At 43.4% G+C, this 121896-nt stretch overlaps 1 long non-coding RNA gene across 1 annotated transcript; it reads right to left on the minus strand.

Moving 5' to 3' along the window:
• Positions 1–2486: 2486 nt before the first annotated feature.
• LOC143982470 (uncharacterized) lies at positions 2487–121465 on the minus strand. The gene is made up of 4 exons (XR_013274463.1): positions 121338–121465; positions 121103–121182; positions 7437–7580; positions 2487–5830 (listed from the first exon to the last, which is right to left on the minus strand). It is a non-coding gene; the product is annotated as an uncharacterized LOC143982470 (long non-coding RNA).
• Between the last annotated feature and the right edge of the window lie 431 nt (positions 121466–121896).

The following is a 121896-nucleotide window of genomic DNA, read 5'->3' on the forward strand; positions in this document are numbered from 1 at the left end:
GGTTTATAGTTTTTGATGGCCAAGTGCTTTCTGGTCCATCATACATATTGTTGGTCCTTTTGTTTTGATGTATTTATTTTTGAAATCCAAAGCAGAATGTGTGGATTGTGAAATGATGTGCCCCTTTTCCTTGTAAGTGCAGTGGGTATAAGTAGAAGAATATTTTGGATTTATGGACATCTCTGCATGACTGCAGGGTATTGTTATCGTTTATTATAATATTGCCAGGAAAAAGTTGTCTTTTTGAAACATGAAACTGGTGTTCTTACACAAACAGCGTGATAGAAAACAAGCCATTGTTTATGCAAGCTGGACCCAGTAATGAAGGGTTCACTCCGATATATCAGAGCTGTAACTTTATGGAAAGTTGCTATTGGACAAAGTTACAGACATTATTTTGGTCAAATATTTAATTTTTAATGGTCCGATATTCTGTACAGCAAATATATAGCTAACTAAGTGTTTGTCTAATGAAAGGTTCAAGATATGAATTTGTTTTGTGTGTTTATGTACAAATCTAACAATGAAAAATGTGTACATTTGAATCCAGCCACCTTATTGCCTCTATTGGAGGAGGCTGGAGACAAAGAAAAAACACATGTGTTAAATTGATGACGTGGGAATCAGCTGCCGTGAGCCCAGTGCAGGACACACTCCCAGAAGACCCGAGTATTTACTTTTTTGTAGTGTTATTCCTGGTTTTATACCGAGGGTGAAGTTTATCACCCAGAAGGATTCCCTGTATACAGAGTCATTGGATCCTTTTTCCCCATCTCAAGAAGCAGAGCTCCATGTTTTAGAAAAGCCTGTGAGCTATAAAAAGAGTATATATTTATATAATAATAAAGATGGAGAAACCGCGCTATTCAGCACCAGGAGTGGATAAACCCAAGCCTGAACCGGCTAGATATAAATTCTTTATGTATCTGATATACCTGTATGTAAATGTTTATAGGTTGCTGCCCCCCAAAGAAAAAGAATCCCCTAACAGGGGTTTCTTTCAAGAATGAAAATAATATAGCAACCGGGGAAAACTGGCGCTACCTAAAAACAGGTACTAATTCCACCTAAACTCATAAATAATAATTGTAAATAGTAACTAGGGTTTTCACCCGAAGAACCCAAAGGCTACCCTGTTCTTATTACTCTTGAACCCAGGAAGGAATACAAAAAAACATCGGGAGATTGATTTTGTAGGCGAACAACCCCTGCAGGGGTATCTACTTTTGGTGAGTGGGGTTCCTGGTGGGGGAGCACAGAAGTCACGGTGAAGATTGCACAGGAAGCACCAAAGTCACTTTATGAACATTTTTCTGGATCTGCACTATTGAACATTTATTTGGGACTTATTTAATATATTTTTTAATATATTTTTTATTTTTATTTTTATATTTATTTTTATTTTTATTCTTATTTGTTCTCCTTTTTTTTATTTTTTTATTTGTGACCTTTTTATTTTTTAATATTTATGAGTGTTATTAATGTTATGATATAGAGTATTTTTTATACTTTCACCAGTAGGGGTCGTGCTATATTATCAGGTTGCACTATTTATATAACTTTTTGCGTGTATACATATACACATTTTTTCACTTGGTATTGTTCATGTTTTTTCAGTTATTTTAGTATTTGTACATTAATTTTTTCACATTTACTGATACTGGGTCATATATTTTTTGTCACTAAATATACTGGCACAATTTTAGTGTACCTATGTGGTTTTAGGTAAATAGGTATAATTATTTACTGACACTATTATATATTTTTTGGATATATGCGATTTCCAGTTATAATCGCAGTGGGTCACATATCAAGCTTGTTACACTTGGTATCTTTATGATATATTTTTTTGGGTTATTTTCTGGAGCTTTTTTCGGGATTGAGTTGTCACATTATATTCTAGTGGGGAGTTTGGTGGCTTACTTCAGCACTGATGTGTTTTTGTAATTAAGCACAGTTAGCATTATTATTTCGTAATGACGTAATTATTTCCTGATATTTAGCATACTTTACAGAATTTCCGTTGGTCTGGAGGCATACTATACATATTGTTTTGATTTAATTTCTTCTGGGCGGAGCCGTTTTTTTGTATTCCTTCCTGGGTTCAAGAGTAATAAGAACAGGGTAGCCTTCGGGTTCTTCGGGTGAAAACCCTAGTTACTATTTACAATTATTATTTATGAGTTTAGGTGGAATTAGTACCTGTTTTTAGGTAGCGCCAGTTTTCCCCAGTTGCTATATTATTTTCATATATTTATATAGATAGTCAAGATATAGAGAGCTTTTGGTTCCATTTGAAGGGCCAGAAGTTTGTTTTTACTTTGGCAGGTAAACCAATCAAGCATGCCAAGTTAATTTGATCGGCTGTTTTCAGCCTTCCAGGTTCTTGCTGAGGTAGCCATACTAACAGTAAAACTCACATATGGAAGCAGACCAGGTGACTCTAAGGATGCTGCATTTACAGCCCCGGACACTTGCTGGGTCTGTGCAACTCGCAGATTCCACCCTAGTTCTGGCCCAGTGTAGCTGGGATTAATAATTCAACTTTAAGGACCCCAGAACGAGAAGCACAAGTGGTCCACAGAGGGCAACTTCTTACGAAACAGGACTTTGGAAAAGGTGATCATTTATGTTTGCCAGACACTCTTTTCCCTTCAGCTTGACATGTGGACCGTGTCATCAGTCACAAGTAGTTATGGCTGCCTTAGTAAATGAGCGTGGGATAGAGCCAGGGTTCTCCACAGTTGTTTTTATAACATACCACTTCTTGTTTTACCTGTTACCAAAGGTGTTACCAAAAGCTGAACATCCCTTCCAGAGATAGCAAAAAGATACATCCAGATGCCCAAGTCAGGATCTTACGAGTATGTATTTTGTTTGTATGGACATGTTTTCTGGATGTCCAGTGGCAAATGCTACTGCAAAGGCCACAGTTAGTAAAAAGGTGTTCTCAGAAGTAGTTCATAAGTACAGAATGCAGAATCTACAGAGAGTAACAGAGGAAATCATTTTTATAGGAGAGTCCTTAATGGAAGTTTTGAGGTTTTATTTTTACACCCCCTACTGTCTACAATGTAGCGGACAAAGTAGAGTAAGAAACTAGAAAACTTTTGCCTGAATGTTTTATTATAATTTATCAAGCCCGTAGGGGGATGTTGGACTCTCTCCCTATGGGATTTGGTTTGGGAGTGTGTTACTCACCTGCTTATATTTTGTCTCAGCAGCTGAAGTCCTCCATTCGGATCTCACAGAGAAATTTGCTGATCTTTTAAGGTTTTTGACAAACTTATTTATGTGTTTTCTCCCCAATTCCAGATCCTAAAAGTTTGGAAGGATCTAAAACTAAAGCCAGGTGACTTGTGGATTGTTAAGAGACATTTATATATAAGGAAATGTTTGGAGCCTCAATACAGCATCTATTTTATGTACAGTTTTGCAAAACTTGAAGGAAAAGTCACCTGGATCCACACCAGACACTGTAATATGACTAAATGAAAGAAATCTCTGTGTTTGATTTGTTTCCCTCTTGCGATAACAGTCTAGGGTATTTTTTGATTCAATTACTTTAATTGTAAGGGATACATATATTTGAAAAGTAGTTTAGCCATGTTGAAGTCATATTTGTCTTTTGTACCTCTTTCATTTTATGTAGAATTGTCTGTGTTTACATATGCTGATAAGTCAGCATACCAGCAATTAAGCTAGAAGGCCATTCTGGCCACAGGAGTGTACAGCCAGTACTCTGTAAATATGTCTTATCAATCATTAGTTTTTCACAGTGAAAAGTCGTTTTGTAATGAAAAAAGCTGCTCAGCCCGGACTACCTCCACCTAAGCGTGTGGAGGTTCCAGGTTAAAGGTGATAGCAGGTATGGTTAGTGATCAAAATATTGATCAAAAGAGAGGAGACTGTAATGGAAATTTGTAGGTTCTGTATATAATTGTATTCTATTTTATATGTATTGCACAATGCCCTCACTGTGCACACGGCACTAATAATGTTTTCAGTACATGTTTTGCATTCTTTCGAGTTCTGATTAGAATAAGCCTGCCTATGTAACGCCCCTTGTTACCATAAACGTACAATTGTAATATTAATGTGATACCTACGTAATCATGTGTATAAAAGCCTTCAAATGCGTCATAATAAAGGAGAAAGGTTATTTGGAAAGATGCTGAGCGTATCTTTTGTGTCTGTTCCCTACTGCAGTAGTTATTAATTTGGAAGCACTAATCAATATGAGGATAGGAGTTGCCTATCATCAAAATATCCATTTCAATAGTCTTAAATAATAATAAATAAATAATGAAATAATGACAGAATAGTCTTAAATAATAAAACCAAAGTATATGTATAAGTAACACTGTTCTGAATGAAACTATAATGGGCCTAAAGTGACATATGAATGCAATAGAAAAACATATGCAATAGAAAAACATATACAAACCAAATTATACCAATAGTATGAATAAAAAAGTCACAAAGTGATTAAAAAGGCAGGTTAAAGTGCAATATAGAAACTGAATGTAAAAAACACAGCCATGAAAACAATTCTATTGAATTAAATAAGGATGTCTGAGATTTGAAATATAATAATATAAGATAGTGGTAAAAAAAATATGTATAGGAATTGCAAATTGATAGACCATAGGACAAAAATAGAACAGAAATAAAACTTTAAAAACAGGTCACTAGAGGGAGACAAAACCTTCCAAACACAATGCGAAACAGATAATGAAATATGGGAAGTTTATTCAAAATGTACAATTCACATATACAACCTACATAATGTTGATAATAAAAAAGTCACTGGACTCCTCCCCCCTTCCCCAAGTGCCTAACGAAGGGAAGGGGGGAGGAGTCCGGTGATGTTGAAGTTCTGATTGAACGTAACACGTACGGGAAGAAGCTACGCATGATGTCACCAGCTGCTGCCCTATGGAACTAACACGATTGTCGGCTTTACATGCTGTGTTCTTATCATCCTTATGTGAGTAGTTCATGTTTGAACACAAAAATGAAATCTTATATTTAAGCAGTGAGCACTTTTCTTTCTACTTTTCTTTCTACCCATGACCTAGCATCCTTGCTGAGATCTAAGGAGACGTGAGGGAAGTTTATGGTCAGTGTTAACCCTTTTGATACCCGCTTGCAAGACAACCTGTTTGCACAGGGGTCCATGCCATAAGGTGAGAAAACTGTGGGAAAAAAAATTACTTACGTCAGTGCTACAGTTTGAATTTAAAACGTATTTGTGTGAACTGTGGAGTTAAGTCATGGATTGTGGAAACTAACTAGTGTCGGGTGATTGTATATAGTGTATACCACATTTACCACTGACTAATGCAGAGTTGCAATGCAAGGAGATCGGCTAAAAGTAGTTGGATCTGTATGTGCGTTATAATTCATCGAAATTTGTTGATTAATCGATTAAAAAAAAAAAATCGATTAATCGGACATGAAAATTTTAATCAGTAACAGCCCTAAAATAAAGACTTCAATAAACAAGTGTCCATGTGAATCAAAAATTATTCCATTAGTATAACGCCAATTGGATGTGCTATCCACCGTTCCCAGTGATAATAAAGTATAACAATCCAAATGAAAATTAAATTGGCCTCTTACCAACTTCCGATGATCTCTAAATTATAAGAGATCATCTAACGCATTAGGTAAGAAAATGCCACATGCCTGGCCACATCTTCTGTGTGTCTCCCGGTTTCCAAGATGGATGGATCCAACAGCTCCAGGCTCAGCCTCCACACACCGTTCACTCTGGACTCTGACTCCACACTGAAAGTGTAATCCACAGTGTCCTAGCACAGCTTGCCTGGTTGGTGGAATAATAATGGAATCATTTTTGATACACATGGACACTTGTTTATTGAACTCTTTATCACTAGTTGATATACTTTGCTAATTTTTTTAAAGAGTTTTTTCTTTGTTTAGGAAACAGCGTAACTTTTTACATTTTCACATTTTTTCACTATCTCCTTGTATCCAAGGAGTGATAAAATTGCAGCAGTCTGCACTTATAATTAGCCCAAGATTTTCACACATTTCTATATAAAACAGTGGTACCACATCTCCCAAAAACACTTCATACTATTAAAACTCAAACATCCACCTCTCTCACAATCTGCCTAAATATAGGCCAGTGACCATATTTGCTAGCAAAATTGAAATGCAATACTCATAAATTTAAAGTAGCAAAGTGATCCTAAAGGATCTAATGGATACAGAATGTTCCAGCTCATAGATTGGATAGTCAGATATCTGGATGACCATACATCATGAGTCTGCCATTATGAAGAAAAGCATAGATTAGTTCAAAATTCAAACTGTGATGTTAGTAAGTGGAACTGACTTCATAGTAGATGTAGATATAGGTGTAAAACAGTTGCGGTGGCCGTGACAAAGCTTGATGTAATGTGAAGCAACTGGCTACGTTAATATAGCACAGTTCATGCTAGTATGGTTCTGGCAAGAATTGTTCATAAATGCCTTGACCACCCCCCTCACACTGTGGATAAGAGTGACACAATCCTTCCAATATTTTCAGAATTTCACATTTATTTCAGTTTAGCTCAGTGGGTGGAATACAATTTCCCTTAGTTGCCTGAGGGTTAGTTGAGCACAAATCTGGTTTTTACCTCTATCCCACCTCTATTCATCATGGGAAATACTAGTCCAGTCTTTCCCTTTTTGTTTATTTAAATTGACCTTATTTTGATGTTGTTTATTAATGTTAAAAATGTCAATAAATATATTTTTATTGAGGGTGCAACATTCTCAGTTCGTTGTCCAAAGTTTATGAAGGGCTAAGCCCATTTGGGTGACCCTCATACAATCCCTTAGGACTATTATTTTGTACATATTTTTGATGCATTTGAATACTTTTGGAAATGTACAGTATGTGTATAGAATAAATATAATATTTTTTTTTTCTCTCTCTCAATATGGACCCCCAATTTTTGGAGGACATGTTCAGAAAGTTAAAGGTACAGAGTGAAGTGGTTTCAAAAGATGGTACACATGAAAGGTAATAGAATTGGCTATTCTTTAAGTTGAAAGATTTGTATGAAAAGAAATAACAAATATGGTGGAACATCTACTTTTTTGGTAAATATATCTAAGAAAGTATTTATCCCAAAGGAATCCAGATTTTTCCAAAAGTTAAAGAAGTGAGCAGTGATTTTAAAAACAAATGGGAGAATAATCTACAGCAGTGCACAAGGAACATGATTGTATTATTAGTGGACTATTATGAACAACAGTTACTTCAATTGATTAAAGATTTTCAGGAAACATTGGAGCTTTTCACTCCCTATAGACAGAGACCAACTTGTATACAAAAAGAAAAGGACATTTGTCTCTCAATTGAGAAAACAAATAAGGAAATCGTAAACACTAAGAATATAAAATTACATTGTTACCTCTCAGTTGTGATGAGGTGAGGATTGCTCACCATCTATAGGGATATTTTCTTCTTTCTACATCCAACTAATGACCTGTTTATGATAACTGTATGGAGTAATCCGATGATGAGATATTTCTATTTTCATTAGTATGTAGACCTCCTAGGAGAAAGAATTATATAATTTAATTTCATTTTGCTAAATAATATACTGGTTGTCAAATTGTGAAAACTTGTCAGATGGTAATATAAATATGAAAAGTAAAATAAGCTTTGGCGCTAAAACCTAAATGGTGTATTAAAAATGCTAATACTCTGCAAATTACATAAAATGAAGCCCAATGTGGGAATTTCACCAATACACTGTATACGTGATATTAAAGCTATATGTAAATGGAAATGTGTATCCGTTATCCTACATAGTAACTATGCACAAGTGTGGTAAAAAATAATGACTATGCACAAGTGTGGTAAATGATATGATAAAAATTACAACTAATCTATCACAACTAAAAATGTAGGTGCTTTGACAAAAAGTGCTTTAGCTCACGTAAATGAGCCAATACTTATATTCTAAAAAGTGACAATCAAAAGGACATTGTGAAAATACCAAGTGAAAACATCAAAAAATCAAAAAAATCATATAATGTCCAATCCAAAATGTGTTATAATGTCCAAAAAAATAACAATATTTGTTCAAAGTCGCATCATCTAGTTGCTGAAAAAACGCATAAGACTTTTATCAGATAGGAAGGTGAAGCAAGGTGACTGGTGAAAACAAGGGTTAAATTCCTCTCCGGTGCGCCACTCTGTGTTAGAGAAAAAATGTATATATGCGCTCACCAGACATTAAACCCTCAATGGGTTAACCAAGCAGTCACAGTATGAGCCACTGTGCAGCTCTCTCGAGGCTCTGCCACCGCTGTGCTGTGGGGATATTTTACACTCTTCCTTCCGTGAATGGTCCGTTTAGCGTTTGTACATGAAGGGAAACAGAAGTACAACCATGGTGCAATATTGTTGTAAAAACGTACTATGTTTATTAAAAACAGTTTTACTCACAAATTCCAAAAAAGATAGATCGCTGTGAAATATACTCCGCCTGGCGTTACTGCTTGAATAGCAGTGTAAGGTGCACGTCCTAGGCCACGCCCTACGCGTTTCGTCAGAGCGACGTCATCTCCAGATGACGTCGCTCTGACGAAACGCGTAGGGCGTGGCCTAGGACGTGCACCTTACACTGCTATTCAAGCAGTAACGCCAGGCGGAGTATATTTCACAGCGATCTATCTTTTTTGGAATTTGTGAGTAAAACTGTTTTTAATAAACATAGTACGTTTTTACAACAATATTGCACCATGGTTGTACTTCTGTTTCCCTTCATGTACAAACGCTAAACGGACCATTCACGGAAGGAAGAGTGTAAAATATCCCCACAGCACAGCGGTGGCAGAGCCTCGAGAGAGCTGCACAGTGGCTCATACTGTGACTGCTTGGTTAACCCATTGAGGGTTTAATGTCTGGTGAGCGCATATATACATTTTTTCTCTAACACAGAGTGGCGCACCGGAGAGGAATTTAACCCTTGTTTTCACCAGTCACCTTGCTTCACCTTCCTATCTGATAAAAGTCTTATGCGTTTTTTCAGCAACTAGATGATGCGACTTTGAACAAATATTGTTATTTTTTTGGACATTATAACACATTTTGGATTGGACATTATATGATTTTTTTGATTTTTTTGATGTTTTCACTTGGTATTTTCACAATGTCCTTTTGATTGTCACTTTTTAGAATATAAGTATTGGCTCATTTACGTGAGCTAAAGCACTTTTTGTCAAAGCACCTACATTTTTAGTTGTGATAGATTAGTTGTAATTTTTATCATATCATTTACCACACTTGTGCATAGTCATTATTTTTTACCACACTTGTGCATAGTTACTATGTAGGATAACGGATACACATTTCCATTTACATATAGCTTTAATATCACGTATACAGTGTATTGGTGAAATTCCCACATTGGGCTTCATTTTATGTAATTTGCAGAGTATTAGCATTTTTAATACACCATTTAGGTTTTAGCGCCAAAGCTTATTTTACTTTTCACATTTCTAATCTATTCCCATCTAGAGGGATAGGTTTCAAGCACAGGCAGCTTTAACCCTTCACAGTTCACTTTATTATAATCATTTTAACATTCACTTATTTAAACTTGTCTAGCAAACGGGTAAATTTGTCCATAGCGCAATCTTATCTTTTCTTTTTGCGGTAATATAAATATACTTATGATAGTTGACATTAAGTGTATCTGCTAGAGCATAATAAACTACTCCAGGACACCTCAAAAGTGATTAGCTCTGGAATATCCTCTTCAGGGTGAAAAAGGTGAGTACATTAGCAGCTCTGAACTCTTGTTTTACCATCCAAACTAGGCATGAATGCTCTGCCCTATTAGATTGAAATTACTTTGCAAGCAAATCAAACTGAATTAAAGAACAGATGAACTTTACTTAACCGTTTACGCCCCGGACCATTTGGCTGGCCAAAGACCAGGCCACTTTTTGCGATTCGGCACTGCGTTGCTTTAACTAACATTTGCGCGGTCGTGCGACGTGGCTCCCAAACAAAATTGACGTCCTTTTTTCCCATAAAAAAGTATTTGATCACCTCTGCGGTTTTTATTTTTTGCGATATAAAAAAAAAGAGCGACAGTTCTGAAAAAAAACACTGTTTTTAACTTTTTGCTTTTTATAATAAATATCCCCAGAAAATATGAAAAAAAACATTTTTTCTCAGTTTAGGCCGATACGTATTCTTCTACATATTTTTGGTAAAAAAAAATTGCAATAAGAATATATTGATTGGTTTGCGCAAAAGGTATAGCGTCTACAAAGTAGGGGATAGCTTTATGGCATTTTTATTAATATTTTTTTTTCACTAGTAATGGCAGCGATCAGCGATTTTTATCATGACTATGATGTTGGATTGAATTTATATAATACTTCTGGTATTTGCTCATGATTGAGATAGTCACTTAGCCTCAGTTGAATGAAGCACATGAAAGCTTTGTTATCAGAAGAACAATAGCTTGGCTCAGACTCACCTGCTGTGATAGGTGTGATTGCAGGCTTCAAAGAGAATAAGATCTAGCTAGATGGCTCATCGTAATAGAGACACTGATCACAGTGGACAATACAGCATGCTTCCTGAAGAATGGGCATACATGTGAAGGAATACCTCTTGGCGAAATCTATTGGATGGAAGGCAAATGGGGGTGGCTACGAGTGGGTGTGTATGTTTGAATGAAAAGGCTCTCACACAGACAAGGTTCTCTCTGTTTGCTGCAAGAGCCTGCCATGTGGTGATTCGGCCTACTCTGGGTGATGGCTCCGGCCTAAACCTCATGGTAAAGGCCCTCTCCTGGTCTGAGCCTAGCCGATGCAGCAAAGCCTCATGGAGGACTGTATGATAAGTATCTTTCATATTCTTGTATTATATGTTCTGATTGTAAGCTTTGTGATATGGTAATGTCTTTTTAATACTTTATGTTATCTTTCCTAATTTAACTATGGGAAGAGACAAGTTAATAATAGTTTGTAGAGTACATAATGCCCTTCATATGACATTATTGCTTTTTGCAGATTTACACTACAGAACATGTTCCATAGGAAGCCATGTTAAATGGACTGTAGTGCAAATCTGCAAAATGCAAAAAGCACTTTCACTTAGGGGTGTACTCACTTTTGTTGCCAGCGGTTTAGACTAGATTAATGGCTGTGTGTTGAGTTATTTTGTGGGGACAGCAAATTTACACTATTATACAAGCTTTACACTCACTACTTTACAATGTAAAAAAGGTGTAATCTCTTCAGTGTTGTCGCATGAAAAGATATAATAAAATATTTACAAAAATGTGAGAGGTATACTCACTTTTGTGAGATACTGTATATATATAGATATGGCTCCACAATTCACAAATAAAAATACAGTATAAAGTCAATAATACATTTGGTAAATAAAAAAATTGAAATCAATATGGGAAGAGAACCTGCTATAAACATCACCCGATTGACACCTTCCTTGCCAAGGGTACTGCATATGAGTAAATAAAGATCCGGATAGCCGCACTCCAAGAATAGTTGTTTCCTTTATTGAAGATACAGTCCGTAAAAAACAGATTCAAATTTCAAACTGCTAACGCGTTTCACACCGCTCTCACTGGTGCTTAATCATAGCTAATGCAAACATATAATGACATGGTATATATACACATACACAAAGCATGAAGATCCAATCAGGGGGCAAGCTGATGCCCTTGTTCACGTGCAAAGATCCATCTTCAATTAGGTTGATGAAGCAGCTGGTGCTACAACTCTGGGGTAGTATAATAACCCTTTATGCATGGACGAAGCAGACCTTCACGTTAAATTTCAGGATTGAAAAAATATTTCTATATCGATGAAAGACACATTCGCCGAGGAGGGAGGAAACAGAAGCCGCCGATGCCTTGATGACCCGTGGAGAGCAGGAGAATGGGAGGAAGCTGCTGCCAAGCAGGGGAAGCTGCGGGTGATGGGGTAAGTTCTACCGACTGGGGGTGGCATAATGTTTGTCGCCCCCCCAAAAAATAATTCCACCGCTCCCCAACGTGCTTTTAGACATGTTACAAGCACGTGGGAACCCACTTATATATGAGTCTACCTAGATGTGAACTCTATTCCCCATGATGTTCGCCTTAGATCGGTACAATACTTCCTGGCAGAAGACCCCTTTATTAACCCCAGACAGGGCAGTTTCATCTTGGAGGCCGCTCTTTTTTAAAACACAATTATTTGGAGTTTAACAGAACTTATAATTTACAGGTCAACCGTATAGCCACAGGAGCCAACTTTGCCCCCAGTTACAAAAATTTGGCTATGGGGTACTGGGAGACCCAATACATTTGGAATAACAACCCAAACACAGCTAATATCATTTACTATGGGCGATACATTGATGACATAATCATCATTTGGGATGGCTCGGAAACACTTGTAGCTATTTTTGTCCAAAACTGTAATGTCAATAATCAGTGTCTCTTTTACCTCAGTTCGGGATACCAATGTACTAGCATTTCTCAATCTAGAATTGTGTCACAAGGGCAACACGATAGATGCTACAAATAATGTTAGGCCCACGCCAGTCCCCCTGTGATGAAGTTGGAAGTGATGGAACGGCAACTAGACTTGGATGCTGAGACGTAATCCTGTGTGTGTGAGGGATGAGGTGAGATCGCGTCACTGTGACACCCTGCATGATTGAGATTTATTTACTCAAAGGCGATTTAGATTTTTTTATGATGCAAGTACATGACTTTTAAATAAAAGGATACCTTAAAGAGGAGTGGCACCTTTAAAAAAAATATTAAAAGTCAGCAGCTACAAATACTGCAGCTGCTGACTTTTAATAAATGGACACTTACCTGTTCCAGGATCCAGCGATGTCAGCAGCAGATGACGAGCGATCGCTCATCTCTCGGCTGCCCCCGCCGCCATCCTCTGTCAGGGAATCAGGAAGTGAAGCATTGTGGCTTCACTGCCCGGTTCCCTAATGCGTGATGCGCGTATCCACTGGTCCCCATTGTGTCCTGGGAACTGTGTGTTTCCCAGAACACAACGGGGGGGCAGGGCATCTGCGGCTAGCTTGTCCCGGAAGTGGGTGCAGATACCTGGATTATACAGGTATCTGCACCCCCCTCCCCCCTGAAAGGTGTCAATCGTGGCACCGGATGGGGGGAGGGTTCCAATGAGCGGACCTTCCAATTTAGGGTGGAGGTCCGCTTTAAGGTGTTTTACACTATTGGAGGCTCTGTCTCGGCTTTTATCTTCACATGAGGAGATTGATGTTATCATTTGGATGGCGTTTGGTGATCTATAGAGGTGCATCAATATAACACAAAGAGCTGTTTTGGCAGACACGGAGTAAATGGCAACTACATCTGGTGAGCTTTATTCTTAAGGGAGTGGAATTGGCACTTAGCACTTTGGTGGAGGATATTTGGTGTTTCAGCGGATGTTTTTTTACACCTACTTCCTCACATTTAATTGTACTTTTTTTGCGAGTTGCAATATTGTCATATTGTTTATGGACATTTGTGTGCTTATATATTCTTTCATGGACATTATTTTTTGTTTTCACATTTTTAATAGTGCACTACTGTGAAGCTTATATTTGTAATTGTATGTTATATGTTTCACCTATAGTATTTATTATTTTTTAAGTAGCGGAACAATTAAATTTCCATTCAAGAGTGCAGTGCGCACACATTTAAAATAAACGTTATTGCTTGCATATGGACTTTGGTATTTTCCCTTATTTGCATCAAACCTTTACCATAGGACTGTCTTTATATACTGTTGCTAGGTAAATGCAGTTCAGTTCTGTTAACATGTTGCCATCCGGCCTAGGGTGTAATGATGTCGGGGCCGGCCTCTCGTCCCTGCGGTGGACGTCATATCGCATGGCCCGATCTGTCACTGGCTGTGTCCACAGGACACAGAAGATGACTGGTCCGGCCATCCATTGTGTACAATTGAGTTGCTAGCTGGTCACAGTGAGCACATGGTACAGACTAGGCCAATCGCAACACATCTTGCCATGTAATCAACTGTGGCCAATCACAGCTAATCACAACAAAACATAATGTGTAAAAAAAAATAAAAAATAAAACATACTGATCCCTTCCCTAGATTAGTTCATTGTTACTTTGGTAACATTATATTGCTCCAGTCCAGTTTTTTTTTCGTACTGTCACCTGTCAGTACCCCTAATCACCACCACACCAGTTATATGATAACGTTGTACTGCACTGGTGACAGTATGTAAAAAATAAATAAGTAAAAATGTAAAACAAAAATTACAACCTCAAAAAACTTGCCATGCCTCTTACTTACTTACTTTGGACCATCTTCATTCCAAAAAGGGGTCATTTTGGGGATATCTGTACTGTCCTGACATTTTTAGGTCGCAAGAAATTAGATAGGCTGTCAGTACATCAGGATTGATAAATTTTCAGATATATACCATAGCTTGTGGACTCTATAACTTTCCTACAGACTAAATGATATACACTGATTTGGGTTAATTTCACCAAAGAAAAGTAACAGAATACCCTTTTGCCTAAATTTATTTGCAAATTTTTTATAACAGAAACAAAAAGAAAAACTATTTTTTTTCAAAATTCTTGGTCTTTTTTGGTTTATTTAGGAAAAAATAAAAAACCCAGTGGTGAATAAATGGCACTAAAAGAGAGCTCTATTGTTCTATATACTCTATATACTGTTAGTCAGAATACTGTAGGTGTTTAACCATATCTTACAAAGTAATGTCTTATTGATAATTGTCTTAGTACACTTGCTAATTCTCTTTTGTTTTAGGCTATTTTTAGACTAATAAATACTTTGAAACACCTCAAGGTGTGTTGGAATTTGACGGGTGAGTGAGCTGTGCTGTCTTCCGGTATTCAGAGAAACCACAAAACAATTCAGCGGCTCCTCTGGAGATATCTATATATCTATCTATCTATATATATATACACTGTATATATATATATATATATATTAGTAATACCTCGGATTGCATGTAACGTGGTTAACGAGCGTTCTGAAATACGTGCTATTATTTTCTTTTAATCGTGCCTCAGTTTGCGAGCGTTGTCCTGCAAAACTAGCAGAATTCAAGCCTCTGCGGTGTGCAGTACCACATTTGGCCAGAGGTACGGGGGCACCGGTGACATTCGGAGCCACCAGGAGCCACTCACAAACACTCAGTTCCTGCATCCAAGTGATTTCCGAGTGTTTCTGAGTGTCTCCAGCACCCCCACCTCTGGCCACATACGGTACTGCATATCATAGAAGTCATTGTGAAACTAATTATCTGAGTTTCCATTGACTTCTATGGGGAAACTCGCTTTGTTTGCAGTTTGTGAGAAGCCATGTGGGGGACACAGCAAACATGTGGAAAAAGGTTCTACGGTCAAATGAGATCAAAATTTTACTTTTTGGCCTAAAAGCAAAATGCTATGTGTGACGGAAAACTAACACTGCACATCACCCTAAACACACCATCCCCACTGTGAAACATGGTGGTGACAGCATCATATTGTGGGGATGTTTTTCTTCAGCAGGGAAAGGGAAGCTGGTCAGAGTTGCTGGGAAGATGGATGGAGCCAAATACAGGGAAATCTTGGAAGAAAACCTGTTAGAGTCTGCAAAAGACTTTGGTGGAGGTTCACCTTCCAGCAAGACAACGCCCCTAAACTTACAGCCAGAGCTACAATGGAATGGTTTATATCAAAGCATATTCATGTGTTAGAATGGCCCAGTCAAAGTCCAGACCTAAATCCAATTTAGAATCTGATGCAAGACTTAAAAATTGCTGTTCAGATGCTCTCTATCCAATCTGACAGAGCTTGAGCTAATTTGCAAAGAAGACTAGGCAAATATGTCACTCTCTCGAAAAGCTGGTAGAGACATCACCAAAAAGACTTGCAGCTAAATTGCAGCGAAAGATGGTTCTACAAAGTATTGACGCAGGGGGGCTGAATACAAATGCACGCCACACTTTTCCATTTATCATTTTCCTTACACCTCACAATCAAGTGTCACTTTGTGTTGGTCTATCACATAAAATCAAAATAAAATACATTTACATTTTTGGTTGTAACATGACAAAATGTGGAACATGTCAAGTGGTATGAATACTTTTTCAAGGCACTGTGTGTGTGTGTGTGTGTGTGTGTGTGTGTGTGTGTGTGTGTGTGTGTGTGTGTGTGTGTGTGTGTGTGTATATATATATATATACACAGTGGTGTGAAAAAGTCTTTGCCCCCTTCCTCATTTCCTGTTCCTTTGCATGTTTGTCACACTTAAGTGTTTCGGAACATCAAACCAATTTAAACAATAGTCAAGGACAACACAAGTAAACACAAAATGCAATATGTAAATGAAGGTGTTTATTATTAAAGGTGAAAAAAAATCCAAACCATCATGGCCCTGTGTGAAAAAGTGATTGCCCCCTAAACCTAATAACTGGTTGGGCCACCCTTAGCAGCAACAACTGCAACCAAGCGTTTGCGATAACGTGCAATGAGGCTTTTACAGCGTCCTGGAGGAATTTTGGCCCACTCATCTTTGCAGAATTGTCCTAATTCAGTTACATTAGAGGGTTTACGAGCATGAACGGCCTTTTTAAGGTCATACCACAACATCTCAATAGGATTCAGGTCAGGACTTTGGCTAGGCCACTCCAAAGTCTTCATTTTGTTTTTCTTCAGCCATTCGGTGGTGGACTTGCTGGTGTGTTTAGGATCATTGTCCTGCTGCAGAACCCAAGTTCGTTTCAGCTTGAGTACACGAACAGATGGTCGGACATTCTCCTTCAGGATCTCTTGGTAGACAGCAGAATTCATAGTTCCTTTTATCACGGCAAGTCTTCCAGGTCCTGAAGCAGCAAAACAGCCCCAGACCATCACACTACCACCACCATATTTTACTGTTGGTATAATGTTCTTTTTATGAAATGCAGTGTTCCTTCTACGCCAGATATACTTGGACACACACCTTCCAAAGAGTTCCACTTTTGTCTCATCGGTCCACAGAATGTTGTCCCAAAAGTCTTGGGGATCATCAAGATGTGTTGTGGAGAAATTGAGATGAGCTTTGATGTTCTTTTTGCTCAGCAGTGGTTTTCTCCTTGGAACTCTGCCATGCAGGCCATTTTTGCCCAGTCTTTTCCTGATGGTGGAGGCATGAACGCTGACCTTAACTGAGGCAAGTGAGGCCTGCAGTTCCTTGGACGTTGTTGTGGGGTCTTTTGTGACCTCTTGGATGAGTCGTCGCTGCGCTCTTGGGGTAATTTTGGGCGGCCGGCCACTCCTGGGAAGGTTCACCACTGTTCCATGTCTTCGCCATTTGTGGATAATGGCTCTCACTGTGGTTCGCTGGATTCCCAAAGCTTTGGAAATGGCTTTATAACCCTTTCCAGACTGATAGATCTCAATTACTTTCTTCCTCAATTGTTCCTGAATTTCTTTGGGTCTCGGCATGATGTGTAGCTTTTAAGGATCTTCTGGTGGACCTTACTGTGTCAAGCAGCTCCTATTTAAGTGATGCCTTGATTGTGAACAGGTGTGGCAATAATCAGGCCTGGGTGTGGCTAGAGAAATTTAACTCAGGTGTGGACAACCACAGTTATAGTATGTTTTAACAAGGGGGGCAATCACTTTTTCACACAGGGCCATGATGGTTTGGATTTTTTTTCACCTTTAATAATAAACACCTTCATTTACAAATTGCATTTTGTGTTTACTTGTGTTGTCCTTGACTATTGTTTAAATTGGTTCGATGTTCCGAAACACTTAAGTGTGACAAACATGCAAAGGAACAGGAAATGAGGAAGGGGGCAAACACTTTTTCACACCACTGTATATATATATATATATATATATATATATATATATATATATATATATATATATATATAGTAGCAGAGCATCCCAGAGAGAGCCAGGAAAAGTCCTGTTCGGGGTTTATACGTCTCCCAGGCTCCTCTCATATACATTGCCTTGTGAAAGTATTCAGCCCCCTTGAACTTTTCTACCTTTTGCCACATTTCAGGCTTCAAACATAAAGATATAACATTTTTATTTTTTGTGAAGAATCACCAACAAGTGGGACACAATTGTGAAGTGGAACAAAATCTATTGGATTTTTGAAACTTTAACTAATAAAAAAATGAAAAGTGGGGTGTGCAAAATTATTCGGCCCCCTTGCGGTAATACTTTGTAGAGCCACCTTTTGCTGCGATTACAGCTGCAAGTCGCTTGGGGTATGTCTCTATCAGTTTTGCACATCGAGAGACTGAAATTCTTGCCCATTCTTCCTTGCAAAACAGCTCGAGCTCAGTGAGGTTGGATGGAGAGCGTTTGTGAACAGCAGTTTTCAGCTCTTTCCACAGATTCTCGATTGGATTCAGGTCTGGACTTTGAATTGGCCATTCTAACACCTGGATACATTTATTTGTGAACCATTCCTTTGTAGATTTTGCTGTATGTTTGGGATCATTGTCTTGTTGGAAGATAAATCTCCGTCCCAGTTTCAGGTCTTTTGCAGACTCCAACAGGTTTTCATCCAGAATGGTCCTGTATTTGGCTGCATCCATCTTCCCCTCAATTTTAACCATCTTCCCTGTCCCTGCTGAAGAAAAGCAGGCCCAAACCATGATGTTGCCACCACCATGTTTGACAGTGGGGATGGTGTGTTGAGGGTGATGAGCTGTGTTGCTTTTACGCCAAACATATCGTTTTGCATTGTGGGCAAAAAGTTAGATTTTGGTTTCATCTGACCAGAGCACCTTCTTCCACATGTTTGGTGTGTCTCCCAGGTGGCTTGTGGCAAACTTTAGACAAGACTTTTTATGGATATCTTAAAGAAATGGCTTTCTTCTTGCCACTCTTCCATAAAGGCCAGATTTGTGCAGTGTACGACTGATTGTTGTCCTATGGACAGACTCTCCCACCTCAGCTGTAGTTCTCTGCAGTTCATCCAGAGTGATCATGGGCCTCTTGGCTGCATCTCTGATCAGTCTTCTCCTTGTCTGAGCTGAAAGTTTAGAGGGACGGCCAGGTCTTGGTAGATTTGCAGTGGTCTGATACTCCTTCCATTTCAAAATGATCGCTTGCACAGTGCTCCTTGGGATGTTTAAAGCTTGGGAAATCTTTTTGTATCCAAATCCGGCTTTAAACTTCTCCACAACAGTATTACGGACCTGCCTGGTGTGTTCCTTGGTCTTCATGATACTTTCTGCGCTTTCAACAGAACCCTGAGACTATCACAGAGAAGGTGCATTTATACAGAGACTTGATTACACACAGGTGGATTCTATTTATCACCATCAGTCATTTAGGACAACATTGGATCATTCAGAGATCCTCGCTGAACTTCTGGAGTGAGTTTGCTGCACTGAAAGTAAAGGGGCCGAATAATTTTGCACGCACCACTTTTCAGTTTTTTATTTGCTAAAAAAGTTTAAACTATCCAATAGATTTCGTTCCACTTCACAATTGTGTCCCACTTGTTGGTGATTCTTCACAAAAAATTAAAATTTTATATCTTTATGTTTGAAGCCTGAAATGTGGCAAAAGGTTGAAAAGTTCAAGGGGGCCGAATACTTTCGCAAGGCACTGTACTTTCAGGGATCTCTGATCCACAATCCAGTTCTGATTTTGGTCCTCTCCCCCAGACCAATTTAAACTCACCTGTGACAGACAGCCTTTGCTCTCTGCCTGGGAAACAGACAACACTGGTCTGTGAGAGCAAAAAAGTTGGTAAAAAGCTGTATCTGTGGAAGGAAACAAGCTGTAGGCTTGCTCAGACTGGTAGTTAGGGCCTGTATATATTGTGTAGTGCATGCCGAGACATGGATAGGTTTTTGGCTATTTTTGTTCTGTTTGTTTTTCTGAAACACTGTACACCACCTGTATATAGACTTGTATATATAACCAATAAACACCACACTGTCACTATCTCACTGGATTTGGTATCTGTGCCTGAAAGTCTGCCTATCCCAGGGAGCTTTGTACCGCCTATCTATCCCCCAGGTTACTACACACACACACATACACACACACACACACACACACTGCCAGTAGCTTGAAAAAATATTAAAACAGTGTAGAGTGGTGGTAAATCCTGGATATCATTTTGAAAATGTGGTCACCTTAAAGCGGTAGTAAACCCGCAAATTTTTTATTTTTATTTTTTAAACCTGCAAAGCAAAAGGCATAATGAGCTAGTATGCACCGCATACTAGCTCATTATGAAATACTTACCTTAGAACGAGGCCCCGACATCTGGCCCGATCCACGCCGAGGGAGCCGACATGCTCCCTCGGCGTCTCTTCCGGGTATCGCAGCTCCGGCGCTGTGAGTGGCCGGAGCCGCGATATCGTCACTCCCGCGCATGCACGCGGGAGATTTCAGTCCGGCCGGACGAGCGCTGCCGGATTTTCACGGCGAGAACCCCCTTGTGCGCATGCGCCGCTGCAGTCAGCGGCGCATACCGAGGGGAATATCTCCTAAACCGTACAGGTTTAGGAGATATTTTTTTTACCTACAGGTAAGCCTTATTATAGGCTTTCCTGTAGGTAAAAGTTAAAAAATTGACCATACAACCACTTTAATGCACCTGCATATATTCTAAATAAACCAAACTCTTATAAAATTTCCACCATCTTTTTTATTAACATCAGTTATCTGAAACTTGATCTTTGTATTCCCAAACATGTACATTTGACCGATTTAATCATGCATGTTACTAAAAATAACCTTTGAGTGCTAGTTCACAATAGATGCAGTTCTGTGCGCTTTTATCTGCAGTAAAAATGCATGCAGTGTTTTCCATGTATTCCAATGGCTCTAGTTCACACCAGTGCAGTCAGTTTCTGGTGCAGAAAAAAAGTAGAGCGTGCTGTATTTTTTCTGCACAGAACTGTACTGGAACCTAGCAAATTGTATCAAAAACACACTGGAAATGCGTGTGGGTGTGAACTGTAAGCAAAAACTGATCCAGAACGTATCGAGTGCATTTTTGTGGTGTGGACTGGCCCTAAGGCTTGATTCACACTAACGCGTTTTTTGATGCATTTTGCAGAAATGCCGGGAATTTTTTTTAACATGGGTTCCTATGGAACATGTTCACATCAATGCATTTTTGTGCCTCTGCATTTTTGGAAATGGTCGGGGACCTTTTTTCATGCAAAATGCAGCGTTTTGCATGTAATAGAAGTCAATGGACATGCATCAAAAATGCAAGTACCGCCTTTTTACCACCTTTTTACCAGGATTTTGCCACGATTTGCGTTATGCGCCTTTTTTTCACTGTATATATGCAGTTGCTAAACAACCACAATGTGGAAAAAAAAACGATAAACGTGGCAAAATTGCGGTAAAAATGGATTGGCTGCATTCACACCTATGCAGTTTCAGTGCTTTTTGCATATTTGCACTACAGTCCATTTACCATGGTTTCCTATGAAACACGTTCTATAGTGCAAATCTGCAACATGCAAAAAGCACTAAAAATGCATAGGTGTGAATCCAGCCTAAAAATGCACACACAATGTTTTCCATGTGTTCCAATGGCTCTAGTTCACATCATTGTAGTCAGTTTCTGGTGCAGAAAGTGACTGGAATGAATTGCATTGGTGTGAACTAGAGCTGGAATAGATGGAAAACACTGTGCGTACATTTTTAGTGCAGAAAAAAAGTGCATGGAACTGCTTCTGGTGTGAACTGGCCCTGACTGTTGGGTTGCGCCTATATGTCCAACTGCCATTTAATTTTGGTAGCTTTAGTAGTTAGCTAATTCTCAGGGCTGTCTTTTAGCAGGGTTGCTGAGCACATTATTAGATATAAAAAATCTTCAAATATGAAATAGTAATGGTAAGCATATACAAATGTGAGAGACATAAAAAAAAAATACAAAAAATATTTTTCTTAAAAGAAAAGTACAGCTGGGAAACATAAGCTGCTACTTGTACACAATGACACCTGGCAGACTGCTCCTCTGACGGGAGTAAGTGTGAAGATTCTGTGTGTATGGGTAAAGAAGCTTAATCTTCTTACAGATTACAGATCTTAATATAAACCTTCATTCAGATTGAAAACTGGGTCACAGCAATAAAAGAGCAGGCAAGCATTGTGCCAGGCATCCATCCCCTTAGGTTTTGTTTGAGGAATGTTATGACACCCACACACGCATAGCAGATACACAGTTTACAAAAACCTTTAAGAATGCTTTTTTTTTTTTATTTAAAAAAGGAAAAAAGATAACCTCTTTCCCATCCTATGAATGAGACAAAGAGCTGGGTTGGATAATTGTATAGCTCCCTGTATATCAAGAATATAGTATATCATATGTTAGTTCTACAGTTTTGGCCTATTTTTCTCAATAATAATTTTAGTATCTCTCCAACCTCCCTTGTCACACATGCTCTTAGCAACAACAGTTTCAGATCACATTCATTGGCATACACTCATGCTAGTTCAGAGTACTTAACTAGCAGCAACGGTAATATCAAGGTAGAACTCCAGGAAAAATATACTTCCTGTAAATAGCAAAATGTATTTATTGATTATTATCCTATGTCCGCAGTACTAATGGTTACTTGACATATGACAGTTTCATTCATACTAGATATACAGTATCTTACAGTACATTTTCTATGGCACTGTGACCTAGAGTTCCGACCCTTGTTCTAGCTGGCGTTCTGCTTTCTAAGAAAAAATAAATGCTGAAAGTAATATTAAAAATAAAAAACAATATAAAAAATTCTAAGAGTGACAAGCAGTGTCCTGAAAATGTACATTTCATCTGGAATTCCTAATTAAAATTGCCAGAAAGTGTGCTGTCTATCATAGGTAGGAGCCAATCCAGGAGGCAGGACTTGTGTGGCGGCGGGCGCCGGTGATTCAAATTAAGACTGTCATAGCGGGCAATGCCAGCCTGTGTGATGATCCAGGTTCTCTCTGATCCCCTGCATGGGTGAGGCTGCATTGATGAGCACAGGTGAGGCTGCATAGATGGCCACTGGTGAGGCACCGGTGATGGTGTATAAATGGGCACATCTGAGCCCTGCATTCTTTATGTAGCGCGCCCCTGAGCCCTGCATTCTTTATGTAGCGCGCCCCTGAGCCCTGCATTCTTTATGTAGAGCGCCCCTGAGCCCTGCATTCTTTATGTAGCGCGCTCTTGAGCCCCCCGCATTCTTTATGTAGCATGCTCCTGAGTCCTTCATTCTTTATGTAGCGTGCATATCTTCAGAGCATTTGGTAGTCCTAGCTCAAAAAATTCTAAGAAATATATATTTTTTATTTCTGAACGAAATGTGAGAAATAACATATATATAATTTCATGAACACATACCACATAGGATGCATATATAATTTGAATAAAATATGCTTATAAAATAGTTTACCATTTACCAATAAAAAAGAAATGTCCCCGGATCTCATTTTAAAAATCTGGTCACCTTATTCAGTAAGGCACTGCTGCTCCTGAATGCTAGTCAAAGCAGATTTATTGTGAGATTTGGTGATGTCACTACAGTTCTGCTCTCTTTGTTGGGGAAATGAGCAAGCAAAGCCCTGTCTCTACCAAGATGGCCATCCACATACTGAGAGGCTGTGTAAAACAAAGCACTGTATGTCAGTAATGGGGGAGAAATCTTGCAGGAATATCACAAGCAATACTGTTGACTAGTTATTTGTCATCTGCCTGTCTATTTTTCAGACACAGCTTGCGTTGCAGAGTTCAGTGTCCCCTTTAAAAATTTTACAAGGTGGTATTTGCCAGGGCAAACAGTGGGTGTGGTCTCACTGTGGTCATAATGGGATGGCTTTTTTTAAAATTTTTCAACTTGCATGATTCAAAATATACATCTCATATTACAAAATACATAAATCTAATTGCTCTACACCCCACCCCCCGCATATTATTGATTGCTAATCAAGGCACAACTTTTCTTCTTCAATTCCCTTAGACTCCTAAAGCTACTTCTTAATCCTGGCTTCTTTTCTGATCATTTAATAAATTCATTCATATACCGCCAAGTATTTTAAAATTTATCCCAGTCTTCCCAGTTATGTTTCCGTTCACAATCCGCTTCTCCTAATAGATCGTCCTCACCGTTCTCTTCCCTCTCTTATTTTTGTATCCTATTTACACCTATTATCCAGTCTCAGATTTTTGAGCTTTCTATATCCTGCCATTTTTTGGGGATTAGGCACTATGCTACATTGAGCAAGGTTGGAGTCAGCAAAGCTTTATATTGTCTTATTGGTACATCAGTCCCATGGAACAAACATGTCCACGGGTCCTCCGAGATTTTCCCATGAGAGAGTAATTCTATAAGCTCAATTATCTCCCCCCAATATTTTATAATGGTAGGGCACTCCCACCAGATATGATACATAGTGCCTTTATCTCCACATCCTCTCCAACACTCTGAAGCTCTTTCTTGCTGGAAATGCCTAATTCTATTGGGAGTATAATACCATCTTGCCAGACATTTATAATTTGTTTCTGCCATCCTGGCATCTATTGATGAACTATGAGTCAATTTCAACATTTTCCCTAGTCTCGGTGTAGTGCACTTAATACCTATTTCCCTTTCCTAACTCTTGATATATGGAGGGACATCCGCTCCCTCCCCCTCGGAGAGGATTCTATATACACTTGTTATTTTATTTTTAGTATTCCCCTTAATGATCCACCTCTCCATCGAGGTCAGTTGTTCTCCCGATCTAATTGGGTTTGGTAACTTCTCGACAAAACTTTTCAGTTGGATGTACCTCCATATATCAATTTTCATCCCCTCTATATCCTCGTGAAGTTCTTGCAAAGTGCATATATTACCTTTTTTAACTGTATCTCTAAGTTGCAAGTTACTATTTTTGGTCCAGTTCCCTCCCACTTCCCACCCACCTGGCACCAAAAATGTGTTATCCTTTAACCACTTCAATACAGGGCACTTAAACACCTTCTTGCCCAGACCAATTTTGAGCTTTCAGCGCTGTCGCACTTTGAATGACAATTGCGCGGTCATGCTACACTGTACCCAAATGAAATTTTTATCATTTTTTTCCCCCAAATAGAGCTTTCTTTTGGTGGTATTTGATCACCTCTGTGGTTTTTATTTTTTGCTAAACAAATAAAAAAATACCGAAAATTTTGAAAAAAAAAAATGTTTTTTTTTGTTTCAGTTTTAAAACTTTGTAAATAAGTACGTTTTCTCCTTCACTGATGGGCACTGATGGGGCTACACTGATGGGCACTGATAAGGCGGCACTGATGGGCACCAATGATGTGGCACCAATGAAGTGGCACTGATGAGGTGGCATTGATGGACACTGATATGTGGCACTGATAGGCGGCACTGATAGGCGGCACTGATGGGCGACACGGATGGACACTGATAGGTGGCACAAATTGGCACTGATAGCTGGCACGGATTGGCATGGATGGGCGGCACGGATAGGCGGCACAGATGGGCATGGATAGGCGGCACAGATGGGCATGGGTGGGCACTGATAGGCGGCACAGGTGGGCACTGATAGGTGGCACAGGTGGGCACTGATAGGCGGCACAGGTGGGCACTCATAGGCGGCATTGGTGTTATACTGTACTAATGGATGCCAATCAGTGCCAAACAATAATGCATGCCAATCAGTGATGCCCATTGTGGGCACTGATTGGCATCCATTATAAGCACTGATTGGCATCCATTGTGCTGACTGGCATCCCTGGTGGTCTAGGGAGGATTACCTTTTCCCTGGTGGTCTGGTGGCGTCCCTGGTGGTCCAGTGTGGGCATCCTGGGGGGGCTGTGCTGATAATCGATCAGCACAGACCCCCCTGTCAGAGGAGCAGCCGATTGGCTTTCCTCTACTCGCGTCTGACAGACGCGAGTGAGGAAAAGCCGATCACCGGCTCTTCCCATTTACACTGATCAGCCGTGATTGGACACGGCTGATAACGTGGTAAAGAGTCTCCGTCGGAGACTCTTTACCGAGATCGTAGTTGCCGGGTGTCAGACTGACACCGCGCAACAACGATCGCCACGATGCGTGCCCCCGGGGGCGCGCAGCGGCTCATAATCCTGATCACGTCATATGACGTCCGATCAGGATTATGCAACCACTTTGCCACTGTCAATTCCCTATAGGGCGGGCGGCAAGTGGTTAAATAAATCAGTGGTGAATTGTATTTCCATTTCTTTTGTATGTGTGTTCAATCCCAAACCTTAAGAGTTGTGATTGTGATATAGTGTGTATTTTGATCTAGTGTTCTAAACTGGGGTGGGTTCCATATTATATGTCCTAAAAGTGATTTACTCAAAGTGTATCCTAATTTAACCCATCTTTTATCGCTACTCTCTTTTGCCCATTCGTTTAACCATGAAAGTATCACTGCATTATAATATTTTTTAAAGTCCGGCAACGCTAGGCCTCCCTGATGTTTTCCTAAATATAAAATAGAAGCCGCAAGGCAAGGTTTATTATTTCGCCAAATAAAACTCGATATTATACCTTTCAATACTCTAAAAAAAGATTGCGGAATTGTTATAGGTAACATTTGGAAGTTATAGAGGATCTTAGGGGTTATCACCATTTTTAGGGCATTTATCCGCCCAAACCATGACGAAGGGCGGTAAAACTTTTTTTAGTTTCTCTCCTTATTTCATTTAATACCGGGATGTAATTTATCAGTCAGTCTAACCCCTAGATATTTAATCTCCTCCTTCCATGGGAAGATTTTCCTTTTCTGTTTTCTTTAAATTAATATCTCAGATTTATTCAGGTTTATTTTAAAATTTGAAATTATTCCAATTTTTTTTAAGGTTTTCAATAAGCTAGGGATCATTATCCTCGGCTTTGTAATGTAGAAGAGCACATCGCCAGCAAAAGCTGCCAGCTTGTGCTCCTCATCTCCCACTCTAATCCCCCCGATGTCCACACTACCCCTGATATAGGCCAACAGTGGCTCCAGGGACAGTATGAACAGCAGGGGCAAGAGTGGGCATCCTTGTCTAGTACCGTTCCTTATCACAAACGGCAGAGAGGGGATACCATTCACCTTTACTGTCGTTTGAGGTTCCTTATATAGCGCTCTGATCCAGCTAATCATCCTAGGGCCCCTAATCTCCAACGATTTCAACATATAACCCCAGTCTACCCTGTCGAATGCCTTTTTGGCATCCATCGAGAGGAGTAGACTGGGGTCCCCACCTATCTTGGCGGCCTGTATGAGCAACAATGCCCGGATGCCATTGTCTTTTCCTTCTCTACCGGCTACAAAGCCGTTCAGGTCTGGATGGATCAGCCCAGCCATCTTATCCCCCAATCTATTGGCCAATATGCTAGCAAATAATTTTGTATCATTATTCAATAGGGCAATAGGTCTATAGCTCGAGCAGAGCTTGCCTTCTTTTAATATAACAGTAATTGAAGCCATCAATGCATCTTTCCCCATTTCACAATCCGCACCTATTTCGTTCCATTAGTGACAGAGTCTACGGACCAATATGTCTTTATACTTTTTATAGTAAGACATAGTAAAGCCATCTGGGCCTGGGCTTTTACCTGAGGGTGACTTTTTTAAGGCTTCATAGATCTCCTCCTCCGTTACTGGACCCTCCATACTAGCCGTGTCACTTTCTGTTAATGAGGTTAAAATCCTATTATCTATGAATTCTCTCGTTATTTCTTCTTCATCTTGTGTCGTTTGGTCTCCCTCCTTCACTGCATATAGTGTTTCATAATACCTCCTAAACTCTTGCACAATCTCCTTGTTGCATACACTGTCTCCCCTCTTTTTTGTTTTAGATTTTTTCAATAAAATGTACTTCTCTTTTTTTCTTCAATAATCTGGCCAGATGTTTATTTGATTTATCCCCCCCAATAATATTTCTCACACTTAATACTATTTATCTCTTTTCTGGATTCATACTCCATATAATCATTAAGTTCTACTCTTTTACTTATTAATGCATGGTAGACCTCCTGCGTTTGGCCCCCCAGACTTTTATGGGCTTGCTCAAGTCTAGCAATTTCTACTAAAGCCGCGTACACACGTAGCCGTCTGTCCGACGTACTTAGTCTGGCGGACGTCCGCCAGACTGTCCGTCGGAATTTCCGAACGGGCTACTTGCCCACACACGGCACTTTTTCAGCGGACTAATACGGCGTACTAAGTCCGCCGTACTAAGTCCGCCGTACTTTCGAAATGAACGGACTCGCCCACACACGCGGAGGAAAGTCCGCTCATTTTGAGCGCGTCTCCAGGTAGGCGGGGCCCGCGAAGGAGACGTCGCTGGCCCCGCTGCCTGGTATGGACTTAAAGGGGAAACCCCAACGCCGAAAAAAATCGGCGTGGGGGTCTCCCCCAAGTCCACAACAGACCCTTGTCCGAGCATGCTACCCGGCCGGCCAGGAAAGGGGGCGAGCGAGCGCCCCCCCTCCTGAGCCGTACCAGGCCGCGTGCCCTCAACATGGGGGGTGCCTTGGGGAAGGGGGGGGCCGCGCGGCCCCCCCACCCCAATGCACCTTGTCCCCATGTTGATGAGGACAAGGGCTTCTTCCCGACAACCCTGGCCGTTGGTTGTCGGGGTCTGCGGGCGGGGGGCTTATCGGAATCCCGGGAGCCCCATTTAATAAGGGGGCCCCCGGATACTGGCCCCCCACCCTATGTGAATGAGTATGGGGTACAATGTACCCCTACCCATTCACCTGTAAAATAAAAGTACAAAAAAAAACACAACACACGAGATAAAATACTTTATTGCACAGCTCCGGGGGTCTTCCGTCTTCGGGGGTCTTCTCGCCGGACTCCTCCGCTATCTTCTTGTAGCTCTTTTGCTAGCGGAGGAGTCCGGCTTTCTTCCTCGCCGCCGGCCTCTTCTCCCGACTTCGGGGGTCTTGTCCCGCTCTTCGGTTCTTCTGCCGGGCCACCGCGTCTTCTTATAGCTCTTTTACAGGCGGTGGCCCGGTCTTCTGTCGCCGCCGCATTCCGTTCTTCTTCTTCTTCTTCTCCTTCTCCTGGAGATGTTGACTCGACGCTCTCTCAGGCCACAATGCCAGGGACGCGCTGCGCGGCCACTTATATAGGGACAAGGGGTGGTGTCACATGGCTTTATGTCACATGGGTTGGTCACATGGGTTGATGTCACATGGGGACTGTGGCATCGTAAGGGGGCGGGGTCACCGTGTGACACCAACCCATGTGACATAAAGCCATGTGACACCGCCCCTTGTCCCTATATAAGTGGCCACGCAGCGCGTCCCTGGCATTGTGGCCGGAGAGAGCGTCGAGTCAACATCTCCAGGAGAAGAAGGAGAAGGAGAAGGAGAAGAAGAAGAAGAACGGAAGGCGGCGGCAACAGAAGACCGGGCCACCGCCTGTAAAAGAGCTATAAGAAGGCGCAGTGGCCCGGCAGAAGAACCGAAGAGGGGGACAAGACCCCCGAAGTCGGGAGAAGAGGCCAGTGGCGAGGAAGAAAGCCGGACTCCTCCGCTAGCAAAAGAGCTACAAGAAGATAGCGGAGGAGTCCGGCGAGAAGACTCCCGAAGACGGAAGACCCCCGGAGCTGTGCAATAAAGTATTTTATCTCGTGTGTTGTGTTTTTTTTGTACTTTATTTTACAGGTGAATGGGTAGGGGTACATTGTACCCCATACTAATTCACATAGGGTGGGGGGGCCGGTATCCGGGGGCCCCCTTATTAAAGGGGGCTCCCGGATTCCGATAAGCCCCCCGCCCGCAGACCCCGACAACCAACGGCCAGGGTTGTCGGGAAGAGGCCCTTGTCCTCATCAACATGGGGACAAGGTGCTTTGGGGTCGGGGGGGCGCGCGGCCCCCCTTCCCCAAGGCACCCCCCCATGTTGAGGGCACGCGGCCTGGTACAGCTCAGGAGGGGGGGGGCGCTCGCTCGCCCCCCTTTCCTGGCCGGCCGGGTAGCGTGCTCGGACAAGGGTCTGTTGTGGACTTGGGGGGACCCCACGCCGATTTTTTTCGGCGTTGGGGTTCCCCTTTAAGTCCATACCAGGCGGTGGGGCCAGCGACGTCTCCTTCGCGGGCCCCGCCTACCTGGAGACCCGCTCGAAATGAGCGGACTTTTCTCCGGGCGGGAAAAGTCCGCTCATTTCAAAAGTACGGCGGACTTGCATACACACTGCCGGATTGTCCGCCGAAATGCGAGTACGGCGGGCAGATTGGTGTGCAACATGGCATTCTAAGTCCGCCGTACTTTCGGGTCAAAAAAGTATGCCGGAGGCTACACACGGGGGGATTGTTTGGCGGACTTGAGTTTGCCGGACTTTTCCACCGGATTGTTTGATCGTGTGTACGCGGCATAAGAGATCCTTAACATTTTTTTACTTCTCTCTTTTCTTCCGTGTCCCGATGGAGATGAGGACACCTCTAATGTATATCTAATGCACCTCCCAAAAGGGCAGCAGCCGAGACTTCCCCATTATCGTTTGTCAATAAATAGTGTTCTATCCCTTTCTGGACTTCTTCCCCCAGCTCCTTCTCATATAGCACACTTTTGTTCAATCTCCAAGTAAATGGCACTCTTTGAATATCCGGGGTCCTCAACCTCATTGAGACCAGAGCGTGATCAGAAATGGACATTACTTCTATACTTTCATCTCTTAATTGTTCTATCAGTCGATGGTCTACAAATATGTAGTCCAGTCTTGAGTAAGTCCGATGTGCAGGGGAGAAGAAGGTATAATCTTTGATTTTGACATGTTTCACTCACCATATATCTACAATTTTTGAACTTGATGAAGTTGGTCTTTTATTGCTTTTTAATTGTATCCTACTTGTCCCCCGCATCCGGGACGTACTATCTATCGAGGGGACCAGACCGAAGTTTAAATCCCCCGCCAAAATAAGTTCCCCCGCCTTAAACTTTTCTAGTCTATGTAGTATTTGGCTCAGAAAATGGATTGGGTTTTTATTCAGGCAATAGAGTTTTGCCAGGGTATATATTCTCTTCCTGATGCTTCCTTTTAAAAATAAGAATCGCCCTTCTGGATCTATCTCTCTTTCAATGACCATGAATTAAATTTTCTTTGAAAACCCCACAGCTACCCCCTTTGCCCCCCTCATAGGAGAGTCGCTGTAGTATCACATAGGGAAATCTATTGAATGGATTTTAATATTAGTTTCCTGGGTAAGGTGTGTCTCTTGTAAAAACACTATATCTGCCTGACGTTGTTTAATATCATTGAGGAGCTTATGTCTTTTAAGCCGGGAATTCAATCCCCTAACATTATATGTCAGAAAATTGAATTCCATTTTACAGACGTGTTTTTATCAAGAGAAACCTCTGAGTAATGAGTCATTGCCTTGAGATCTTATGGGATCTTTTCACTCTAATTGGTGCAGCCCACCCTTCTAACCTTCCCTCCCTTCCCCTCCACCCCACCCCCCCTCCGCCCCCCCTCCTCTCCGCCATAGCTTGGCTCTGTGCCCAAAGTAGGGATTCTATACTTATCCCTACCTGGCCACCTAATTCCGAGAGTGGATCTCGCCAGATGCAGGCCCTCTCCCTAAAAAAAGGGAGGGGGGAGGGACAGAGTGCAGACCCTCCCACCCCCATCACTTCCCCGTCCCCTCCCCCAAAGAGACCTCCCATCCAATTCTTATCTCCCTCCACTAGCGAGGGGCCTCCAGTAACCTTCAAGGAGAGAGGAAAAAAAAACTCTTCCCATTTTTTCCGGTAGGTCTTCCCCCTGTTGTTCCGTTAGGAATCAGATCCGAAGATTTTGCATTCTGCTTTGTTTCTCCTGTTCTTCCAGTTTAAATAATATATCTCTATTACAGCTTTGTAAGATCTTCACTTGGGTTTTAAGACCCTCTATTTCTTGTGCTTGTTTCCCCGACATTTCTTCCACCTCCTCCATTCTCCTGAGCATATGGGCCATATCTGTCCTTACGTTATTAATCTCCAATTTAATTGAGATCTCCAATTTACTAAACATTTCTGCCATTTCCATTTTCGTGGGCATGTGGGCCATAACTTCTAATTCAGAGACAAAGTTTGCAGCCTGTGCCCCCTCCATCCCTACTTTATCCCGTATTTTCTCTTCCTGTTCTATTCTTTGTCTCTCCAACTCCCTTTTTTTTATCTTTAGTCGCACTCTGCTTCTTCTCTGTCTCCCTACTTTTAACCGACCCATCCTTTAGATATTTTTGAATCGAGCTAGTGTTTAAGCTATCTCGTGGGGTCTTCAGCTCCGTCCCTCTCTGGTTACGTCCTCTCATGTTTACGTACCCTTATCAGCACAAAACTCTTATATTTATTTTGCTCCCCTCTTCTTCTCCCTTTTCCTCTCTTCTTCCGCCCCTTTTAAAATATATCAGGGAAGGAAATGTTCTTGCCCCTTTACCTCTAAGTCCTCTTCTGATAGAGCTGGTGTGCAAATTTATCTCAGTGGGGGGGAGAGTAAGGGGAGAAAAAGGGTGTTCAATGTTTATCAGGCATTATGGCCTCCAGAGATAACTCAGACAGTCACTAACTATTACGGTTCTCCTATTCACCATAGATACATCTCACAATCCATCCACCCATCTGCATATGTCACTTATTAATGTCTGTCATTAGGTCCAAAGAGGTTTCAATCCTTATATGCATAGAGAAGCAAAACAAAGCAAAAAAAAAAAAAAAAGAGCAGTGCACTTCCCAACACTCCGTTTTCCACTTACAGAGAAGAGAAAAAGAAAAAAGGGTTTAATGGGTATCCTAGCACAGTGCTTGTTTTTTTGCAAACTTTTTCCAACCGCCAAGTATTAGTTCACTGTCTCAAGCATCTTTAACAGCATAGGGCAGAGGGAAGGAGGGACAAAAAGAGTATACTACCATTTAAATGTAGTAATGATTATCCTCTTGCGTATCTGGTAGGCTCAATACCTCAAATCTCAGCTCGGGGTTCTCGGGCTTCGCTCATTGCCTCTGGGGGTATAATTATAAATGAAAACAGCTTACCCCGTCCTCTACCAATCCCAGCCATTCGTCTTTACTGTCGCCGGGTTTCATAGGAGGCTTGCCTGGGATTGCAAGGGCATCATAGGGGGTTTGCACCGGACTTCATAGACTGCTTGCCTGGGGTTGCGGGGGCATGCCTACGGGATCTCAAGAGGCTCGCGGGGGAACGAGGGGCAGTGAGCCAGATAAGCCAGGCATGTGCGGGCTCTCACACCGCTCAACCCCTCCTCCCCAGGCCTTTCCCACGTCCTCGCTCCTCCACGCTACAGACGCCCGCTGCGCTCATTTGTGGCCAGCATCTTCCGGCTCCTCCCCTCGCCTCTGGCATCTCACGTCAGCCGCATCGGTCTTCTTCGGTCTCACTGTGGTCATAATGTCATTGTATGCATAGCGACATATTTCACAGACCTACAAGTGAAATTCCGTAAAACACATATAAACCCCAGTACAATCATTTTTAAAAACTGAAACTATTTCAATACATATGCTTTACTGCATTTAGAATATAGACATTGATCTAACACTGTCTGAGCCTTCCTTAAAGATAAACTTCATTAAAATAGTCAGGACTTCTTAGCAACCAGCAACTTTTTAAGCACTTTGGTCAGGAGTATATAATTACAATATACCATAGAGAGTGCAGGGGTCAGTATTATATAATGTACAGAGTGCAGTGGCCAGGAGTATGTCAAGTATTGTACAGAGTGAAGCAGCCATAAGTATGTTACATAGTAGGTGAGGTTGAAAAAAGACCATGAAGTCCAACCTATAGCCCCATACACACTATGAGATTTTCTGCTGATTTTTGTCTTCAGATTTACCAAAACCATGTAGTGCAAGGGCCTGCCTGATTGCATAAAAAGTGAAACTCTTAAGGTTTGACCTCATATTATATGGTTTTGATAAATCTGAAGGAAAAAAATCTGCAGAAAATCTGATAGCGTGTATGGGGCTTTAGCGTGTGGTTATATGTCAGCATTACATTATATATCCCTGTATGTTGCGGTTGTTCAGGTGCTTATTTAATAGTTTTTTGAAACTATCGATGCTCCCCGCTGAGACCACCGCCTGTGGAAGGGAATTCCACATCCTTGCGGCTCTTACAGTAAATAACCCTCTACGTAGTTTAAGGCTAAACCTCTTTTCTTCTAATTTTAATGAGACGAAAAGAGTGGCCACATGTCTTGTTTAACTCCCTTCCTCAAAAAAGTTGTATCCCTATTGTAGGGTCACCAGTATGGTATTTGTAAATTGAAATCATATCCCCTCTCAATCGTCTCTTCTCCAGAGAGAATACGTTCAGTGCTCGCAACCTTTCCTCACAACTAATATCCTCCAGACCCTTTATTAGCTTTGTTGCCCTTCTTTGTACTCGCTCCATTTTCAGTACATCCTTCCTGAGCACTGGTGCCCAGAACTGGATAGCATACTCTAGGTCCGGTTGGACCAGAGTCTTGTAGAGCAGGAGAATTATTGTTTTATCTCTGGAGTTCATCCCCTTAATCCCCCCATAATGCATGCCAATATTCTGTTTGCTTTGTTAGCAGCAGCTTGGCCTATCATCTACTAGGACCCCTAGATTCCACCAGAGGTGCATTATTTTACATTTTTCTACATTAAACCTCATTTGCCACGTAGTTGGCACCCCATTAATTTGTTCAGATCTTTTTGCAAGGTTTCCACATCCTGCGGAGAAGTTATTGCCCTGCTTAGCTTAGTATTGTCCACAAATATAGAGATTAAACTGTTTACCCCATCCTCCAGATAGTTTATGAACAAAATAAATAGGATTGGTCCCAGCACAGAACCCTGGGGGACCCCACTATCCACTAGAGGTGCGCATCTTCACTGGTCGCACGATTCGATTACGATTATCTGGTCAACGATTCGATTCCACGATGCATCATGATTACCGACGAGCTCCCACTTCTACTTGGGGCGCCTAGGCACCGCGGCGGCCCCTCCCTCCCTGCAATCTTCTGGGACACATCGCAGGTCCCAAAAGATTGCCCGGCCATTCAGGACAGCGCAGTGAGAAATGTGTGCTGACAGTTCCCTGGTTTCCCCATTTGCACATTCCACTGTGTTAACTCCTAGTGTGTTGGGAGGTACAAACGGGGAAGCCAGGGAACTGTCAGCACAGAGACAGTACAGGGAACTTCACAGGGCTGTTTGTCAGCTGTGGATTATAATCCCCCCTGACCTCCCAGCAGCCGTGTGTGTGAATGTCTGTATCCTGTAGTGCACCAGATTAGTGCATTTTTTAAGGGAGTGAGATTCTTTTTCATTCAAAAAGAAGTTCTAGTCTATTTTTTGTTTATTAAAAGTCAGCAGCTACAAAAAAAGTGTATCTTCTAACTTTTAATAAAAAGACACTCACCTGTCCCACAATCCAGCGACGTGGCCACCCAAACCCTCCCTACTCTCCCCCGCCTGTCCACTGTGCTGGCAATACTACTGTGGGCATCTGGCTGTGACAGCTTGCAGCTTCACAGCTGGGTGCAGAGTACAAACACATTTGTCTCTTCATTCAAGGCCGTGTATCCATGGATGGTAATTAACTGTTGTGCAGTGACATATTCACAATAAAGCCTCTGTTGGAATTGGCAGTGCGGCTATTTAAATTTATTTCAGTGGGTGTCGGTGTTCTGTCGAGAAGTGCCCCCCCCCCCCATCGAATAGTGCCCGGGATGTACTGTGCATGTGCAGGACGGAGCCGCACTTCAGCTGATTTGCCGACCAGCTGGAGTGACGTGACCAGCGCACAAGCACACATCATAGGAAGCATCTCTCGATGGGAGATACCATTTCACAGCCACAATTGGAACTTATACAAACAGCAGGGGAGACTGTAGTCTTGACATTGTGCCTCACTGTTGCGGGCAGCTTTACAGTGTGCTGATGGTCTGGATTTCTCTGTGTTGCAGGGCAGGTTTGCTGTGTTGAATGGTCAATTTTGTTTGTGTTGTGGGGTGGGTTTGGTGTGTTAAACTGCCAGTTTTGCCTGTGTGAAATGTTGGCTTGCAACACAGACAAAAGCAGCTCTTCAACACAGCCACTAGGCACCCTCCAGCAGCAGCGATGCACAATCTGAGAACTACGGTCTCCCCCACTGTTTGTATAGGTTTAAATTGTGCGTGTGAAATGGTATCTCACATTGAGAGATACCTCCTACGATATGTGAATGCGACCTGGTTACATGAGCCCAGCTGATTGGCAAATCAGCTGTTGTGCTGCTCCGTCCTAAGCATGCATGTTCAGTACATCCCGGGCCCTATTTGATGAGGGGCACTTCTCTACTGAACACCGGAACATGTATTTACCAAAGGTTCTGATTTTATTAGTCGTGGGAAGAAAATCCTGTGCTTCTCCTATATCTTCTCCCAGCATGGTAATCACTTCAGAAAAGGAATTTTTAGCCCTCAACGACCTACACAGAACTGCTGATTCTGTCAAATGAGAGAGGTAAGCCAATCATTGGTGTGCCAGTTTATAGGTTGTGAGCATGCTGTCAGCAGACAGGCCCTGCTCTGGATTTCTTTGTACAAATATAATGGTGGGATGCAATGGGAATGCAGTTTTTTTTCTCTTGTACAAAATAGCCAGCCTCATACCTCATTGGGTGACTGTACATTACACTCCGCTCATGTGACTGCCCAGCCCAGCCCGCCTCTCTGCTGATGTCAGCAGGGAATTCTCAGCCCACATCAGGAGAGAGTGGGCGGGGCTGAGAATTCTCTGCTGACATCAGGAGAGAGGAGAGACTTGAGACGTGAGAGCAAAGAGGCGGGCCGGGCTGGGCAGTCACATGAGCTGAGTGTATTGTACAATGCGCTTTCCCGGGAGGGGTGGGGCAAGTAGGGCGATCGATTATTATGGTCGCATGCTTTAATGTCACATCAGGTACACCCGAATCACAATGCAGCGATTCATTTCAGCACCCCTACTATCCACACCTGACCATTCTGAGTACTCCCCATTTATCACTACCCCTGAACTCGCCTTTGTAGCCAGTTTTCAATCCAGGTACTCACCCTATGGTCCATGCAAACAGACCTTATTTTGTACAGTAAAAGTTTATGGGGAACTGTGCCAAATGTTTTTGAAAAATCCAGATATACCATGTCTATGGGTCTACCTTTATCTAGATGGCAACTCCCCTCCTCATGGAAGGTTAATAGATGGGTTTGGCAAGAACGATTCTTCATGAATCCATGCTGATTACTGCTAATGATACCGTTCTCATTACTAAAATCTTGTATATAGTCCCTTATCCCCTCCAAGAGATTGCATACTATTGATGTTAGGCTAACTGGCCTGTAGTTCCCAGGGATGTATTTTGGGCCCTTTTTAAATATTGGTGCTACATTGGTTTTTCTCCAATCAACTCGTACCATTCCAGTCAGTAGACTGTCAGTAAAAATTAGGAACAATGGTCTGGCAATTACTTGACTGAGTTCCCTAAGTACCCTTGAATGCAAGCCATCTGGTCCCAGTGATTTATACCATGTTCCAAATTATTATGCCAATGATATTTTTCTCATCTACCTAAATAATTAATGTAAACAAAGTCAGCATAATTCTCATGTTATCAACTATTAAGAGTACAGTTCAAATATTATTGAACAAACCTCCAGTTTTTTTTTTTTTAAATAAAAAACTTACAATGCACTGTTCCAAATTATTATGCACAGTAAGTTTCACAACACTTTATAGGTTATAAAGAACTGAAAATTGTCATTTGTTGTGTTTGCAGCATACTTACTGAAATCAAAAGCTATTTCAATCAAACTTTGAACAACATTTTAACTTTTTAAACATTTTAACAGGTTACGTTACATTTTAACACAGGGCCCCTTATTTGATAGCAGCTTCACAAGTCTTCACAAGTCTTGTATCCATTGAACTTTTTCTATTGAGTTTTTGAACAATTTCTACTTGAATTTGTTTGCAGAGCTGCTGTTTGAATGTAAACTGCCTCCCACCCTTATAGATCTTGTGCTTGAGGATGCTCCAAAGGTTCTCAATAGGATTGAGGTCAAGGGAGGATGGAGGCCACACCATGACTTTATCTCCTTTTATCCCCATAGCAACTATTGATGCAGAGGTATTCTTTGCAGCATGGGATGTCGTCCAGCAACCATCCACTACTAAATCCATCTGGACCATCCAGAGTTGCACGGCACTCATCAGTGAACAGGACTGTTTGAAAATTAGTCTTCATGTATTTTGCTGCCCAATGCAGCTGTTTCTGCTTGTGAGCATTGGTTAGTGGTGGCCGAATGAAAGGTTTATGCACAGTTGCAAGACTCTGGAGGACTCTACACCTTGATGTCCGTGGGACTCCAGAGGCACCAGCAGCTTCAAATATCTGTATGCTGCTATGTAATGATGTTTTAGCCACTGCTCTCTTGATCTAATGCATGGATCTGGTAGAAATCTTCCTCAAGGTGCCTTTATCTGCAAGAAACCCATCTGTGCTCTGAATCAGCCCCAAATCTCTTAATAGTGCGATGATCATGCTTACATTTTCATGAAATATCTAATGTTTTCATACCTTGTCCAAGGCATTGAACTATTTCACTCAGTCATTTCAGCAGCAGAGAGATCCCTTTTCTTCCCCATATTGCTTGAAAATGGTGCTCTGCTTAATAATGTGCAACACCCTCCTTTAGTAGTTTTTCCTTTAAATGGGCTCACCTGGCAATCTAATTATCAAAGGTGTCCGAGATTGTTTTCAGTGATCAAAAAAGCCCTGAGACACAATGCCATCCATGAGTTAAACTGAAACACAAAATATTTCATCTTTGTGACACTGAAATAGAATTTACATAATAATTTGGAACAGGGTGTAGTAATGTTAAGTTTCCCAAGTCTAATTTTAATTCTGTTCTTCTGTTAACCATGGAGGTGCTTCCTGTGATAAACACTGCAGTTTTGGTTACTAAAGCCCCCAGATTCCCTTGTGGAGACTGAGGAGAAGAATAAATTCAATACCTTCGCCATCTCCCCATCCTTTGTAACCAGATGTCCTACCTTATTCTTTATGGGGCCATGGTCTGTCCTCCCTTTTTTACTGTTTCCATACTTAACCACCTTCAGACCGGACCATTTTGCTGGTAAATGACCAGAGGTCTTTTTACAATTTGGCACTGCGCTGCTTTAACTGGTAATTGCGCGGTCATGCAATGTTGTACCCAAACAAAATTTGCGTCCTTTTCTTCCCACAAATAGAGCTTTCTTTTGATGGTATTTGATTGCCTCTGCGATTTTTATTTTTTGCGATATAAACGTAAAAAGACCGCAAATTTTGAAAAAAAATGATATTTTCTACTTTTTGTTATTAGAAAAATCCAATAAACTAAATTTTAGTCATACATTTAGGCCAAAATGTATTCAGCCACATGTCTTTGGTAAAAAAAAAGTCAATAATTGTATATTTATTGGTTTGCGCAAAAGTTGTCACATCTACAAACTAAGGTACGTTTTCTGGAATTTACGCAGCTTTTAGTTTACGACTGCCTATCTCATTTCTTGAGGTGCTAAAATGGCAGGGCAGTACAAAACCCCCCCAAATGACCCCATTTTGGAAAGTAGACACCCTGAGGAAATTGATAAGTGGCATGTTGAGCCCATTGAATATTTTATTTTTTTGCCTCAAGCGATTGAATAATGACAAAAAAAAATTTTTTTTTTTTTTTTTACACAAAGTTGTCACTAAATGATATATTGCTCACACATGCTATGGGCATATGTGAAATGACACCCCAAAATAAATTCTGCTGCTTCTCCTGAGTACGGGGATACCACATATGTGGGACTTTTTGGGAGCCTAGCCGCGTACGGGGCCCCGAAAGCCAAGAACCGCCTTCAGGTTTTCTAAGGGCGTAAATTTTTGATTTCACGCCTCACTACCTATTACAGTTTTGAAGGCCATAAAATGCCAAGATGGCACAAAACCCCCACAAATGACCCCATTTTAGAAAGTAGACACCCCAAGCTATTTGCTGAGAGGCATGTTGAGTCCATGGAATATTTTATATTTTGCCACAAGTTGCGGGAAAATTACAAACTTTAATTTTTTTTTATTTTTTTTTCACAAAGTTGTCACTAAATGATATATTGCTCACACATGCTATGGGCATATGTGAAATGACACCCCAAAATAAATTCTGCTGCTTCTCCTGAGTACGGGGATACCACATATGTGGGACTTTTTGGGAGCCTAGCCGCGTACAGGGCCCCGAAAGCCAAGAACCGCCTTCAGGTTTTCTAAGGGCGTAAATATTTGACTTCACTCCTCACTACCTATTACAGTTTTGAAGGCCATAAAATGCCAAGATGGCACAAAACCCCCACAAATGACCCCATTTTAGAAAGTAGACACCCCAAGCTATTTGCTGAGAGGCATGTTGAGTCCATGGAATATTTTATATTTTGCCACAAGTTGCGGGAAAATTACAAACTTTTTTTTTTTTTTTTCACAAAGTTGTCACTAAATGATATATTGCTCACGCATGCCATGGGCATATGTGAAATGACACCCCAAAATAAATTCTGCTGCTTCTCCTGAGTACGGGGATACCACATATGTGGGACTTTTTGGGAGCCTAGCCGCGTACGGGGCCCCGAAAACCAAGCACCGCCTTCAGGCTTTCTAAGGGCGTTACAGTTTTGAAGGCCATAAAATGCCAAGATGGCACAAACCCCCCCCAAATGACCCCATTTTGGAAAGTAGACACCCCTAAATTTAGGGGTACACTAGTGAGACTAGGTAATAAATGGCGGGTGCCCTGAAACTATAAAAAAAATAACTAACCAATCAGCGTCACCTGTAACAGTTATATGGTGATCACTGGTGAAAGGGTTAACTAGGGGGCAATCAGGGGGCTTTATGCGGTAGTATATGGGGGACCCTGGCGCTATAAAAAGCTGCGGCGAACCTAAATACCTACCTGCCTAACTAGCGTCACCTGTGACACTAATACAGCGATCAGAAAAACGATCGCTTATTAGGCTGGGTTCACACTGGAGCGATGCGGGAACGCCACGAATCCGCGGCGGGTTCCCGCATCGCATGCCTCCCGGCGGCAGTTCACACTGCCCTATGCGAACTGCTGGGAGTGTCAGTGAAATGTTAATGACACCCCCAGATCAGTTTGCATATCGCAGTGCGATCTGCAAACTCGGATCGCATGGTGTGAACACCCATGCGATCCGATTCTGCTGCGGACCAAAAAAAGGGTCCCGTGCGAGTTTGCGGCGGGTGCGACACGAATTCAGCCATACTATCTGTATGGCTGAACTCGAATCGCACAGAGATCGGATGTGATTTGCACTGCAGTGCGGTGCGAATCACATCCGTTCTCATAAACCGCTGCAATGTGAACCCAGCCTTAGTGACACTGGCGACGGGGGGTGATCACTGGGTTAAACCTTTATTGGGGGGGTTAGGGGGGTACCTTAGAACTAAAGGGGGCTAACCCTAACTGCCCTAACAGTTATTACAGTCACAAATGACACCCGCCGGGTGATCAGGGGGTTAAACCTTTATTAGGTAATAAATGGCGGGTGCCCTGAAACTATAAAAAAATAACTAACCAACCAGCGTCACCTGTAACAGTTATATGGTGATCACTGGTGAAAGGGTTAACTAGGGGGCAATCAGGGGGCTTTATGCGGTAGTATATGGGGGTCCCTGGCGCTATAAAAAGCTGCGGCGAACCTAAATACCTACCTGCCTAACTAGCGTCACCTGTGACACTAATACGGCGATCAGAAAAATGATCGCTTATTAGGCTGGGTTCACACTGGAGCGATGCGGAAACGCCACGAATCCGCGGCGGGTTCCCGCATCGCATGCCTCCCGGCGGCAGTTCACACTGCCCTATGCGATCTGCTGGGAGTGTCAGTGAAATGTTACTGACACCCCCAGATCAGTTCGCATATCGCAGTGCGATCTGCAAACTCGGATCGCATGGTGTGAACACCCATGCGATCCGATTCTGCTGCGGGCCAAAAAAAGGGTCCCGTGCGAATTTGCGGCGGGTGCGACGGGTGTGGCGGGTGCGGCGAATGGCTGAACTCGAATCGCACAGAGATCGGATGTGATTTGCACTGCAGTGCGGTGCGAATCACATTCGTTCTCATAAACCGCTGCAATGTGAACCCTGCCTTAGTGACACTGGCGACGGGGGGTGATCACGGGGTTAAACCTTTATTGGGGGGGTTAGGGGGGCACATTAGAACTAAAGGGGGCTAACCCTAACTGCCCTAACAGTTATTACAGTCACAAATGACACCAATGCAAAAAAAAAAGCAATTGGTGTCACTGTGACTGGGGGGGCAGGGGTAATTGGGGGGTGATCGGGGGGTAAAGGGGGGGTGTGAGTGTGCCTGGCATGTTCTACTGTGTAGTGTAGTGCTTGTGCAACTCACCGATGCTCTCTCCTCGGTGCCGGAACGAAAACTACCGACACGGAGGAGAGAATACATCACTTCCTCTCCTGTGTTTACATTACAGGAGAGGAAGTGATGTCACCGGACAATTTCATTCGCCGGGAGCGATCGCGAGGGGGTGGGCATGAATGAATGGCCGTCCCCTCGTCCGGGATCGCTCCCGAACGAATACCGACCGCCGCAGGCACCGGGCGGGGGCCCGATCGGGCCCCCGACCCGCGGGAGGCAAGGGACGTACATGTAAGCCCTTATGCCTGCCCGTGCCATTCTGCCGACGTACATCGGCGTGCGGCGGTCGGCAAGTGGTTAAAGAATTTCTTGGGATTTTTTTTTGCTCTCTCCACTGTGTCTATTTTGTTCTATCCTAGCCGCCCTAATTGCACCCTTAGATTTCTTGTTCTTTATAAAGTCTGAATGCTGATGATGATCCCTCAACCTCGTTTTTTTAAGGCATTCTCCTTTGCTTTTATATGCATTTTTACTTTGGAGTTAAGCCACCCAGCACTTTTGTTTGCTCTTTTAAATTTATTACCCAATGGGATGCATTGGCTAATGCCCTTATTTAATATGCTCTTAAAGCCAACCCATCCCTCCTCCGTGTTCTTTGTTCCTAAGATTTTATACCAATTTATGCCTTCTAGCAAGGTTAGTAGTTTAGGGAAGTTGGCTCTTTTTAAATTCAGTGTCTTTGTATTCCTCTTATGTTTCCTATTTGTGTGATTTATACTGAAGCCAATTGACTTGTGATCGCTGTTTCCTAAATTTCCCCATATTTCAACATCCGTGATCAGGTTTGCATTGTTGGTAATCAGTAGATCCAGTAACGCTTTATTTCTAGTTGGAGCATCTACCATCTGAACTATGAAATTTTCCTGCAAGACATTTAGGAATTGGGGAGCCTTAGACGATAAGATACTGTCGTGGAAATTTTTGTTAATGTATGTTGTCAGATGTCTCCCAGTGTCAGTTTTGCTGTAATATGCTCACACGAGCGTATTCGCGCATACAGACATTGGTGGAAGGCCATTGACTGCGGAAACCTTGCCCTGGACATGGCAGATCTTTTTGCTCTTTTAGGCTTGTTCGTTTATGCTTCACCAAGAGACTGGCCACCTCATGGCGACTGCCAACAGATCTGCGTACTTGAGAACCATAGCATAACCATACAAAAATTATGGCCCATTGAGCCATGATAGAGTATGGCTCGCATCATTGGTAGCAGTGGGAATGTGCACACAATCATGTTCAGAGCCCTATAAGTAGTGCTCAAATTGTGAGACACTTTGTGTCTCACACTAAGCTGACCGCATGGCTCTGCACGCAACCATCTGCACATGTCACTACTGGAATTCTATTTGAATATATACGTGTGTGTGTGTGTGAGAGATTGGTTCTTTTGAAAGAATACAAATGTCTGATTTTCTGATTCTGAAGCCACCACGTTCCGTGGTTCATGTTTACAATATACGTAAATAAAGGCAGTAGATCATTCTATTGCAGGATTTTGGTATAAGGGAATATTCCTGCGCCTAATCAGGGTGAGAGGGGGACATACTGCTGCACACACTGAAGGGGATGTCTGGACCCAACTGAGCAGAAATAGTAAATAGAAAGTAGTAGCGCACCACTACTTTTCTATTTACTATTGCAGGATTTTGCTAAGCTCAACTAGATACCAGCGTCTGTGTTACTTGGAGATATACAAGGGTGCTCTTCCGGAATTATACAAGAGAGCTATGATTGTGCTTATCAGTGCATGGAATTATTTGGTTATAGGAGAAGCTTAAAATTTCCACCACAGAATTGGTGAGCCAGGTAGGAGCCCAACAGATCTTCCTAATGCGGTGTATACCTCGAGTGGGAAAAGACATACAGAACCAGCAAAATGCGGGCCCATGGTAAGACAACCATACTTCAAGTTTTTTTTTTGAACATTTTTGCTGTTCTGTGTTCGGGATCTTGATTCTCGGTCTGCTGTATGGGGTAAGTTCTGTTAGGCAAAGAACCTTTGTTTTTGTTTTTTGTTGGTTTCAGTGTAATGGTGGGACTTTAATTGTAGGTCATATTTTTGTCTTAAGTAGGTCTGTTAATTGGGGGGCAACTATATTTAAATCCTGTATAGGTTCCATGTAATACATATCTAACGTGTATGACTGAGCAGGCTGATAAGTAACTGTATGCTGTGTGTATGACTGAGCAGGTTGATAAGTAACTACATGTTGTGTAATAAGTTTGTGATGTATATGAGAAATAGAAATATATGAATTGTGATTATTGTATGTATGGGATCAACACGTAGATTGTTTAACGGACTGAAGACACAGATGGTTTGTATTGAAGCCGTTTTGAAAGCTTATATTCAACTGGTCATGTGGCTGAGGGTGGAAGTGATGGCCATGCATTGCTAGGCTGGCCAATAGCATCAGTGATAGCATGGGGGATTTCTTTTGTTTTGAGATGAAAAGATCAAACGTGCAAGCAGCATTGTCTTGGTCCTGTGTATCTGTTGACCTTCCAACTTTCAGAGTGAAGTATTGTCTGTATTTGGGAACAAGAGTGTATGTTTGAGCCGTGTTATTTTGTGTTTTATGTAACTTTGGGATTTTTTAAAGTGTTTGGTTGGATAGCCTGTGTTTTAGGCCTCCTATGGGCCCTAGTTGCTGTAGCCTAAATTGTTTGCCCATGGTGTTCATTTGGTGTCTCAATTGTGTAGTCTTTTGTGGGGAGAAATTTCGGTTTTCTAGTGAAGAAATCCTGGTTTGGGTTGGTGTTGGCGGGATCAGGGACTGTTTTTTTTTTTCATTTGTTAGGGTCTGCCATTTTGTTGTAGTCCTTTTGTCGTAGTCCGAATGTTGTCAGACATTTTGTTTGTAGTCCAGATTTCATCTACCATGTGGTTGTGGGCTGGCTTTTGACGGCCATTTTGCTGTAGTCCGGATGTCATCCACCATTTTGTCATGGCCTGATTTTCGTTTGTTGCAACTGGCATTTTGTTTCTGCTGTGTTTTGGTTTTGGAATTGCTCAGCTTTTGGGCCAGGTTTCAGCATTTAGTGAAGGTGAGCCATCTTTTTGCAGGAGTTTTAGCCTTTGGCTTTAGTTGCGTTGTTGTGTGATATTTTGGTCTCAAACTTGTGGTCTGACTGCCCAGGGGATATGGGAGTTAAGGGGGATTCCCTCCATGCAATATGGGGGGTTTATCCCACCCTTTCCCAGACAAAAGGTTTTTAAAGATGTTGAAGTTTCCTATATGATGTTCTAAAGTCCAGAGAAGGTAACCATAGCTATATTTTGTGTAATAGACATAATATGAAGTTTAGGGAAACAAACATGTGGACACAAAGGGATTTGTGTTTGGAAGGACGATGGAAATAACTTTTTAAATTTAATTCAAATTTTTCAAAGTTTTATACTGTAATACAGTTTTGGGTAGAGAGTAAACGAGAGACATCCAAGTTATTGTTTTTAACATCTAGATACAGGTAGAAAGAAGCCATAATATTGTTTTGAATAGTGGAGGATTTCATGGTGCTTTGTAGTTTGTCTGACAAACACATTTATAGGGCTGCCGATAATCAGTTGTAGAGCATGTAAATTATGAGGAGTAGATTCTAGAATACCGGGAGGCCATGTAAGATAACATAAGATAATTAGAAATGCCGGGTGCCAGTACTGTAAAAGTAGGCATTAGGCAGTACTGCTCCAAAAGTTAGTGCGAGGGTGCCCTGGACGCAGGGACATGTCATAAGCAATTTGAATAGTCATGGGTAATGTTTCTCCACACCAGTGAGACAGCTGCACCGCAAAGGAGGTCTGGGTTTGGGGGTCCGGACATGAGACCCCTTAACCGCTTGCCATCCGCTGGCCGTCATAGGATGGCCAGGCGGTGCAGCTCTCGTTCTGGGAGGGCGTCATATGACGGCCCTTCATTTAAACAGGGAATGCGCACGATCAAGTGTGCGCATCCCTGTTCGTTCGGTGGCAGAGTGTCATGGAGACACTGCCCCCCACGAGGGGGTGAACAGCCATTAGGCATGGCTATTTACCACGTGATCGGCCATGATGATGGCCGCCCCACTTTGCATGGCGCACGTGCGCGATCTCGAGCGTCCATCAGAGTACCCGAGTACCTGTCACAGTTCATCTGAGTACCCGAGTACCTGTCACAGTTCTTACAAGTACCTGAGTACAGGTCACCGCCCTTCAGAGTACCCGAATACCAGTCACCAGCCCAAAAAATAATAATAAAAATGCCATAAATCTATCCCCTATTTTATAGATGCTAGAACTTTTGCGCAAACCAATCCATATATGCTTATTGTGCTTTTTCTTTTTCTTTTTTTTTTTTACCAAAAATATGTAAGAATACATATCAGCCTAAACTGAGGAAAAAACTGAAAATTTATGTCAAAATACCGTAATTTTCCTTTCCTGATGGACTCCATGGCAGCCAACGTGTGAGTTTAGTCCCGCCTCCATTACCCTATAGGGCGATACTCCCATAAATCTTTGCTCCCTGCCAAAGGCCGTGTTCAGTAACTATCCTACTCCAGCCATTTGGGAGGGAACTCCTGCTGCCATGGAGTCCATCAGGAAAGGAAAACTACGGTAAGTATTTTGACATAAATTTTCCGTTTTCCTGACAGACTCCATGGCAGCCAACGTGTGGGAAATAACTCGCCAAAACACACCCGGGTGGGCAAAATGCTGAATAACAAAGATTTATTTGACACTGTCAATCGACAAAACTTTAACACCAAAGTCAACTGAAGATAGAGCCGCCGACGCAACACAATAATGAGACATAAAGGTGTGTATTGAAGACCACGAAGCCGCCCTGCATATAACGTCAGGAGCCAAATGGCGAGAGGCCGCCCACACGGTAGAAAGACTTCTGGTCGAATGCGCCGTTACCGCCTGAGGAGGAGCCAAGCCCTTTTTCTCTGTATGCCCATTGGATTGCTTGAACTATCCATGCCGCAATTGATCTGACTGATGCCCTAGTGCCCTTGTTCTTCCCACAGAACAGAACGAACAGGAAATCTGACGGAATGGAGCTGTAGCCTACAAATATAGCTTTAATGAACGACCAACATCAAGCGGATGAACCTCCGAGGAACCCGAGGATCTGAATGTGGGTGGAGAGATTTCTTGATTTTCATGAAAAACCGAGGTGACCTTAGGGTTTGATGCCAACATTGAAACTAGGACCACCCTGTCCGGAAAAAAATGTTAGAAAGGGTTCTTTGACTCCTAGAACCTGAATCTCTGATACCCTCTTTGCTGAGGTGACCACCACCAGAAATGCAGTTTTCAAGGTGAGTTCTCTGATGGAAAGAGCCTTATTGAAATGAGAAAAAAAGTCCAGCACCAGTGGTAGATCCCATTTGGGGAATCTGGGTTTTCTCTGGGGTCTCAATCTTACTGCGCCTTTGAAGCACTGTTGGATAAGGACATGCTAGGCCCACGAAATCCCTGTAAATGCGGAGATAGCCGAAACTTGAACCCCGAAGGAAACTAACTGACAAGGGTAAGTCCAAGCCTAATTGCACGAAACCCAAAACGTCCTGAACTGCAGGTGAAACTTAGGAACTAGTTCTGGAAGACATATAGGATACAAATTTAGCCCAGACCTGTTCATATACTTTATTAGTACTTCGTCTCCTTGCACTTAAGAGAGTAGGAATGGCCTCCTTAGGACACCTTAGTGCTTCCAGCCTTCCCCTCTCAAGAACCAGGCCCTCAACTGAAGGTGAGCCGGACATGGGTGGAGAACCGAGCCTTGGGAGAGCAGATCCCGTCTGGATGGGAGAGGAACTGGGTCCCGAAAACTGAGGAAGGATAGGAGAAGAAACCAAGGCCTGTTGGGTCAATGCGGACTTATTGCCAACACTTCTACTTCTTCCCATCTGAGTCTCCTCAGAAACTGAAAAATAATCGGAATTGGAGGGAAGGCGTATGCCTTGTGGAACCACCACTGTTCTGTTAGGGCATCTATCCCGAAGGCCTGCGGATCCTTGAATCTCGAATAGAACTTTGTTAGCTTCCTGTTGAAACGGGAGGCGAAGAGGTCCACTTCTGGAGAAATCCCCAGGGATAGAACCCACTGAAACACATCTTCGTGAAGGGCCCACTCGTTGTTGTCCAAGTGGACTCGTGAGAGAAAGTCCGCTTGGACGTTGAGAACTCCAGGCACATAGGCTGCTGTTAAGTTGGCCAGATTCTTCTGGGCCCAACGCATTATTGGATCCACTTCCCGCAGCAGAGACCGACTTCTGGTGCTTGCTTCCTTATGTAGGCTACGGCCGTCGTATTGTCCAGCCTGAGGACTACGGATGTTCCCACTAACAGATGCGGAAAAGCCAACAACGCTAGGAAGGCTGCCCGTAATTCTAGCACATTTGACACTATTCCCCAAGAGGGAAAGTCCCAAATACCCTGAGCCACTTCCGACAGACAATGCGCCCCCAGCCCTTGTTGCTGGCATCTGACGTCACTGTGATCCATTTAATTGGAAGAAGGGAGTGGCAATTCAACAGGTTCTCCCGATGAAGCCACCAGAAGAGGGAACCTCTCATGGTCTGAGTAATATCGATGGACTGGACTTTCTCTCTCGACCATTGGCGAAGGAAACCCATTTGAAAGGGGCGCATCCTCCATTGTGCCCACTTCACCATCGGTATGGTGGACACCATGGTGCCTATGATCTTTAGGCAATGGTGAGCACTGAGACGAGACGAATAGAGGGCCCGGCGGATCCTGTCCCGTACTACTGCAACCTTCTCCTCGGGCAGAGAGATGGTACCTCTTGCCATATTGAAAAGAGCACAGAGGAACACAAGAGACTGTGCAGGAACTAACGGGCTTTTCTCTCAATTCAGGAGCCACCCGAATTCCTTGAGGGTTGCAATAACTTGCTCCCTGTGTTTCAAGAGACAATCTCTGTCCTGAGCCAGAAGAAGCAAATCGTCCAGATAATGATGAATCCGGATTTTCCTGATTCTCAACAATACTACGACTGCTAGCAGTACCTTCGAGAATGTCCGAAGGGAAGGCAGGTAAACTGTAAATGAAGCTGGCCAATGGAGAAACGAAGAAACTGTTGGAACTCTGCTGCTACCGGGACGTGGAAATAGGCGTCTTTGAGGTCTATTGAGACAAGCCAGTCCCCTGGCTGCACTGACTGTTGGATTGTGGACAGAGTTTCCATTTTGAACTTCTCCTTTCTTATGAAGCGATTTAGACGCGTCAAGTCTATTACAGGTCTCCACGTACCGTTCTTCTTCTGGACCAGGAAAAGAGGGGAATACATTCCCATACCGCGTTGGTTGTCTGGAACGGGAATAGCGGCGCCTTGATCTAACAAAGATTTTATGTAGGCTAAAAGAATTTGTCTTTTTTCTTCTGACCTTGGAATGGATGTGGGGACACATTTGAGTTTGGAGACACTGCTGAACATCCAAGTGTGCCCAAAAGAGACCGTCCTGACGGTCCAAAAATCCTGGATCGAGGCCGCCCAGACGTGCCGAAAGTGGAACAAACGAGCTCCCACCCGGACCGCCTGGACGGGTCCGATCTCAAAAGGACTTAGTAGGCTCTTTTTCCCCCCATTGAACTACCCTTTGCAGACTTTTTGAGAGATGTCTGTCTGGACCTCCAAGATCTGGAGAATTCCCATCCAGGCCTGTAACTGCGCACTTCCCTGGCATGGTCTTGACCCTGCTTTCTTGGAAATGATCTCTTCTGACTCTGCAGAAGCCTATCCTGGGGGGAGAAACCCAGACTTACCCCCGGTGGCCAGAGTTATAGCACTATCCAGCTTATTGCCAAAAAGGGAAGAACCATCAAAGAGAATACGGCACCAAACCTGCTTGGAAGCGGGATCGGCTAGCCAAGGCCGGAGCCACAGGGCACGCTTGGCAGTTACAGAAGAGAGCATAACTCGAGCCACCAGCCGGATAATATCAATCGAGGCCTCCCCCAAGAAAGCCGAAGCCAGCCTTAGTTCTTGAATGGGAGAACCTTTGGCAAGATCTTCTGAGACGTTTCTGAGTGTCTCATCAACACTATCGGACCAAACTTCCATCGCTCTAGATAGGGTCGCTAAGGCCAGAGCTGGTTTACAGGTCATGCCAGCCGTAAGATAGATCCTCTTCAGGTCAGAATCAATTCTCCTGTTCAGAGCATCCTTAAAAGAGACTGTGTCCTCTAGGGGAAGGGTCACATGTATGACCAGTCTCATTACTGCCGCATCCACCAGAGGGGAAGACTCCAAATATTTAACTTCTTCCTCCTTGAAAGGGTAAAGTCTCTGAATCTTAGATAGAAGAGAATTATTTTTCTCTACTTTGCTTCACTCATCCGAGATCACTTCTCCCAACTCTGAGAGGAAAGAGACGCTAATACGCTCCTTCTTTAGTTGTTTAAAGAACTTTCTTTGCTTCGCCGGAGCCACTACCGGCTCTTCCCAGTTCAGCGTTTCCTTGATGGCTTTGACCAAAGGAGGGAGCAAGGAAAAGTCAAAACCCGAACCAGACTCTTCTTCCTCAGATTCACTATCTGAGAGGACAGCAGACGGATGGCTAGGCAGAGAGGAATCCCATGTGTCCTGGGCCTGAGCATCCCTCCCCGGAGACCTTGGAGACTCTATGGGAGACAAATGGGGGGGCTTCAAATTTCTTTAGACTGTCCTTGACCAACTTCTCAACCATAGACTTCAGCTGTTGGTCAGAGTCACTCCTTTCGCCTGTTGCTTTGGCATAACAGGCATCACAAAGGGACTTGTCAGCAGGAACCTGCGTCCTACACCCCCAACATAAACCTTCAGCTGCGTGACTTGAGCAAGCCGTAGAAGGGCGGGAAGGCTCCCGGCTACGGAGACTAGTTCTCGCAGGAGAATCATGACGTCTGGATCTGGAAGAGGAATGCCGGCGGTGGGACTTAGACGAATCACTTCCTCGGTGAGAACTCCGGCGTTGGGTAGACCTAGAAGGGCTGAAAAAAGGAGAAAACCAACTGTGTTAGCGGAACATACCCTAATGTTCCACTGTACCCCCCGGCAGGTAACCCAGGAACAAAAAAACCTGCTACGAGAGGGCTGGCCACTAGCAGGCGGCGAGGCATCCAAGGGATCCATCAGGGCTGGAATAAAACAGCCCCAATTAAACACAGAGAACAGCTAGGACAAGCAAAGATAATCTGAGCTTTCCCCATAGACACATACCTATTACTGAAGAAATCTGGGCTTAGGAAAAGCACTGCAGGCTTTACAAGCATCCCAGAGGTTCTGCAAGCTGTTCTCTGTTTTTAAAACTGCCACCTAAATGACGTCATCAATTACGCCATAAAAACGCTAGTGCGCATGCGCGAAGCCCGCAACGCGCATGCACGAACCAAGCCTCGTCCTCGCGCCGGTCTCGCGAATGCGCAGACTGACCGAGCGGTGAAGGAGGAAGTAGCTGGGCGACTGGAACGCAAGGAAACCAGCCGCCCAGCTTGCCAGACACACCGCAGACAAACGATGTATGGGGGGAAAATAATAAAAAAACATGTCCCTAATAATAAAAACATGTCCCCCACATATGTCCCACTAAAATCACATGTCCCAATGATTATCTGCACACATACGTACGTGATCACCTGCACACATATGTACATGATCATTTGCGTACATATGTCCGTGATCGCACAAACCAATTATTATACACTTAACGGAATTTTTTCTACCAAAAACATGTAGCAGAATAAATTTTGGCTTAAATTTATGACAAAATTTGATTTAATTGGATTTCTTTTAAAATAGAAAAAATAAAATATTGTTTTTTTTCCAAAATTCCGCTTTTTTGCGCTTATATCGCAAAAAATAAAAAACGGAGTCGTGAATAAATACCACCAAAATAAAGCTCTATTTGTGCGAACAAAATGATAAAACTTTCATTTGGGTACAGTGTAGCATGACTGCGCAATTGTCACTGAAAGCGCTAGAGCGCTGAAAGCTGAAAATTGGGCTGGGAAGGAAGGGGGCGAAAGTGCCCTGTATTGTAGTGGTTAATCTCCTATTATCAAAAGTGAATAAATTCAGTTCCTCTAATCTTTCCTCATAGCTGAGCTCCTCCATGCCTCTTATCAGTTTGGTTGCCTTTCGCTGCACTTTCTCCAGTTCCCCGATATCCTTTTTGAGAACTGGTGCCCAAAACTGAACTGCATATTCCAGATGAGGTCTTACTAATGATTTGAACAGGGGCAAAATGATATCTCTCTCTCTGGAGTCCATACCTCTCTTAATACAGGAAAAGACTTTGCTCGCTTTGGAAACAGCAGCTTGGCATTGCATGCCATTATTGAGCTTATGATCTATCAAAACCCCCAGATTCTTCTCCACTATAGATCCCCCCAGTTGTACTCCCCCTAAAATGTATGATGCTTGCATATTCTTAGCCCCCAAGTGCATAACTTTACATTTCTCAACATTAAACATCATCTGCCACATAGTTGCCCAATTAGACAGAGCATTGAGGTTGGCTTGTAAATTGGAGACATCCTGTAAGGACGTTATTCCACTGCATAGCTGGGTGTTATCTGCAAAGACGGAAATGTTACTATTGATCCCAGACCCAATATCATTTATAAAGATATTAAAAAGTAAGGGTCCCAGCACTGAACCTTGGGGTACACCACTGATAACCTTAGACCATTCAGAGTAAGAATCAATAACCACTACTCTCTGAATTCTGTCTTTTTAGCTAGTTTTCTATCCATTTACAAGCTGATTTTTCAAACCTGTAGACTTTACCTTACACATGAGCCGTGTGTGCGGCACAGTATTGAACACTTTTGCAAAATCCAAGTATACCACGTTCACCGCTACCCCTCTGTCCAAGGTTTTACTTACCTCCTCATAAAAAGAAATCAGGTTTGTCTGACAACTTCTGTCTTTCATGAATCCATGCTGTCTGTTGCTTAAAATATTTTTTTCATGCAAGAACTCATCTATGTGGTATTTTATTAATCTCTCCAGTATCTTCCCAACTATAGAAGTTAAACTAATAGGTCTATAGTTACTTGGTAAAGACTTTGTTGCCTTTTTAAATATAGGCACCACATTGGCCCTGCACCAATCCAGTGGTACTATTCCTGTCATTAATGAGTCCCTAAAAATTAGATACAATGGCTTTGAAATTACAGAGCTCAATTCTTTTAGGATCCGTGGATGAATGCCATCAGGTCCAGGTGCTTTATCCACCTTTATTCTGTCTAAATATTTCTGGACCATATCACTTTTGAGTCATTGTGGATTTGTACTACCACCCCGATTATGGACATGAGCTCCCCCATGCTCCTTTGTATACACAGAGCTGAAGAAAGTATTTAATAAATTAGCCTTCTCTTTGTCCCCAGTCACCCACTCTAGATTATTTTGTAAAGGGCCTACATGCTCAGACTTGACCTTTTTACTATTAATATATTTGAAGAATTTTTGGGGGTTTGTCCTACTATCTTTTGCAATCTGTCTTTCATTTTGAATTTTTGCATCCTTGATTTCCTTTTTACATATTCTGTTATATTCTTTGTAACATTTAAATGACACTAGTGTTCCTTCATTTTTATATTTTTTAAAAGCTCTTTTCTTATAGTTTATAGCTTTTCAATTTTGGCCATGAGCCACATAGGTTTTATTTTTAGCCTTTTAAACGTATTGCCCATGGGAATATACTTTGCAGTGAGATCACAAACAGTCTTTTTGAAGAATTCCCATTTCTGTTCTGTGCCCATTGATGCCAAAATTCTCTCCCAGTCTAGGTCCTGGAGAGCAGCCCTCATCCTTGGAAAATTTGGAAATTGGAATTTTATCTTTCCCGTATGCGATTTTTGCTTACAGCTAACATCAAATTAAATTGTGTTATGGTCACTGCTACCCAGGTGTTCCTTTAGCTGAACATTAGTAATACACTCTGCATGGTTTGAGATTCCCAGGTCCAACAGACATTCCTAGTTGGGGGCCTCAATAAACTGGACCATAAAATTGTCCTGTAATAGCTTTATACATTTTTGCCCTTTAACTGTCCCAGCAGTGCCATTAGTCCAGTAAATTTCTGGGTAGTTAAAATCCCCCATTATTATCACTGTCCCAGCCCTTGCAGCCCTTTCTATCTGTGCAAGGAGCACACCTCCTCATTAACATTGGGTGGTCTATAACAAACTCCAATGATTAACTTTGAACTACGCACATCTGTATTGTAAATGGCTACTCATATTTATCAGAACTAACACAAGTGTAGTGTTGATTCGAGGGGTATCTCTAATTGCTTTTAGGGATTGGGAAGAATTTGTTTTGCATATTTGAGCAAATTGGACCACACTTTAGAAGGTGTTTTTTTCTTTCCTTTTGATCAACTTTGGATTTAAAGTGGATGTAAACCAGAGGTCGGTCACCTACGGCACGCCGGTGCTAAATGTCTGCTCCGTCAGGGCACATGAACATTTTAACTCCCGGTCGGCTTTCTTGGGATAACAATTGATGCGGCTAAGAAGCCACTTGGCTGTTATCCCAAGGAACGGGAGGGGAGCCTTCTGCGGCTTGCCCAGGCTCTCCCATCCCACCGGGAGGCCTGAGCGACTAGCCTGGACGACGCCTACTGGCTGGCTGGAGACCCTAATGAAGCCGGAATCGGCTTCTATCAGGTCGCAGATCTAGTAATCCAGAAATAATGTCATGACATTACTTCTGGTTTACAGAAGACTTAACCACTTACCTACCAGGCCAATTCTGACATTTCTCTCCTACGTGTAAAAATCATATTTATTTTGCCAGAAAATTACATAGCACCCCCAAACATTATATATGTTTTTTTTTAGCAGAGACTCAATAGAATAAAATGGTGCTCACAACTTTTTATCTTGCACTGTATGCCAATTTTTTTGCATAGTGTGAAAGATGATGTTACGCCGAATAAATAGATACCTAAAATGTCACGGTTCAAAATTGCACATGCTTGTGGAATGGCAGCAAACTTTGGTACTTAAAAATCGTTTTTTTTTTACTGGTTACATGTTTTAAGGTACAGTAGAGGTCTAGGGTTACAATTATTTCTCTCGCTCTAACGTTCGCCGCGATAGCTCACATGTGTTTTTAACACCGTTTACATATGTGGGCACAACTTGAGTATCTGTTCGCAGTGAAATGAACAGCCTCAGATGGGGGGGGGGGAGAAACTTCCGATAGTGTCTGACTTCAAAAGGGCTGTATCTGATACTCTTAAGGTCCTATAGCGGAGGTATGTCTGGTTCTGCTCAAACTTAGATGCCTCTGGGTGGCGATAGCATCTGGATCCACCTTGGTGTTAGGCTTCTTTCTCACCTCAAGGAGGCAGCTTCCCTCTTTGAAAATATTCAGACTAGTCCATTACTATCCCCATATCCCTGTGGGCCCTTCACTAGGTGGGTTAGCAGGGCTATACTCACCCCTGGTAGATTTAAGGCTCTGCCCGTATTAGGGGCATTCACCAAATATACGTAGGGGTCTCTGGTTGGTACTGGAGTCACCCACTGAATATACTTAAGCTTCCGATTTCCTTTCTCTTATGCCAGTGATGGCGAACCTTGGCACCCCAGATGTTTTGAAACGACATTTCCCATGATGCTCATGCACTCTGCAGTGTAGTGGAGCATCATGGGAAATGTAGTTCCAAAACATCTGGGGTGCCAAGGTTTGCCATCACTGTCTTAGGCCGTACTCCATTTTTTTTCTTCTTTCTATCTCATCTTTTCTCTCTCATGTTAAAGGCCTCAATGTCCCAGAAAGGTGTAGCAGTGTTTTGGCAGAAGCTCACCAACATAGAGCACAAGTAATCTTTCTACAAGATACCCACTTTAAGGCGGGCTCTGTCCCTCGTTTAGCAGATAGACGTTTTCCGGAGGTGTACAATGTGACCTGTGCCAATTCCAAAACTAAGGGAGTGTCCATCTTATTGGCCAAGTCTCTGATGTTACACCTTACCTACCAACTTATAGACCCGAAGGGTAGATTTCTAATCTTGAAAGGCATTTGGAAAGACAAACCTGTGACTTTAGCAAATGTTTACTGTCCCAATTCAAATAGGGTACCCTTCCTGAAAAACACTCTTTCGAAATTAGCCTCATTTCAGACAGGCCTTTTGATATTGGGAGGGGACTTTAAAATAGCCCTAGACCCACTCTTAGACACCCCTACTGGCATCTCCTCATTCCCCTACTCTGCGCTATGTCAAGTGAAACTTCAGCTAGCTTCCCTTACATTGCATGACACCTGGTGCACTCTCAACACCCGAGAAAAGGACTACACATTTTACTCGACACCACATAATCTCTACTCGAGACTGGACTGTATTTTCATAAATCAGACCGACCTGTCCTACCTTGCAGACACTATCATTGAAAACATGGTGCTCTCTGACCATCACCCGATCACAATGACCCTACGATTCCCGCAAAGGGAAGGGTTCACTAAGATGTGGAGGCTGGATGCATCCATCTTGGCGGACCCGAGAAGATGCAGAACACATTAGATAGGCCCTTCGGAACTATTTCCACAATAAGGACACACCAGATGTAACTCCTATGGTTCAATGGGAGGCACATAAGTGTGTCATAAGGGGTATCTTTTAGTCATTGCAGCTATGAAAAAAAAGAACACCAAGCACTGATACTGGCCCTCTCTTAAAAAATAACCAGGCTAGAAGTGCAACACAAATACACCGGGGCTATTCAGATAGCATAAGAACTACCAGTCACGCGATCGCTGTTGGTTGAAGAACTCTTTAGAAGGGCGCAAAAAAAGTCACATTCTGTCAAAGAAATTATTTTATGAACAAGGCAACAAAGCTGGGAAGCTACTGGCTAGGTGCATGCAGAAACTCACACTTGCATTGACCAATCAGGGAAAACCAACGCCAAATATGAGGACATTGCACAACAATTTCTTTGCTTCTATCGCAAACTTTATAATCTCAATGAAACTACTCGTAGCCCTACAGAAGACAAGGCTTGCTCTAATTTGATACAGGAGTTCCTAGGCAAATTCAGGTAGCGAGCTTTGTTGGACAGTGACCGTGCTGAGCTAGAAGTGCCCTTGTTCTCTGAGGAATGGGAAGTAGCCCTGAAGACCACAAAGCCGGGCAAAAGCCCGGGTCCAGACGGCTTCACGGCGCAAAATTACAAGTGCTACACAGAGCTCCTAGCCCCACGGTTCCTCAAAGCCTTTAACACACTGTCCATTGCTCCTTGCCACTCAGATATCTTACTAGAGGCATATATCATGGTGATTCCTAAAGATAACAAAGACCCCACTGACGTAACCAGTTATTGGCCAATTTTGCTTCTGAATGTGGGTGTAAAGCTTTTCTTGAAAATCCTGGCAACCCGCTTATCATACCATGTACCAGCCTGAGTAGGAAGGGATCAAGTGGGCTTTGTCCTGGACAGGGAAGCCAGGGACAATACCATTAAGGCCCTAAATTTACATCACTGGCTTACTTCTACTCAGTGAGAAGGGTTTTTTCTAGCAATGCATGCGGAGAAGGCGTTCAATAGGTTGGCTTGGGACTATATGGTGCGGTCCTAGACGCTCTGGGTTTAGGATGCTGTATGCATACCTTTTATTGGAGCGCTCTATGTGAATCCAAGAGCCAGAGTCAAAGTCAGTGGTCACCTATCGGATGCTTTCCCTTCATAATGGCACCAGACAAGGATGCCCTCTTTCACCCTTACTATATTTTCTTACCTTAGAGCCCCTCTTACGCTGCACAGGGCCAACCCGAATATAAAGGGTATTGAGGTACATCATAAGGAATACAAGATTGCGGCCTTTGCGGACGACATCTTGCCTTATGCCTATCAGGGAATTATTAAACCAGACTGTGTGGACTGCACAGAGGAAACCCAAAACGCATGTACCGTATTTTCCGGCGTATAAGACGACCTTTTACATGTAAAAAAATTAGCCAAAAAGCAGGGGTCGTCTTATACGCCGGGTCAGCCCCTCGGATGCCGGCTGGGTGTTCGGTAATACTGTATGTAGCTTCGGCTACATACAGTATATACCGCTGAGCCAATCCTGGTGAGCGATGTATTCAAATGAATACAAAGCCTGCTCGGATTGGAGTAACGACCTCTGCCAATCCGAGCAGGCTACTATGTAGCCTGCTCTGATTGGCTTGGAGAGTCAGAGCGGCGCGGGCTGATGATGTTACAGCCTCTGCCAATCCAAGCAGGCTTTGTATTCATTAATAGAATACATCGCTCGCCGTGATTGGCTCCCATCAAATGCAGGAAGAAGGAAGAAATATGAAGCCTCGGTAGCCTCGAAAGCCGGGTCGTCTTATACGGTAAGTACAGATTTAAAAGCATTTTTGTTCTGTAAGATTAGGGGGTCGTCTTATATGCCAGGTCGCCTTATACACCGGCAAATACGGTAGGTGAAATAACAATAGTGTTTATTATAAGTGACAAGAAAGTGAAAACAACCAGTGCACTACCAACCACAACCGACAAGTAATATATACAATAAATGGGAAATACCAGAGTTGTAAACAAAAGCCAGGCCGAGGTCATACACTGGGGAATCAGTAGATGGGAGAGGACAGATGGATGGGCTGCAGAGCAGGGATCTTTAGGTAACAGAAGACAAGAGGGACAAGTCCGGGACAGGTCCAGGATGGGCTCAGGATTGGGAGGGATCAGGTCCGGTAGATACAGGCTCAAGGTCCGAGTACAGGCAACAATGTCAGGGCACATGGAGAGAGCGATACCAAGGCAAGCATGTGAGGGCTTGCCGGTTATTTATAAGACTACCAATGATTAACCTCACGTAACAGCTGAGAGCAGAAGGTGCTGTCTGCTCCTCACTGCCGGAGTACACCCGCTGGTGGGCACCGGTACTACAGCTCAAGGATCCAACAGTGCCACCAGGATGTAGGTCCTCTTATTACAGGCCCTGGGTGTTAGAAGACCCCCGCTGGTGGATACTGGTACTGCAAACCAAGAGACCAACAGCGCCACCAACGGGTGGACCTTTTCATGACAGTACCCCCCCTCAAAGGAGCGGCCTCTGGACGCTCCAACTAGATGTAATTGTCCAAAGTTAATGGCCTCAAACCGCACAACGGATGAGGGCACGTCAAACTGGCCACCGGGTACTTCAAGCTGGGCAGCGGATACGTCAAACCGGACAGCGGGCACATCAGGGCAGACAGCGGGCACATCGGGGCAGACAGCGGGCTCTGGGTCGTCGAGCTGGGCAGCAATCTCCGGGGACCTTAGGCCAAACAGCAAGTACCGTAAGGGCAAGCTGGATCACAGGCACCAGCTCAGCAAGCTGGGAAACAGGCCCCGGCCCAGCGGGCTGGGTGACGGGTCCTGGCTCAGCGAGCTGGACACCAGGCACTGGTCCGGCAAGCCGAATAACGGGCACAAGCTTAACAGGCCAGGTGACGGGCACCGGCTCCGCAGACTGGGTAACGGGCACCGGCTCCGCAGACTGGGTAATGGGCACCGGCTCCGCAGACTGGGTAACGGGCAGCGAAACTTCAGGCTGAGACACGGGCACTTCAGACTGGAACATCAATATCAAAACAGGCTGGGAAGCTGGCATATCAGACTGGAAATCCGGCACATCAGACTGGGAAGCAGAGACATCAAACTGGAAGGCTGGCACATTAGACTGGGAAGCTGGCACATCAGACGGAAAGACTGGCACATCAGGCTGGGAAGCCGGCTCATCAAACTGGAAGGCTGGCACACCAGGCTGGGACACTGACACATCAGGCTGGGATGCAGGCACATCAGGCTGGGACGCAGGCAGCAGGACATCAGACTGGAAGGCTGACACGTTGGACTGGAAGGCAGGCAGCAGGACATCAGACTGGAAGGCTGACACGTTGGACTGGAAGGCAGGCAGCAGGACATCAGCCTGGAAGGCTGACATGTTGGACTGGAACACAGGCAGCAGGACATCTGTCTGAGTAGCTGTAACTGGGACGTCAGGCTGGGTGGCTGGAACTGGGACGTCAGGCTGGGTAGCTGGAACTGGGACGTCAGGCTTAGGTGGGCAATCGGGTTCAACTGGCATGCATGCAGGCTGGAACGGGTTGGTTGGTGCGGAGACGGGATGGGTTACTGGCAGGATTGAACGGGTCGGAAAGAACTTTTGTTTCTTTTTTGGCTTAGACACTGCAGCTTTGTATGTAGGTGCAGGGCTGTAAGAAAAGAAAGTATCTGGGCAAAAGGAAGACCAGGGAACAGTGGCTGGATGAGGGTTTTGTGGGATTGTTACAGGTGGAGGAGAAGAGGCAGGTGGATTGAAAGCAGGATAGGTGCTACACTTAGTGACAGGATAATAGTACTTGGTAGGAAGTGGAATAAACTGGGCTGTAGCTGAGGTTGCCATAGGCAATGAGGAGATAGATACTTGGGAAGGCAGGTGATTAACCACTTGCTTACTGAGCACTTAAACACCCTTCCTGCCCAGACCAATTTTCAGCTTTTGGTGCTCTCACACTTTGAATGACAATTACTCAGTCATGCAACACTGTACCCAAATGAATTTTTTGTCCTTTTTTTCCCACAATTAGAGCTTTCTTTTGGTGGTATTTGATCACCTCTGGGGTTTCGATTTTTTGCGCTATAAATGAAAAAAGATCGAAAATTTTGAAAAAAAAAGCATATTTCTTTGTTTCTGTGACAAAATTATGCAAATTATAAATTTTTCGTCATAAATTTTGGCCACAATTTATACTGCTACATGTCTTTGGTAAAAATAACCCAAATTAGTGGATATTATTTGGTCTTTGAGAAAGTTAGAGAGTCTACAAGCTTGATCACATCTTGATCACATCTGATGTACTGGTGGCCTATCTCACTTCTTGTGACCTGAACAAGCCAAGAAAGTACAAATACCCCCCAAATGACCCCTTTTTGGAAAGTAGACATTCCAAGGTATTTAGTAAGAGGCATGGTGAGCTTTTTGATGTTGTAATTTTTTCCCACAATTCTTTGCAAAATTAAGATTTTTTATTTATTTTATTTTTTTTTCCACAAAATTGTCATTGTAATAGGTTATTTCTCTCATGTGGCATGTGTATACCATAAATGACACCCCCAAAAAAATTCTGCTACTCTTCCTGAGAATATTACGATACCACATGTGTGGGACTTTTTCACAGACTGGCCACATAGAGAGGCCCAACATGCAGGGAGCACGTCACATGTTCTAGGAGCATAAATTACACATCTAACTTGTTGACTACCTATTACACTTTTGAAGGCCCTGGAGCACCAGGACAATGACACGTGGCACTGATGACACGTGGCACTGATGACACGTGGCACTAATATGTGGCACTGATGACAGATGGCACTTATACGTGGCACTGATGACACGTGGCACTAATACGTGGCACCGATGACAGATGGCACTAATACGTGGCACCGATGACGCGTGACACTGATGACAGATGGCACGTGACACTGACAACAGATGGCACGTGACACTGACAGGTGGCACTGATGACAAATGGCACTGATACATGGCACTGATGACAGATGGCACTATGTGGCACTGATGACAGATGGCACTTATACGTGGCACTGATGACAGATGGCACTGGGGACAAATGGCACTGACAACAGGTGGCACTGGGGACAGTTGGGCACTAACAGATGGCACTGGGAACAGATAGCACTAACAGGTGGCACTGGGAACAGACAGCACTAACAGGTGGCACTGGGGGCAGGTGGCACTGGGGGCAGGTGGCTCTGGGGAGGATGGCACTGGGGGAGGATTGCACTGGGGGAGGATTGCACTGGGGGAGTATGGCACTTTTTTTTTTAACTTACGGCTGCTGCAGCCGTTGATCTCTCCCTTCTCACACGCTGTCTGTGTTAGGAGGGAGAGCGGCGCTGTGAGATGATCTCATATGTTTACATATGAGATCATCTCACATTCGACACGCCGATCATGCTGTAAACGGCCGCTGTGATTGGCCGTTTACAGCGATCTGTGACTGGCTGTGTCCGAGGGACACGGCCAGCACTGAACTTCCCCGATGCGCGCTCGCGGGAGCGCACATTGCGGAAGTAAACAGGAGGCCGTTCAGGAACGGCCTCCCGGCAGATAGCGTCCACTCTGCAGCCGTATTTCGGCTATAGGGCGGGCGCGAATCGGTTAATGACAGGGCTGGAATGTTGTGGCTTAGCTAAATGCAGGAGATCTGACCATGCGTGTAGCACAGGTTGAACAAACGCTGATTTACACACAGGCTGACTAACCAGGGATTGCGCTGAATGGATGCAATCAGACAACACCTGCTGTGGACAAGAGGAATAACATTCAATGAAAAAGGCTGGATCATCCTCTAACAACCATACCAGAGATTCCACTTGGCCATAATTGAAGGGGAGAGAAAAATCATCACTTCCTTCGGGATAACATGACAAGGCTGGCTTTGCACATACCATATTTATCTGCGTATAACACACACTTTTTCCCCCTTAAAATCGGGGGAAAGTCGTGGGTGCGTGTTATACGCCGATCCCCACTGTCTGTGAGTCTAAAATACTGAGCGCCGCCGAAAAATACAGAGTGCCGCCGAACAAGACAGAGCCGACTGGGCGGGACTGTGAGCGGAGCCAAGCCGAATACACAGTACAGTCGGCTCAGTCTTTTTCGGCAGTGCTCGCTCCAGAAACAGCAGGGAGGCGGGACTACGAGCGGAGCCGAGCAGTCGGCTCTGTCTTTTTCGTCGGTGCTCTGTCTTTTTCGGCGGCGCTCTCTCGGTCTGTCTTGGCGGCGGGAAATTTAAACATGGGCAAGGCTGCAAACGGCGCTGGGCAAGCTGCAAATGACACTCTGCAAGGCTGCAAACGGCGCTGGGCAAGCTGCAAATGACACTGGCAAGCTGCAAATGACACTCTGCAAGGCTGCAAACAGCGCTGGGCAAGCTGCAAATGATGCTGGGCAAGCTGCAAATGACACTGATCATTCTGCAATGATGGACAAGGCTGCAGATGCACACTGATAAGGCTGCATTGACGGGCATTTAAATGTAAGTTTTTTTTCCTTAAACTTCCCTCCTAAAACTTTTTTCCTTAAAATGCCCTCTTAAACTTGGGGTGTGTGTTATACGCCGGTGCGTGTTATACCCCGATAAATACGGTAATTGAATTAAGGGCTGAACATCCTCAAATGACATGTAGCCCTGATCCACCAGGGAATGAGCTGATTGGATGGTTTCCATCAGCTGGTCACTAGTCCACCTTTTTAGAAGCTGACGACAATATTCACCATCCTCTTCTGCCAGCAGAGAATAATAAGTGAGTTCATTGAAATCCACATTGGCAGATTAACAGGGCAGGATGGTTCCTCAATGCAGCCACGTCTGGTCAGGGATGGCCTTGGTATACTATCAGGGAATTATTAGACCAGACTGTGTGGACTGCACAGAGGAAACCCAAAACGCATGTAGGTGAAATAACAATAGTGTTTATTATAAGTGACAAGAAAGTGAAAACAAACAGTGCACTACCAACCACAAACAACAAGTAATATGTACAATAAATGGGAAATACCAGAGTCATAAACAAAAGCTAGGCCGGGGTCATACACTGGGGAATCAGTAGATGGGTAAGGATGGGGAACCAGCAGGAGAGGGAGAGGACGGATGGATGGGCTGCAGAGCAGGGATCTTTAGGTAACAGGTAACAGGAGACAAGAGGGATAGGTCCAGGATGGGCTCAGGATCGGGAGGGATCAGGTCGGGTAGATACAGGCTCTAGGTCCGAGTACAGGCACCACGGCCAGGGCACATGGAGAAAGCAATACCAAGGCAAGCATGTGAGGGCTTGCCGGGTATTTATAAGACTACCAATGATTAACCTCACATAACAGCTGAGCGCAGAAGGTGCTGTCTGCTCCACACTGCCGGAGTACACCTGCTGGTGGGCACCGCTACTACAGCCCAAGGATCCAACAGTGCCACCAGGAGGTAGGTCCTCTTATTACAGGCCCTGGGTGTTAAAAGACACCCGCTGGTAGATACTGGTACTGCAGTCCAAGAGACCAACAGCACCACCAACGGGTAGACCTTTTCATGACAATGCCAGTCTTTGAACAATTTAAACGCATTTCTAATCTAAAAATCAACTACTCAAAATTGTTTGTATTGATCATTGTCTCCTTACTGAACAATCTAGTACAGCAGTGCCAGTCAAATTTTTCCCTTTAAATGGAAAAAAGAGGCCATTACTTATCTCGGTATTCAACTTTCAAGTAACCTAGATACTCTTTACGAAAACATCTTTTCATCTGAACTAAAAAACTTACAAGATTTACAAAGGTGGGATGTCCCTACCTTCTCTTGGTTTGGAAGAGCCTCTGCTCTGAAAATGACAGTGCTCCCCCGCATGTTATATAAAATGCAAACTATACCGATACGCTTACCACCAACGTTCATTGCAGCCTACAAGAGGATGTGTACATTTTTCCTTTGGGGAACCAAATCGGCACGCGTCGGATGGGCAAATTTTGATCTACCCAAATCTAAGGGCGGAATTGGCCTCCCTGATATACTATATAATTATTGGGCGGTACATATGACTAGGGTTGTAGACTGGAAGATTCATGCCCATTGCAAAGACTGGGTGGATCTTGAAAGACTGATCTCAGGATATGATCTTCATCTACTCCCTTGGTTCTCCAAGAAACCTACAAGTCCTCATCTCCACTCACACCCCTTCATTGGGGCAATACATGAATTCGATAGGGCCTGTACAGCACATGCGCTTTCGACCACGGAGTGCCCGATTACCCCTATAAGAGGTAACCCAGACTTTACCCCAGGCTTATCTACAACCTACCTAGCACAAGAATGGCCATATGCAGAGATGCATGCAAAACATTTCTTTCATAGGGACAAGTTTGTGCGACAGCAAGACCTGGCAGCAATGTCTAAAACTAAATCCTTTCCTTTCTGGTCCTTCGTCCAGTTGAAACATTTTCTAGATGACCCGGGGAGAAGGAAAGGCTACAAAAGCAACTATGGTGTACGAATCACTGTGCTCGAGCTCGACTCCCCAGAATCATGTGATCTCAGCACTCTATGCCTCCATGTTTGGAGAGTCTTATGCCACGTACACACAGTTGGAATTCCGGCCAGAAAAAGACCGATGAGAGCTTTTCATCGGAAAATGCGACCGTGTGTATGCTCCACCGGAATTTAGCTGTCTGAATTTCCGCCAGCCAAAAATTGATAGCATGTTCTCAATTTTCCCGACGGAAAAACTTTCTATCGGTAATTCCGATCGTGTGTATGCAATTCCGACACGCCAAAAATCACGTATGCTCAGATTCAACTACGAGACAGAAGCTATTGGCTACTGGCTATTGAACTTCCTTTTTCTAGTCACGTCGTAAGTGTTGTACGTCACCGCGTTATAAATGATCGGAATTTGATGTGACTGTGTGTAGGCAAGACAGCTTGAGCCGAATTCCGTCGGAATTCCGTCGGGAAAACCATCAGAGCTTTTTCCGATGAGAATTCCGATCGTGGGTACGCGACATTACTGTTTACTGCACTTGGACCATGCATTCTGGGGATTCATGCTGGACAGGGAGATTGATGTTGCGGGCTGAGATCGAGTTCACCTATTCATTTACAAGGGGTCTCGCAACATAAACACTCAAGAAAATGGATATAAAATCAAAACAAGATGGTATAAATCCCAGGAACTGCTTCATAAGATATTTCCGACAGTATCAAATCAATGTTGCAGATGTGAAAAGGAAATGGGCACTTTCTTTCATATATGGTGGACATGCACATTGATCCAACCATACTGGAAGAAAGTACATGAGGTGACTACTACCATTTCCTCACTTCCTCTGGAGTTTACTCTAGCGCAACATCTCCTTCATCTCATCGCATATGATTAACGCTGCTAGGATGTGTATTCCGGTGCATTGGAGGTTCATATCTCCCCCCTCAACTAAAAATTGGGTACATCGTATTGACTGTATAGAGACAATGGAGGAGCTGATTGACACGTCACGGGATAGAATATCTAGCTTTTCAGCTATCTGGGAGACGTGGCTCATCTTTAACCACTTGTGGACCAGCGGCCGCTGTTTTACTGCGGCAGGCTGGCTCCGCTGCGTAAAATCAAGTTATCGTACGTGATCTCACGAGGCTTGGCTAGCGGGCGTGCACGTGCCCTCCGTAAGTCCGACAGTGGGTCCCGCGGACATTGAGCCCACAATTGCCCCATGGAGAGGAAAAACAGGGCGATAAAGATGTAAACAAGCATCTACCCGTTCTGCCTAGTGACCGTGTGATCGGGAGCGCTGATTAGTGTAGTGTCACACACAGCCCAGCCCCCCTACAGTTAGAATCACTCCCTAGGGCACACTTAACCCCTTCAGCGCCACCTAGTGTTAACCTCTTCGTTGCCAGTCACATTTACACAGTAATCGTGCATTTTTAATCATATTGATTGCTGTATAAATGTGAATGGTCCCAAAATAGCGCCAAAAGTGTCCGAAGTGTCCTCCATAATGTCACAGTCACGATAAAAATCACTGATCGCCGCCATTACTAGTATAAAAATGCCATAAAACTATCCCCTATTTTGTAGATGCTATAACTTTTGCACAAACCAATCAATAAACGCTTATTGTGATTTTAGAAGAAGAAGAAGAATACGTTTCGGCCTAAACTGAGGAAAAAAATTTTTTTTTTGTATTTATTATAGCAAAAAGTAAAAAATAATGCGTTTTTTTTTAAATTGTTGCTCTTTTTTTGTTTATAGCACAAAAAATAAAAACAGCAGAGGTGATCAAATACCACCAAAAGAAAGCTCTATTTGTGGGGAAAAAAGGACATCAATATTGTTTGGAGCCACGTCGCACGACCGCGCAATTGTCAGTTAAAACGACACAGTGCCAAATCGCAAAATGTGCTCTGGTCTTTGGCCAGCCAAATCCTCCGGGGCTGAAGTGGTTAAAAAAACCACAACAATATCAAGCGTTGATACAGAATAGCGAATGACCCTTGGTCTAGAGCCACTGTCACTGTGACTGACCCTTGGTCTAAAGGCAGTGTTACTTACTTCATCATACCTGGAGTATCTGGAACCTCTGGTCTATAATACTGTGCTGAATGTAGACAAAGAGGGTTGCTGTTGGGATTCTCCACCCCCTCTCTGTCTGGTATCTTGTCTCTACGACACCACTCCCTACCGTCCACCTACCCTCCCCCCTTTTCCCTTTTTACCCCCCCTCTTTCTCTACCTCTTGTGCTTTTGTTCATCTTCCTCTTTCTTTTTGTCTCCCCCCCCCCCTCGATTTCACAGAGACTCACAAAAAGATTGGATCTAGATAAGCTATTGTTATACATATATTGTTAGATGCTTCACTATAATGGAGAATAGAATCAGTTTGTTTCCCTAGCAATAAAGCTGCTATAACCACCCAAGCTAACTCAGAGGGAGTGACTTATTCTTTATATACCGTTTAGTATGTGTACTTCTGTAGTTTTCTTCATTTTACATGATCTGTTCTCCTCAGCGAATGGTACATTTGTACGTAACTGTAGAGCCACATAACATGTTGATTATTGAAGGATATTGTTGCACTGTGTTTGCATTTTTACTCTGTATGCTTTTTAAAACATACAATAAAACTTTTTTTGGTTAAAAAAATATTTTTTTAGCCTTACTCGGATTAGAGCTGCATGATTAATCGTTAAAAAAAACCGAGATCTTAATTAAACCCCCTTCACGATCTTAGTACAGGATTTCCTTGATTAAGTGCAGAGAGTTCTCTGCTCACAGCCGACAGCAAAACAAAGCCGAAAGAAAAACAAAAAAAGAAACAGGCAGCCTGCCAAGTTTATCACAACATTGTCAGTGCTGGGAGATAACTATAAACAAAGTATCATTTAGCTCTCCTAATTAGATCAAAGGAATGAACTTTGGTTTGGAAATGAAATCCGTTTAACCACTTAAAGCAGAACATCAGTCATTTTTTATTCTGCCAGTAAATACCTTATACAGTCCACTCCCTGCTTCCTTTCTGGTAAAAAGCCTAGGCTTATGACATAATGCACAGCTCTCTCCCTTACACTCCTGAGTGTTTTTCCAGGAAGGGAAGTGATATGAGTCATAAGAGGGCCAATTAGAGCTGCAGAGCAAGCTCTCATTAAGTAAGCACTTAACATATAACACACTAAAGGAAATAAAGTGCTATCACATTGTGTTATTATTCCGCTAGCACTGTTATTTTATTCTATCCGCATTGCTTAATTATGTCCCCTATTCAGTAGCAAACCCAAGGCTTGGGGTCAGCCGGGAACTCAGGGCTATTGGCCGCCTGTCCTGGATGGGTGCACTCTGGTCTGCTTCTAAAAGGGAAGGGTGGGCGAGCGCTGCTGCTTTACACAGAGTGGGGATCTCCATATCCCGGTAACTCGTGCAGCCAAGTGATATACAAAGTCCTGACTCCTTGACCAGCTCCTGTGATGGACATCACACTGGTCCAATGCCAGTGTGATACTGCGGTCGCGCTGGCTAAGTGGGAGATTCCTGCTCTGTGTAAACTGGCAGCTCTCCTCTCCTGATGGGCACTGCTGTCTGATCAGGCTGCATGGGTACAGGTTAGGCTGAGCTGATGGAATGGGCACTGATCAGGCTGCATTGATGGGCACTGGTGGTGAGGCTGCATCGATGTGCACTGGTGAGGCTGCACTGATGGGCACAGGTAAGACTGCACTGATGGCTGGGCACTGATAAGGGTGCAATAATGGGCACTGGTGAGGCTGCACTGATGGGCACTGGTGAGGTTGCACTGATGGGCACTGGTGAGGTTGCACTGATGAGCACTGATCAGGCTGCACTGATGGGCACTAGTGACACTGCATTGATGGGTACTGATCAGCCTGCATTGATGGGCACTGGTGAGGCTACATTGATGAGCACTAGTAAGCAGGGGCGTTGCTTGGTCTACAAAAGATCTAGGGCTAGAGCCCATATCAGCGAAGTAAAGAAAGTCATATGCTTGGGCGGGCATACACATGTATAAAATATACGTGTGTGTATACAGTGGGGAGAACAAGTATTTGATACATTGTCTATTTTGCAGGTTATCCTAAGCATGTAGAGGTCTATAATGTCTATCATATGTACTCTTCAACTGTGAGAGACGGAAGCTAAAACAAAAATCCAGAAAATCACATTGTATGATTTTTAAATAATAAATTTGCATTTTAATTTGATGACATAAGTATTTGATACATCAGAAAAGCAGAACTTAATATTTGGTACAGAAACCTTTGTTTGCAATTACAGAGATCATACATTTCCTGTAGTTCTTGAACAGGTTGGCACACACTGCAGCAGGGATTTTGGCCCACTCCTCCATACAGACCTTCTCCAGATCCTTCAGGTTTGGTGGCCGTCGCTCCCTCCAAAGATTTTCTATTGGGTTCAGGTCTGGAGACTGGTTGGCCACTCCGGGACCTTGAGATGCTTCTAATGGAGCCACTCCTTAATTGCCCTGGCTGTGTGTTTCAGGTCGTTGCCATGCTGGAAGACCCAGCCACGACCCATCCTCAATGGTCTTACTGAGGGAAGGAGGTTGTTGGCCAAGATCTTGCGATACATGGCACCATCCTCCCCTCAATACGGTGCAGTCGCCCTGTCCCCTTTACAGAAAAGCAGCCCCAAAGAATGATGTTTCCACATCCATGCTTCACGGTTGGGATGGTGTTCTTGGGGTTGTACTCATCCTTCTTCCTCCAAACACGGCGAGTGGAGTTTAGATCAAAAAGCTCTATTTTTGTCTCATCAGACCACATGACCTTCTCCCATTCCTCCTCTGGATCATCCAGATGGTCATTGGCAAATTTCAAACAGGCCTGCACATGCGTTGGCTTGAGCAGGGGGACCTGTGTGCACTGCAGGATTTTAATTCCATGACAGCGTAGTGTGTTACCAATGGTTTTATTTGAGACTGTGGTCCCAGCTCTCTTCAGGTTATTGGCCAGGTACTGCTGTGTAGTTCTGGGCTGATCCCTCACCTTCCTCATGATCACTGATGCCCCACGAGGTGAGATCTTGTATGGAGGCCCGGAGTGAGAGAAATTGACTGCCATCCTGAACTTTTTCCATTTTCTTTTAACTACGCCAACAGTTGTTGCCTTTTCACCAAGCTGCTTGCCCATTGTCCTGTAGCCCATTCCCAGCTTTGTGCAGGTCTACAATTTTATCCCCGATGTCCTTCCACAGCTCTCTGGTCTTGGCAATTGTGGAGAGGTTAGAGTCTGTTTGAGTGTGTGGACAGGTGTCTTTTATACAGGTAACGTGTTCAAACAGGTGCAGTTAATACAGGTAATGAGTGGAGATCAGGAAGGCTTCTTAACTACTTTCTGACCGCCGGCAGTCAAATGACGGCTAGGTAGCGCACCTATTGTGGCGGGAGGCCGTCATATGACGCCCCCCCGTTTAAACAGGGAATGCGTGGGGCGTGGCCGAGACCGGCATGTGAGAGGATGTGCATCACGGAGCTCCCGCACTGATCCTGCAAAGATCCTCTTCCCAGCCAGCTAAAACACCCGAAATCGGGCTGAACTCAGCACAGGGGTCCCCACTGGTGTGCCTGGAGTCACTGCCAAGGTCTGTGGAGATCATGATGACCCGAAAAACATGCGGAGGCCGGGACGCCAGATTCCCACGCAGCCCCTCTCTCACAGCGTGCTCGTGGCAAGGAGAAAAAAAAAGATTCCGTTAAGGCTCCTAAGACCCCTACAAGTACAGTGAAAGACCCCCCGAGGGACATGCTATACTACGCTCAGAAAATAGTGCCCCAGACGGCCCAGGGGAGTGGGGAGGACATGTCTGCCACCCCTGCGGTGTTTCACACTCAGCAGGAGGAGGGTAGCAATGCACAGGGCCCTGTAGCGTCCCCCAGCCAGAGCCTTCCTGACATGAAGGAGGAGGATGAGGGAGAGGAAGCAGTTCAGCCCTCCCTAGCAGACATACTAAGGGCAGTACAGTGATGCACAGCTTCAGTTCATACTCTGCAGGATCAGTTTGGTGGTCTGAAGGAAGAACTGGGGTTTATTAGGCATGATCTACAGAAAACGAGGGAGCGCACCATCGCAGCGGAAGGCCGCATCAGTGAGACAGGGGACAAGCTGACACCCCTGCTGAGAGATACGCAAATTACAGCCAGGATTGCTAGAGCAAATGAACTTAAATCTGATGAAATTGAAAATCGCCTGAGATGGAATAATATCCGTATTGTGGGGCTCCCCGAGAAGACGGAGGGTAGGGACCCCACAGACTTTGTTGAACAATGGCTATTGGAAGTGTTTGGGAAAGATGAGTTCACACCATTGTACTCGGTTGAACGCGCGCACAGGGTACCGCCCAGGCCCCTTCCACCAGGGCACCCGCCCCGCACTATGATAGCCAGGTTACTTAACTTTAAGGATAAAGAAATAGTGCTATGCCAGGCAAGAGAGCGACGCAATGTCCAATATAACGGGGCACGCTTTTCATTCTATCCTGACTACTCAGCGGAGATACAGAAGCGCAGAGCAAGATTCACTGATGTTAAAAAACAATTGCAAAGGCTTAGAGCGACATACGCCATGTTGTTCCCCGCGAAACTGCGGATTACGGCGGGGGGCCAATCCTACTTTTTGGAGGCGGCTGCCGAGGCGTCCGGGTGGTTGGATGCCAATGAACACATTATCAGACAAGCGGGAAGAAATGCAGCAGAAGGAGACTGACCAGACCTCCATCTAAGCACGATCGTATAGCGGTTATTATCACACAATTGGGCTGGGCAGCCATTACCTATTGTTATTCCACAAGCGATCAGAGCAAGTGAAGTTAACTTGAATACAGTTTAGTAGCACTTTGGATTGGAACATTTAGTAGTTTAACCTAAGAGACATTTGGAGTTTTGGGTATGTTCAACCCACGTTTTTTTGTATACTTTTTATTTTGGTTTTCCCCCATTCAACTGAATGATACCTACCCCCTATTCTGTCGGCTGGAGAGACCACTCTAATGCCGCATACACACGGTCGGAGAATCCGTCGGAATGCGTCTTATCGGACCGTGTAGTCAGATAATCCAACTGTGTGTGGTATGCATCGAACTGATTCCATCCGAATCTCCATCGGACCCAATTTTCCAACATATTGGAAATATTTCCCGACCAACTGGGCCGGTCGGACGTAATCCCATCATGTGTAGAGAATTTTGATCGGACCAAGTGCCACACATGCTCAGATCAAATTCCTACATCAAAGCTATTGGCTACTAGCCTGAATCTAGTCCCATCGTAACAAAATTACGTCATCACGTTCTGAAAGATCAGATTTTTCGACAACTTAGTCCGACCGTGTGTATGCAACAGTTTCGGACACAATCCGTCAGACTAAATCTGATGGACAAAATCCGACGGATTTGGTTGTGGAAATCTCCGACCGTGTGTACAGGGGCTTACTCTTTGGAGAGTGTTAGCCTCTATGCACCCACGGGGACTGTGAGATTTTTTGCTTAGCAGTTATGATTCTTATTTTTTTGATCTGTTATTGCCGCAGCTTCAGCTTGAGTAGGAACTGGCAGGTGTACAGGAGGAACTGTGTTTTATGCTGTTTCGCCTTTCATGCCACAGCGGACTCCTTTAATTGGAACTCAGGTATCATGATAATCATATTTTGTCACACTTGGCACCCCACACATATGCACACCCTAAAGCGCCTAGGGTACATATGATGCCTTACCCTATCATGTCTATGAGTGATTATCTTAATGAGTACTGTATCTTTGTTGTCTTGGAACATTAGGGGCGTTCAGAATCCTCTGACACGATTTATGGTAACCACTATCCTTAAGAAATACTCCCCTGCCATTTATGCACTGCAGGAGACGCACTTAGTGCCAGAGACGATCTCCTGCCTGGGATTTTCCTGGGTGGGTAGTGCACTCCATTCCACTCACACCTCTTATTCCAGGGGGGTGAGTGTGCTGGTGCATCGGGCCATAGATATCCAACTGTTGGACAAATTGATAGATGCTGAGGGACGTTATGTGATACTACTGTGTAAAATTTACCAATTGCATTGTATTATTGCTGCTGTATATGTGCCACCTCCTTTCACGACAGAGGTGATGAGGGTCCTGCTGACGTATCAATTGGGCCACCCGGATGTACCCTTTATTATTGTGGGAGGCTTCAATTGCTACATGGATCTAGTTATGGATAAGCACTGCGGAAGTTTACGGAGGAGTTTGGATGGGCTAATCCGTGGCGCAATCGTAAACCCACTACAAAAACAATTTTCTTGTTTTTCGAAGACCCACCTCTCCCTGTCGAGAATTGATCTGTGTCTCTGCTCACCTCAAGCGACACATTTATTGGAGGACATTAAATATCTGGTGAGGGGTATATCAGATGATTCGCCCCTATTAGTTTCCTTGTTTGCCAAGCCGGCCACGGATTTGCCGAGGGCACTATGGAAACTCAATGCGTTTTGGCTTAATCTATTTCCTTCTCATGACAGGGTGTTGACTGAGTTTTGGAGACGACATGAGGACCACCCTGATTTAAGGCTTGCATGGGAGACGTTTAAAGCGTATCTCAGGGGACTCATGATCAATGAGGTGGCGGAAATTAAATCTAAATCACATGCTATCAGGGAGCAGACAGAACGACTGGTAAGCCGACTAGAGGCAGATTACATTGCCGACCCCTCTGAGGCAGCTAGGGTGACCCGGATTTCCAGGGAGGCAGCTGACAGGAAACGATTTTTCAACAAGCAGGCCTTCTATGAGGAGGGGGAGCAAACGGACCGCCTTTTGGCCAAAATTGTTATGGTCTCCCAGATGTTCCCATCTATTGGAGCGTTGCGCACTGAGGGGGGTAGGCTGGTAAACACCAAAACTCAGGTTATGGCAGAATTGGTGAGGTTTTACTCTGATTTGTACAAATCCAGGGCGACTTATTCGACCACTGATTTAAGAGATTACCTGCAGGGAATTGAACTGCCTAAACTTTCTGACTCTCACAGAGCACTCCTGGACTCTCCAATTAGTCTGGAGGAACTGCAAGGGGCTCTTAGCCTCTTTCCGAACTCGAAGGCCCCAGGGGACGACGGTCTCCCAATGGAGGTCTTCAAACAATATGGGGAGGCAATTCTGCCTCGCCTGTTGAGGGTTCTTAACTACGCAAGGGAATGCCAGAGCCTGCCTGACTCCATGACCAGGGCTAACATTGTTCTCCTGGTAAAGACCCTTTAGACCCGGGCTCATATAGACCGATATCACTTTTACAGAGCGATATCAAACTCCTGGCCAAGGTTTTGGCCTTGAGACTGAATGGGGTTATCTCCTCCAACCATGCACTCGGACCAGGCAGCTTTTATGCCCCAAAAGTCTACAGCCATTAATCTCCGTAGGCTTTACCTAAATCTTCAAACACAAGGAGAGAATGTGGGTGACAGGGCCTTGCTCTCTCTGGACGCCCACAAGGCATTTGACAGCGTGGAGTGGGAATATTTATGGGCTGTCATGGGTAAGTTTGGCTTCGGCGAAGGGTTTTTGTCAGGGGTGAAGCTATTATACTGCTCACCTCGGGCGACTATCAGAGAGGCGGGACACATTTCCACCCCATTCCCCCTGCACAGGGGCACTCGGCAAGGGTGCCCACTGTCGCCCCTCCTTTTTGCCGTGGCCATCGAACCCATGGCATCCTTGATTAGAGCTAATCAGAGGATACGAGGCTTCCAGTATGGGAGATTTCAGGAAAAAAATCATGCTATACGCAGACGATACCATGCTACTTCTGGGAGACACATCTGATTCCCTGCGGGAGGCTATGGAGACAATAGGAAAGTTTGGTGTTTATTCAGGACTGACTATAAACTGGACCAAATCCCCCCTGCTGCTGCTGGATGCCAATCCAGACAGTGGAGGTCGGATAATACATGGCGTGCCGGTGTCCACGGGTCTGAAGTACCTGGGTATACAGGTCACGTCAGAACCTCTTGACTATATTTCCCTTAACCTAACCCCACTATTAAATAGAGTTCGAAACAAAACTAAAATTTGGTCCCATGTTAAGATGTCACTGGTCGGAAGAGTCAACTTGATAAAGATGATCTTTATGCCCCAACTTCTATATATTCTGCACAATACCCCTATGGTAATCCCTCTGAAATTCTTTCGCATTATTAACTCAATTTTTAGAGCTTTCATTTGGTTAGATAGACCCCCACGGATTAAACTAGAACAACTACAAAGGTCCAAGGAGGCGGGGGGCCTCGCCCTCCCTAATCCTTGGGCCTACTACCTGGCAGCACAGGCACAGCATATAGCAAGGGCTACGTAGGGGGGGACAGGGGGAGAGGAGGAGACCATATGCTTGGACCCAGTTAAGGCCCTGATGTGCCTGGCCTCTGGCCACAGTGATGTACCCTCGGGAATGGAGGCCTTGGCTTACGCAAAATCAAACAAACGATTGCCCACCTATGCTCTTATGCAGAAAATCTGGAATAAACTACGACAAATACAGGGGGTGGAGGGCTTCGCTGAGTACAGCCCAATATGGGAGAATAGGCACTATGAGGAGCTACTACTGCTGGATTGTGGTGCTCGGTGGAGGAGACACTGGGGTTACGTATTTGGGACAAATTTTTACAGCAGGGAGGCTGACTTCCTTCCCCGATTTGAGGGAGAGATTTCACCTACTGCAGTCCATGCTTTTCTACTACTTACAACTGCAACATGCAGTGAAGGCGCAGGCGGGGGGGGGGGGGGCCCGTGGGCTCTTTCACTGACCCCGATCTTCCGATCTATGGCTAACGTAACACAGTTCCAGGGCTTTATTTCCAGAACTTACTCTATGATCCTAACTGCCTGCCTCAGAGGATTCCCGCAGACGGCACTAAATAAATGGGAGAGGGATTGTGGTACATTTGAGGATGAGCAATGGGAGGAGGCACTACAGGCAGTACAATATTGTTTGCTAAATGTGGCCCAGTGGCTATCTCAATTATATATTGTGTTCAGAGTACACTACACGCCTGACAGGCTGTTTAGGATGGGGGTGCGACAGGACTCAGACTGCCCCAGGTGCGCAAGAGATCACAGGGATTTGATCCACCTGCTGTGGAGATGCCCCAAACTACACCTATTCTGGACAGGGGTACTGGACACTATTAACAGAGTGTTTCAGATTACCATACCCTCAGACCCGAAATCATGTCTACTTGGGATCCTAGATGACGTTTCCATGGGGAACAATAGTGGACAGGTCGTGGCCAGGGCCCTATTCCAAGCACAGAAGATGATTCTTCGGCATTGGAAGGCGACCGAGCCTCCAACACTGGGGGAATGGGTCACCCAAATGGGGGATACTATTAGGATGGAAAAGTACATTTTTCAACATAGAGGGCGCTCTGGGCACTTTGGTTGGATACTCCCGGCCTTTCGCCGGTTGATTTAGTTATGGACAGAATGCTGAGATAAGAGCAAGGGAAGTGAAATTAGAGAGTGGAGGGGGCATTGACTGTTGGACACCCACTGTAAATGACTCTGTATGGGTGATTCGGGGCACAGCCAGAATATAAGGTGTCAATATATGAGGAGGATTGGATGATGTGGCATGTAAAGTGGTGAAATAAATGTCTACATATTCCTTTTGTAGAGGTAAACACTGGACAACTGAACAGGAACACTGCTCTTCACCGATGCTGGTAAACAGCCATTGGCCGACTGTTTACCCACGTGATCGGCTGTGATCCTTTCACAGCGATCACTAAAACGTAAACAAACCGCGGTAACGAGATGTTACCGGGTTCTCCTCCTCACACACCAATCGGGTGTGAGGAGGAGATTGCGGTAACATCTCGTTACCGCCTACAGTGTACACCAATCACACTGATTGCCCCCCCCTGTCACCACCCCTCATACTACCTGTCACTCACAGTCCATCAGAGTACTTGAGTACCTGTCACAGTCCATCAGAGTACCTGTCACAGACCATCAGAAGACCCGAGTACCTGTCACAGTCCATCAGAAGACCCGAGTACCTGTCACAGTCCATCAGAGTACCCGAGTACCTGTCACAGCCCATCAGAGTACCCGAGTATCTGTCACAGCCCATCAGAGTACCCAAGTACCTGTCATGGCACATCAGAGTACCCGAGTACCTGTCATAGTCCATCAGGGTACCCGAGTACCTGTCACGGTCCATCAGGGTACCTGAGTACCTGTCATGGTCCATCAGAGTACCCGAGTACCTGTCACGGTTCATCAGAGTACCCGAGTACCTGTCACGGTCCATCAGAGTACCCGAGTACCTGTCACGGTCCATCCGAGTACCCGAGTACCTGTCACCAGGCCATCAGAGTACCAGAGTACCTATCTGCAGCCCATCAGAGTACCCGAGTACCTATTTGCAGCCCATGCCTTATAGAATATACGTTGGGGTGTTTGCTTTCCAAAATGTGGATAATTTCACTGTCCTGGTGCTCCAGGACCTTCAAAAGTGTGATAGGTAGGAATGAAATGAGATGAGTCCTAGAACGCCTGAACGTACTACTTCAATGTTCGGCCTCTCTATGTGACCAGGCTGTGTAAAAGTCCTACACATGTGGTATCGCCATACTCGGGAGGAGTAGCAGAATGTGTTTTGGGGTGTAATTTTTGCTATATACATGCTATGTGTTAGAAATATCTTATAAATTTACAACTTTGTGTAAAAAAAAATGTGTTTTCATTTTTTTCCACATATTCCAAAAACTTCTGGAAAAAAATGAACCATTCAAAAGACTCATTATGCCTCACAGATTATACGTTGGGGTGTTTGCTTTACAAAATGGGCTCATTTTATGGGAAATTCCATTGTCCTGGTACTCCAGGGCCTTTAAAAGTGTAAACGTCTGAAGGTACTACATCAATGTTGGTGCTCTGTATGTGGCCAGGCTGTGTAAAAGTCTCACACATGTGGTATTGCCATACTCGGGAAGAGTAGCAGAATGTATTTTGGGGTGTAATTTGTTGTATGCAGATGCTGTGTGTGAGAAATAACCTGATAATATGACAATTTTGTAAAAAAATAATAATAATAAAAAAATCTTAATTTTGCAAAGAATTGTGGGAAAAAATGACAACTTAAAAAAACTCACCATGCTACTTGCTTAATACCCTGGAATGTCTACTTTGTAAAAAGGGGTCATTTGGGGGGTATTTGTACTTTCCTGACTTGTTAGTGTCTCAAGAAATTAGATACACCTGATGTACTGAAGGCCTGATCAGATGTGATCAATTTTCAGTGATTAGCTCCATAGTTTGTACACTATAACTTTCACAAAGACGAAATAATATACGCTAATGTGGGTTATTTTTACCAAAGATATGTAGTAGTATACATTTTGGCCAAAATGTATGAAGAAAAATTACTAATTAGCAAAAATGTATGACAGAAACAAAGAAAAAGGCATTTTTTTCACAAAATTTACGTATTATTTTATTTATAGCATAAAAAATAAAAAAAACACTAGTGATTAAATACCACTGGTCAAGAAGGGGGTGTAAGTGCACTGTATTGAGGTGGTTAAAGAACAAATAACAGGTCTGTGAGAGCCAAAATTCTTACTGGTTGGTAGGTGATCAAATGCTCATATCATGCAATAAAATCCTAATTAATTATTTAAAAAAATCATACAATGTGATTTTCTGGATTTTTGTTCTAGATTCCATCTCTCACGGTTGAAGAGTACCTATCATATTACAGACCTCTACATGCTTTGTAAGTAGGAAAACCTGCGAAATCGTCGGTGTATCAAATACTTGTTCTCCCCACTGTATATATATATAAACACAAATTTGTTGCGCTGCGATCGTATAGAAGTGAATTCAATATTAAATATTAATTAGAAAAGCAGCTGACACAATATGCAAGGATAGCACAATAAGCTATATAGTGGATGGTGAACGCTACTAGAAACAATAACAGAGTCAAACATGAACTTTCAGTACAATATGTGGCTTGTGAACCAACGACATTTAAAGTCCATATTGACAACAGGGATAAATCTTGAAAAATCCACTTGCAAGGACATTGCCACCATCACCCAAAGACACTGCCTCTTACCCTCAGGTATATTAAAACAAGCCTGGATATCTCTCAATATCAGCTCCTCAGTGGCATAGTGATATAAACTGCAGCTCCCGCAGGTAGATAAAAACAAGCCTGGATGTCTCTCTATATCAGCTCCTCAGCAACATGGGGATATGAATTGTAGCTCCTCTGCAACATTCAGTAACCAGTAGAGAGAAAAGACACCTCATAGTGCAGACATCCAAGTTATCTTTTCTTGGTATGTGTTAAAAAAAAAAAAAAGTTGCGCTCACATTTCAGTAGTGTAAAACAGGCACTGGAGCAAACGTCCAGCGTTTCCAACCAAAAAAGCACACGAGTCGCGTCACACGTTACCGGCTCAACCCTACGCGTTCTGTCATCAATGACATTATCAGGAGCGTGGCTAAACAAGTGCTGTGCTCAATATATATAGGGGGCTGCTTATCGATTGGCGGGTAGTTTCTGTATTCCAAGAAGGAAGCAGGAAGAGCTTATGCGTTCCAATAACAAGAAGCATTGATAGGTGAACATAGACTATCTTTCACATAACTCAAATATCTCCATCCTTCTCATATTTGCATTGATTTTACATATGGGACACTTCCTACAGGGGAAAAAGCCTCCCATATTTTGAAAAAAATTAAAGTTTCTTCAATGATGGCTGTAATGGAAATTTGTATGTTCTGTATATAATTGTATTCTATTTTATATGTATTGCATGATGCCCTCACTGTGCACACGGCACTAACAATGTTTTCAGTACATGTTTTGCATTCTTTCAAGTACTGATTAGAATTAGCCTGCCTATGTAACGCCCCTTGTTACCATAAACTTACAATTGTAATATTAAATGTGATACCTACGTAATCATGTGTATAAAAGCCTTCAAATGCGTCATAATAAAGGAGAGAACGGTTATTTGGAAAGATGCTGAGCGTATCTTTTGTGTCTGTTCCCTACTGCAGTAGTTATTATTAATTTGGAACCACTAATCAATATGAGGATAGGAGTTGCCTATCATCAAAATATCCATTTCAGGTGGCGAGCTAGCCAGGTGGGGTTATCAGGTGACCCTGAGTATCCGAAACGAGGAGCTTGAGACGATTCGGGAATTTCTGATAATCAGCCGGCTGAGGTAAGGCTTTTGCTTACATTTGAGTTATCAGACTTCCTTGATCGGTAAGGCATTTTCGGGACAAAGGGTACCTATTTTACTCCCCTTAATCGAACTGTATTGATTAGTGGTTATATGTTATGTTGTCACTGTCTACTGTCCATCGGAGTGTTATACAGAAAGGGAAGAATAGCTCTATTCACAGGTATAAGTAGTACATCTGCTAGATAAAGTAGGTTAGAGGCAAGAGTATATAGGCACACGTAGAGAAGTCTGGCCAGTCATTATGGGCATTAAATTAAGTAAGTAAATGAAGGGTAAGAGACCCTCAAAAATGCCCAGCGCAAGAGGAGCGCTATATATGAGCCGAAGGTGCGGTTCCGCCTATACTGAGCCCCTAGATTAATGGTTAAAGTGGACAGGGATCCACAAAGGGTAACTGGGTTACCACCAAAGTCCACAGGGACAAAGAATCATGCAGAGTATACAGCTAGAGAAACAGCTATTTATGTGAGCAGGATGGATCAAGAGTGACATTAACACTAGACAGAAAGGGACTTTTTGATGTTAAGTTGTGGGATGAATTTGGGGTCAGGCACTACAACTAGTAAAGTCAAGAAACAGAGAAATGAGAGTTAAAACAGAATGCTTTATATGTTGTCAGAGAGGGAAGATGGCATGAGCACTATAGCTGCCCGTCTGATCATAGAAGGTACAGTATGTGAAGTATGGTATTACAATACATTGGATGCAAAGGATATCAGAACAAAATAAAGAAAGCAGAAATTTAAGCAAGGAAGTATTAAAAAAGCGTTAAAATAAAGTGAGAGAATGATATGCATGTGTTGTGTACAAATGGGAATAATGTAAGCAATTTTAGAGAGATATTTGAGTATGTTTGTGAATGCTGGAACCTTTAGTTCTATCGCTTGTATGTGTCATGTACGCAAATGTGCCCTCTCCTTTGTGCTCTCCTGAAAGAATGTAGCTGGGATGAGAGGTTGGTGATAAGCTGGAAGGACACCATGCCAATTTCCGTTTTTTAGACAAAACATTTATAACAAATTGTGCCGAGTTAACGAATCTAATGATAAACAATGTGATCACAATTATTTTTGAATCTGTTTTCCAAACATGGTGAAATTAGGGTTACAGTTAACCGTGTCTTACACAGATTTAATATCCTTTGATAGTGGAAACAGTGTTTTAAAAAAGAAAAGAGAAATTGAGTAAAATTAAGTAATATGTCCCCCTATAAGGACATTTATCTGAGCATATATATTAGTGTGTGATATTGAAATTATCATATGAGTATTAATTTGTAATATAAGTTTAACAATTTTATTAATAAATATAGATATATTGAAACTGGTTTAGACAACCTTTGGTTGGAAATGAAATCCAGGTTAATGGGGAAATTGGTAAAAATGGGATTAGTTTAGATTAAGATAACAATTTTGTAATTTTACATTTATAGAGTGGAAAGGAAAAAAGATTAAGATGCGGTTGTTAATTTGAATACAGCTGCAATAATGTTTAACAAAGCCAAGATGAATGGGATACATAAGGAAGTTTTTCTACAGAAATGAAATCTTAAAGTCTGATAATAACTTGATGTGTGATCCACAATGTGAGAGTAATAATAACATTTAAATATAACAGACCCATCACATCATGCCCACACACCCTGTTAGGATAGCTGCTGCCTGCAGCCAGTTGGTTTATAGTTTTTGATGGCCGAGTGCTTTCTGGTCCGTCATACATATTAATGGTCCTTTTGTTTTTATGTATTTTTATTTTTGAAATCCAAAGCAGAATGTGTGGATTGTGAAATGATTTGTCCCTTTTCCTTGTAAGTGCAGTGGGTATAAGTAGAAGAATATTTTGGATTTATGGACATCTCTGCATGACTGCAGGGTATTCTTATCATTTATTATAATATTGCCAGGAAAAAGTTGTGTTTTTGAAACATGAAACTGGAGTTCTTACACAAACAGCATGATAGAAAACAAGCCATTGTTATATTTATGCAAGCTGGACCCAGTAATCAAGGGTTCACTCTGATATATCAGAGCTGTAGCTTTATGCAAAGTTGCTATTAGACAAAGTTACAGATATTATTTTGGTTGAATATTTAATTTTTAATAGTCCTACATTCTGCACACCAAATATATAGCTAACTGTTTGTCTAATGAAAGGTTAAAAATATGAATTTGTTTTGTGTGTTTATGTACAAATCTAACAATGAAAAATGTGTACATTTGAATCCAGCCACCTTATTGCCCTTTATTGGAGGAAAAAGCACATGTGTTAAATTGATGACACAGGAATCAGCTGCTGTGAGCCCAGTGCAGGACACACTGCCTGAAGACCCGAGTATTTACTTTTTTGTAATGTTATTCCTGGTTTTATACCGAGGATGACGTTTATCACCCAGAAGGATTCCCTGTATTCAGAGTCATTGGATCCTTTTCCCCAGCTCAAGAAGCAGAGCTCCATGTTTTAGCAAAGCCTGTGAGCTATAAAATAGGATTTTTATATACAGCTTACCTGTAAAATCCTTTTCTTGAGAGTACATCACGGGACACAGGAGCTTCATTACATAGTGGGTTATATAGGCACCTCTGGTGATTGGACACTGGTTAAATCCCAATTAAGGAGAATTCCTCTCCTATATAACCCCTCCCATATGGGAGGCACCTCAGTTTTGTAGCAAGCAATAGGAAACTACGTAAAACCCAAGAGGGGCGGGAGCTCTGTGTCCCGTGATGTACTCTCAAGAAAAGGATTTTACAGGTAAGCTGTATATAAAAATCCTATTTTCTTGATCATACATCACGGGACACAGGAGCTTCATTACATAGTGGGATGTCCCATAGCAATGCTCAGATTGAGGGGAGGGAGACACAGATCATAATAATAGACCGCTGTGGACTGGAGGACCTAAACTGCAGCCTGCAGTACACTGTGCCCAAAGGCGATATCCTCTTGCCCTCTGACATCCACTTGATAGAATCTGGTGAATGTGTGGACTGATGACCAAGTTGCAGCCTTACAGATCTGAGCCAGGGAGGCCTGGTGATGCACTGCCCAAGAAGCACTTACAGCCCTAGTTGAGTGCGCTTTCCCTTGAAAAGGAGGGATCTTCCCTTTAACACTATAGGCCTGAGAAAGTGGATTTTGACGCCGCCTGGCCCTTTCTAGGGCCTTCGGGCAAAATAAATAAGCAATCAGCTTTCCTTATCTGAGCAGTTGCCTGAAGATAGATACTGATTGCCCTTACCACATCCAAAGTGTGCAAAGACTCTTCTTTTGCGGACTGTGGGTCCGGAAAAAGGATTGTAGGATTACATCTTGATTCAAATGGAATCCTGAAACACCTTAGGCAGAAAGGACCTGTTGGGACGCATTACCACCCGGTCCTTATGAATAATTAGATACGGTTCCTTGCTGGAGAGAGCTGCTAGCTCTGACACTCTCCTAGCCGAGGAAATGGCTACCAAGAAAACCACATTTTTTTTTTTTATAGTCAAAAAGGACAGATGCAAAGGTTCAAATGGTTGCCCCTGCAAAGCTGAGAGAACCAAATTCAGATCCCATGGGCATACCGGAGGTTTGACTGGCGGCCTTATCCGCATAGCCCCCTGGATGAAAGCCCGCACAAGGGAATGTGATGCAAGTGGCTTCTGGAAAAAAACACTGACAAGGCCGAAATCTGCACCTTAATAGTGCTTACGGCCAAATTCATTTCTAGGCCTGACTGGAGAAAGGCCAAGATCCTGCTAATGACATACTTTCTAGGATGCCATTCCCTGAGTTTACACCAGGAAACATATGCCTTCCAGATCTTGTAGTAAATAAGCCTGGAGGCCGGCTTTCTGGCATTGACCAGAGTAGAAAGGACTGGCTCCGAAAGCCCACGATCCCTCAGAATGTGGGTCTCAGCAGCCAAACCATCAAATTCAGACTGCGTAAAGAAGGATGGTAAATTGGACCCTGTGAGAGCAGATCTGGCTGGAGAGGAAGGATCCATGGCCTGCCTACTGCCAACTTAATGATCTCTGCGTACCAAGGTCACATGGGCCAAGCCGGGGCTACCAAAAGCACCGACTTTGTTTCCCTCTTGATTCTTCCCAGGAACCGTGACAGAAGCGGGCACGGGGGGAAGGCATAAATTAGATTGTACTGATCCCAGGGAACTGTCAGAGCATCCGACCCCTGAGCAAGAACATCTCTTGTCCTTGACATGAATTTGTCCAGCTTTCTGTTGAATCTGGACGCAAACAGATCTACGTCTGGAGTACCCCACCTGCGACATATCTTCTGAAAACACGTCGCGGTGCAGAGCCCATTCTCCTGGGCACAACTGCTGGCGGTTTAGAAAATCCGCCTGCCAATTTTCCACTCCTGGAATGAGGATTGCAGAAAGGGATGGAACATGCCTTTCTGTCCAGGCAAGTATGTGATTCACCTCTTTTTGTGTAACCAGCCTCCTGGTACCACCCTGGTGATTGATATAGGCCACAGTTGTGGCATTGTCGGACTGAACCCGAACAGGGAGACCCCGTAGTCTGTAAGACCACTTTATGAGAGCCATATAAACTGCCTGGATTTCCAAGACATTTATGGGCAATAGCTTCTCGATCGCAGACCATTTCCCCTGCGAGCACGTCTCCTCCAACACTGCTCCCCAGCCCGTCAGCCTGGCATCTGACGTAATAATCTTCCATGGAAGAGGAAGAAAAGTTTTGCCTTTCAGCAAATTCTCGGTTTGTAACCACCAAACGAGACTCTTGCGTGTCCCTGGGGACAGACATATAGGAAGATCCAAGGACTGGGGCTTCCTGTTCCAAGCCACAAGGATGCATCTTTGCAGAGGCCTTGAGTGGAACTGGGCGAATGGAACGGCCTCAAAGGAGGCGACCATTTTCCCTAGCAGTCTCATGCACAACCGAATGGGGAAGATCTTCTGCCCAGAATTAGGCACACCAGACCCCCAATGGCCAAGGCCTTTGGCCTTGGTAGAAGCACCCCGCCTTGAGCGGTGTCGATGACCATACCCAGGTATTCCAACCTGGTAGCAGGCTGTAGGGACGACTTTTCTAGGTTAATCCAACCTAGGCGTTTCAGGTGTTCTAGCGTTCTGGTAACACTGTGGTTCCGGAGTGCTACTGTTTTCTCTATGAGAAGCAAGTCGTCTAGATACGCCATGACGGCTATACCCTGAGCTCTTAGGTTTGCCAAGAGAGGGTCTAGAATCTTTGTGAAGACTCGAGGAGCCGTAGCGAGCCCGAACGGCAAAGCCACAAATTGAAAAGAGTGCCGCTCTACCGCGAACCTTAGATACTTTTGGTGTGCGGAAAAAATTGGCACATGAAGATATGCATCCTTGATATCTATTGATGCCATAAACTCTCCCCCTTACAGGGAGGAGACCACAGCGCGTATTGACTGCATTTGGAAGGACCGGATGTGTAAAAACCGGTTCAGATCCTTCAGATTCAGGATAGGTCTGACAACTCCATTTGGCTTTGGAACGGTGAAGGGATTCAAGTAGAAGCCTGAACCCTGTTCTTTTGGGTCCACTTCCACTATCACCCCCTGGGATAGTAAGTGATCTAAGGCCAGGAATAGCGGTCTTTGCTTTACTGGATCCCTGGGGATCCTTGACCTTAGAAAGCGAGAAGGTGGAATCTCCTGAAACTCTAGCTTGTAGCCCAGAGATACCGAGGAGACTACCCACTTGTCCCGGATCTCTTCCCGCCAGGCTTCTGCAAACTGCAGGAGCCTTCCCCCCACTCGGCTGAGTGGGGGCGCCCCTTCACAAGGAAGCTTTTGGGCTCTGCTTGGCAGGCTTTCGCCCCCAAGTCTTTTGCTGCCCCTGGGCCCGGCCTTGAGCCTTTCCTGTAGGGGGAGGTTGGGAAGGCCGTCGCCACTGCTTAGAGCTTGATGCTCCGGGAGAGAGAGAATGCCTAAATGATGGACGTTTGCTCCTTTTGATTCGAAGAGAGTAGATTTACCCCCTGAAATTCTTTGGACGAACTTGTCTAAAATAAACGTTCCCCCTTAAACGGGAACCCAGTCAAATACTTCTTGCATGATAGCTCAGCTGCCCATTTTTTAGCCATAGGGCCCTTCGCGTGTGTACCAAAAGGAGAGACCAACAAGATGCTTGTTGGACAGAATCCAAAATCGCATCAATCATAAAACACAGAATTTGAGGTATTTCTGCATAATTCTCCACTTCCTCACTGGGAAGGAGGCCAAGCATCTGCTTAACTTGTTCCTTGTGGAACTGAGACAACCCCACGGCTGCGACTGTAGGTTGCACTACTGTGCCAGCCATGGAAAAGGAGGCTTTCAACAAGGTTTCCAGCTTCTTATCAGTTGGATCCTTAAATACCTGAGCATTATCCAAAGGACAGGTCAGGTTTCTATTCACGCAAGAAACAGCCACATCGACAGATAGGACCCCCCATTTCTTGGTGAAACTTTCCTCCACAGGATAAAGCATAGAAAACCTTTTAGGAGGAGCAAACAGTTTATCGGGATGTCCCCAATCCTCATACAACAATTTATCCATTAAGGGATGATTTGGAAAGGAAATTGGAAAGGAAAAGGCAGTCTGTGGGATTTTCCTGATTCCCAGGGAAGAAACAGAGGACGTAACGACCTCAACAGCAGGCATTCTGAATGTGGTATGCACCAATTCAGTATAATACTGCACCTGTTTTCTGAGCGCCTGGGAGGAGGGACTCTCTCCTCTTCCTCTGATTCATCCGACTGCTCATGATCCCTGTCTCTCCTCATTGTCAGAAGTGTCATCTGAGAGAGGAATCGCAGCAGAGGGAGGGGATCTACCCCTTTTCCTGCTATCTTTCAGGGAAGCTGAAATAAAATTCATGATTCTCCCTTCAAAACCCTCCAATGTAGCCCTAAGGGAGTCCTCAGTGACATATATCGGGGCTGAGACATTAGGAGAGGCTGCAAAACCTGACAGGTGCACTGACTCATCCTGTGAGGCTGGCTCCAGTCTTGCAGGGCGGGATGGTAACCTACAGGCATTTTTAAAACCCCTAGACCTAGGAGGTGATTTACCAGTGCCCTTGTTACCTCCCCCTGAGACCCTCTTATGAGGAGACAAAGCAGAGGTACTAGTATAAAGTGCAATCACTGTTGTGCTCAAAGTCTCATAATAAATATATATGCTTAAACTGCACAACCTGATGCCGAGTAGGTGTCTTAGGTTTGCCTGGATCCAATCCCCCGGGATGCTTACTGCCCACAGCTCCTGTGTCTCACACTTACAGCCCCCTGGCGCTCTGGGCTTTTTTAAAATTGCCGCCTGACGCCTGCGCAGTACAGTGCCGTGCACACCAACGTGCACGGCTCGCAACCACACTCCCCCCTCCATTAGCACGGGAGCGCGCTTAGCGTGTGTGCACGAGGACCACTGGACGTCCAGGGGGTAAGGGGACCACCATCGGAGCAGCGCGGGACCCCCAGACTACGTGGGACCCCTGTATTACCTTTATTGTGGCAGGGATTGCAGTGGAGACGTGAGTCATCTGGGAGAACCAGGCTTCACTGAGCGTGTGTATCTGAAAGGCATGTAAGTATGCATCAGGCTGCTCTTACTCCCTCTAGTGGTGGAAACCAGGTAAGACATACAACTACTCAAAAGAAGAAATCCATCATATAATTATACATAGGATTAACTTCCCTTACCTGTCCTCGCCGCAGGAATTGCTGAAAACAAACAGATTCCAGCCTTCACCCATTACGGCGGGCAGAGTTAGCGAACCTTTAGGTTTCTCTGGGGTTCTTTCTCAGAAGAACCTCCTACCTGGACCTTGTAAAAGACTCTGCCAGAAACATTCGTGCCACATGTGTAAACAGTACACCAAGTCTGGTTTTCCTTGAGCCCAGTCTTCCAATAGGAGAGGACTTACAGGCCAAACCTCGTTTCTTCGGATGACGAGGCCCGGGTACCATACCATCTTGGGAGTCAAATATCGGCCCGAGATATGGATCCGGTTTGTTGTAGCCCTTAGGCCCCCGCAGGGACCTGCACAGAGCTTTCTTCATAGCACATGTTTTACGTGACCAACCACCATAGACACTGGCGAAAAAACTGAGGTGCCTCCCATATGGGAAGGGTTATATAGGGGAGGAATTCAACTTAACTGGGGGTTAACCAGTTTTCAATCATCAGAGGTGCCTATATAACCCACTATGTAATGAAGCTCCTGTGTCCTGTGATGTATGATCAAGAAAAAGAGTATATATTTATATAGATAGTCGAGATATAGAGAGCTTTTGGTTCCATTTGAAGGGCCAGAAGTTTGTTTTTACTTTGGCGGGTAAACCAATCAAGCATGCCAAGTTAATTTGATTGGCTGTTTTCAGCCTTCCAGGTTCTTGCTGAGGTAGCCATACTAACAGTAAAACTCACATATGGAAGCAGACCAGGCGACTCTAAGGATGCTGCATTTACAGCCCCGGACACTTGCTGGGTCTGTGCAACTCACAGATTCCACCCTAGTCCTGGCCCAGTATAGCTGGGATTAATAATTCAACTTTAAGGACCCCAGAACGAGAAGAAAAAGTAGTCCACAGAGGGCAACTTCTTACGAAACAAGAGTTTGGAAAAGGTGATCATTTATGTCTGCCAGTGACTCTTTTCCCTTCAGCTTGACACATGGACCGTGTCATCAGTCACAAGCAGTTATGGCTGCCTTAGTAAATGAGCATGGGATAGAGCCAGGGTTCACCACAGTTTGTTTTTATAACATACCACTTCTTGTTTTACCTGTTACCAAAGGTGTTACCAAAAGCTGAACATCCCTTCCAGAGATAACAAAAAGATACATCCAGATGCCCAAGTCAGGATCTTACGAGTATGCATTTTGTTTGTATGGACATGTTTTCTGGATGTCCAGTGGCAAATGCTACTGCAAAGGCCACAGTAAAAAAGCGTTATCAGAAGTAGTTTGTAAGTACAGAGTGCAGAATCTACAGAGAGTAACAGAGGAAATCATTTTTATAGGAGAGTCCTTATTAGAAGTTTTGAGGTTTTATTTTTACACCCCCTACTGTCTACAATGCAGCGGACAAAGTAGACTAAGAAACTAGAAAACTTTTGCCTGAATGTTTTATTATATTTTATCAAGCCTGTAAGGGGATGTTGGACTCTCTCCCTTTGGGATTTGGGTTGGGAGTGTGTTACTCACTTGCTTATATTTTGTCTCAGCAGCTGAAGTTCTCCATTCGGATCTCACATAGAATGTTGCTGATCTTTTAAGGTTTTTTGACAAACTTATTTGTGTTTTCTCCCCAATTCCAGATCCTAAAAGTTTGTAAGGATCTAAAACTAAAGCCAGGTGACATGTGGATTGTTAAGAGACATTTATATATAAGGAAATGTTTGGAGACTCAATAAAGCATCTATTTCATGTACAGTTTTGCAAAACTTGAAGGAAAAAGTCAGCTGGATCCACACCAGACACTGTAATATGACTAAATGAAAGAAATCTCTGTGTTTGATTTGTTTCCCTCTTGCGATCACAGTCTAGGGTACTTTTTGATTCAATTACTTTAATTGTAAGGGATATATATATATATATATTTGAAAAGTAGTTTAGCCATGTTGAAGTCATATTTGTCTTTTGTACCTCTTCCATTTTATGTAGAATTGTCTGTGTTTACATGTGCTGATAAGTCAGCATACCAGCATAACAGCCAGTACTCTGTAAATATGTCTTATCAATCATTTGTTTTTCACAGTGAAAAATCATTTTGTAATGAAAAAAGCTGCTCAGCTATTATTTTCTCCACAATGGAGTTTTTGCCTCTTTGGCCAGGACTACCTCCACCTAAGCGTGTGGAGGTTCCAGGTTAAAGGTGATAGCAGGTATGGTTAGTGATCAAAATATTGATCAAAAGAGAGGAGACTGTAATGGAAATTTGTATGTTCTGTATATAATTGTATTCTATTTTATATGTATTGCACAATGCCCTCACTGTGTACATGGCACTAACAATGTTTTGCATTCTTTCAAGTACTGATTAGAATTAGCCTGCCTATGTAACGCCCCTTGTTACCATAAACGTGTATAAAAGCCTTCAAATGCATCATAATAAAGGAGAGAACGGTTATTTGGAAAGATGCTGAGCGTATCTTTTGTGTCTGTTCCCTACTGCAGTAGTTATTATTAATTTGGAACCACTAATCAATATGAGGATAGGAGTTGCCTATCATCAAAATATCCATTTATGATGCCACCATCACCCAAAGACACTGCCTCTTACCCTCAGGTATATTAAAACAAGCCTGGATATCTCTCAATATCAGCTCCTCAGCGGCACGGTGATATAAACTGCAGCTCCCGCAGGTAGATAAAAACAAGCCTGGATGTCTCTCTATATCAGCTTCTCGGCAACATGGGGATATGAATTGTAGCTCCTCCACAACATTCAGTACCCAGTAGAGAGAAAAGACACCTCATAGTGCACACATCCAAGTTATCTTTTCTTGGTATGTGTTAAAAAAAAAAAAGTTGCGCTCACATTTCAGTAGTGTAAAACAGGCACTGGAGCAAATGTCCAGCGTTTCCAACCAAAAACGCACACAAGTCGCGCCACACGTTACCGGCTCAACCCTACATGTTTTGTCATCAATGACATCATCAGGGGCGTGGCTAAACATGCGCTGTGCTCAATATATATAGGGGGGCTGCTTATCAATCGGCGGGTAGTTGCTGCATTCCACTAGAAGGAATAACAATAACAAGAAGCAATGATAGGTGAACATAGACTATCTTTCACATAACTCAAATATCTCCATCCTTCTCATATTTGCATTGATTTTACATATGGGACACTTCCTACAGGGGAAGAAGCCTCCCTAATTTTGAAAAAATTTAAGTTTCTTCGATGATGGTTCAATGATATTTGTGCTATTTGAAACCTCAATGGGGGAACTACTCTAATATCATATATATGAGAGCACCCCTTATATCAGGGTCGCCAGAGAGCCTCCCCCTTACAGCAGGGTGCCCAGAGAGCCTCCCTCTTACATCAGGGTCCCCAGAGAGCCCCCCTTACATCAAGGTCCCCAGAGAGCCCCCATTTACATCAGGGTCCCCAGAGAGCCCCCCTTACTTCAGGGTCCCCAGAAAGCCCCTCCTTACATCAGGGTCCCCAGAGAACCCCCCTTACTTCAGGATCCCTAGAAAACATCCCCCTTGCATCAGGGTCTCCAGAGAGCCTCCCACTTACATTAGGGTCCCCAGAGAGCCTCCCTCTTACATCAGGGTCCCCAGAGAGCACCTCTTACATCAAGGTCCCCAGAGAGCCCCACTTACATCAGGGTCCCCAGAGAGCCCCCCCTTACTTCAGGGTCCCCAGAAAGCCCCTCCTTACATCAGGGTCCCCAGCGAACCCCCTTACTTCAGGGTCCCTAGAAAGCCTCCCCCTTGCATCAGGGTCTCCAGAGAGCCCCCCACTTACATTAGGGTCCTCAGAAAGTACCACTTACATCAGGGTCCCCAGAGATCCTCCCCCTTATATCAGGGTCCCCAGAGAGCCCCTCCTTACATCAGGGTCCACAGAGAGCCTCTACCTTGCAACAGGGTCCCCAGAGAGCCCCCATTACATCAGGGCCGCCAGAGAACCTCCCCCTTACAGCAGGGTGCCCAGAGAGCCTCCCCCTTACATCAGGGTCCCCAGAGAGCCTCCTCCTCGCATCAGGGTCCCCAGAGAGCCCCTCCTTACATCAGGATCTATAGAGAGCCCCCCTATATCAGAGTCCCCAGAGAGCATCCCCCTTGTATCTGGGTCCCCAGAGAGCCCCCACTTACATTGGAGCCCCCAGAGAGCCTCTCTCTTGCATCAGGGTCCCCAGAGAGCCCCCACTTACATTGAAGCCCCCAGAGAGCCTCCCCTTACATTAGGGTCCCCAGAGAGCCCCTCCTTACATCAGGGTCACCAAAGAGAGGGTGGGCATTGAGAGATGATGTAATCTCTCTGCTGCCCATGGCTGCACAGTGAGGGTGGAACAGCGGTGATGCAGGCCCGGCTCTGTCATGCTGCCCGCCGCACTTGTGGCCCAGCTGCAGAGAGGCCACAGCCCAGTAGTGGGCGGCGGCCCTGTGGTTGGGGACCCCTGCAGGGCCACCCCCTAGTTATGCCACTGCTGGTGAGGCTGCGTTGATAAGCACTGGTGAGGCTGTACTGATGAGCACCAATGCGCTGCATTGATGGGCACTGGTGAGTTTGTTTCTTGCTGATTATCTATCAACTGTTGGAATTGGTCCCATACGGTGCATTTTAATTTAGGATGATGATACCCAGGATATGCATGATGCCTTCTATTTGTGTATGCCGGTCCAGTTTACAGGTTAGACTTTGATGAGTATATCAAATTATGTACTTTGTTTGGCCTAGGGGCAAAATCTGTTGATATGCAATCTACCCTGCTGATCTGTCTCATGATATTGCTTGGACTATTACTTTTAGTATTGTTCCTTTTGTGACAATATTTGATATCTGTGTGTTTCCCTTTTTGTTTACTTGCCTTGTACAAACTTTCATAAAAAAATAATAATAATAATTCCTTAGGTGAGCACCCTACTTCTTTCTTTCATGCACAAACATAGCAAGTCAGTTGCAGGATTGCTCCTGAGCCAAGCTGCATGCATCCACAGACACACATAGCGCACACAGACACACATGGGCTTCTGCTGCTGTCAGTCAAGTCCTGTGAGAAGAGAATGATAGTTGTGGCCGAGCTGCGCTATGTGTGTCTATGGGTGCACACAGCCTGGCTCAGGATCAATCCTGCAAGCAACTTGCTATGGGGGTACACAACGAAGAAGAAAGTAGGCAGGGGACCCTAGAAGAGGACGTAGGGGGCCGCTCTGCAACAGATCAACAGGGTAGATTACATATCAACAGATTTTGCCCCAGGCCAAACAAAGTACATCATTTGATATACTCATCAAAGTCTAATGCTGCATACAGACGGTCAGAATTTCTGACAACAAATGTTCAATGTGAGCTTGTTGTCGGAAATTCTGACCGTGTGTAGATTCCATCAGACATTTTCTGTAGGAATTTCCGACAACAAAAATTTGAGAGCTGGATCTCAAGATTTCTGACAAGAAAAATCGTTAATTCTGAGGGTGTGTACACAATTCCGATGCATAAAATTCCATGCATGCTCTGAATCTGAATTAGCGTTCGTAATGGAGATAGCACATTTGTCAAGCTGCAAACTTTTTAATCTTTTAATTTAGCGTTCTGACAAACTGATTTCTTTAATATTTCTCGTGATCTCATGAAAAATCTTTATATTTTTTTTTTGCCAGATCTACAGAATAATGTTTATATATTTTTTTTATAGTAATCAAATTTTTTGCAATACCCTGCCATACCCTGCAATACCCCGCAATACCCAGCCATACTCTGCAATACCAGCCGTACCCAGCCATACTTGGCAATACCCAGCCATACTCGGGAGGACCCTGGAATGTCACTGTAACCACCTTACTGCATTGTTTAACCACTTAATAACCGCCCTATAGCCGAATGACGGCTACAGGGCGGTTTCTTAACTCTGGGAGGCCGTCATATGACGTCCTCCCAGAATTCCGCTCTCGAGCGCCCACTGGGGCGCGCACTCGAGAGCATCCGTGACCGCTGGGTCCACAGGACCCGGCGCATCACGGTAAGCGGCCGCTCATAGCGGCCGTTTACCACGTGATCGCTCCGTCAAATGACGGAGTGATCACTTGTAAACAAACCGGCGTCATGTTATGACGCCGGTTCCTCCCTCCCCCTCTCTGTACCGATCGGAACAGCGGAGGGGGAAGAGATTGGTGTCAGTAGCGATGTGGGCTGCATCTGCAGTGCCCACATTGCTGCTCACCGAAAATGAACCCCTCCATTCCCTGCAAATACTCTGCAATACCCTGCCATTACTCTGCATTACTCTGCAATACACTGCAATACTCTGCAATACTCTGCTACACTCTGCAACGCTCTGCAACACCCGCCAATACCCTGCAACACTCTGCAACACCCACCAATACCCTGCAACACTCTGCAACACCCGCCAATACCGTGCAACACTCTGCAACACCCTCCAATATCCTGCAATGCTCTGCAACGCAATACTCTGCAACGCCATACTCTGAGATACCCAGCCATACTCTGAGATACCCAGCCATAGTCGGTGATACCCTGCAATACCCAGCCATAGACACCCCCCCTCCCCCTCCTGCCGCCCTCCGGTGCTTCTACCGAATCGCCAATACGATCAAATCCAGAATCTTTTTTTTCAGGCTTCGAAGAATTTTCTGTATTTTTTCTTTTATAGCACAAAAAATAAAAAACCCAGCGGTGATTAAATACCACCAAAAGAAAGCTCCATTTGTGTAAAAAAAAGGACAAAAATTTCATATAGGTCCAGTGTTGCATGACTGAGTAATTGTCATTCAAAATGTGAGAGCACCGAAAGCTGAAAATTGGTCTGGTTATTAAGGGTGTTTAAGTGCCCAGTGGTTAAGTGAACTTCATTCATCCATGCTTATAATCCAGCACTAGTTGTAGTGCTCTGTATGTGACTACCTGTCTTTTGGCAATAAAAATAGTTTTTTTTATCTATACGGTCTGCACTATATATATTTTTCTATTTTATAATGTCCATATGGGGAGTTTGAGCCATCATTGATGACAACGCTGTGATATCCAAGGAGCTGAGTTACATCTTTTTGATCCACCTGAATCCTGGTATATGACCACTGGCAGTGGTGAATGCTCCATTTGACCTATCTGTTCAGTCAGGGGTCAATTCTTTAAGGTGAGCAGTTTGGCTGTCTGGTGGTGGTGGTGGGAGCACCTGTTTTCTGGTGATTAAGGATATCAGTATGCATTCTATCCACTGAGAAGAATGAAGGATTGTCGATCAGTACCATGATAGACTGTTCATTCACTTTGTATCATTTTCCTTTTTATGTTGTTGTTTATCTCAAGAGACTTTATATAGCACTAATAGGGGGGTTTATTTCAGCGCTGCACTGCTCTGTTTATAATGTTTCTTTGAGGTTTTTGTTATATTTAGCTTTAGTGTTCAGCTGCTCCGTTACTTGTACTTTAAACAGAAAGTTTTTGTTTTGCACTGACTTTTGCATTCAATACTGATATCTGAATGATGCCTGCAGCTACAGGTATCATTCAGATATCAGCTTTTTCAGACGGCGATTCCCTACACCATAAGAATGATCATAACAGCTGTTCCACTGCTTGATCATTCTTATGGGAGGTGAGAGGGGACACCCCCCCTCCCACCGCCCTCCGGTGCTTCTACCGACTCACAGATAAGATCGAAGCCAGGATAATTTTTTGAATTTTTTTTTATTTCCGGCTTTCCATCCTAGAGGTGAGATGTGGTGTCTTATTGACCCCATATCACACTGTAAAGAGGACCTGTCATGCCATATTCCTATTACAAGGGATGTTTACATTCCTTAATACTAATAAAAGTGATCAAAAAAAATATTTTGGGGAAAAAAAATGTCAAACTAAATTTTTTCTGTCCCTGTGTGCATGCAGAAGCGAACGCAGAAGCGAACGCATACGTATGTGCACATATGAAAACGGTGTTCACGCCACACATGTGAAGTATCGCTGCGAAAGTTAGAGCGAGAGCAATAATTTTGAACCTAGATCTCCTCTGTAACTCAAAATATGTAACCAGTTAAAAAATTTAAAGCGTCGCTTATGGGGATTTTTAAGTAATAAAGTTTGGAGCCATTCTACGAGCGTGTGCAATTTTGAAGGGGCTAACTTTACTGTTTTGTTTTTTTGTAAAGCACAAAACAGTTTTTTCCCCAAAAAAAAGTGTTAGAAAAATTGATGCGCAAGTACTGTGTGAGATGAAAAGTTGCAACGACTGCCATTGTATTCTCTAGGGTCTTTGCTAAAAAAAAATACACACACATATTATATATATATATATATATATATATATATATACACACACACACACACACACACACACATTTTTTATATTTATATATATTTGGGGTTCTATGTAATTTTCTAGTAAATAAATGATGATTTTTACAGGATTTTTAGGAGAGAAATGTCAGAATTGGCCTGGGTGCACCAGAACGCCTGAAGGTGCTCCCTGCATGTTGGGCCTCTGTATGTTGCCACGCTGTGTAAAAGTCTCACACATGTGGTATCGCCATACTCGGGAGTAATAGCAGAATGTGTTTTGGGGTGTAATTTGTGGTATGTATATGCGGTGTGTGAGAAATAACCTGCTAATATGAAAAATTCGTGAAAAAAAGAAAACAAAATCTTGATTTTGCAAATAATTGTGGGAAAAAATTACAACTTCAAAAAACTCACTATGCCTCTTTCTAAATATCTTGGAATGTCTTCTTTACAAAAAGGGGTCATTTGGGGGGTATTTGTACTTTTCTGGCATGTTAGGGTCTCAAGAAATAAGATAGGCTGTCAGTACTTCAGGTGTGATCAATTTTCAGATATTGGCACCATAGCTTGTGGGCTCTATAACTTTCACAAAGACCAAATAATATACACCAATTTGTACTTATTTTTACCAAAGATTTGTAGAAGTATACATTTTGGCCAAAAATTATGAAGAAAAATTACTAATTTGAAAAACGGAAACAAAGAAAAATGCATTTTTTTACAGAATGTTCAGCTTTTTTTCTTTTATAGCGCAAAAAAAGAAATAAATAAAAAACAGTGATTAAATACCACCAAAAGAAATTTGTGTGAAAAAAGGACAAACATATGAGTGCAGTGTTGTATGACATGTATGAGTAATTGTCATTCAAAATGTGAGAGCACCGAATGCTGAAAATTGGTCTGATTATTAAGGGGGTTTAAGTGGCCAGTGGTCAAGCGGTTAATCGAGATCTCCTGATTTTTAATTTTTTTCTAGTGATCTCTATAATATTTTTTTTGTTTTGTGTGTCAAGTTACCACAACACCTTTATTATCTTGTATTTTTTAACCTCAAATAGGTTAGTTGGTGTTGGCGTCCCTTGTTAATTTGACATTGTATTTTTGAAATGTACCTGCCTACTCACAAACAAACTGTCCTTTTTGAACTAAAACACATAGCCAAGTATTTGTGATAAAAGATAAAAGACATTTATTAGGGGTAATAACAAAATAAAGAGGAAGGCAACGCTGGATAAAACTGGTGAAATTGGCGAAGCCTTTGTACCCCAGGGCACACATCAACTAATTGACAGGCAAAATTGGTAGCCTGTGGAGTCCATTTAATAGGGAGCACGATACGTTCCAGAACTCCAAGAGATCGGGAGAAGCAGCAGATGACATATATGTTCCCAGGCTGTGGTCATACAACAGCCTGCGTCTGTTGTCAGACCAGACTAAACCCAGGCCATCACACTCTTGTCTTCCTTCCACGCTTGCTTCCGGGCTGTGGCTCTGGTGTTGGAGTTGTGGCAGGAGATGAAGCAGGAGGAGGATGGTCCAACTCATACAGGTGGGTTTTGCTTGTGAGTTCACCCCTCAACCCCTTATTTAGGGCCAGATAGATCACTTCCTCACAAAAGAGGCATTGGTCCACCTCCATTTGCTGCATTTTGCTGGCTACCATGCAGGCATAGGCTTCTTGAATATTAGGGGTGGTTCTGAGGGCCGCAGTAGCCTCCCAAATCAAAGAAAGCTCTGATTCCTGCATGTTCCTCTGCTTCCTGGTCCTTTTTGTTGGAAGGCAGAGGGGAGGAACCTGGGATTCGGTCAGGCTACTGGGCCTGGCCACCTCCTGGCTGCCACTTACCCCCGCCACCTCCTGGCTGCCACTTACCCCTGCCACCTCCTGGCTGCCACGTTCCCCCGCCACCTTCTGGCTGCCACGTTCCCCCGCCACCTCTTGGCTGCCACTTTCCACAGCCTCCTCTTAGCTGATGCTTTGCTGTGTATGAAAATGGGACATAGTTTTAGTTTATTGTTCATCAAACACAATTTTGAGAAATATCTTAAACAATGCTATACCCGATTCAGGTTGAGCTCCTCCACATCTTCTTCCCGGGTGGAAGGCCCAGGTTGGATGTTGGAAGCCTCAGCTGGGGTGGAAGGAATCGTGGAAGGAAGGGTTGAGAGCGATGGCCAGATTTCAGTCTTAAACACTTAACTTCAAGAGAGCAAATTTTCCAAGGATGAGGGCTGCTCTCCAGGACTTAGACTGGGAGAGAATATTCGCTTCAATAGGCACAGAACAGAAATGGGAATTCGTCAAAAAGACTGTTTGGGACCTTACTGCAAAGTATATTCCCATGGGCAATAAGTTTAAAAGGCTAAAAACAAAACCTATGTGGCTCACGGCCAAAGTTAAAAAAGCTATAAACTATAAGAGAAGAGCTTTTAAAAAATATAAAAATGAAGGATCACTAGTGTCATTTAAATGTTACAAAGAATTTAACAGAATATGTAAAAAGGAAATCAAGGATGCAAAAATTCAAAACCAACGACAGATTGCAAAAGATAGTAGGACAAACCCCAAAAAATTCTTCAAATATATTAATAGTAAAAAGGTCAAGCCTGAGCATGTAGGCCCTTTACAAAATAATCTAGAGTGGGTGACTGGGGACAAAGAGAAGGCTAATTTATTAAATACTTTCTTCAGCTCTGTGTACACAAAAGAGCATGGGGGAGCTCATGTCCATAATGGGGGTGGTAGTGACACAGCCCCAAATGATCCACAATGGCTCAAAAGTGATATGGTCCAGAAATATTTAGACGGAATAAAGGTGGATAAAGCACCTGGCCCTGATGGCATCCACCCACGGATTCTAAAAGAATTGAGCTCTGTAATTTCAGAGCCATTGTATCTAATTTTTAGGGACTCGTTAATGACGGGAATAGTCCCACTGGATTGGCGCAGGGCCAATGTGGTGCCTATATTTAAAAAGGGATCAAAGTCTTTACCAAGTAACTATAGACCTGTTAGCTTAACTTCTATAGCTGGGAAGATACTGGAGCGTTTAATAAAAGACCACATCGACAAGTTCTTGCTGAACAAAAACACTTTAAGCAACAGACAGCATGGATTCATGAAAGACAGAAGTTGTCAGACAAATCTGATTTCTTTTTATGAGGAGGTAAGCAAAACCTTGGACAGAGGGGTGGTGGTGGACGTGGTATACTTGGATTTTGCAAAAGCGTTCGATACAGTTCCGCACACATGGCTCATGTGTAAGGTAAAATCTACAGGTTTGGAAATATCAGTTTGTAAATGGATAGAAAATTGGCTAAAAGACAGAATTCAGAGAGTAGTGATGAATGATTCTTACTCTGAGTGGTCTAAGGTTATCAGTGGTGTACCCCAAGGTTGAGTGCTGGGACCCTTACTTTTTAACATCTTTATAAATGATATTGGGTCTGGGATCAAAAGTAACATTTCTGTCTTTGCAGATGACACCAAGATATGCAGTGGAATAACATCCTTATTGGATGTCTCCAATTTACAAGCCGACCTCAATGCTCTGTCTAATTGGGCGACTATGTGGCAGATGAGGTTTAATGCTGATAAATGTAAAGTTATGCACTTGGGGGCTAAGAATATGCATGCATCATACATGTTAGGGGGAGTACAACTGGGGGAATCCATAGTGGAGAAGGATCTGGGGGTTTTGGTAGATAATAAGCTCAATAACAACATACAATGCCAAGCTGCTGTTTCCAAAGCGAGCAAAGTCCTTTCTTGTATTAAGAGAGGTATGGACTCCAGAGAGAGAGATATAATTTTGCCCCTGTACAAATCATTAGTAAGACCTCACCTGGAATATGCAGTTCAGTTTTGGGCACCAGTTCTCAAAAAGGATATCGGGGAACTGGAGAAAGTGCAGAGAAGGGCAACCAAACTGATAAGAGGCATGGAGGAGCTCAGCTATGAGGAGAGATTAGAGGAACTAAATGTATTCACTCTTGAGAAGAGGAGAATAAGGGAGGATATGATAAACATGTTCAAATATATTAGGGGTCCATATATTGAACTTGGTGTTGAGTTATTCTCTGTACGGTCAACCCAGAGGACACAAGGGCACTCTTTACGTCTAGAGGAAAAGAGATTTCATCTTCAAGTACGGAAAGGTTTCTTCACAGATAGAGCTGTAAAAATGTGGAATAGACTCCCGCCAGAGGTGGTTCTGGCCAGCTCAGTAGATTGCTTTAAGAAAGGCCTGGATACTTTCCTGAATGTACATAATATAACTGGGTACTAACATAGGTAAAGTTGATCCAGGGAAAATCCGATTGTCTCTTGGGGGATCAGGAAGGATTTTTTTTTCCCCTTCTGTAGCAAATTGGAGCATGCTGTGCTGGGGTTTATTTGGCCTTCCTCTGGATCAATTGTGGGCATAAAATTGGGTATATTGGATTGTACGATTATTTTTTATTTTATTTATTTGTTTTTAAGGTTGAACTGGATGGACTTGTGTCTTTTTTCAACCTGACTAACTATGTAACTATGTAAGAAGTCACAGTCTGTCGTAGCACCACAGTCTGGGGACATAAATGGTACACCAGGGACCCCCAACCTCATAAAGAAGGGGAAGTCACCACACCACAACCTCAGGATGTGGAGGAAGGAGAGGTTTATGAAGTGGGCGAAATAGTGACCACAAGAGGTGAGTGTCTGGCCTCTGGTCCTCTCAGGCCTTGTGTGGACTACAGGGAACTTAATAAAATTACTAGAACAGGTACCTGCTTCCTCTCATCCCTGAACTTTTTCCACGTCTAAGAACTGCCAAGGTGTTCACTAAACTAGATCTTCGGGGAGCATATAATTTATTCCGAATCTGTGATGGGGATGAGTGGAAGATGGCTTTCAGGTCTATATATGGACATTTTGAATATCTAGTGATGTCCTTCAGGCTCTGTAATGCCCCGGCCACGTTCCAGCACCTGGTCAATGATATCTTCTGTGAGTAGCTAGACAATTTTGTGATTGTATATCTTGACGATATTCTGATTTTCTCCAATTCACTAGAACTGCACCGTACCCGCATCGGGAAGGTCCTTCTCATTCTCAGAGAACACAGGCTCTACTTAAAAGGAGAAAAATGTGAGTTCAAAAGAGACACCATCCAATTCCTCAGGTTCATCATCACCACAGGAGGAATCTCAATGGATCCACAAAAGGTCAAAGCCATCCAGGAGTGGCCGCCACCTTAAGACAAGAAATCTGTTCAGCGATTCGTTGGCTTCCCCAATTTTTATCGCATATTTATTCAGGGGTTCTCCACCATTATTTCCCCCATCACTCAACTGACCCGCCAGCAAGTTAAGTTCCAATGGTTTCAGCAAGCCCAGGAAGCCTTCGATGAATTAAAGAGACTTTTTATATTAGCCCCCATCCTTTGACATTCAGATCCAAGTATTCCTTATGTATTGGAGGTAGACGCCTCAGAATCCGCAACAGGGGCTATCCTTTCCCAAAGAAGTGTCCCGAAGGCTCTCCTTCACCCAGTTGCCTTCGCTTCCCGATAACTCAGTCCCCCGGAGAGGAATTATGGTACTTCCATTCTTCCAGAGCGAATTTTATAGCGAGAAGTTCTCGGTCTCCGACGCACTCTCCCGAATGTTTCCAGAAGCTGCAGAACCACCTGAACCTGCAACTATTCTGTCTCTGCACAACTTTCTCCAAATCATCCAACCTGATCTAGAAACAGCCATTAAGCAAGCCACCAACCAATTCTCCGAAACTGCAGCATCCTCCTTGGAAAATAAACACGATTTGCTATGAGCACACACAGCAAGGTATTTATCCCTCCTTCAGCAAGACTCCAGATTTTACAGACCTTTCACGATCACAAGATGGCAGGACATTTTGGGATCCAAAAAACTGCCGATCTGATCAACCGTTTCTTTCGGTGGCCGGGTTGGGGGAGGTATTGCAAGAATTATGTCCAGTCTTGTATCATTTGCCAACATAACAAGGGGGAAAACAACAAAGCCTGGGGACTTTTGAGGTCTTTGCCTGTTCCCAAACGATCCTGGAGAGAGATCTCTATGGATTTTATTGTTGACCTGCCACCTTCTGACAAGTTTACCATGATCCTAGTAGTAGTGGATCGCCTCTCAAAGATGGCACATTTCCTACCCATGTGTGGCACTCCTGCTGCGGCAAGTATCTTTATCAAGGAAGTCGTGAGGCTACATGGCGTCCCCTCCAACATTGTGTCTGATAGGGGAATCCAATTCACCTTCAAGTTCTGGAAGGACCTCTACAAGGATCTGGAGATCAAGACCTTATTATCTTCCGCATACCACCCGCAAAGCAACGGGCAAACAGAAAGAACAAATCAAACATTAGAGCAATACCTCCGTTGTTTCTGCTCCTGCTCCCAAGACAATTGTTTCTCTCTCCTGCTCTGTGCGGAATTCGCCTACAATAACTCTGTATACTCCGCTACCAACCAAACACCCTTTTGGGCTAACTACGGCTTCCACCCTTCCTTCCTGCCAGATTCCGTCCCCGAAGTCTCCACTCCTGCAGTACAAGAATGGGTACAGTCAATCCAGGACAATTTCTTACAAATCCAAGAGGCTATGAAAAAGGCTCAAAGGGATTACAAGGAATATTATAATAGAGGAAGAAAGAATAGCCCGAGTTTCAAGATCGGGGAGAAAGTATGGTTATCCTCTGTTAACCTGAAATTACCATAAACGTCACGAAAGCTCGGTCCCAAGTTCATCGGCCCCTTCGAAATCAAGAGGGCGGTAAACACAGTGGCCTTTGAACTGGCACTACCTAGTTCATACAAGGTTCACTCAGTGTTCCATGCATCCCTATTGAAACCAGTGATCCCAAGCTCTTTCTCCGGAAGGGAAGTGGCACCACCTCCACCAGTCGAAGTCGAAGGCGAAGAAGAATTTGAGGTGGAGGCCATAATGGATTGTCACAAGAGGGGGAGACAGACTCAATAACTGGTAAAGTGGAAGGGGTATCCCCCTGAAGATAACTCTTGGGAACCCTACATTAACATCCACGCTCCCCGCTTAATAAGGGATTTCCACCGGAGACACCCTGAGCTACCAGCCAGATTGGGCATCCAGAGGCTGCTCCTTGGGGGGGTGGCACTGTCAGAGTATCAACAGACTTCAGTGTCGGTGCTTCCCCATGCACATGTGGAGTAGAATGACGCCACGGCGCACACGGGTCCGCGATGCGGCGGGTTTGCGCATACGGGTGCACAAATTAGCGGGTCCGTGCGCACACAGTACCACGGGTTGGCACACGCATATGCGTGATACGGATCGTACCTGACTACTCTTGGACTTCTCCTGCAATTTGACCTTTGGCTTGCTTCTCGGATCTCCCTCTCTGTTGTTCCTGTGTTTGACCCCGTCCTTCCTCCTGGACTTGTCTCTGTCTCTATTCCCTGTGTTTGACACTTGGATCTACAGACTGACCTTTTGTGCATGACCTGGCTTGCTCTCGGACTCTGATCTAATTTCCCTGGTGTTTGACCCTCAGCCTCCTGCTGTTCCTCACTCCAAGTGTTAGAACCCCAGCCGGGCGTTCTCTTCAATCCAGTTCCAAGACCATCTTCAACAGGTACCTCTTCTTCCAGAAGACCTTCTGCATACGTGTCACCTGCTGTCAACCCTTGCCTCTCCGTGCCCTGTACGCGCTGTTCCATCCTCAGGAGTACTGTGCACTCAGTTGCAAGGGAAGCCACTCACAGCACTTCAGCCCTGGTGAATACCTGACATATAGCAGCAGCTGACAGGCGTACATGAGGTGCTACTGCTGTCTCCTTTTTTTTTCTTTACATTTCTGAATGGTAGTTTTACATTGTTGGACTATGCTGCTACTGCGAGCGAGATTGATAGGCGGTGCTGCCTGTCAAACTCTGCAGGCTCCAAGCTGTCCATTGAGCTCAGTGCCTCTGACAAGAAGTGAGGAGAGGCACTGTGAGCTCATCCTCTCAGTCTGCTGCAAACAGAGTGTGCCAGCTTGTATTTAAACTGGCCGCTCTGTATGTAGCTTCTGACAGGCTGAGCCCCGTATCTCCAGGATCATAGGGAATAGGAGCCCCAATTCTGACCAGTAGTGGGGTAGACCTTCAGCTACCTACCCCCTAAATTTGGGCTCTATGTGACCCCTGGTCACTGAGCCACGACCCTCGAAGTCAATAATTTTTTTTGGTGTTTTTTTGTGATTTTTTTTAAATGGGCCTATCTTAGGGTAAGGGGCCTGGAGCTGCAGCTCCAGTAGCCCGTATGTTTTTTTTTTTTATATATTCTTTATCTTATTTTGTAATTCAGTTATACAAATGCATTTCTTTTAGATAGACATCTTAAAGAATCCTATTTACATTTGACACATATTTTCTTAACCCTCCCACCTTCATGAAAAAAAAAAAAAATAATAATCAACACTCCCCTTATCTCACTCAATTCCCTCTCTGTCAGTAGTACCCTCTAATATTCAAAGGTATCTCTCTGTTTTAAGAAATACCAGCCATTGTTGCCATACCCTTTGATATTTTTCCCCTGTTTCTTACATCTTGTGTATTGACTGTTCTATGACTCTTATCCACTCAACCCTCTCAATCCACTCTTATTGTCGGGGCCTGCTGGGTTTTCCAGAGGCATGGGATCAAAGCCTTGGCTGCGTTTAATAGGTATGGAATTAATGTCAGTTTGTATTGTGCTGCCCCCTTCTCGGAGTCATGGAACAAGCATACCCATGGGTGTTTTTCGATTCTTTCCCCTGTTATTAGAGATATTATTTCTATTATTTTGTCCCAGTAGGATAGTATTTTAGGGCATTTCACTACAGGTGTATGAAAGTCCCCGATGCAGTACAATGCCTCCAACAAGTTGACTGAGCATCTCCTCTTATCCTATGTATCCTCTGGGGGGTCATATACCACCTAACAAGCAGCTTGTAAGACATTTCAATTGTTTGTGTATCTTTTGTTGCTAAGTGGGTCATCCTAATTATTTTATTCCTGTGCTCGTCATTTCTTAGGAGTCCTATCTCCCATTTTCCCAGGTAGGCCGGATATTCATGATCCGCCTCCCACCTTAATATTTTATATATTTTAGATATTCTGCTCTCTAAACTTTGAGCTGACTTCAGCACTTTCTGTAGTGGTCTCAGGCATGTCCTGCCTCGTAGTGGCTGTGGTAGAGCTTGTGCGAAGTGTACAATTTGAATATATCTCCATCTGTCTAGTGGTTTGTGTCCCCATTCCTGTGTAATTTCACTGTATTTGTATATTCTATTCCCTTTCATCACATCCTGTAGTGCTATTTCCTCCCTATTAGCCCATCTACTAAAATATAAATGCTCCCGAGCGGAAAATAATTTGTGTCCAAAAGTGGCGTTAGTGGGGAATTATAATTCCATTTGTGTCTCTTTATTCTATCCCAAATATTTAATGTGCTATTTGTTAAAGTGCTCATGGTTACTCTTAAATCTTGATGCTGGGGTGGTATCCATATCATTTTACCCATATCTGTTCTACTCTGTGTAATTCCTAACTCCGTCCAACTCTTCTCCATCTTATTATACAGCCAATCTGTTAATCTAGAGATCACTGTTGCTTCGTAGTATTTTTTAAAGTCTCGCAATGCTAGTCCCCCTCTATCTTTATCTTTCACCAGTATATTATAAGCGATGCGGGGGCATTTAAGAGCCCAAATTAACTTCCCCACCAAGGTTTTTAATTTACTGAAATAACTCTGGGGGAGAGGGATTGGAACCATTTGAAACGTATAGATTAACATAGGCAGTATAAACATTTTGATTGCATTTATCTTTCCCATCCATGTGAGTGCTTTATACTGCATTCTATTCAGTTGATCTTTGATTTTATTAAGTAGGGGTATATAGTTAGCTTTATATAGATCGGCTATTTGAGCTGTCAGTTTTATGCCTAAGTAACTCAATTCCCTTTTACACCACTTAAGCGGCAGATAAGCTGAGATTGCTCTCTGCTCCCCTTCTGGCAGGGTCAGGTTCAAGATCTCTGACTTAGTCATATTTATTTTAAAATTAGATAAACTCCCGTACTGCTCTAGATCCTTCAAAATTGGGGGGATGGTTATTCTGGGTTTAGATACGTATAATAATAAGTCGTCCACGAACACGGACGCTTTATATTCTCTCCTGCCAACCTGGATTCCTTGGATATCTTGATTTTTCCGGATTGCCACCAGGAGGGGTTCCAACGTAATTATAAATAGGAGTGGTGAGAGTGGGCATCCCTGTCTTGTCCCATTGAACAATTCAAGGGGGCAGGACAGGGAGTCGTTAACTCCAATTCTAGCCGCTGGATGGAAATAAAGAGACTCAATCTATCCCATCATCCTCTCACCCAACCCCAGGTACTTCAACGTCTCAAACATAAACCCCCAATGGACTCTGTCAAAAGCCTTTTCAGCATCTACTGACATGAGTACTGTGGGGGTACCCGTCCTGGTGGCTTCCCGGATCAGCAATATAGACTTCAAGGAATTATCTCTCCCCTCCCGCCCTTGGACAAACCCTACCTGATCCGTTTGTAACAATTTCGGGAGAAATACTTTCAATCTGTCAGCTATTATTTTTGCGAAGGTCTTTATGTCAGCATTTAATAATGAGATTGGGTGATAGCTCTCCTGGGATGCTGGATCTTTCCCCTCTTTCAATATTAAAGTAACATGAGCTAGGAGTGCCTCCTTACGGAAGCTCTCCCCTGCTCCCACTGCATTAAAGTAGTCACACAATTTGGGGACTAAATGCTTCTGAAACTTCTTATAATACAGAATGGAGTATCCATTGGGGCCCGGGCTTCCCCCCAGGGCCTTACTTTTTATTGCTCGCTCTACTTCCTCTGTCGATATGGGGGCCTCCAATGCCTCCATCTCTTCCTTCTCCCCCTTTGGGAAGTCCAGGTCCCGTAGGTACTCCCTTATTACTTCCTTCTGTTTTCCCCTATCTACACCCTTCTGACTTATATTATAAAGAGTGCTATAATAACAGTGGAAATTTTCTGCAATATCCGGGGTAGAGAATTGCATCTCCCCCCTTCTATCCCTTACCATTGGGATAAAGGTCCAATTCTTGTGTTCCTTCACCCTTCTCGCCATCCATTTACCTGACCTGTTTCCCAACTGATATCTATCCTTATTTATATTATGAAATGCCAATTTCCTCTCCTGTTCTAAGCACTCGTCTATCTCTCTTTTTTAGCTATCAGCTCTTGTCTTTCCCCTATCCCATTGGGTCTAGTTTTTTGCTCTAATTCCTGGATCTCCCTATATAACTGGACTTTCTTTTTTTCCCTTTCCTTCTTTTTCCCTACTCCAATCCCAATAAGGATCCCTCTTATGACAACTTTATGTGTTTCCCAGAGCGTAGCTCTGGAAATTTCTGGCGTATTGTTTAGTTTGAAAAAGGACGTCAACTACTGCTCAATCATACTGATCAATTCTTGGTCCTGGATGACTGAGTAATTTAGCTTCCAGGTTCTCCCCGTCCTCACGTCTCTTTGTATCTCTAATTGTATTTCTACTGGGGCATGGTCTGACAAGGTGGTTGGTTTAATTTCTGCCTTTTTGAGATTGGACACTAGTTGGTGTTCTATTAAAATATAATCTAATCTAGAGAAAGAGTTATGAACAGCAGAGAAGTGGGTATAGTCCTGCTCTTTTAAATGCCTAATCCTCCATGTAGCTTGTAGCTGTCATTTGGCCAATGCTTTCTTAAAGGGGTTGTAAAGGTAAATATTTTTTCACCTTAATGTATTCTATGCATTAAGGTGAAAAAACATCTGACAGTGACGGCGCCCTCAGCCCCCCCCCCCCCGTTTTACTTACCTGACCCCTCGAAAGTCCTGCGCTCGCCCCCGACCTCCTCTTCGCCGCTCACCCTGGCCACTGATTGGCTAGAGTGGATGGATTAAAAGCAGCGCAGCCATTGACTCACGCTGCTGTCAATCACATCCAATGATGCGGCGTGTCGGGGGCGGGGCCGGGTGATATAGTGAGCGGCTATAGCCACCGGCTGTATCACGGGGAGCGCGTCCGCAAGTGCTTCTCAGCATGCGAGGGAGCTCACATGAATGTGAGAAGTACTTGTGGGGGGGAAGCCGAGACAGTCTACGAGGGACCTCCGAAGACCAGGTTCGGGGCCACTCTGTGCAAAACGAGCTGCACAGTGTAGGTAAGTATAACATTTGTTATTTAAAAAAAAAAATGTACTTTACAACCCCTTTAACTGCTCCCTGTCTCTGCTCGGACACTCGTGTGCCTCCCCCTGAGGTATGTAACCTTGATTCTATGGTCCAATTGAAGTTTCCTACCACGATCAGTTTACTGGCCTTAAAGTCCTCCAGTTTTTTTAAGACATTCTTAACCACTTGCCGACCAGGGCACGACGATGTACGTCGACAGAATGGCACGGGCAGGCAAATGGGCGTACATGTACGTCCCTTTAAATTTGCAGCCCTGCCATCGGGAGCGCGCCGCCGGCGGCGCGCTCCCACGCTGGTCGGGACCCCGTGAGTCCAGTTGCCGGACCCGCGGACTCGATCGCCGCGGGCATCCCCACGATCGTCTCACGGAGCGGCCGAATGGAGAAGTGCCATTGTAAACAACATTTCTCCATTCTGCCTAGCAACTAGTGACGCTGATCTCTGCTCCATGTGATTGGAGCAGAGATCAGTGTTCACTAAATGGAATCCCAACCCCCCCACAGTTAGTAACACACCCCTAGGAACACTTAACCTCTACACTGCCACCCACTGGTTAACCCCTTCACCGCCAGTGTCATTTACACAGGAATCACTGCATTTATATAGCAGTGATTAGTGTATAAATGACAATGGTCCCAAAAATGTGTCAAAAATGTCCGATGGGTCCCCCACAATGTCGCAGTTACAATAAAAATTGCTGATCGCCGCCATTACTAGTAAAAAAAAAAAATAATAAAAAATTATTAATAAAAATGCTATAAAACTATCCCTATTTTGTAAATGCTATAACTTTTGCGCAAGCCAATCAATAATAGCTTATTGCGATTTTTTTTTACCAAAAATATGTAGAAGAATACGTATCGGCCTAAACTGAGGGGAAAAAATGTTTTTTTATATTTTTTTGGGGGATATTTATTATAACAAAAAGTAAAAAATAATGCGTTTTTTTCAAAATTGTCGCTCGATTTTTGTTTATAGTGCAAAAAATAAAAACCGCAGGGGTGATCAAATACCACCAAAAGAAAGCTCTATTTGTGGGAAAAAAAGGACGTCAATTTTGTTTGGGAGCCACGTCACACGACCGCGCAATTGTCAGTTAAAGCGACGCAGTGCCGAATCGCAAAAAGTGGTCTGGTCTTTGGCCAGCAAATTGGTCCGGTCTGAAAGTGGTTAAGAAATCTGTCAGGATTCCTATTCGGTGCATACACATTTACAATCGTACACTTCATATCAAGCAGTTTACCTTTTATAAACAAGTACCTTCCTTCTGGGTGTACCAGGCGCCCCTCTACTTCAAACCTAGCTGTCCTACTAAGGCCACTCCTCTTGAGTGTGCAGATGGCGTATCTCTCTAGAACCACACTGGAAATTGGAATGAAGCTAGTTTAATCCCTGCCGCGTGAGTAATATACGTCTCCTGTAGACATACCACATTAGCTCCCAAGAACTGAAGTTCATTATTGATTTTATACCTTTTATTCTTTATATTTAAGCCACTAACATTGTACGTAATCACATTGATCGCTACCATGTATTACTACTCACCAAGTTCTTAGGAGCGCGTGGACAGACCCAGAAGGTACCTGACTGAATGACAGAGAGGGAGTGAGGAGAAAAAAAAAAAAAAACGGAACACACCCCCCCGCCCCTGCTACCCTCCCCCCTATAATCCACCACCCCCCACCCCTTTTCCCATCTCTCCGCAAAACAAAACACCTGATAAGGTTGGCCAGAGTTCCCCCTTTTTGTTGAATATATGGACTAGGCAGGCTTCCTCCTGATGTTGCCTTCTCTCCATAGTTACCTGGGGGCTCCCACCTTCAGCCTTCTAGGAAAACCCTCCCTGTACCCGTCCCCCTTCCCCCCCTCTCCCCTCACCCCTGCCGGTTCTGTCTTATCATTCCTTAATTCCCATCCTCTCCCTTCCTTGTTTTCCTAAGAGTTAATGCTATTTTGTCTCCCTCCCCCCTTGTCTTCTCCCCTCCCTCTATTCCAGTTAAATGTGTGCCTAACCTATGTTTTTGTGTGTGAAGTGTGCTGCTTTCACTAAGGGATATGCTAGATTTGACTAATCACAGCAAAAGTGGTGCACCTCCTACCCAGAAGTGCAGAATCACATATATCACAACTGTATATGCTATATTATTTTTTTAATTTATAAAAACTTGCACTAAAGGTGAAAAAAAAAAATATTATATATATATATATATATATATATATATATATATATATATATATATATGTGTGTGTGTGTGTGTGTGTGTATGTGTATGTGTATGTGTATGTGTATGTGTGTGTGTGTGTGTGTGTGTGTGAAAAAGAAACTTGCAGCAGCTGTACACAAGGTGCTACAAACTTAATATGATATAAATATGTAGATTACATTGCTCGCAACTGTGCAAAATGACTTCATCAAAATCTTATAGTGCACTTAAGCTACAAATTAATACATGGCATTTGCAACACTGTACAGGTTAATACCAATTGTATATATAAACAAAACAAATATGATAATAAAACAAATTAAAGGAGAAGTCCAGCCTGAGCTTGTTTGGCTGGGCTTCTCCTATGCGGCTGCTGAGAGCCTGAGACAGCTGCTTCCCGCCCCTCCACAACTCAGCACTCTGATTGACAGTCAGCTGCTCTCCACTTGGGGAACTGTGAGAACCTAGACATCGGCAATGTTCGATTGCTCGGTTCTCAGTACAAAGGCGCCAGGGGACAGATGCAGAATCCACCTAGGCAAATATAAATGGGCCAAAAAAAAACCCTCCGTACTTCTCTTTTCAATAACTTGCCAAAAAAGTGCTCTTGTGCTCCAATCTTCTACAAAGTGCAATATGCTCCAAAGTTCCACTCTGTGGTGTGACACACTCCCCTTCTGTGTCCCCACTCACGCGATTTAATGGACCCCTAGGTTTTCAGTCTAAGGGTCAAACAAGCCGAAATCTAGCAATGGCTGATGGCTTGAACAGGTCCATAAAGATCTCCCCCAGCACAGCAGTTTATAAACGGAAAGAAAGGGAAATGATAGTGAAGTACTGTAAAAAAGGTGTTTATTGCGCAAACATTGATTCAAGATCAAATAGGCATGTGTATTGATCCGAGAATACCATCAGGAGCGCTGCAGCGACCATGCATTTCACCAAAACTGGAAGTGATCTCGCATGGACTTGGCACCAAAAATTATGTCAATGCGTTTCGCCCTCCCACAAGGCATCAGTTGAACAGACCGAGCTTTTATATACAAGGGGAGTCAACTCCCTCTTGTCTATCCAATGGGTTTTTACTATTTCATTCATTCGTGGACCAAAGACCACATTACTACCTTCAGTATAAGCGGGCATTTTCCCATAGAAAAACAAAAGAAATATCTATATACTCCGTCCAAAAGACGTCAATTATGCACATATGCATATCTTAGTTAGAAAAAATAAAAAACATCCTATTATGTAAAAACTATTGTAATGAACACCCTTTATTAAAAACAAAATATGCATACTGAAGAACAATTGGAAATAAAAATGAAAATATAAAAATGAAAATAAAAATAAACATGAACATACAAATAAAAATTTAAATGAAAAATGAAAATAAAAATAAAATTTAAAAATAAATACCATTAAATAAATTGAAAAAATTAAGAGATTACCAATTTAAGAGAAAACAATTCAAATCTAGCTCAATGTTCAACCCAAAAAGACTAATGCCGCGTACACACGGTTGGAGAATCCGTCGGAATGCGTCTTATCGGACCGTGTCGTCAGATAATCCGACTGTGTGTGGTATGCATCGGACTGATTTCGTCCGAATCTCCGTCAGACCCAATTTTCCAACATGTTGGAAATATTTCCCGACCAACTGGGCCGGTCGGACGTAATCCGATCATGTGTAGAGAATTTTGATCGGACCAAGTGCCACGCATGCTCAGATCAAATTCCTACATCAAAGCTATTGGCTACTAGCCTGAATCTAGTCCCATCGTAAGGAAATTACGTCATCACGTTCTGAAAGATTGGTTTTTTTCGACAACTTAGTCGGACCGTGTGTATGCAACAGTTTTGGACAAGATCCGACGGAGAAAATCCGACGGAGAAAATTCGACAGATTTGGTTGTCGAAATCTCCGACCATGTGTACAGGGGCTAAGAGTACCCAAACTATGGATCCATTGCATTTCATTTTGAGAGATGGCCTTTTTTAGGTTTCCTCCTCTCCAATGGGCCTCTACTTTATCTATCCCACAGAATGTCAAACCACTCCGATCCCTCGCATGGTGATCCATAAAGAGCATAAAGTGGTTAGACAGACTGTGGTGCTTATAGCCTCTCTTTATATTGTGCACATGTTCTCGGAGTCTGACTCCCAGCTTTCTAGTGGTTCTACCCACATACTGAAGCCCACATGGGAAGGCTAAAAGATAGGCAAAATACACGGTCCCACAGGTGATAAACTTTTTTATCTTGTGGGACTCACCCGTGAGTGAGATGTGAAATGTGAAGTCCTCCAAGATAAAAAAAAATTAACACCTGTGGGACCATGCATGTTACCTATCTTTTAGCCTGTTCGGGAGGCTTCAGTATGTGGATAGAACCACTAGAAAGCTGGGAGTTGGGCTCCAAGAACATGTGAACAATATAAAAGAAAGGCTATAAGCACCACAGTGTATATAAAAGCTGGGTCTGTTAAACTGGAAATTAGGTCCTTGATGACGCCTTGTGGGAGGGTGAAAAACGTTGACGTAATTTCCGGTGCTGAGTCCATATGACCTCACTTCTGGTTTTGGTGGAACGCATGCTAGATGTAGCGTTCCTGATGGTATTCTTGGATTAATACACATGCCTATTTGATCTGGAGTTTTGTAAGTAGGAATCAATGTTCGTGCAATAAACACCTTTTTCACAGTACTTCACTATCAGTTCCCTTTCTTTCCATTTATAAACTGCTGTGCTGGGGGAGAACTTTATGGACTTGTTCAATCCATCAGCCTGCTGCTGGATTTCTGCTTGTTTGACCCTTAGCCCTTGTACACATGGTCAGAGAATCTGTCGGAATGAGTCTTATCAGACCGCGTCGTCAGATAATCCGACTGTGTGTGGTATGCATCGGACTGATTCCGTCCGAATCTCCGTCCGACCCAATTTTCCAACATGTTGGAAATATTTCCCGACCAACTGGGCCGGACGGACCTAATCCGATCATGTGTAGAGCATTTTCATCAGACCAAGTGCCACGCATGCTCAGATCAAATTCCTACATCAAAGCTATTGGCTACTAGCCTGAATGTAGTCCCATCGTAACGAAATTACGTCATCACGTTCTGAAAGATCTGATTTTTTGCCAACTTGGCCCGACCGTGTGTATGCAACAGTTTCGGACACAATCCGTTGGACTAAATCCGTCAGGCAAAATCCGACGGATTTGGTTGGAAAAATCTCCGACCGTGTGTACGTGGGCTTAGACTGGAAAGCTAGGGGTCCAATAGATATGGTAAGTGGGGACACAGAAGGGGAGTGTGTCACACCACAGAGTGTAACTTTGGAGCACGTTGCACTTTGTAGAAGATCAGAGCACAAGAGCACTTCTTGGGACGTTATTTAATTTTTTTATCATCTTTTTTTGATTTGTTTATACAGCATCCCACAAAAGTGAGTACACCCCTCACATTTTTGAAAATATGTTATTATATCTTTTCATGTGACAACACTGAAGAAATTACACTTTGCTACAATGTAATAATGTTGCTGTCAAAATAACTCACACACATTAATGTCTAAACTGTTACCAACAAAAGTGAGTACACCCCTAAGTGAAAATATGTAAATTGAGCCCAATTAGCCATGGGACTCATTAGTGTTACAAGGTCTCAGGTGTGAAAGGGGAGCAGGTGTGTTAAATTTGTTGTTATCGCTCTCACTCTCTCATACTGGTCACTGGAAGTTCAACATGGCACCTTATGGCAAAGAACTCTCTGAGGATCTAAAAAAAAAGAATTGTTGCTCTACATAAAGATGGCCTAGGCTATAAGAAGATTGCCAAGACCCTGAAACTGAGCTGCAGCATGGTGGCCAAGACCATACAGAGGTTTAAAAGGACAGGTTCCACTCAGAACAGGCCTCGCCATGGTCGACCAAAGAAATTGAGTGCACATGCTCAGCTTCATATCCACGCTGCATCAAATTGGTCTGCATGGCTGTCATCCCAGAAGGCAGCCTCTTCTAAAGATGATGCACAAAAAATACTGCAAACAGTGTGCTGAAGACAAGTAGACTAAGGACATGGATTACTGGTACCATGTCCTGTGGTCTGATGAGACTAAGATAAACAGGCACAGTGGTGTAGTGGTTAGCACTCTCACCTAGCAGTAAGAATGGTCGCTGGTTCAAATACCAACTAGGACAATACCTGGCTGGAGTTTGCATGTTCTCCCTGTGCCTGCGTGGGTTTCCTCCGGGCACTCCGGTTTCCTCCCACAATCCAAAGACATGCAGGTAGGTTAATTGGCTACTGTCCAAAATTTGCCCTAGTATATGAATGGGGACCTTGGATTGTGGCTCCTTGAGGGTGGGGACTGATGTGAGTGTGCAATATACAGGGATAGGGACAATTGTAGACACTCCCTCAGGTTGAACTGGATGGACTGGTGCAAGACTGGTTGAATAAAGGTTGAATAAAGGCTGAATAAAGACTGGTGTCTTTATTCAACCTAACTATGAAACTTATTTGGCTCAGATGGTGTCAAGCATGTGTTGCTGGCAACCAGAAGAGGAGTACAAAGACAAGTGTGTCTTGCCTACAGTCAAGCATGGTGGTGGGGGTGTCATGGTCTGGGGCTGCATGAGTGCTGCGGGAGCTACAGTTCATTGAGGTAACCATGAATGCCACCATGCACTGTGACATACTGAAGCTGAGCATGATCCCCTTCCTTCAGAAACTGGGCCTCAGGGCAGTATTGAAACATGATAACGACCCCAAACACAACTCCAAGAAGACCACTGCCTTGCTAAAGAAGCTGAGGGTAAAGGTGATGGACTGGCCAAGCATGTCTCCAGACCTAAATTCTATTTAGCATTTGTGGGGCATCCTCAAATGGAAGGTGGAAGAGCGCAAGGTCTCTAACATCCACCAGCTCTGTGATGTCATCATGGAGGAGTGGAAGAGGACTCCAGTGGCAACCTGTAAAAGCTCTGGTGAACTCCATGCCCAATAGGGTTAAGGCAGTGTTGGAAAATAATGGTGGTCAGACAAAATATTGAAATTTGGACATTTTCACTTAGGAGTGTACTCACTTTTGTTGCCAGCAGATTAGACATTAATGGCTGTGTTGAGTTATTTTGAGGGGACAGCAAACTTACACTGTTATACAAGCTGTACACTCAATAGCTTACATTGTAGTTAAATATAGTTTCTTGAGTGTTGTCACATGAAAAGATATAATAAAATATTTACAAAAATGTGAGGGGTGTACTCACTTTTGTGAGATACTGTATATACAATTGGTATATTATTTTTTACTTGCCATTATTTTTCTCATGAAAGTGGAGTTACTGGAAGAAATGCTTCTAAAAACCTGATAAAAAACAACTTTGATGGCTAGCCAAACACATCTCTGAAAACATAAATCACATTATGTTATCCAGTCTCAATAATACCAGTCATAATATATTCAATGCATACACTCTATCTGAGATAAGAATCTGTAACATAGCAACCAGTGTTACATAAACTCAGAAAATATGTTGAAGGCTCATAAAAGAAGAAAAAAAAATAACACAGGAAAATATGTACGTGGAAAACATTATATATATATATATATATATATATATATATATATACACACACACACACATATACATTTTTATATATATATATATATATATATATATATATATATATATATATACTGTATATATGTGCATATATTGGGAAGGTTTGCAAAACACATTTGCAAATCTGGAAAAATGAAATGTTGACTAGGAAACCTCCTATTTGAGATTTGCTAATAGACCACATAGATGAGCATCTACTCTAAGAAATTATAATTAGCAATAGCCAGTATGGATTATTGAAAGACCAGTTGTCAAATAAATCTACTTTCTTTTTATGAGGAAGTAAAATGAAAGTCAGTAGCTGGCAGGTAAGAAATATTTTGGACTTTGCTAAAAAAAATTTGACACAGGTTTCCCACAAATGGCTAATGTGTAATATAAAGCAGAACCCATAAGCTGCATTAAACAAAAACAAAATAGTATATACACACGCACACACACACACAGTATCTCACAAAGGTATGTACACCCCTCACATTTTTGTAAATATTTTATTATATCTTTTCATGTGACAACACTGAAGAAACGTCACTTTGCTACAATGTAAAGTAGTGAGTGTACAGCTTGTATAACAGTGTCAATTTGCTGTCTCCTCAAAATAACTCAACACGCAGCCATTAATGCCGAAACCGCTGGCAACAAAAGTGAGTACACCCCTAAGTGAAAATGTCCAAATTGGGCCCAAAGTGTCAATATTTTGTGCGGCCACCTTTATTTTCCAGCACTGCCTTAACCCTCTTGGGCATGGAGTTCACCGGAGTTTTACTGGAGTCCTCTTCTGGCACTACAGTTTGACTCTGAAATCAGCAGCGTGGGCAACCCATAATTGGCGAAGTTGAGAGTGTTTCTCTAATAATAACATGCAATTCCCAACTGCAGATTCTAGAGTAAGCAAGACATGTCCTCATTTAAGCTTTGAGCACCTATTCAAACAAAAGATGCTGCAGAACCTTAAAGGGTACCGTGAAGGGCAAATCAATTATCAAGAGACATGGAAGATCTCAGCTGTGGAGAATGAAGAAGAAAGTAAGCTCTTCATAGCATAAGCTGTGAAAATGTGAAATGGCCTTGCACAGGATCATCTATCCATGTGGAAAGGAGGGGGGTGATCTAAACCCCACTGACCACCAGTATTGGGGAAGGGAGGGGATTTCAACCAAAACTCCTCACCTTCAAAAACCAATGCTGGGGAAGGCAGATCTGAACCCACTGACTGCCAGTGCTGGAAAAGGGGGATTTCGACCCCATTAGTCACCAGTGTTGGAAAAGGGGGGAGATTTCAACCCTACTTACTGCTAAAGCTGGGGAAGGAAGGATTTAAACCCCACTGACCACCTATATTGGGGGAGGTATTTGTAGCCCACTGCTCATCAATGCCAGGGAGAATTCTAATTGCACTGACCACCAATGTTGTGGGGCATTGAACCCCAGTGTCCACCAATGCTGGAGGGATTTATACCCTAATAACCCCATGGGGGGCATGGGGGGATTGTTGACTACTGACGAGTGTCAGTAGTCTCCTTTCCATTGTGAGTACAATGGAGAGGAAAAATGTAAATCAATGACCACCAATTCTTGAGATATGTATGACACTGTTACCTGGGCATTCTTCTGCTGACCATGGAGCATTTTCTCCTCCCAATGATCACAAATTAAGAAAAAGGAATCCCCCCTTCATTGGGACTTTGTAGACAGCAAAAACATAAATTTAGAAAATATAATTTTATTGAATATACATAAAATCATTTGATCATGTAATGACCGGTATTTAAAAAGACATGGAAAAATACTACACAAGTATGCAAAGCAGCATAAACAGGACAAAAAACAACAGGTTACATGGTATGTATGACAAAAAAGAAGGTTGTTATTCTCCAGTATGTAATGATCTCTGGTACCCAATGTGTTTCAGGTTCAAGTACCTTGTCAGGGGTATTTAATAAGAATATTTGTAGTCATAATTTTGTATTACATGTGAAAGGTTCCACCTTATAAATTGAAAAAAATGGATGAAGCACTGCCAGCGGGGGTGCCGGTGGATGCCAGCCCTCGGCACCAATATTGCACAATAATTTTATAAAAACAGGAATTTACCTAATTCAATTTGCCTGGTGATCGCAGGGAGTCAGATATGGCAGATTGCCAAACAAGGTCTGTAGATTTCTTTGGAGTGAAAGCACTATCCAAAGCTTTAAATGTGGCTCCAGATACCTGTATAGCGGCAACACTTCCAAATCCTTGAATATTAGACCTCCATATGAACAAAAAAGGTCCTCACTCATGTGTCTCCCCGCTCTACAGTACTCTGCAGAATGATCACCCATGCGGTAGCATTTATTATCTTCCACTGATCACTAACTGAGCAGTATTATTTCCTCTCGCTGAAACCAGCCCCTGAACATTTTTCCTCTTACTAACAACAGTGGTCCAAATACAGGGATTTTTATTTTCCTTTGCCTGATACAGGTGTGATTTTTCTCCCCACTGTTTTTCACAGACACCAAACCATTCTTCATTCCCCTGAGTGTCAGCAATGTAAGGGGTACTATATCATATACTTCTGACCACTGCACTCTGTTTTGCACATTAAACATTACTGACCCTTGCACTCTATAGCTGTACATAATAGCTTATTCTTTGAGTTGCTATAAACTGCATACTGAATATTATGAAAGCAAGTTTTATTACTTTCACTGTGGGAGGGACTGTTGAGTTCTATGAACCTGTCCAAGCCATAGCTGGCAGACTCGCAGGCAGTAGGCAAGGTATAGCAGAATATCTGCTTAGCTCATACAGCCGCACAAGAACAATGCAGCCGTAGATTAACGTAGAAAAGGATACAGTGACATTATGGTGACTCATTGGTGTTGATTTACTAAAGGCAAATATGCTGTTTACTTTGCAAGGACAATTTTCCTTATCTTAACCAATTATGTGCAAGCAAAAGAGTCTGAATAGGTATTCTTTGCAAAGTGAATTTTCACCAAATTCATCAAGCTCAGGGAAAATTCTCTTGCAAAGTGAACAAACTATTCATAAAATTAACACCTATTATAAGATCACAGAGATTCTATTAGTAAAACTAACTGCTCAATTTCAAAGAAACATTCAGAAAACGCAGACAAAATTTTATGAAAATATATTCAGTTTAATGATATCTTTAAAAATCAGCTAGTACAATGCCATACCACAAATACGGCATTGACCTCTGAGTTCAAAAACTCAGGACTAAACTCAAAATGGTGATTATGCCCTCATACTGGTACTTCATGACCCATTACCGATCCTACTTCTCATTTACTATCTATCGTATGAAACACTCTACCAGGAGTAGAGTTAGCTGCCTTCTTGGCCTGTAATAACGCCATTATTTTTTAGATACCTGTGAGACATGTCTTTATGAAGAGGCCTGCTTTCCCTGCAATCGTTATCCATTGTAAAATGTGCACAAGATGACTCATGTTTTAAATGCATAATGCATTAGTCCTCTTGGCCTTACAAGCTTATGAAATGCTGTAGTTGATGTGTGAGGACAGAGCTGTCATGTTTACACTGATATTCCTAAAGAAAATGAAGGGTTAATAATGGGAATCAACCTCAGCTAATAGTTTGCAATGCCAAAAACCTTACCCATAGCCCAACAGTTTAGCGTCAGCCTCCCAATTAGGGATTTCTGTTGTACGTGATTCTATTAGGTGCATGAATAGGTAACCAGACATCCTAAATATGTCATAATCCTAAAATTGTAGACTGTTAAAAGAAAAAAATATATACAGTAGGACAGGAGGTCTGACTCCACAAAAGAGGGCGTTAGGGAGTAGGCTGTCGTGCTTTCCAAGAACATCAATCCTCAATAGCCTAATACAAGTACATTTCAGCTACCCAACTTGTAGTGTAACAACGGTCACTGCAGTTTCTTCAACTGGTACTGCTTTTCATGTCACATACACAGAAGGGAATTTACTAAGACTGTGGCAGCTGTGCATGGCAACCAATCAGCTTTCAGCTTTCATTTTCAAAGCTTAACTGAACAAGCTGAAGTTAGAAGCGGATTGGTTACTATGCACAACTGTTCCAGATTCTGGCTGCTTCATTTTTAATCTATCTGATTATTTTAATATTTGCTATAAGAATCAAGTGCCTGTACAGGAGAAAAAAAATTGAATATTAGTAGACTACGTCAAATCCGGAAACCTGGGTGTTGTGTTTCAGTGTCCTAAGCACCTTAATCTGTTTACTTGCCTGCAGGAAAAGCTGGTGAGGTTGTTCTCCTCTCTTCAATGCGGCAGTACATTTAGTGAAGGCTCCGTTCCCATCAGCTTCTACAGCAAAAAAAACAATAATTTATTGGATTTCCTTCAGAAAAAGTGCAAAACATGAAGACTGAAGTCTCAATTTCAGGACAGGAGTTGCCACAACATCACTTTGGAGATTTAGACAGTAGATTTGAAGACTGAACCCTGCAGTATCTCTTTACCTCTTCTCACTGTGTATCCACCACTCCCCTCTGTGTGTGTGACAAGGAAATGCTGCAGAGGATTCTCATACTTAGACTGGCTCAGACAGCAACACCTCCGTGATTTCATTGGCTGGCCTCATTCTTCTGTTCAAAACAGAGAAAATAAAGAGCATTGAACATGAACTAGAAAGACAAATTTCACCTTCTGCATCTGATCATGCTTGTAAATATTGACATAAAAAGTAAAAGCAGCTAAATAAGGAGAATGATAAACATTAATTATTCATAGCAACCACAATTACACTGCATCTAACCTGCTCTTGCTATTTACATCCAATCCAGCTGCGTCAAACAGAATCAAATGCAGAGGAAGCGCATATCAAATGCAGTCGTTCTTCTAGCACTGTGTTGTAATTTTCTTTAACCATTCCCTTTCTAGGTCTTTACTGGATCTTTAGCCTCGTACACACTTTCAGATTTTCAGACGACCAAATGTCAGTTTTTTTGTTGCATGCTAGTCTCATGTCGAAAGTGAAGAGGATACTCACTATAAGCAAATTCTCATAAGACAGAATAC

This window comes from Lithobates pipiens, unplaced genomic scaffold (assembly GCF_037356315.1).
Source record: "Lithobates pipiens isolate NorthernLeopardFrog02 unplaced genomic scaffold, aLitPip1_a1.2 Scaffold_16, whole genome shotgun sequence".
In the NCBI taxonomy this organism is placed as follows: Eukaryota; Metazoa; Chordata; class Amphibia; order Anura; family Ranidae; genus Lithobates; species Lithobates pipiens.